The sequence below is a fragment of the Anopheles marshallii genome, chromosome 2 (assembly GCF_943734725.1).
Source record: "Anopheles marshallii chromosome 2, idAnoMarsDA_429_01, whole genome shotgun sequence".
Classification (NCBI taxonomy): Eukaryota; Metazoa; Arthropoda; class Insecta; order Diptera; family Culicidae; genus Anopheles; species Anopheles marshallii.
The window spans coordinates 90,642,980-90,764,875 of NC_071326.1; the positions used below are offsets into that span (position 1 = coordinate 90,642,980).

General features: G+C 43.6%; 1 protein-coding gene across 1 annotated transcript; it reads left to right on the top strand.

The window, feature by feature from the left end:
* Positions 1-68,272: 68,272 nt before the first annotated feature.
* On the top strand, positions 68,273-121,662 carry LOC128710349 (IQ motif and SEC7 domain-containing protein 2-like). The gene is made up of 6 exons (XM_053805402.1): positions 68,273-68,982; positions 104,041-104,433; positions 116,437-116,760; positions 116,835-118,825; positions 118,901-119,287; positions 120,968-121,662. The coding sequence occupies exons 1-6, from the start codon at positions 68,273-68,275 to the stop codon at positions 121,660-121,662; spliced, it is 4,500 nt and encodes a 1,499-aa protein (XP_053661377.1).
* The last annotated feature ends 234 nt before the right edge of the window (positions 121,663-121,896 follow it).

Here is a 121,896-nt window from a genome sequence, read left to right on the forward strand (position 1 = left end):
GGGTGTCGAAAAGGAAACAAAGGAACTTTCGTCGTCATCAAATAAAGTATCCCCGTGATCATTGTGTGGGTCCTTTTTCTTTCTGCTGCAATGAAAGGGCTTTGGTTAGAGTAGGGTGTTTTAATTAATCTTTTAAATATGTTAAAAGCATAAGGATTTCTATATCAACTTCCCAAGCGTGTTTAGAATATGCATAAGGGATGTATCTCGAAGATTTAAGAAATCTTTTATTAGTAACGTATAACGTGATGGGCTGATTAGATTGTGTAATATTACGTTCAAGAAATTGCTATACTGTTATAAGGATATAAAACTGATATGCTGAGTACTTCATTGTGACTCTGTAAACATGTTATTCATCTGGCAATATTTCTTCCTGAACACGTGTTACCCTACGGCACGTGTATTTTTCTCGGCATCGTTTAAATCAACTCAAAATTCCCAACAGGCCACTGAAAACGAGTCGGCTTTATGTCACAATAGGAGATCGCACAAAGTGTTCCGGAGCATGTTACCACTTTCCCGCGCTTGGTCGCATTTTGTGTTCGTTGATTTTCATTTCTCGATTACCTGAAGCAATACCGAAACCTCCCAAACGCGATATTTCACGTGTGCATGCGTGTTTATTTTGGAAAAGCAAAGAAAACACGTTTTCGTTTTCCGAGTTATTAAAGTAGAGAATTAAGGGAGCAAACAGGGAGTGGTGGTGGGAGGGATAAAAACTCGGTGAAGGTGAGAACCAAAACCGAAGGCAGTGCGAAGTTTGGTTTTGGCTAGATGTGTACACCCTCTACTTTTTGGACATCAAAATCGAGCAGCGTAGGTGATATTAATTTACAGCCCTGAGCCAATGTTTGTGAAGGAGCTTGCCGGCAAATTTTCTTCCAAACAAAACAGCGCCCTAGAACGGCCAAAGTTTATGTCGGAGCCTGCCTACTTGCTAACAAGAAGCTAATAAGTTTCCGGCAACTTTGCCGTTGCGTAGCTTCGCATGATCCCGGTGAAGCTAATTTGGTTTGTTTTGGAAGAATTTCGTTATCTCGATCATTTTGATGCTCGTAAATTGGCTGTGGGTGTATATGTTTCTTCTGGTTGGTAAGATGGCTGGTTATACGTTTGGGCATATAAAATTGAAAGTTTTCCAACATTTGTTGAATATTGTATGTTTGATCCTTTGATCGGTGTCTCAAGTGATGAGAAATCTTGATGTTTGCCGCAAAATAATTGATGTGGTTTTGAAATGGTAACGATGCAACCTTGAACACAGTCCGCAAAGATCATGCTACACAAAAAATGTCGTACCTACCTACTAATCTCTGCACTTTATCAAACATATCGGAGGCACTTTATCTAATCTGTGTCTGTTTGCTGTGTCTGGCTTTTTTTTTTGTCTTGCTGCTGGTTTAAGGTAACCGTGTGACATGCGGGGATATTAACAACGTACTCTTCATTATGCTCAAACACCGTCATCATCAATCATTTATTCGTGATTTGTAACTCATTTCCACCTCTGGAAGCCGGGAGTGTTAAATCGGTACTCAAAACACAACGTATCGATTTTGCCATCAGTCGTAAATTACCGTGACGGTTTCAATGTTTCAAATTTGGTTGAAAATAAAACGCTCCCTTCCAGCTTCTCTTTCTCGCCAAAGAATGTGACTCCCGACGCAACGCTAGCGGGTTCGTACTCGAGCGGTGGACTAAAGACCGAACCGTATAATTTCCAATAAATTATCATCCAAATCATCCATAAATTGCTGACTTATGATTGAAACACATAAATTGCACTCTATCGCCATCGCCAACCGCCGAGAGATTCGCTGCGTGTGGCTGTGGAGCGCGGCTTGTTATAATGTCTGGAGCGTTCATTGAGCACACGCTTCAAATTCCAGCACGAACTACTAACGCTGTTGGAGATGCAAGATCGCCCGCCAGAAAGTGGCGCTTTTCACGCCTTTTCACCGCCAAAGACACGATGGTCGGGTATCGTGAAAGCATTAAGTCGATTGCAGTGCGCTTTCCATGCCACACTTCAAGCATTGTTCCAAGCGTCCGCCGGCCGCCAGGAACGACCATAAAGCATGAATATCAGCAACAGACACCGACGACAAGGGTGCTGGGATGATCCGAGAAAATATGACTGTGAATTATTATAGTTGACCTCTTCTCCACCGCGGGAAGCTGGACAGCAAGAACGGGCTGGTTATGATGTGAAGAGCGACCCCGATTATCGAGTGGGGTCTTGAATGCGAGCTTGAGTGCTCTTTTGCTGCTGTTGTGCTCATTTTGATTTGAGTTGTAGAAAAATACAGAATTTCTCTGTGTGTTTGTGTGCACAATTTGAGGTTAAGGTTTAATTTTGGTATATTAGATTAAGGGTATATTTGGAATCGTAAAAAATCTTCATCAAGATTTCCAATAATCTCCCCATTGACAAAAAAGGTTTGATACATTTTTCAACCACTTGTCGGAGTATTGTCTTATATCTATCATTGGTAAGCTTCTAGCATTGAAGCTCACGACGAGCTAGGCGAAAGGATCACCGATAGCAGCATCGTTTACCATCGTTTTTACTACATTTAACATCATCCGATACACGGTCTCCATCCGCCACATAGTTCTATCCAATTCCATTACTATTTCACTTGAATCCCTCGATAAACTGATATCCGTTTCGAGCGGATCCAGCGCAGACTTGGAATGCTTTTGCTAAAACATCCATGCCTTTCCATTCACACACTCTCTCGCTTTTCCTATCTAACGCATCATCCGATAGAATTGGAAAAAGGATGCATGACTCCGGTAGTTCTTATCGTTGAGCTGTTCCTAATGGTGCTTTATCAGAATCGCTCGGATCGAATCGGATGAGACGGAAGGAATCGAAGGAAAAAAACATTGCACGATTGAATTTGTATCGATTTATGGAATGTGGATGGTGGCTTTTGGTGTGTTTTTATTTCACGTAAGGATGGATGGAGTGCAAGAGCAGGCAAAAAGGACATCTCTCCACTGGAGTATGTATAGAGAAAAGTGTGTGCATCTATTGTGCATGTTCGTGTTCCTCGTGGTGCTGAAAAGCAAGGACTCTCATGTAAAAAGGACCAGTGAGAAAGTTGCTATAAAAGCACACACGGAGGAGCTCGAGTGCATCGTGTACGCTAGAAATTGGACATTGAAACAGTGGCCATATTTTGTCGGTAAAATATGATGTCAACCATAATTGAAGGTACGTGGCAGTAACTTGTTTCTTGCATGAATATATGAGGTTCGTTCGTTGCACAGCTAACTTTAGCTAAAACATATAAAAACGCACATGGATACTCGAGACGTGAAGTAAATTGTTGTTAAATTCTGATCATTATTTGCAATTGTAGACAAATTTAATGAATATTATACGAAGGGTGGTTAGTATTGGTATGTGTCAGTGGTGTTTTACTGTGAAATTGTATTTTTCAGTCATGTCCTACAGAATGCAATAAAGCAACAAAGACATTTTTTACTTTTTGTTGTCTTCGGCTCAAGTTAGCCCTATTTTACAAATAAATTAATTAAAAATTAGTTTCTTAGTGTATAGCTTTGCATAAAGCATTTGAGAACGTATCTAAATTTCTCAACATATCAATTGTCAACCAATGAATTCGCTAGATGATGAAATCATTACCTACCGCTAACATTATTATTGTAATCGTAGACATTAAAACTGTGCTCAAATTTAAAACCAATTTTCCCAACCTTCCCTTTTGGTGTGTCACATTTGTCCATTGATTTCGGTTTTCCAAAATTATCTACAAATTGAGAATTATCGTAATGAGTGCAGCGTTTACTGACTTCCTTCCTCTTCACTTCTCCTTCGCAGGTGAGTTTTACCCGACCAGTACACGAGACGAGTACACGAAAATGTGTCTGCACTACCGCTAAAACCGCCGAAAAAGGAGGATATATTGTGTACGGTTCGCTGGGTTAACGGCAGTATCCAAATCTGGGCTCATCCAACCAGTAACGAAATAATCGCTTTGTCCTTAATACCGCACCGTATGTGAGTAATTTTGTCGCCGTGCAATTTTCCTCCCGCATGTAGTGTGAAGAGTTTCTTTTTTATGTTTGGTAGAAACTTATTGTGTTGGTGGTACATTGATGCGGGAATGGTGTTGCGTACATAGCAGGGACAATAACGTTTTGTGTTTAACATTGGGTCTTTGACTCTCTTGCTTACATTGTTTAGAATTGGATACTTTGTCGTATATGGTCGCTATATATCAATCGGTATATCCATGGGGGTTTATGGGTTCTTACAATATATTCGTAGGAGACTTCAAGTATTTGATCAAAAATTGTAAAAAAATACAATTATATAAATTATATGAAAAAATGAACAAACCCCAAATGCTCCTTGGTAGCTACTCTGAGGAAGACTATGTCTTTGTAATGTCAGTCTTAAGATCTGCCCAGCAATCTCTGACACTGTTTCCAGAGATAAAGCGGCAAGGGTACGAAGGAAAGTTAAATTCTATAATCATATCGTTGCTAATGCCCCCATGCCCTCTCTGAGGCCCTGTTAGAATGCAAAACAGAATGCATCATAGCAGTATCGTTGGTTTTAGTTTACAGTCATTGTCAGCCAGTCAGTCGTCAGTCTTTTTACCCACCATGGTATAGAATGTTATACACCACAATCCCGAGCTTAGACTGTCCGAGACCTTTTGTCGACGGTGTTGATATCGAGTAGGCGCTTGGTTAGTACACTACCGGCGTACTGCCAGCACAAACATCATTAGAGCTTTGCTAGCCAACTACCCAACTCACTCTTTTGCCGTAATTGTTAGGCTCGCAGTAAAACCATTGTTATATGGCTTCTGTTGGTGGGGTAACTTTTGAAGCATTTCTCAACTTTTTTTTTTCGTTTTCAGTACCACAAGGGTTAGTATTTTGACATCGCTTTATGAAATACAATGCCTAATGACCCTTCGAGAAATAGAGATTTAAAATTCTGACATTGAAACGAGAGATGGTACTTTTTGCAAAATTCTGCTCTATTTTTGTAATAAAGGTTGAAAAAATATTCTCTTACAGGTGTGATTAAATCTGTGTCTGTTGTGTTGGTCAAATTAATTGTTTTAGGAAGAAAGTCACTTTTGGGTTTTGGATCTTTATCCATCGCAACCGAAGGCGTATGTAGTCTCACTGTGTCGTAGAAGTGGCGGTTAGTTTGAATTTATGTGGGTTAATAGTTCTGCCTTCCGGAGAACTCTCAAAGGAAATGTACGATAGCCCGTGGAGAGATGGTCGATAAATCTTGTGCAGTACTTTGTTCGAATCTATTTTCGGAAAACTGTGTTTACAGTGCGGTGTAAATTACATGAGGTTAGCATAGATCGTACTGTTGAGAACGTTTGTTTTTAGATTTAAACTATTCTTGATGATACTTTTGGGTAGACTTTTCTATTCCTTTGTGCAATCGAAGCTGATAAATTTGTTAAGGCATACTTTTGTAAGCAAATAATAGGAAGGAAAAGCTTAGTATCTTACCGATCGGTTGATTTGTGAACACTTGTTAAAGATTTCAGTAACACTCGGGATGAGTATTTACAGTCACCAGATCTGGCTGACACATTGTAACGTACCATGTGAGACTACAAAAACTAAGGGCCCTTAAAATATGAAACGACGAATAGTGGAGTATTTTCCCATACCCCACGCGTATCGATTTTCCAACAACGATGCACTGATTTTATCTTGTCGATGAGGTTTTGCAATATATTCATTGCGAGCGCAAAAAAAATGGTTGGGCCTGTTCCTTCAAATTATGCATCGCTGCGGGATTTAATAGGGTGTGTTATGGTGCCCAGACCTGTAATGTAATTGTAACGACCACATCGCAAACCGTTGAAGAAAATAAAAGCGGTTATTTTCTCTTCCATTCCCGGGTGGTGGGCGAATGTATGAGTGTCCTTTGGAGAGTTACTCCCACCAAAGGCTCATTATTAGGCGTTGCATCTCTCACCATGCTCGATGTGAGATTTTCCCCGACAAAGGCAAAGCAACAGGCGGTGGCATCCATCAGGAAGCTATCAACCATTCTGGGGCAATCAGTACAGTACGTGTAGAAAGTGGATATTGTTTCCTTCAAGTGTTGTCTTTAAAACATATTTTTAACAGAGTTCGTCTTTGTAATGAGCTGTGCTTTCCCTTTTCAATGCAGCGTTAGGATCAATTTAATGAAGCAACTTCTGCGAAAGAAGATAAACATGTTTTACACGCGAAACATCCTGTAAATCGCGTAATAGTGATGCAGGTTTGCTCATGACAAGCATAATTTCTCATAGGGCGTCGGTCGGAGTGCTCCGGTACAGGAGGGATGGCGAGTTTGTTTTTATTTTCAAAACACTCTCCAGACCGGTTTCCTAGGGATGCGATGTTTGTTTCCATTTTACCGAGTCCACCATTGCGCAGAAGCGCTCAATTCCAGTTGCCGGATGCAACCAGCGTGGGGTAACTTGTCGAAAACCAGATCTCATTCGGATGGACCTGGGGAAAATAATGCAGCACAAATGAGCAAACTAGGAGAGTACACTGGAGCTTATCAATATGCTGGCTACTCACTATGTCTTCACCTTTTTTTTTTTGGCCGGATGGTCATTTTTGCAATGCATTACAGTGCGATGGAGACCAAGAATCCGGAGTACCCAGTAGAAGGAGAAAGTGAACGAAAGTTATACAACTTTTCTATGAGTTTTTTTTTCTAACCAAGCAGGAAAAAGGTCATTATCGATGTCGTTGTTCGCTTTTCTGTGACCGGGGCATAAAAGGACGATAGGAAGAACGGAAGGACCTGCTTTATGAATCCAATCTATGCCGAGGCTTCTCTCCTTTCGGTTGGAAAAGGGTTTAATATAATATTTTTATATGACCTTTCTGTGTAGATGAATGTGTCTGACCTTTCCCGTCATTAAATCAAAGAAAGGACGTAGTTCGAAGTCAGGAAGCCGCTTTTATGAGTCATTCATTGTATACATTTGGAAAACTTATTCTCATTTTTTGTTATATTATACCTTAAATATAAGCTCTGGTGTTCTTCGATGTAAGCAAATCGACAGGTCGAAAATGTTATAAGGACTATTAGCAAAGTAATGAAAGAAAATTGTTTCATAAATGTGTGTGAACGTCTTTGATTTTCTTTACGAGTTTACTAAACGCTCGGAAGCAATTCTGGTGTGTATAAATGTAATGGCCCAAGATATTTATCCCCGCTCCAACAGAATGCACACGACAGTTTCAAATGTATGCAGAAATAAAAGTTCTCCCGAAAAAAAACCGGACATTTCTCTCGGTTTTCCCTAGAAATGTAAGGGATCCACAAGGTAAAACTTGGAAGCGTGTAATCGGAAACGATTACAACTCGTCGTCTGGTAGTGACGGAAGTCAATTCAGAGTACTTTTCTTTCGTCGTCTTTTCTCGATCCGCTATGCAAACTGTGTACGCCATGGATGTAATAATGGACCAGATTGCTACTGAAATGCCACCCTCCTCCATCGGTATCGGTGATAGAAGTCTAGATTTTTTCAGCAACAATTTCCCTCCAGATGGGGAAGTATAACCTCGTCGCCATGTTTCTCAGGTTTACATGCCTCAAAGCGTAGCGTAGTGGTGGAATGGCGGAGAAAATAGGATTGTTTCTATTTCCAAAAACAGTTCCGAAACGATCAACTTTTCGGTTGCGATTGCACAGAACATTGAGCAAGTTTTGCAATAAAACACAAGTTACCTCACGAATTACGGAATGGTGTACTATTATGCGGGATGGAATGTAGTGGAATAAGTAGATTTATGGGACGAAATACTCAATGCTAGTTGCGGAAGTCGGTGACATGGTTACAAAAGTTGCACAATCCGTTATTGGTCGATTGGTCGAGGATGTCTGTTTTTTCGAATTTAAGGTAAAGGTTAGTCAATGTTAGTCAAAAGAACATCTCAACCTGCTACAATGTTCACATAATAGCAAATATCCATTTTGGCAAGCTTTATGAAACTTTTATCAACCCAGTCAGCCAGTTTACCTTCCAGCGAAGAATGAAATGACACAATATCTAGGTTAGTACAATGCTGTAGGTCCGAACACCGAAGTCCGGAGTAGCAGGGCAAATCGTTGGATATGCCGCAGACAATCGATTGTGCGGATGGGCGCTATAGAACTGGGTGGGGTTTAAAGTAAACAGTGGAACTTTCATACACAAATCTACACACGCAACTATGCGCCCCGATCGTTCGAATGGTCGTACTGTGCTGAAAGTAGATCGATGCAATCGACCCACCAAGCGATGCCCACCGTAGTCGTAGTCAGGAATGGGGTTTTATTTCGTTTTTCTTTCCTGTCCACCCAGGAAGTGACATAGTTAGGGTTCGTGCGCCTAGTCACTAGCTGTGCATAGGGCGGGCTAGAGCAATAGCAAGTAGGCTGATTCTGTTGGTCCCGGATGAAGAGGGACTACATCACCTTCTAGCCATGCTGTCGCTGTCACCACGTGCTGTACGTGATCGAAAAGCCGAGGTTTGTGCCAAATTGTGTGATGAGAGAAATGCGAGAGCTTGCGAAATGGCACGACCTGGAGAGAAATATGAATGCCCGGCTGGTGGTTGTTGTTGTAGTGGCAATGCATTCTTTTTTGCCGTCCTCTGCAACGTGCGAGCAAAAGTGCACTGAAGGAAAAAAGAATGGTCAACAAAAAAAAGTTTCTGCAAAATGCAGATTGGTGGCTGGCATTTTCTGGTTCGATGACAGCTGCATGGCCAGTAGTAAGCAGGTGCCCGTTAGTGACTGACTGGTTTCAGTTCCAGATAGTTTGAGAACCGCTGTGATATGAAGGTTTCGGTTGATGTTGGTGATTATTCTTGATAGAAACTCGTATTAATTAAACTATAACAAACACAAAAAGTTCAACGAAAGTTTCTTCGCCAAGTGAGGCACTATGTCCGTTTCCTTCCGATTCTAACTTCCCACGTGTAATAATCAAATCATCGTTTGATTTGATGCGTACAACCCATACGTGCGGGACGTGTACAGAAATCAATTAGTGAAACGGCCAGCCGGATCGACAGGTTACGATGACTGTTTTTGGTTCGCAGCTTTTTGCGCACGAGAAAGTAAGTGGCCGCGTGCTGTGCCGTGCAGGGGCTCAAGCGTAATGTTTGCACGGAAACCACCGTAGCCGGGCAAAGGTGGGGCTATTGAACCCACGGACCTCAACCGGAGATGAAACTAGTCATTGCCAATCCTGTGGATCCGGTCCGAGGATAGACACTCACTTACACCGTCCCATTGACGAAGTTGACGGTGTACTCCCACTCGTGCGGGCGTGTTGAGATTTGTCGGCTTTGGTCCGCTTCAGGCGTTTGCCGTTCAACGGTATGATTAGTTTTCCTATCGCCCTCGGTGCTGCTGCTGTCGGGTAACGAATTTTGGTCATCGGATGATCGGACGTTTCTTCGATAGCGTGGCCATCGCTGCCAACGAGTGACATTAAAAAGTAATGAAACAGAATCGATATTGCGGATGATGAAGTTCGCTAGTGCCTACGGATTTAATCTACTAAGCGGCTGGGACGTACCGTTGTTGAGTGTTTGCGGATATACTGCGAAGTCTGTTCATGTGCGTGTTGGGGATTAAAAGGTACTTAAATGAAGTAGCGACAAAAAAGCGATGTATGTAAACATTGCGACGGGTTGATTGAGACAAGCAGAAGTGACACTCCCTAGCAGCCATTTCGCTCGGTACTCTATCAGCTGCAGCCTCTAGTGACCTATCCTGGGTGAGAGAAGAAAAAAAGGCAGAGAGCAAACAGTGATGATGTTACCGGCACGACACCGATGTCATTGCAGGTAGGTAGCGGCAGTGGATTGTGTTAAGCGTGTTGAAATATAGCGAAGCTAACCTTCATGGTTGGTTGGAAGTCATTAAAGTGCTGTTCAGGTTATAAGCTGTTGAGTTTATGGAACTTTGCCCGAGCTTGTGCCATCGAACGGGTTGGTAACACAGCCGGACGCTTCAGGAAGATCAATATAAATCAACTCAAGACGGAAGACAAATTGTTTGAATATTTGCAACTGTGAGCCTTCTGATCACATTAGCAACAAGATGAATAATGCAGGAAACCACGGTGATGAAGGAATTCATAGAACTCGGGCTATCTCAACGACTAACTTTTCTTGGTTTACGGTTTGTTGTTGGTTTTCAAGATGAAACTGTTTTGAATTGTACTGTGCTTCTTATTACATCCCACTTGTATAAATGGGAATTGCATAATTAGCAATGTTTATTTTTCCAACCAACAACATTCTGTGACAAGTGTCTGAGTGTTTTTTCTCATTTCTTTGAATGCTTCTGTATGTATTACCAGCAAATGTTCTACGGCTCATGCATAAGAATGTTCTCTATTTCGCATTTTTTTAACTGCTGCCTTTCCGTATTTCCTGTAGGGAAGTTTCTTTAGCAAAGAGTTCTTATCATGCCCTTTTTTCATTGCACCCAGCGGTAATTAGTGTGGGGTGAATATAAAAATAACCCTTACTTACATCTGAATTTCTCTTCTTTTTTATCTCGGATTTTTTTTTATCTGTAAGTCCCTAGCAAAAGGCTGCCATCTCTGAAAGGTTTTTTCATAACGTTGGTAAAAGCAGAGGCGCATACATGGACTTATTCACAATTCACACTATCAATTTCTCAGCTCCAGGCCTTTTTAACTAAAGAAAGACCTTAAAAAAAGGTAGAAATGTTCCTAGGGGCCCTTTTATATGTTCAAATATCTCCAAAATGCTTACCAGTCTCCTAATGGAATGTTTCTCCGGCTTTGACGGATGTTTTGCGCCGCATCTATAGGGCCACTTGGGAAAATTAGTGAAAATTAACGTAGCAAACTGCTCACGGTCTGAAAGCGTTTTTACATCTTTGAAAGGTCCTACGTGTCAAGCCACACGTACGTCAAGATCCTTAGAAGAATTGGGCTTCTTTCGCATATCTCCATGCTGTTTTCGGACAGCTTATTGCATTAAGAAAAAATGAGTACATTAAGCTGCTGCATTGCGAACATACACACGCTGGATTCAAAGCCTGCAGAATTTTCCTTCATTCGCGCCTGTTTTTTTTATGTTTATACGGCTTTGATAGAGTGCTTTGGATGAGAAATTATGCCGTAATTATAACATCACCACTGTGCATTTTCCTCGTGTCGCAGGCTTACAAACTTCGCTATAGCGGCGTAGTCATTATTTAACCACCATGTAACCTCTCAACCACAAGACACTCGACCTGGAAGTAATGGAAGAGTTACAAGCGCCCCGATCCGTTCCGCATGTTCGCTGAATGGGTGAGGTTTGTTTTATTAATGAAGCGATTGCCGGGTGTGTAGTTGTCTCGCGGTTTGCTTCAGCCGACGCTGTTCCGCTACTCTTAGACCAGTTCGTTCGTTCTTCAGCGCTTTCTTGTACAGTTCTTGTGCTTATTGTGGGCGCTCGTCATTGAGATTAGGAACAAACAGGGAATGAAGATTTAAACCGCCGATGAATGAAAACATAGCAAACGCGTCAAGATTGGACTTTATAACGGGTTAATCATGATGAAACTTGATACATTTATCGTGTGTCACGATTTTCGCCTCAACCCATGATGATGTGGATAGTGGTTTAATTGAGTTTCCTGCAAAGGCCACTTGCGCATCGAAGAACTCACGAGTTAGGTTGTTGAATATTGAGCATTTCCATTTTCTCCACAACAAAGGTTGCGTTCTTGTTCCACCGCGAGACCGAGAGAAGATGGCATTGTTTAAGCAAACAGTCGCGCTTATATTTGTTCGACGCAAATTATTTAAATATTTATTCTGACTAGAATAGAACCAATGACATCTTATCTTAAGGTAAGCGAAACAAATGACAGATAACTATGGCTGGTATTGTACATAGTAGGTAGTATAATGCCAATGATAATAACCCCACAGACCGAAGTACGTAGTGTCATGTCGTGACAGTGTCGTTGCCCACATAAAGCCGGGACGTGAAGTTGTCCTGATCGGTTATTAATTTTCAATCACGTGAAAATACAATTATTTTTAATTATAAGGATTGCTGAGAGCTCGGGGGGATATTTAATTTTGCGAGTTGTCATTCGATTGAAAAATAATCTATGGGTTCTAGCGCATCTCCAGGATTGCTAATAAATTAACAAGCTTATCAGACGGGTGCACGAAACAGAACCTGTTAAAATAAATTGTACCATGCATCAAAGCTACGTTCACATACGGAAATGACAGTCCCAATCTCTTGTCTGTTGGAGGTTCATCCACCGGCACGCCTTGTTAGCGTTATCTTCAGATCGTACAACATATTGTATGTTTAGGCAGCTCAATTTTCACGCTATCTTCACTGCGGTCGGTCGTGTGCGTTCTGGTGTACGTACATTACCGGCGTGTCATCCGAGAAGAACATCTGAAAAGACTGTTAACTCACCGATAACGACCTCCAGACAGCGTCCTGTCGGAGAAAACGACAGATAAGGTGAGGAAATTAGCTGGAATGCCGCTACGAAAAGCCTAACCATCCAGCAAATGGAACCAGGCGTCGACGCCTTCGGGCAGCGGCGGATACGGAATCTTATCAAGAACATTCAACTCGATTAAATAATGACAGGCGGACGGGAGAATAACGACTATTTTTGGGGAGGGTGTCTAAAGTAAGGCACATAATCTTGCCGTAGTGTGGCGTTCTTTCCAGTGCGCTTGCAGTATCATTATCTTGCTCCGGCGTCACTGCATTCGGGTGATGGTCCTTGAGTTTTTGACTTTGACACACCGTCCAATAATCCATGGTCAACCCACATGCATTCGATTTACCCAGCGACGTCTGCGAGCGCCCTTGCCCGGACACTGACCGGGATCGATATGGGATGGTCCGCGCAGAGTGGGGTAACTAAGAATTGAAATGCACCCAACAACACCCGGCTAGTGGCTACAATGGTAACAACCATTTCAAAATCGGTGCTAGAGATGTCACTGAATTGGTCCGAAACAAATTGTGAAACAAATAAACAGTTGAGACATTTGAACGCCTTGCATGGTTGCCTGAAATCGAAAGTAACTTGAATCCGGCGAGGTCCGGTGGTAAATTAATGCAAATTTCTGCTCCACTTAAAAAAAACGGTAGTCAGCCATAAAAGCGTACGAAGGAACATCGTGAAAAGGAACAGCTCATTCTGTTGTTGTTTTTTTTATCGCTCTCCATTCAGAAGCGGTTTCAGTTTCAACCACGCGCGTTTGCTGCAACAATTTGTTTGCGGATACAGTTTCATCAGCTAGCGCGATGGGCATGCAAAGGGAGAAAGAACCTTTTCTTCCGAACACAACGCTCAACTGTTTGGAATTGTTTGCAAGTGGTTTCGGAACGTTTCAAAGGGTCTCACTTACTTACACGTCGTGGTATTACGCAAAACGACAAAGGGTAGTTTGGTGGTGTTTTATGTAAGCGCGTCATAACAACATCAATCTCGATCGGAAGACGCAAAGTATTTCGCACACCCAGAGAAGACACAGTCTTCGTGAATTCAAGCATGGGCTCTGATTTTTTTTTTATAGATATCAATTGTATGCTGCCAGTTTCTGGCACTTTTTACATAGCTTCAGATAACGGATCAAGATGCATGCATGTTAAGCGCACAGAAGACGAATCGGTTTTATTGTAAGGGAGAGGTGAAAGCGATTTCCCATGCGAATTAAAACATTCATATGTCTTTGACTTTTTTATCGGAGATGTATAGAAGTTATAATTATCTCGTCTGATGGCCGTTTTCCATTGTTTCCGAAGTTTCGAGACAGAAAACATAAAACTCAACAAATTATGCGACAATTGTTTGTTATACAATATTTAACTGTCCGAATAAGCTTTTTCTGTATGTTTCCTTGCCTCTTGGTGGATTTGTACCACCAGACGTCTCCCAACTTACGTCAATTAAGTAATTGAATCTACCGAAATCTCAGACCAACAAGCGAGAACTAACACCCGAACGTTTGTGCCATTTCTTCGAAACGGTACGAGTTGAACCAAGTTTCCCCGTTTCGGACGCTTGGTCCATCTTTGCTTGCAAGCAAGTGAATCGTAAACCAACCAAACCAAGCATCCTACAGTGAAGTGGTTTAATTTAATCTCACTCACTTTGCACTTTTGCTGCAGTGGCTGTGCACTTTACGCTCCACCGGGCACGAGACCTACACGGAATCGAAGGTTACAACCGTGGAGATGAACGAGACCGATGCTACTGTTCCCTGTTTTTGCCAAACACACCGTCACCAGTTTGCCAATGGGTTGTTCCGCAGTGAAGCATGGTATAAGCCGAATGTTGCTGCTGTTTGTGCCGAGCTTGTGTAGTTATTTTGAAGCTCGTGGAATAGGCAAACACCGGATTGCCTGGAGGACCGTCAATATCTGACCATGCGTTACTGAGCATGGTTTGTGGGGTTCATTACCAAAGTCAGGGTTCGGTTTGCGTTAAAATATTGCTGGAGGTATAGTCTGCAAACACTGAAACTGGTGGGAACACACAGCTTAAATCCCGAAGACTTCAAGAACCTCCTACGACCCATTGGTTCTGGGTGAGAAGGTCCAATGGAGAAAACGTGTTTTCCTTCCAACGTAAAGGAAAGATTGGTGGTGCATAGCGACATTGATCAACACTCGATATTCCACTTGCCACGACACTAGTCTTTTACGGGCTTCGCTTTCAAGAAGAAGGTATCCTCGGCAAACCTGATATTATTCTTCCTCGGTTGCATCTGAAGTTCTCTCTCACGAGCTCTCTGTTTTTAATCCATATTTTATGATCTCACTGGTAGGCATCTGGCGCTTCGATGGGCATACCGTCTAGCCACACGATGATGTGCTAGAACCGAGGGCAATTAGTGGAGAGAAACTGTTAAATGGATAATGCTGCCGCGCCGAGTCTGACCCACACCACACCGGTTCGGGTAATGGGTTGGGTTCAAGAGCATGAACGGCATGTTTGCGCTTAATGTAATTAACATATCGCGATTGTGTGTGTGTACGTGTATGTGTTTTGAATGTTCAACCGCACGAGTGTGACATTACATCTATTTCGTCCCATTAGGTTTATGTTTTCACCAGAGATAGAAGCCCCGAGCAACCCACAAAGAATTCCACAAATGTCCACTGCAAACCGTTGCTAAATGCATTAAAATTATGTCTATTTTTTGGAATGGTTTGTATTGTTTGACATAGTAAAATGACTAACTCGATGATGATGGGTTGCAACCCATCGTAGATCAACTAAATTTGATTTATTCCACCTCTGTCTGTTGTACCCGCGTGTGGGAGGCTCCCTTTTAAGCCGTTGCGTGCTAGACACCGTATAGTGGAGATAAATTTAAATATTTGAAATAGTGTCTCGCTCTCTCTCACTAATATTCACTTCAACCCTGCGAACGTTATGGAAGATGTCGGCAAAGCTCTGATAGCTTCAGAAGCGAGGTCTTTGATCCAATAAAGATCACCATCATCCCACCATGATGGTGGAAATGGGAGATTCGTGTCCGAAATGTGTGTCTCAAATACGAAGCAACGGTGACTAACTTCATCAGAAATGAGAAATGTTCCTTTCGAGACAAACGCAGCTTGAGTTTGACGGTAAAGTTCAAAGAATGGAGGGCTGGATGTGTTATGGAGGCTATCTTCTTGACGACTATTTTCAAATCAAAATAATCTTTTAAAGCTATTTTGTTATTGTCCCGATAAACAACTGATAATACGTGAGTGTATAAACGTGATTGGTTACAGTTCATGTGCGTTATGTGTTCAACAAGGGCAAAAACTAACGCATGTTCGACTGTAATGGAAATGAATTTCAATTTTCAGAACTTCTGTTAGTGTCAGGTAGCTTGTCGGATGCGGAGTGGGCTGGTTTCCGCAATAAAGAAAAATCAATTTATGTATTGATTGCAATCTGTATCTGAAATGAATTTCTGTATCGCTACCACTGTTCGTTTGCTCGCGATTGTGTAATGTTCGTGCGATTCGTCCATTCGAACTTCCAGTTGTACTCTCTATGAAGCGGTATTTAATCCACAGAGCTATGCAAATCGATGAACACAAAATAGAATCGAACGAACAAGTTGTCACAGTTGGCATGGGTATGTTCTGCTTGCGAAGGTGGACTGAAGCAATGTACTGATGGCATCAATGCTCAATAGGCGGTATCATTGTGAAAATCGATTTCACATCTGTTTAAACGATGTTTCGATGAGCGCTAGTTATTGTGAGGTTTTGCAGTATGCGGAATCTTACTGCGGACGAGTTCTCTTCGTTCGAGGGTGCATAAATTTTAGCGTTCTAATAATTACAGGCTGGACTCTGCTACATTGAGCTTCGAGAAAATTGTGAAGAGGGGAAAAATATTTGATTGCTACGGCGAAAGTCAAATTCTTGATGATTCAGCACGTTCAACTGGCGCACTTTTCTTGATCGAAATAGGTCCCGAGAAGATGGACGCCAAAGATTTCGGTAGGGTAGAAACCTGACCTGCAATATTCATTAGCAAATCCCACTGAAATCCCTTCTCAACGGCAATGCGCCACAGTTGGAAGTATATTTTCACCGGTTTTCGATTGTTCTGGAGGGTGCTGTAGATGTCGCGCACACGTTTTTTTTTTGGGGTTGATTGTTGTCGGTAGCTAACATCCCCATTCCGGTGCTTCGTTTTCAGCAACTGTTAGAAAAAGTTCAACATTTACCCTCGGCAAATGCATACACCCTAAATGTTATGCCTCGATGAGCGTTCTGTTTTTTTGCATTTGATGCAGTTTATGAAGTGGTTGGTAGATGTGTTTCTGGCTTCTGTTATCGAAAAGCCTTGATGAGTTGCAGTAGCAACGCATGACACGTTCTAGAAAGAAGTTTTTTGTTTTATTTTGTGAAGGAAATTTGTGTTGTTTCATCATCAAGGACTGTACCAGTCGCTACTTTAGATACAGCCGGAGGGATTGAAAAAGGACTTTTAGTGTCGCGTTAGAGCGGTATATTTCGTACATTTGGTTCATTTTTCGTGTCCATTATTTGGGGTTGTTGTTTCGGTCCTAGTTGCGTGGGGTAAGAATTATTTGACTGTCAACTGCATTCTACTGCCATAAAGCACATCCGCAAATGACTTCTACACACCCAAGTACGACTGGCAATGGGGCACGTGAGTCCATTCGCTACTTAACGATCCAGAACCGAAAGTAATAATGTTCTGAACAAAAGTAACTGGTACCAACTGGTGTTAAGGACGTTTTTGCATATCTTCTAATTCGTTTGTTTAAAATGGGGCTCATAACAATGGAACATTTCAATCAATTCACATGTTAAGTTATATTCTTATTCTACTGATATTTTTAATGATGAAATATTCAACAGTTTTAAAGACGTGTTTTCTTATAGCAAACTCTTAATGCTTTTTCAAAAATATTGAGATTATAATAAGACTTTTTCTATTGATTTGTTTTATGTATTTCTCGCCAACCAAATGGCGAGACACGAATATTTTTCAGAAGAACAATTAATCTGAAACGGGTTTCGGAAATCGAGGCTTAAGGTCGCTCTTCCCTTTATTAATTGAACGTAGAACGAAAAAAGGCAATGAACTTGAACCCTAAATGAAGGATATCGATTTTTTTTGTAGCCTAAACCGTTACAACCCCAGGAGCTCCTGCCAAAAGTTCACCCCAAAATCATGTTCGGTGCAGTAACCGACCACATTATATTATCATCAGATACTGATTACTTATGGTAGATTCTGGCTGCGCGTTCCGTTCATTATAATTCCTTGCGTGTAGACGACATGCTTCTGAAGGATAAACACTCTTCTTATTAGTTTAGCTCCCTGAGGGGGCTGCAACAGAAATGACTCACAACTGATTTGCTGCGTTAGTTGGTTGGAGTTTTATGTTGTTCGTTCCTTTTTTGCTGCTGACCTTTCAAAGGTTAGAAAAAAGCGTAGCCAGTGCAAAGGTCACTGCTGATATTTCTTTGAGCGAATGAAAATGTTTTCCATTGTTCGGTGTTCAGTGGGTGTATGACGATTGAAAATAGCATTCCAAGCTAGCAAGAAAATTGGTAGCAACATTGCAAAGCGTTGCCTAAAGGGGCGAATATTTTTTGTGGATAGGCATTTTGTAAATTTCATTCCAGCTGCTAGTATCATTTTTTTGCAATACGGTAATTTTTTAACGAAGTGTCTTTGTTGTTTGTGCACGGTAACGCAAAAATAGTGTGCCGATCGGCAATGAGGTAGAAAAATTGTTTGCGGAAAAGTGCCACAACCAGCGTTGGTACCACTGTCTACAGCGGGCGCCAGCGGGAAAATAAAGCAATAGAAATGCAACGAACCGTAGGGATGCACCTGGTGGGGGCGTGAATCAATGCCAAAAAAGTGGAGCACAATCGCGGCTGTAGTGCCCACCTACATATCTGCTTTTACATTCAATGCTTAATCGTTGTGCAACTAGCATGAAATGAAACAACACTTTCCCATCCCTCGGTGCAAGGCGTGCATCGAGTTTGCGCGTTTTCTTTTTGCGCGAGTTCCTATTTCCTATTTATGCAGCTATGCGTTACGGTTCACATCAAAGTGCAGTTGCCGCACTTGCTGTGTGTTCCGCGATTTCCATAAGGAACGGATAAAATGTCGTTGTTTACGTTCTTCCGATCTGATGTTTATTTTTTTTTTCCTGTCTACCACAATCCGTAAGCGGGACGCAGTGTCCTATCGAGTATTTTTTGTTTCTTCTTTCATCAAGAATCAAGAAATGTGTGTGCATCCAAATGTCAGGTAAATAGGTAACGTCATAGCGTCAGAATGAAAGCGCATTGGAAAAAAAATCCGGGTGTGTCACTGGCCTCTACTCTAGGGGTTAAGCTTTCTCGCGCACGATGCTGGAATGGAAAAATAGGTTTATCATCGTAGATTAATGTCGTGTTGCTTTTATTCGGTTGATTATCTTGCTTTACTAACGCGCTACGGGATGGTAGACCACCACTGGGCGTAAAAATTGTGCTTCCCAATAGAAACCGAGGGATAAAGTTCGTTCGCCGCATGTCTCGGAGGTTGAAGACACCTGCATAAATTATGCTATCAAAAGGGTAACGAGCAGGTCGTGTGCCAGTTGTAGCACTCAACTTCAAAGGGCTAACGGGAATCTAGGTAAAAAAAGCAAAAGGATCCATAGGGCATGATGGGGTGAATATAAGGCAGATCGAACTGTAAATGCAGAAAACATCGGATGTCCTCTTTTTTGTTGCACCATGGCGATCTGTTAGAAGCTCACCTTTACAGTGATTTGTTACTTCAATCATTCCTCACGTCTAAAGTAAGAAAAATAAAGTGTCAAATATTACATAGATTTGCAGGTGTCATCAGATCTCCGGCATCGGTAAGATGTAGGATCATCAATAAAGTAGAACATTTATTGATAAATGAACATGATTATGGTGCTACTTTTCACTTTCATATTATAATTCATTACATTGAAACCCCGCTAGAATAACGATGTGACGGCCTTACGAAACAAAAAAGATGCTTTTATGCCACCCTTTTCAGAATTGCTCAACTTTTGTTCTCCATTATGGACATCTTCCACCATACCATGATTTATTAATAGAATTCCAGTCCATTTGTTGCCAAATAGACCATTGTATCCTCGTTTGGCATCCTTCCAGCGCGTCCATCAGTAGAAGCAAGGTTGTTTCATTTCTTGTCATCTCTGTAACCTTCCGGGTGTATGATGTTATCCATCCTCATCGGCAAATATTTGGTAGTGGAAAAGTTATTTATCGTTGGTAAATAAAAAACCAAATGGATAATCGTATCTATCCGATTCGAATTCCTCTTGTTTTCTTCGGTGTGGTTATGAATCTTTCTGTGTCAAGCACGTCCTTGACATTTGTCCTGGATAATATTTCGGGTGTAAATCGGATACAAATAACACCCAATTGGCTGGCGGGCATGAATGGATAAGTGACATTTAAAGTGACAGTTCGAGTGTCAATTATAGTGGAATTAGTCAATGTGGTTAATGGTGAATAGGTTGAAACCATGGTTTGTTTGAGTTTGATGAAACTGTTCAGCATTCTGTTGATCATTTGATTATTGTTTAATGAGTGTGGACAATGTCCTAATTTATCTTAGTTTAAGGTAAAATTTGTAACCCGCACTCTCTGGGTACAGCACCTGACAAGTGGTAAATTTCAATGAAAAGTAAAATGAATGACTATCGAAACTGGCTGTGCAGCAGTACAATGATGGCATTATCTCGTCGACGTTAGGCGGATGCAACGAAGTGACAGGAGTTGCAACAAACTGTGAAGTACGATATGACGCATACTCGACTACGCTCGCAGAATGTATCTTGTCAGTAAACCGTCACACAAGAGTAGGTACAGAATTTCCCTGGAGGCAACAGTTTCTAAAAGGACAAACCTTGGATTCACCGACGAAGTCGACTGTTGGGAAGGGTCTTTGACACTAGCTCGCTCTTATGCGCGGTTCCAACGATAGTGCAGAATGATTTATTGTTTCCCTAAAAGAGAAAAACCATTCCACCAAAACCCACTCCACTGGATTGTAAAGAGTTCCGTTCTGTATCGTCTGGTTGAAAAGTTTTCTCTTCTGTGGGGAAAGCGGAAAATGCACGAAAAACTAGGACGCCCAGCGCGCTTTCGGGGGCTGTTAGTGGAGAATCGTCAGCGCTTTTGTGCAAATATGCTCCGGAAAAGTCCGTGTTTCTATTGGCGATGCTTCGCAAATAGTCTAAACAAATGCCGGTTATTTATCGCTAGTGTCTTTTCGCTAACAAACTGGAAAGGAAAAATATCACCAAAACTTTGTGTCTTGTAAATCACAGCACAATGTTTCCATCGAAGTCGGAAAGAATATTTATGAAGTGTTAGGACACATTACCAACGCTTGGCAACGTAATGGCAAGAAACGGTACTGCTAATAAATACGGATTAATTACTTAGCAAGGGTAAGTGTTATATACTTGAATTATAAACGTGCAGCATTGGCTGGTAATTTCGCTAACACTAACACTCTAGCAAATTCATCCAACAACCGAACGGCACGATAAGGAACACGCAATGCTTCGGATGAATGCAAATTTTTCTGCATCCTGGTCACGTCACCACTATATGCCGGGCGTAAAATGAGAGACGGTCGCCGCTGTTAGTGATGTTTATCGCTGACAGTTAAAAACCGATCAAAGCTGCATGACCCATTCTATTCTATTGGCAGCTATGCATCTACTGAAGGACTCTCGCTCTCGTTGCACTTGCACTCCGATAAGGAGATAATTGCAGTTGGCGAACTGAAACGGGTAATTCTAGCGTCTAGTCATCAGAGGCTGATGAAGTCACCCAGCCGGTTGGCGATGTGAAACCTACGACACGGTGCAGTAGCTGCCTTTGATAAAAACGCACCGCTCTTTGCAATAATAATTGTCACCCGATTTGCACCTCGGCAGCATCGACTGGCAAGTCTTGTTTTGATTGTGGCGCTTTCACTTTTGCGAAGGCATAGCTGCAAAAGTATCTTGGTGTCTGCATCTTGCCTTACTTGAGTTTGGAACAGTTGCTGTGTAGTTTGCTTGATACATGCCTAATGTACGTGCTGTGCTCAGTGTTCAGGTGCCTTCGAACAGCGCTCGATGAACCGATCGTATGCCATTAGTTATCGCACACGCAATCTACTGACACAGATTGTGTTGGAAACCATTTTAAACGTGCTTCAGTGGTTTATGATTTGAGATTGAAATGACGTCGCTAAAGTAGTTAAAAGAGATATAAATGAAGCAAATTTTCCCTCAGAAATAATAGCTGTAAAAAGGGACAATTTTCAGTTAGCTCATCTGTATGATGTCTTCCTTTATGATCATAATGCCCATAAATAGTGGGAGATTTATTATGAACACTTACTTTTTTACACACTTCCAACTTATTTCGTTAAACTCATGAAGCATTAGCTCAATATAATTAATGTCGTGAATATTTTACGACTCTCAGCCCTGTTACTTCTGCCAGGTGCAAGCATCTCATTGTGCTGTTTCAATTCAATTAGTGGCTAATTTTCTGCGCGGATTGTGCTTACAGCTTACTCGCGGAGGAGGACTTTAAAATGATTGGTCCCTTAAAGACGATGAATTATTTAAAAATCGTTCGTTATTACCTTTCTGCTGGAAGTAGTGAAGTGGATCCGTCTGGAGGTGCTGGTGAGCTGTTCCACCCCGCACCACAAACCGATTGGCCAATGTTGGTGTTTTCCTATTCACACTTCCAACGCGCCGTCCCTTTGGGAAGGCTCACCGAGGCTTTGCTTAATCTATGCTTCCGATTCCGAACGAGTAACGATCCGAAACCTCCGGCCGGATGTGTCCGGGGGCTCTAGGGGCGCATTTTTAACACGTGTGCTGTTCCACGCTACCTTGCGCAAATTGGTCTGCGGGTGTTGTGCGCGCGTCGTCGCCATCAAACCCACCATACAAACACACGCGCAATCTCATACTCCTTTCTGGACCTCTTCCGATAATCCCACATGGGCAGCATAATTTATGCCTTCTGCTCTCCGGTCTGCAAAAGCACGTCGTAGAAATAATCGGTATCGTTCCAACGGGTGGTTTTGGGTTCGTTGTGGTTGTGTGTAGATCGTAAGTTCGCTGTTGGCCGAAGGAATGAGCCATTGAACTTATCTGGCCAGGGCAATGCAGTGTCGCTGCAGGGAAAAATGGGGCCCTTTAAATTTATTCGCAACACATGAATTGAGTAGAAAATTGTGCTGAAAAATTGGTTTCGCAAATGTAATAGGAACGGTACGTTGTGGTGCGATTGGACTGTACACATGCTGTTCGAAGTCACAGGCATAACATTAGGGTGATGTAAAATTGATAAGCGATTCATTGTGCTCGATAAGATGCAATGATATGAAACGACGGTATATGGAATGACGCACCAAATTTGAAACGTTTTATACTTCCCAAAATATTATATTCTATTTGTTTATTGATATATTTGCTTCGTGATATTTAATTTGATTAGCATATTTATATTACGTTTTATTTTCACTCCATACTGCATCTATTTCGCGTCCTAAACATTATCACCCCAAGAAGTCATGCCCGTCGGCTGACCTTTCCACTGCTTACAAATCACGCACAAGCCGTCCGATTGCGTGAGCAGAAATGCCGTCTCTGCTTCAGCTTTTTTTTTTTTGAACTGGTGGCGGACGAGGTTGAAGATTTCAAACCAATTCTCAAGAATCTAGCCAATTCCATCCAATACATCATGCAGATGGTGGGATATGGTGACACCATGTTTTCCTCTCAGTATCGTTGTCGCGTACCAGAAATATGTTTGTCTTGACGTTGGAACGTCGTGTCTCCCCGTTCGATGGAGTGAAACTTATCGTGAAAAGCATAAAGCGAGCCGTGCACTGAATGTCTAATCAAGTGGTTAGGGTTTTTTGCATTGTACCCACCTGGTCAGGATGGGTGAACGCCCATGAAAGGAACTGAGTAATGGGCACAATTGCGGGCACACCAGCGTCAGAATTGAACGATTCCGATGAGATCGATTGTGGTTTCGTGGGTTGTGGGTTTTGTGGGGCCCTTTTCGCTTCCAAGCTGTCTTATCGCTCTTATACCCCTCGATACGCTATTTTTAACAAACATTAATGTTTCCATTTTGCCATTCTCAATTCGTTTCAGGTGAGGGCACGTTTTATTGTACAGATAAATCTCGAGTATACGCTCTTAATGGGTATAGCTGTCGTCTAGAGTGATCTCGGTAGAGCCTCGCCTGCCGAAAAGGTGAGTGGTTAAGAGCGGTTTGTAATTGAAAACTCCTGGAGCGATCCGGATCAGCTACTTATGGTTGCGTGGAAACCAGCAAAAAGGAGTTTCAATCGCCTGTACTTCCTGATAAGAAGCTGGTTTGTCAAGGTCACAGTCGTCGTAACTACTGTTCGTGTGCGCGGATTGTCTTCGGGATCGAAAACTAGCCGGCAAAGATGTTTAACAAATTTCTCTTTATGGTTAAAACATCAACCGAAAGCAACCAACTGTAACCGCAAGACCCAACTCGGAACAATCGTTGCCTACGACTACGGTACAGAATACTTGATGAGCCCAGAATTCGTTATCTCTCCATTCTCGACCCCTCTACGACCCTCCGTCCGTGCGTTGTTGTGGGTTCTTCTACCTCTTCATGCGGACGTCTTCTTGGGAGTTGATCTCTGATCTCCAAAGGTGGCGTATTACACTCGCGAGCGCCGCACATTTCCTTTCCTTCCCGGCTTCAATTCAATCAATAAACAACAACGGGTGCCAAATGGCAACCATCAGGCAATGTTGCAACAACTGCGACGACCACCGTGATTGTGTATTCCGCTGGTGGCTTCCAATATAAATAAAGCGTGTATTTAAATTAAGTGAGCCTATCTTCCCGGTTCCGACTCGGCTACGGTCGGCGTCTAGGGAATCTCCTGCATGTCGTATCTCCCTCTCGGCGATCATGCTGCCGGTCCGAGTAAAGTGGTGAATCCAGTTCTCGAAGGACCAGCAAATCGCAAATCAATCGTTAAGTCGTTACCGAAATTGATAAAAATGAATGTACATTTGTCTGTGGCAGCTCGATTTGTTGAAATGGCTGGTTATTTGTTTGTTTGGTCCCGGTGATGCTGGGAAGAAACCTAAAGGTTGCGAACATTGGTTGATTCAGATAATTTGTGCAAAAATACCGACCAAAAGGTTCTATCAAAATGTATATTTCGTCCCTTGTTAGCTGTAGGTAACGTAGCTGTTGTTCCCAAAATCCCAACCGTAGCCCGTTGCTTCTAGGAAGTGGGGCAAAATTAAATTTCCTCGAGATTTTCTACACCTCCTCACATGGGTGCGATCATTCCGTGGCACATGGCGAGTATCTTTTTTATTTGCTAAAAAAAAAAAGGTTCTCTTGGTCCTTTTTTCTTGTTTAGCAACATGCTGCTTGGGAGTCAGCATAACATTTAAAAGCAGTTTTAAAGCCGCATCTGTAATACAAAACGAAAAAATCCCAACCGCTACCGCAAAAGGCAACAAAACGACAGAAAAGCAAACTAACTAAACCAAAGCAATAAACGTTGATGAAATCACCTCGCATTGGAAGGATGATTCGGGGATGCCCTTTCGTTTGAGTGGTGCCACGTGAAGATGCTGCACAGAAAGCCCTTCCAACGCTGTGTTGGTACGTACGAAAATAAAGAAGGCACAAAAAGGCAGCGCAAAAACAAGCTGCTTGTTGATTCAAAACAATTTATGAAAGCTAGAAGGCATTTTGTAATGAAAACAATATTAAACACCGCGGGTCAAGTGCACCCAATGAAGCTTCACTCTCACACCTTAAGCAATGAGTTTGAATGATTAAAATAAGATTTTGAAGTGGAGCAGCCACTCCACTCCTTGCTGGCTACTTCAGAACGAAGCAATGAAAGTGAAATTAGTTCAGAAATGGGTTTTTTCACTGCCGTATAGAATCAATAGGCATGTCGTGTCTGACGTGTCTTAATATCTGACTAGCTTGCGAAAAGGAATTGGAATTAAATTGATTGTGTTTTTTACGCTTGTACGAAATAACGTCTGATTAGCTCTGTTGTCTGCGAGAAAAAAATAAGGAAAAATTCAATTTTGGAAACTGATGGGAATGTTGATAATGACCTTGAAGAATAATATATGTTTGTGTAACAAAGGATAATAAATTATATTAAATTCTCTTCATATGTTGGTTTTTAATACATCTCAAAACATATTGAAAGTTTGGGTACGTTCTTGATGCATCCAAAACTTCGAATAAATTGTGAAACACCTAGCCCTGACAGTGATGTGATGTAATAACGAAACTAAGAATAGGTTAGTTTATCGATTAATGACCCATTTTCGCTTGAAGATCGCGTGCCTTCAGGCAATTGCCCGTAAAGGGATGGTCAGTGCCGTGGCTTTTTTTTCTCATCATAGAGATAGACCTGAAGTGTTTCGGTTCTTTTTATTTAATATCCTTTTCCAATGGTATATAGCATGCTGATATCAACTGTACTTTGAAAATTTCAAATCACGTTTGCTAATTTTCACTCGTGCCAGCTGACACATTCAGTTTTGTAAGGAGATGTCACAATCAACGGTAAAAAAGGAACAGTCGCCGAGTGAAAATGGGAACGTGCATGGAATAATTGGTATACGCTTATGCTTTACTCGAAGCATAGTGACGACGAAACAAAAAATATGTGGCGCTTGGCAGAAGAGTCCACGGTGATCCGAGATGTAGAACATGGGAGCGGTCTACGGCTGTCTATGTTCTGAATCAGCTGTGTGTTCTTTTGTCGTTAGAATCAATTTCAGGCATATTAAAATGAAACAAGCTTGGCACATGCAAATGATGTGGAATTAATTTGTATACTCCTCAACGTTAGTCGATTGAAAACCATTTCCCGATCGACACAATTGAACTGATTTCTCGAAGAACACCCGGCTGGCGCACGTTCCGCAGTTGGGATCTGTGCTGTGTGCTTTAGATTCTGCGCCCGTAATCGACAGTCAATTAAAGTGTCGTTCGCGTTCTTTTGCCACGAATTGCCACACTACATTTCGGGACGTCCAAACCGGCAACAGCACTCTGGGACCTATTATGCTAATGCCGGCACAATTTGGACGGTAGATGGATGGTTTGTTGGGTTAGAAGTCTAAGACAAACATAACCTTTAGCGACCGTGGCGCATCGCTTTCCCGGTGGTCGTCTGCTTTTTCGTAAGAGCCTATCATCAACTTCATCGCAGAAGACGTATCGCTTTGGAGGAAAACTCTCATGGGACTCATCAGAATCAAACGTCAAACTAATACCACGTGCTGCGGGACGGTGAGGCCGCTTGGAAAGTGAATTTATTTATGGAAAGCTAGCAAGACAAACACACAAGCACTTGCCATCAAATGCTTACCAATGCCGGTGGCGAAGTTGGAAGATTCTTCTGGTTGTAGCATCACCCAATGCCAGCAGTAGAAAAGATCAGCTGATAGAGCAGTTGGCCCCAATATTCTTCTGCCGAAGTATGCTACTCTTTCGTTGCATCATTTTTTATATGACCACCATCCCATCACGGTTCCATCTTGATGAAATGGAACACGAATGTCGTTGGGGGGAGTTTGCTGAATGCTGAATATGGTGAGCCCTTCAAGTGTTTGTATGATTAGTCAGTGATAACAGGCGGACTTTAATTTGTCTGTCCAACACTACGTTTTGTCAAAAATGTAACGGCACCATTCAGAAGGTGACTCAATCGAACGCGCTTATCTTCAGTGTCTCCCGCATTGCTTGTAATTATTCAGCGGTCCAGCCTGATAGCGAGTCGCGTAACGCTTTTGGTGTGAAATTATTACTCCAATTGCTACTCATTTAAATTACGTGCAGAAAAATTTGGCGTTTTAATGAGATTTTCGTCTTTTAACCCCTCCCGTGGGATGAAGTGAATTATTGTGTTTGCATTTTTTTTTTTGTTTGGCAATTAATGCAATTTGGCTGACAGCCGTCGTTTTACAGACAGACCCCGGTATGGCGGTATGGCCATTAAGATAATTTGAATTTGATACAGACAAATAACTGCATCATCCCAAGTCAAGCAACAGTAACAAATGGGAGCAATCCCTTGGTGTGCGGTAAATAATCACGAACTCACAGCCACCGTATTAATCTTTCCGTTTCTGGGGGTTACTCCGCAGAAGTTAAAAACATTTCCTTGTAGAAAGCATTGGCGTCGCCTGTTTTTGAAGTAGCGCTTGTGCGTGTCGTTGTTTGCTTTCGAGAGAATATTTTTTTTATATTTATATTGGGGATATCTGCTGTCTGACATGCAAAGCATTTTGCTCAGCAGACCCCAAAAGGGGGATGAGGTGTTTAAGAAGAAATATCATCTAACACCCACGCACCGCATGTCTGGTTCGTTTCTTGGATCGGGATCTGGGATGTTTCCGGACAGGCGAAAAGACTCGTATACATCGGGTTTTTCTTGTTTTTATTAACAGCCCGATCCCCTCAAAACAACGAGAGCAACACACTGCAACACGAGATGATCGGACCTCGGATCGGCCCAGAGTGCATCTTACCATGTGTTGGAGTTTGCGGTTGTGTGACCGCATTGTAGGGATAGCGTATGAAATGAGGGTGTTTCTGTAGTGTCCTAAATTCGTGAACCTTTCCGTTTCGGGGCCGGTGGTTGTGACGTCTTTTCCCCTGGGTGTGGTGCATTCTTTCCGTTCTTCGCGACAACGATCAGCTCTTGACTATATTTGACATTTATTCGCTGAAAATCTTTTACCGCTGGCTGTCAACGGGAATATTAGTACTCCCACACAAGGAGTTTTATCTCCTTCAACAATCATATGCATGCAAGTGACGATGTAGCCTTTCAAACGCCATCAAACGCCATGGTGCATACTTTACTAACTGTTCCCTTCATCTTGTCTACGAGGGATACAAAGATCGGACTACTCCTATTTTCTGTACAAAGTGTTAGTTGTTGGCGTTCTTCCTCGCTGCGACTGCGGTCTTGAGTTCTTCGCCCCTCGAATGACGCGAAGGGAGGCGGACACTAGGTCGTAAAAATATGACTAATAAAATTGTTCCTTGTCGGAATCGTTTTAACATTGTTGCCACTGGGAGGAACAGCAGCAGTCGTTCTGAAGCCAGGCACCCGAGAGGTGGCGTGAAGAAGGAAGAACAAAAGCTGTTCATTTTATGAATTCATTCATAGTTATCGTGGATGATGGTGTTATAAAAATGCAGAAATGATGACAACTCAAGAATGCGTGTTTTGCGTGGATTGATTGAGTGTTGGTTTATTCCAATTCGTTGCTTAGCGTTGAATGCGGAACCATTGTGTCGGTAGGTGGTGGTGGATTGGTGGTGACTAATCGGGAGCGGTGAGATGGATCGAGCAGACAATTGTTGATTATCTTTGAGCGCTTTGTTCAAATGTTCCCAAGCCAAACGGTGTGGAATTCTTAGCATTCATGTAACAATTCATTTTTAAAAACCATTTTCTGACGTTTATGGCATCAGGGAAGGTTTTATTTCCTCGCCATCAGAAGCTGTAACTGCATGATGAATGTTGCTTGTTGAATATTTGCTTCTTGTTTAGAAGTTTTTTGAAATGTTGATGAATTTATTTTACGTGTAAAAATATTAATTAACCGCCTCAATAAAACGAGAGCGATGATCCTTTTGATGACGATAAAATCAAATTAGTAATAAAGTATTTCGGGTGTAAGTTGTTACCACAGACATTTAAATTTCCTCAAGATAGAAGTGATGAGTGTAGTTCACTGTGTCAAAGCTAACGTAATATTTGAAAGCTTCACTACAGTGCTGCCATCTATAATGTGAATCAAGCTTTCGAGCACTCCATCTACTCGACTTGAGGCGAGTAGATTTTACACGACACGCTTCAAAGTTCACTCGCGCGCCCTCTAGATAAGTGGAGACGAGTGTAAAAAAATATTGGTGAGTGTCTTCGATAAATGAAACGCTTAGTTTGTTTCGAGAACTTCAAAGCTGTCTGCTGCAGTTTCGTATGTCAAACAACTCCAATTTCTCATCAGCAAAGGCCAAACACAATTTTAAAAATCTTTCCTTAGTTAACCAGCCATATGTTCTATCGAAACAAAGTTATAATAACGATGACATTCTTTTACGGTGGGATTATTTTGTCGATCACTTCGTTGCTTTTATTAGGAGCGCACAAATCCCTTATGAGCAGTCTCAATATTTTGGACATTCAAAACGGTTGGTAAAGCACTGCCCAAAAAAGGTCGTAATGATCTTTAGCTTGCGAAGCCAAAACGAAGCAGAATTTATTGATGGTACAAGAAGCATCGATGTTGACGTCGTGCAAGGGTACGCTCACCGCATGCACCAGCTTAGTGATATCCGACTGAAAAACACCCGAATCTAGGCCATGCGGTAGTGGTGCGCCCTGCCTCTTCTTGGCCGACCGGTGCTAAACCAAGCAGCCAACATGCGAATCTCAGCTCCTCCGTTTGTTTCGACCTTGCCTGACCAAAAGGAAACGCGCAAACCCAAACATGCTTCTTGCCGCTCGATGTGTAAAGCGCGCAATCAGCTCTTTTTCGATCGCGTATATGGCAACCCTGTCCCCGCGGGGTGGACAAACCGGCACATGAGGCCCAATAGTTACGTGCATGCCCAATTGGCTCGATTCCACAAATCATCATCACGGCGTAAGAAGATCCACATAATCCGTGTGAGTATTTCTTCATGCGGTGCGATCATTCGTCACTCATCTTGCTGCGGCAGGAAACCTTCATCCGTATCTTCACCACTCGGTTGGCAGAAGCGTTCGAAAGGAATGTCGTACACGGACAAGTGTTTTTGACCCGGCCAATGTGTGCGTGTGTGCCCTTTAACAATTGTTTACCTTTTCTCAGCTTGATTTGTGTAAAACGGCGAGCCTAGACCAGACTGAAGGTTCAATGTTGTGTCGATTCAATTCACTCCGACCGCGCGATCACCATCAGCCGAAATTAATCAAAAGCTCAAAGCCAAACGGCTCTTTAATGCACATTCTCTTACCCCCGCAGAGCACGCTCTCGTCAGTATGGGCTGAGATGTGCTGAATATAATGTGTCGTCAGGTTTGGTTGCCACCATCGTGATGTTGCATCACGAATTGATTCATCAGGTGTACTAGTTCTTTAGCCAGCGTGATCGAAAGAGAAAATTGATTTATTTTTTTCTGTAATGAAAATTGTTGCGCAGTTCAAAATTTGAAAAAAGAATTAGTATTAAAACTATGTTTAGTAGTTACAATTGTGATTAAAATTCGCAATAATTGTTCAAGTCTATATACAAAACAACTATAGTAATGCATCATTTTTAAACAATGGTTTTATGTTTTGTTATTAGCATATTTATGATTGAATTCCAATAAAATGGGACTACAGGTTCCCCACCAAAGACAAGTAGTCGATCGGTCGGGTGTTCGATGTTATAAATATTATCAGCCCACGTGCAACTTCCCTCCATCACCATTAGCCTCCGTTAGTATGCAACGTGAGGCAGCAAGGAAAATAAGCCACAGCTACACAATCAATCGACGCTGGGTCTTATGGAACCTATCGCCATGGTACACACTTACACGTTCCATAATTGCTCAACACACCAACGCAGGTGACGATTTATTCCGCGCCGACTAATTAACCGCCGGAACAAGCGGGCACCGTGTTGTGTTTCCCACACACGCACACATGCCCATATATAAATCGGCTGGCCGCAGGGTTAACCCTATGCGAGAGGTCATTTCGATAAAAAGTGGAGCGTGTGCGTTGAGCGAAGTCGAAAACTGGAAGTGGTGAGAGGACCCTTTTGCTAGATCGCCGGTCTGATCGATTCCACAACGAAAACCCTTAAGGCAAGCTAATGCAAGATCGACGCAAGTGGCGCAAAAGAAAAGGGTATCCGATCTAAAGTTGGTTGAACAACGTGATTAACTGCTCCGGTGCACGAGATTGGAGGTTTGAGGTCGATTAAAGCTGAGCCGGCCACTTGCTGCAAGAATTTGCCCACTTTTGCACGGGTTGAATTGCATTATTTCATTATCAGCTGCACCGATATGATGTGAGAATTTTCGTTCCACCAATATGGGGTTCGTCGCTTCCGAACGCGTACAAATCTAAAGTGCACTTTTATCGTTTAACGCGCGGGGCATGAAAGAAGGTCGCACAGCTGGTAAACAGTTTCACTGGTAGCTGGTGTTGTTGGGTGATCATTACGACAACCAGCGCGCCACAAATCAGTATGCGAATAAAGTGTTTTAAACTTGTCTTCTTGCCTGCTTACAGCACAATTACAAAACAGCTGGCGTCGCCGGTTCGCCTAATTTGGCTATGGTTAAGTGTTATTGTTTTAGGATCTTATCAAGCGATTGGTTTTTATCGTTTGTGTTGCAGTTTTTCTGCGAAGGAAATTATGTGAAAGCATTGCTATTCGTTCGTGAAAGGTTGTCACACGAAAAAGTGCTTTGAACTTGCATTCCATCCACGGCCACATTGATTTTTTCGCCTCTCAGGCAATTAAAACGTGATTGCCAAACTCTTCATTATTGCTTCATTATTCCCTTCTGGTGTTTTTTTTTTTGGCCGTTCGGGTTCGGGTCTGGTGACACAAATTAACACCCCACGAAAAAAAGCCGTCGATCAGTTACGCCTCACTCTCTCTCTCTCTCACTGCACAGAGATACAAGCTTTGGCGGCTCCGGTTGCGTATTGCAAGCTCAGTGAATTCAGCTTTACTTCGATGTTGATCTCGGGCACCTGACAATCCGTACCGAGGGCTCAGCTTTCGATCGTTACGTAAATTATGACATATTCCAAATTGGATTATGCTCGGTAAAGTGTGAGCACCGGCGCGCCTCTCTCTTCCTGTGGTCGGTGAGCCAATCTGGACGAAAAAAAAAAAACGTGCATCTCACTCAATCTGGAACGGACCGAGCTGTCCGGTTGGTCACAAACATTACACAGCTCGCACTGAATTGGATCATTGACCGCGAAGAGTAGTTTGGTAAATGAGAGCAAGTTAAAAATAAATTAACTCGCCTGTCACATGCAACAGTGGTGCAATGTTTTGGGATAATGTTTTGAGAAACTTTAATTAAAACAACTCTCAGGTAGGTTAGTTTTGGAGCTAATTGAAGCCAAACATTATCACAGAATAATGTTCTGTTGTATAACATGAAATGTAGCTCTTTTTTACGAAAGTCTATCGTTTGAAACCCAATGTAAAAGCAAATTGTCGGAGAGTTAAGTCGAAAAAAAGTTTAATCAGATATTAAAAGAACCTACAACATCTCAAAACCTTGAATATCCTTTCATCGCTTATCCGATCATGTTCAATTCCGTTCGTTCCAACACAACGATCACGACACACTGCCGTCAATGCAGCACTGGCTAATGACAGTTTTGTACAGCAAATAATCATTCATCCGCTTAATGCAGCTCTATCGATTCTCTACCATCGAATCTGCATAAGCAGTGCACTTTTTCCACGTGATTGGTACGATTGTTGCGTTCGGATAGGCATGGAAAGAAAGCCGAAGCACAAACTTCATTTCCGGGAGGAACTGTCATGTTTCAGCGACTCATATTTTCTTTGATGCCCGTGGCTTTGCTTTCCATTTTGTCATTTCAATAACAATAACCGATCGGCAAACATTTGCGGAACAGCACGAAAGACGGTGGAGTAGGATTTGAAAACTCGTCATGCGATGATGCGCACTTGAGGAAAGATCGGCACAAAGCACCGCGACCAAATGAAGCGATCAATAAGGGAGGTTTGATATTCAAAGGAGAAAGCATCACTCTTGCTGTAGCTCGCATATCCATAACGACCTTTTCGGTAATGATAATCGAAATGCTGTAGAAAACAAGACATACACGACTTGAATCGTTCCCTTTGAGGTATGTTTCCGGCATCCGGCAATAGTAAACGAAAGGACAAATATACAAAGAAAACGGCCTCCAACTACTAATCAGCGAACAATCGAACCACATCGGAAAATGCTTAAGACAGTGTCCACACCGCACTACTGTTTGATTGTTGCTCTCGAAAAGAAAATGCGCCACAGCTGAAAATCGAAATCGATCGTACAAACTGGATCGCTACGTTAATTATACCTTGCGAGAGGAACAGGAATGGAGGAAAGTAGATGTCGTCTAAGATATTCGGAATGAGAGCGAAGGTTTAGTTCATCATTACTATTGCCCAGGGAGCGTTGTATGCCGATACTTTCTTTCCTTTCGACCACATTCATGAGTGCATGTCACTTTCTTTCGGTGGCACCAAATTTCGGAGTTCATCATCATAACCATCGTCATCATCATAATCAGCAGCATCTTATTCGTTTGTGGCCGTTGTCATCTTCACGACGCATAGAGATTAAATTATGCTACCCTGCTGATCATGCTAATCGGGCCCAAATGTAGCGGGAATCGGTTAACGAGCCTGAACGAGTTTCCGGGTAGAGTTTCGATTTGCTTCTAGTTTATGGCTTTGTGACAAATTTATCCGTCTTCTGATCGCAAAAATTATGATGTTGAGCGTTCGGTTCCGAGTTATGTTGTGCTTAAACAACATTTCCATCAACTAGTTTGCATTCGTTAAAAATTCCGGAGTAGCTTAGTACATATATGTGTCTAAATTTGTGCATAACAATTTTATGTAATTATTTATTAAAATTAGCAAATTGGCTGCAAGTAAACCTTTCATGATGTCTTCAAGACGTATAAGCGATGTTACATAAATTCGTACTAACCATTAGACGAGATGACCCATTTGATAGGATATCGTTGGTGAAGATGTGGTTTGGGTGGTTACATGTTGCAATTGATCCCTTCGCCACTAGGCGCAGACGATTTCGTTTCGTTTGCTAATACTGCCAGTGCTACTGAAACTAAAATTAAAACATCCGACATGTCAATTAGCCAAGAGCACCAGGCTTGCGGTTTTACAATTTTCTTCGATCGAGATTAACCTCCCGGCCCTGTCAGCCAGGAAACCTTCTAAGGGACGCAGTACTGCATGCTCAAATCACGACCACGAAAGTGATCTAATCGTGAGTAATTGCATTCTGGTGCGCACGTGAGCGATGTGTGCACTATGTGTTGCTGTGATGGTGATCGATAAATTTCCACCAGTTCAAAAAGGGTGGTCTCGAAACAGCACGATGGTGCCCTCGAATCGCGCTCGGGTGGCCTTTAGACAGCGAGAAGAGAAATTTTGCACAATATAGCTAAGCTGAAACGAATCGCCTTGAGGATCCGATCCGGTGGCAGAGTGTTAAACTCACGTTAGCCAATAATATGAAGCCCTTTTTGCTAATATCGGGCTTCCCCCCGAGGCGTACGTTTTCCAAAGTGATGTGGTGCGTTTGGTTTTGGTGCACACGGGGAAGTAAACGTACGGCGCCGACTGAAGAACGCGCGGAGGGTAGATTTATTGCCCGATCGTGCCAGTGCCTCATAATGTCTCATAAGAAATATCGCATTTCACTCGGTCCGCAGTGCCGAGGGCATGACAAATTTATTGACGCCAACAGTACCACCCGAATGTGCCGATTGTTGTGTTGGCAAACTTTCTACCACAAATCAATATCAGCTTCACTCTTAGATTCGAATGAAGTGCAAATGGAGTGCCTTGCGAAAGGTATATTTATTTTTTCTTTCAATACATAAGATTAAATGCCCACCGCAACTACTTTAAAAAATCGGCAAATTACTATTCTGTTAAATGCACCTTTGACAGTTTGATGATAAAGATGTGTACTTTCTCTCGAACAGAACATGGGAGTTATTATTGCTGTTATTACTTGCAATTTTATCTTTCACAATGATTTGCTTTATTTACCATCCAAAACAGTTCCTGTAACATTAAACAGAGATTCTTACATTTCTCGCTTATAAAATTGAACTTTCTCTATCACAGCTTTACTATGCACCACTGGTTACTTTTCTTTCGTTGAAGCTTTAATTCTACACCGCCGCAGCAAATGACAGATGGATTAAATAGGGTTTAACTTTACTTTCAGCTGAAAGTGCATGGTTGTAAAATGTTTCTTTATCCACTCGATGCTAGACTTAAGCTTAGCCTCCAAACGTTTCCAGCCTAGAAAGACTTCAATGAAAGCGAAAGAGACAATCCTCAGTGTTGCTCTTTCGAAATAAATCGACCAACTCGAAGTAAACGTCGGTACATGCTTCCTACTTGCTGTGCCTAGTCGGTTCCAAAACCTCGGTTGAAATCAAGATAGTGAGACAGAAACAAGAGCAAAATTAAAAGTGAAAATTAATTTACCAACTTTAGCGTAGAAGCGGGTGGTGCCTGCTCGGGACACAGAAGGGCTTCGTTTTCAATCGTTCCTTCACTTGGCAAAAGCATTTTGGCATACGAACCGAACGAGCGAGCCCACTTTCAGTCCACGATTTTAAACCAAGCCGTTCGTTTACTTTTCAACTGCTGCCGGAGAAACTGTTTTCCCGTAAAACAGAGAGTGCCTCCGAAACAATAGAATTGCCCCAACGCCCTGAGCCCGTAACAAGCGTCAGTTTTGTTTCAAAATTTTGCTGCACTACCCTTGTCTGGTTATTTTTTTCTTGTTGTTGCTCCCTTCGGAGTCCCCTCTCGGTGACGCTCTCTATTTCAACAAACCGTGAAAAAGCGCAATACGCACCCATACACTTTGTGATCCAAAAATGACGCAGACGCAAATAGAACTATTGTGCACTGGGCGGTCGGTTTTTGTTGAGGTGGATATATTTTCATGATTTGGTTTTTACTTTCGTCATGGCGAATTGGCCTGCGAAGGTAAGGTCCCTCCCGATGTAGAAAGTAAGATCTGGACCGCAGTCAGTCGGGCAGTAAATTAGATTTTTGCCCTTCCTTGTCTTTTGGAGCGATGCTTTATTTTTTCTTCTCTCGATTTTTTATGAATGTTTCGCTTGATCCGATTTTGCTCGATCACGGCTAAATTTGGTGCCGGTTTCGGTAATGCTGTAAAATGTTATTTTGTTGCGGCAAATCGCTCATCGTCGCTCGTTGGATGTTGTTTGCGGTTGGTGCTTGAGGCTAATTTCGTTAAACATCGTCGACACTTACGTTCTCCTCCAATACTAACCAATAAAGTGCCTCGAATTGATGATTCGAACAGAGTGTGCAGAGAGAAAACTTACGTTGCATCGGCATTTTGGCGTGATGCATTACGTGCAAGGATGCTGTTTGTTTTCATGGCATTAAATTCATCGATGTTATTTTTGTCTAATCCATTTAAGGCTAATCCATGTGTGGTATTTAGCGCTTAAACAAAGCTAATTAGTAGTCAGATTTTCCAGATAGACGTCAACACAAATATTAGACGGACAATAAATTCCGTTTTTGGTGCTGAGCCTATCCATTAAACATCTGATGAGGGTCAGTCAGCTAACTTCAGTCTATTTTTCTTGTTATGTCAAGGGCATTGTAATTAAGAAAACTAACCAAACTTCTTTAAACAGGAAACGATCGTTAATTGTACGGGTGTCATTTACGTTTGACCTCCTTCTGCTTTTCCATTCAAACCCAATTCCCATAAATGGTCTTGTGCCGCTTGTTCTTGTTACACTGTTCTAAGTGCTGCTAGTCTTTGAAAAGTGCATTTCGTTGCAAGTGATTTGCTGCCAACCGTCCCGGGGTTCGTCGCTTACCGCCCAGGTTCGCTTCATTTAAATCTTTCGTTCACATTCGACATCTATGTAAGCTCTGTTGTGCGGCGTTGGAAATTGGTCCCCCGTTAGTCGTCCAACGGTGTAAGTTTCGTTCCGTTTTGTTGTTCTTCCTTCCTTTTCTTCCCGTCCCTTTCATCCATCATCGCGTTTTGCGATTATTAACGCGCGAGCGCTGTCTTGACACCGTTTTAATGCAATTTCCGTTTCAAACGCGTCAATCCGATGGCCGGATGATGGACAGCGTTGTCGTCGGTACGTCGGTTGAACGCGAAGCTTTATGTTACATCGCGTTAAGATACTTCGGTTTCCCCGCCTGACCGGTGGTCTCCACACCATGGTTGACCAATTTTCGACAACAAAGTCAAGGGAAGGTTTCAACGTTTGAAGGTTATTTTCCCTTGTTCATGCAAAACTTCCAACCGACGAGCGACACAAATTTGGCCACGAATATGAGCGTTCGTTTGATTACAATTAAATAAAACCGCACATCGTGCCCACTAACTGTGCTGGAAATCGAAACCACCATTCCTTCAAGGGTCGTGTCATGGTTAATGCACCCAGCGTGAAGGTATCGTTCGATTGGTTTCGTGGGGGAGTACAGCAGCTGCAAGAAGAATTCAATTGAATTATGCATGTTGATGTTAAGCTTGTGTTAAGTTTGATCGCCTTAGGATAAGAGTTCAATAGCGATGGCTAACACTTGAAGTGTTTCGAGTCTGTGCTAAAACTGAACTGCGAGGGAAATCGGGCGAAGGTGTGGGAAGGCTAATAAATGTTATGTTTTGATGAAAATGTGCATACTTTCAATTTCATGCATCGTCGAAGTAATCGGTATCGTTTTCATTTATACCCAACCTGCACATCCAAATAAAGCATGGTACATCCCTCACCGCAGCATCATCATTATTTTTCGTTTCAGCCAGCATGCGCTTCATAATTTTAGATCTCCAAGTGAAAATGATGTTCGACGCTTGTGAGAGAAACGAAAGGGCATTAGAAAACACACCGAGTAGATAATGTTTGTACCCTTTTCTGGCCACGGTCACTTACGCTTCATACATCCCAAAACGCTCCAATTTGTTCGTCCTGTAGCGATTTATCAACCGTATGAACGTCGCGTGAAAAGCAATGAAGAAGCACGGCAATGCTACATAACTATTAATTATGCGGTGGGAAAAATGCTGATCGAATGATCGGTTCGGTGCACATAAACACACGCCACTGCGGTTTTTGATGTGTCGAGTAAATCCATCCAATAATTTAAGCTTCATAATACGAAACTTATCGAAAACGATTCGATCGAAACATGGCGATCTTCGTTCCGGTTGGGTGGTGTTTTTTGAGCGAGCTCTCACGAAGCACAATGCGTAATTGATTATTTTTTGTACGCCATGCGACGAGAATAATAATGTTTTTTTTTTTGCGATTTCATACCACACGCTCGGCTGCAAGTTATTGTGTGGGAAGAAGGTGCACAAAATATACTTCCAGTTCAATTCATCAAAATCAAATCATAAATCCTGTTGTCCAACGGTGTTGATTGGCTATGATCGCTCATCGAAACGGTAACAATATTTACTTTTCATTTCAGTGTATATATTTCTTGCTATATGTGACCGTCCAACATTGACCCTCCAGCTCCAGGCACTGGAAACAAAGTTAGTGAGACGGCAAAACGATTATGAAAGTATAATGCAGAAAACGTGATAAATTTATACATAATATTGTCCTCTCAGCACGTGTGCAGCTTATCGTTTTGTAAGGCGAAACGGCCGTTGACAAAACAGGGCAGTGTTTATTGTGAATTGTGTGCCGTTGGGAAGGCTTTGGTTTTTAAAATGCATCACACATCGCTTCCCCGTTCGAGCCAGATAAAGATATGGTAACCGATCCTCAACAAAGGTTATGGCTAGTCGTTTTATATTTGTAGCGGCAAGCTCTCGAACCATCGGCTAGGTCATTTCTTCTTCCCTTGTTCGCCATACGCATATAACACACCGTAGCGGCACACTTCCTGGTTGTGAAAAGCGGCATGGACGCGTTGGCAACGAGCACGCACACCGCCTTACATTTGATAAGAAAGTTCCCATTAAAAAAAAAAAGAAACAAAGTTGTCCAAGCAGCCGGGTGGCATCGATCCCCGTGGTAGCCGAAAGGTCTCCTTTCATGGTAAAACTTTCGGGAGGGACCTCACTCTCTCACTCGATGTCATTTGACCACAACCATCTGACCGGTTGCGCAATCAACAATCCGATCAATCGACACGTTTTCGTGAAATTATTATGTAGCGAATCGGATCGAACATTTCGGGGGTTTCTTCACACAAGAAAAGGGCACCGCGCAACCGGTCGCAACCCAGCGCACCTCCAATGGAAAGTGCTCTCCCGATGTCTGTGTCGGCTTAAAAATGGGTCTGGAAGTAGAGAAGGAAGTGCGTAGCACCGAGAAGGGCAACTTTTACTTTCCGGTTTCGTTGTCTCTGCGGTGTTGTATCGTCAACTTATCAACTTTGCCGTATCGCGTAAGTGTGCGTTTGATATTTATGTTGCAATTCCCTGGAAGCCAAGCGGTGCGCTTGTTCCGTGAAGGTTACATACATAAAAATAAGCGTTATGTGATAGACGAGTTCAGTTATGAGACGTTCGTAAGTCGTTCATCCGTTCGAACAGCGGGATAACGATGGCGAAACTTAGGAATCAGATGTTTCGGATGTTATTGTTAAGATGTTCGAACATGTCAAAACATTAGAATTCATTATTGTTTATGTAGTTCATTATGAATTATTACATAATTAAATGCAATGTTTTAAATTCTTCGACGCTAAATCAAATTTTTCATTTTTTTTTTTTCAGGTAATAACGCATTTTCAATGTCTCAATCGCTTGGTCTGATCATCCTGACAGCAAATTGAAGCAAATGTAAGTGCCAATCACTATCAATATTCGATCATAACGAACGATTGAAGCAACATAATTTAGCAAGTAAAGGTAGCGCCAGAACGTAAGCTCGTTTTGGCGATTAATTGCCAGTTACTTTCACTGTAAGCACCAGTTTTTCACAATTGGTCAGCATGGGTTATGTTTCCCCGCTCCGAAAAACTTCGCACCACGTCAAGTCCAGCGCGATAAGGAAGAAATGCGCTTTCCGGGAGTTTGCTGCACATGCAAACCTTCTCCAATTGCACCCGGGCTCATCGTCAGTTATGAACGTTTCGTTCGCGCTAGAATTCAAACTGGGCCGACACACTGACACCGACGTACGGGTTACCAGGTACGTGTGATAATCACGAAACGGAACGGTGCCCCGTTTGCCCCATTTACGTACACGTAACAGCGTTTGCGATTACTTCTAGCGGTGTTTGAATTTCGCCGCAAACGTTGCACACCTTGGCGAGGTGCCATCATCAGCGCTACCGAAAGTCCGCACCGATAGAGGCCTTCGCTAATCGTACGTGCAGTGGCCAACAGTAGTACCCCCGCTAAACGTCGCGAAATCACGAAGAATGGCGCGTAAAAGTGGTGGTCCAAGCTTAAGAAGGGTGGCGTGGCGTGGTTGATATTGCTCGTGACATAATCGCATCGCAGGTGCACTCACTTCATTTTAGGCGAAGTTTGTGGTTGTAGACATTCCTCCACAGCTCCCCGCTGACGGGTTGATGAGTTTGACGTATGTTTGCTTTGCGTCCGAAAGGGTACGGCTAGACCCCAACAAAAGCCAAGAGGTCAATCAGTGCTACAGCCAACCACGGGAGAACCACTTCGTGATGATCTTGACATGATCCGTGTTGCATACTGCTCGTGGTACGATGCGTGTGGTTTGGTTGAAACTAGCCATTCCTTCCATTCCGATCGAAATGAGTTGCTCAAAGTTCAGCTATTCGCTCAAAAAAAGCCAGATGTCGCTTCAGCAGTTTGTTTACTCACTTAGTTTAGTATTTACAAATAACATTTTATATTCTGATAAGCTGTATTTCAGATGATTTTATAATACTTGAAATAATTTCAAATCTTTGTATTTTGAGAATAAGTTCAATGGACAGCTATTATACGAAGGGAAGACACGATTTGAATGAGTCAACTTAAATGTTTTATTCCCCTACTTTGTTTTCGTCATTAGCATACACTAACAGGTGATCAGCGCAAATCACGCAAATCGTGGCCCGCAAAACCCGTGAATCGGAGCTATCGAAAGCAAACAGCTAATTCATTCGTCCTCACGCTTCAAACAATTTGGTCACGAGTTTTATCGGTCGTTTCCAATAGTCAACTCCACGCAGAGACGGAAGGTTTGGCAATCGTTGGTTCGTCACTTTTTGGGGCATTGGCTAGGGACACCCAAACGGGTGATGAAATGCAATCAACAATCAACGTGTACCGATTAGGTCAAGGATTAATCTATCCTACCGATACATCCTATCGACACATGTCCGAGGGTTGTAGTATTTGTTACATTGTTTAATGTTCAAGTGAAAGAGGCAATAATATCAATGATTCGACATTGAAACAGAGGGGTCATAATATTTACCCAAAGACCCACTCGTATCGCGTGTTATTCTTTTCACTGCGGTGTTTGCGGTTTTTACACTTTTTTTTTTGGCGGAAAGTCACTTACGTCAGCCAGAAATTTCAATGGATGACACTCAAACAGCTCTCGTTGTCGAAGCTCCCACACGGTGAAGTAATATGGACGCGACGAAAGAGAAGGAAAAAAGAGCATCACTCCCCTGATGCGGATTGTGTCAACTACAGGGGATTCTTGTGGATATATACAAAGTTTGCTGATTTGTTTAGCTGAAGTACTCGGTCATATGTTTACTTTACCATTGGCACGCTGCAAAACCCGCTGCTGGACAATACAATCCCGCTGTTCGAGTTGTTCAAGTGTTCGTGATGGCAAAAACAGAAAGCAAATCAGAAGCTAGCATCGTGTTGAGAATATTGTTTTCTAAAGCGTTGTGTTGTAAGAGCGTCCTTTGATCTCCCATATTACATGGTGTAGTATAAAAGCTAATGAGTCATCTCTTGGGAAGAATGGCAAAGTTGTCCTGTCAATCGACCTGGAAGTATTATGGGTCGTGATTTTTTTCTAACGTTAGACGTGCCACAAGCGGTAACCACACGTAACTTACTAGACACAGCTTTGTTTGATGTTTACTATTTTCCTATTTCTTAGGTACAACCAAAAACGCACTTAAAACGTGAGCCTTTCGTTCAACTCTGGGAAGACTCGTCTACTCACAAGTTTTGTCTGAAGTTTTCTATCATTTGACGATTATTGTACTTCCTTCGCCATGCTTTATACCAATAATGTGCACCAGTGAGCTCATTGTGTGCATTCGCATAATTGATCGCTGCAATTGCACTCACACAAACACTGCTATTTCTCCACCCATCCGCACTGTTGTGTTACCGTTGGGTGGCTCTCCACAACTACCCGGGAGATTCATCATCAACAAAACCGTCCCATGAGAGTGCAGCATCATCATCGCACGCAATCAATTGTTATAAGGTCGTTGCTTCGTCGCAGGAAGGGCCTTAGCAATATCAAAATGAACAGTGCAGGTTTGTTTTTTGTTCGTGACTAATTATGGAGTTCGATTAAGTTTCCTGCTTCCGTGTCGGTAATATAGTTTGCAAGCGAAAGAAATAATATGATTAACGACAACGGACAGTTATGGTTCCACCGTTCCTAGACCGCATAGCAGCATAAATGCATTGTGTGTCGAACCGTCTTTTCAAGTGCAATATTCCATTGTGCGATGTGTCAACACAGACGGAAGGAAAAAAGAATAAACACAGACGCGGCGAACCAACACCGGTCGGTCGGTCGAGGATGAAACGGTTAAGCAATGGCTACAGAACAGTTTTCTGTTATAACCGTTTTTCTTACTGACGGTTAGCTCATTTAGTTTGCACACCTTTTTGCATTATGCTTTTGTTGACCTTCTTGTCTGTAATGTACGCCATAAAGTAGTCCATAGAAAGTGGAAATGTTTGGTTAGTTAATTTAAGGGAGCAAAATTAAGGATAACGCTTAGTGCTGATAACTAACGGGAAGGTAATTTTAACGAATGAGTTTATATGCTCGAATGGTTTTAAATTAGTAATATTATTTTAAATTTGAAGGTTCGTCTCTTTGAACGATAAAGTCTTTCGTTTATTTCTCACAGTGGCACTTTCGCTACTTCAGTATCGCATTTTCAATTCCTTTGTCATATGTACCGCTGTCAGAACACTTACAACATAACATACGGTGTAAGCACCTTATGCCATATTGTTTATGATCGGAACTTCCTCTCTTCCGTTTGCCAATGCTTTTTTCTCGTTCTTGTTGATGTGTGTGGCTTGTTGGACAACAACACATCGAAAGGGAAGTGGAAGCCCTTATAAATTTTCATCACATCCCGCGGGCAAAGAAACACGACACCCGGGACAAAATCGCTGAACCGGGAAACATCCATCGAGCAGTCGGAGATGCATCACAATTCGTTGGGGGGAACACACAGAGCACACAACTTCCAAATTAATGCTCTCTGGACATTGAATGCAGCAGTCTTTCTCACTCTTTCGCTTTTAACGCTTTGCGGTTTAAGAGAGTGCCTCCGGTTCGTGAGAGTGTCGAGTCGGTTTAAACGACTTAGAGAGGTAGCGTTACGTTTGGAAAACTCCCTCCCGGTAACGCGTTTTGCTCGGTAACGCGTTTAGTTCGACTTTACGTACGCCACCGTACAGACCGAAAACACGAATTCTCCGACCAACACAGCACCAACGTTCGCGCGCGCGGTCGCTTCGCGGTTTTCGTTTCGTTTACATTATTGTTTTTTTTATTTTCCGAGGACAACAACTTCGAGGACGGGTGTCTTAAATGTTCCTTGTGCTCTGATTAACTGTGGTTGCGCGTTCGCGACTAATTAATTTTAAACTGTTGCTGACTAGGACACCTCGACGTGTTCCCGTTTGTGTTACCGTTTTTGTTGTGTTTTTAGCGAGGAACGATTTTAACCGAATAAAAATCATCGACTTTTCCGAAAGGGAACCGAAACCGAACCACATACACACTTCACCACTAGTAGTATTCCCGTTTTGCCAGTAGTGCGGTCGGTGTTGCTTTTGCTAGTGTTTCTAATTTAAATTTTCGATTGCGTGTGCCACATTGAAACCTACAACCCTGTGTGTACAATGTGTGATTCGTACGCGTGTTTCACTTAAACGACGTGATTTTGTTCGTATAGAGGAGGATGGCTTCCTCCACCGATTTCACCTCGTGCCGGCAGAATGGTCTGAGCGTTTGATTCGGGATCGAAATCGGAACGAAAACATAAAACAGGTGAATTACAACCGTAGAGAAAGGTATACGTGTAATAATTGTGAGTGTGCGGTGCATCATCGAGAGTTGATAATTGGTGCGCGAGTTTGCGATTTTTTTCCACCTCCTGAGGCCATTTGGGGCCTGTAGCCCTTGAAGCCTGGTTTTTGTGCGTGTACGAGTGTGCGTGTTTCTTCGAGTTTTTTTTTTTGTCGTGTGTGCTACGAATGCCGGTGGAAAATTAGTGCTTGAAGGTATGAGCGAATCGAAGGTGTCAAGAGATCGGCGACTTAACATTAGGCGTGTTAAGTCGCCGATGATGTCCTGAGGGGGCCAAGAATGGGCATTGGATTAAGGTGTGGTGATAGAAAGCTTCCAAACAGTAGTACAACGAATGTACAGTGTTGGTTTTTTTACGTTTCCAATGTTACACCAATACTTACGTTAAAGAAACTGCATCCAACAACGGTTGCAGTGTGAAGAAATGTACCAAACCGCATCTGAACCAAAAGTGTACTCGTGTGTGTCTGTATACATTTTCCAAAGGTGTTTGCTGCTGCGTTAATACGAACAGGGGAAGCAAAAAGGTTCCCTCGTTTTGAAGACCTCAAAAACCTACACGAGCCCGCCCACAATCCGCTTAAATGCCCACCTTGCCCCAATGGCATTTGAATAATCAGTGTTGTGGCTGGATAGCTGTGTGTGCTAATGTGCATCCGCAATGAAACGCAACTTGTTGCAGCTGCACTGGGTACTGCTGCACTGATGAGCCGACCGCAGTTGCAGTGAACGTGTGCTAGTTTATTTACTTGCCTGTATCTGCATCAAATCAACGAGTTTGTGTATGCGTGCGTGTGTTTGTGTGTACAGTTGTGTGAGCCCCGAGTGAAGGGAAAAGTAGTTGAGTAGAAGAAGGAAAAAAAATCACAGAAGAATAGTGTGAAGCACAGAACGTCATCAGCTGGAAACAAATCAACCTCATAATGACACCTAACGCAGCCAGAAGGGCAAGATAAATAGTAAACGCGCCTACTATCTGTGCTCTGGGAAACTTCCTGCCGTTGCAGGTAGCAGTGGAAATCGTGGTGGAAAACGTGGCACATTTTCGCGCACATATCAGATAGAAGGCGTTTGACAGATTTTCTCGTGTAACGAATTCGGGCAGCAAAAACAAGGCCTGGGGACCCAGGTTAAAATGTGACTTTGAAACACATCCGGGGTAAAAAGCAACAACTTCACTTGTCATCGTCAGCAAGCAACAGACCAGCGGAGAAAGCAAACGAAGGTGGAGTGCAGTTTTAGCACAAAATGCACACTGCGCTTGGTGTATGGGCAACACATTTTTGCTTCATTTTGCTACGTTGTAGGACAAAAGGAACAAATCTACGCCAAATGCACGCATAAGCGAGCGCTTAGCCATTTCGTTGAGTATGTGAGAAAAAGACAATTCGTGGCGCCCTCCCTGTATTGTCCAGGCTGCATCTGACAGGTTGAAGAAGCGACAAGCTGAAACCGCACATTAGCACATTTATTTGGAATGTACCGTTTGTTTTATGTGCGGTTGTTTAAAGTTGGAAATTTTTGCGTGCTGCTCTCACTCGGTTGTTTGTGTGTTGGCTGGCCTCGACTTCACAGAGGAACTGACACGGGAGAAATGGAGCTTTTATTTTTTGGGATGTCGTTTCCCGCGGCTTCCGCGCTTGAGATGACCTGCGCTGTTTTGAGGTCTTTGTAGCAAAACATTTTGCCTCGAAGGAGGAATGAAACTCCACGCGAAGGAGGATCTATTTAATTAGATCAGCTATTTAACAATGTGTACAAATGTTACAGAGGGGGTTAAAATAACAGTAGGGGATGTTTAATCGTTTAATGTAATTCTGTCCGATTTGTAACTCACAGCATATGATTTGCATAAAGCTTTTTTTTATATTGTAATTCGTCTTTGATTTGTGTTGTCAGTTTTTCAATTTTAACATACGATCAAATAGCTGATCGTAAGGTGTCCATATTGATGAATTGATGCGGTGTAATTATTTGCCACCTGATTATCACAGCTACCTCAGGGTAAGCAGTCACGCTCCAACGTCCAGATATTCAGCACATTATCCTGGGATTGTACTCCCCTTTTTTGCCATTCCCAGCTGAAACAGAGCATGGTTTTATGTTGACCCGCTTTCCAACGCGATAATATATTCTAGTTCATATGCGTGCTGTGCATACGCTAAAGCCGTGCGCGGTTCCTTTCTCCAATGAAGCACAGGCCAATCTTCCAACGTAGAAATCACGGTCATCAGAACAAGTAAATTCAATAAAGGAATGAGCCCTTGAAGCGTACCATTGTAGCTGGACTGTAAACTTGCAACGGCTCATTAAGCGAGCCTTAATGGGAAAATAATACTGTTTTGGGTTGGACGCGTCGTAAAACGACATAATTGATTCTGGTGAGGGTTTTTTTTTCCATCATCCAATCTACGCCAATTGATGGCATGTGTATACGAAATGTTTTTATACTTGTGATTATTATTACTGCCTATGTTTCTAACTCATCAGCAGTTCATTTCCAGAAGAAAGTGAATATTTCTTTTGCTTTACCCCATGATTAATGTGGGTTTTCCGCTTTTCATTCACCGGTGTTGTTGAAATAATGGCATAAGGAAATGCGAAAACCATCGTGGTGGCTCTCTCGTTCGGCTTGGATTTGTTTGTTCCGGTTCTGCAATCGTTGCGGGTGCGATGATTCACGGACCGCCTCCAGAAATTCTACACCTCAAACCGCCATTGCCGAGAGAAAACTACATGCCAGACCGAGACCGGTTTTGTAGTGTGACATGACGCCATAAATCCTAAATCCAGCTGGAAGTGGTAGTAAAAGGATGTTGTGGTTTTGATTTTTTGTTTGTACAAAAACACCTTCCTACAATGTTTTCATTTTGCGGCGACCCTGAATCCAGACGGGTGTCCCGGTTTGGAACCATTTTTTCCAATCTCTCCAATCATTCTTCCAATACGACGTACAGAGAAACGAAAACAAGTCCCGAACATTGGTACGTTCGCGATCGGCATCATTTTTGCGTTGGAACGCTTGTCCACACGATCTCTGTAACCTTAATCGCTGTGTTTGAAGTAGTAAAAAAAAGGGACGAAGTAAGAGGGCTAGCTCACCTTGGAAGGTGATTGTATACAGCATCACGCGGGTCTTTGAACTCTCCCTCGCAGCCCTACATCCGTGAAATGAAAATTATTCTGAGCGAAACGAGAGACTGCAACGTTTCAGCTGTATCGTTCTCGCATTACCAGACGGAACCGACAAGTAAACGATTATTGTTTGCCAATAAGATACCCTATCCCGCCCAAAAGGAGCTGAAGGGTATTGGCAGACTCGAGATACTCGAGAAGTTTCGCGGGATTTCCCTGTCTGAACGGGATCGAATGTGTGTCACGTGTTGCTGTGGGACTCATCTGACCTTATCGGGACGCCGGAACCTGATCGTCTTTGCTCAGTTGCTGTTGTTGTTGGCGCTGTTACTGCTGGAAGTCAGCAAAGGATGACGTAAACCCATTGGATGTCATGGTGTTGACGCTTTGTGAACTGTTTACGATTTGCTTTCTAGCAGTGGGGCAACTTGTTAGCTTGGATGACTAATGAAGTTTGTGCTCAGCTGCTTGACTTGCAAACGTTTATATACTGATCGACACGTAGTTAGAGATATTTCTTGGGTGACGCTATTGTCTATATTATCTTTAATATGTTCAGATTTAAAGTCTGTTTTACATTACTTTGTAATATATTTTGTTGTAAAGAGTTGTTGTAACAATGGATAAATATGCTTGAAAGTTTCACCTCTTCCATGGAAAAAATAGTCTCTCGATTGGGATCAATCGTTTGCCGGCCTCAGAAATCCCCACCGCCATTATATAGACATCATTGACATGTCTCACCGACCAAAGCACACAACGGTACAACGTGATCAGAATAGGAAATCATCAGCAGCGATCAGTTGATGCGTGTTCAAGGTATATCCATTGCCAAGAATCAACAATAAAATCTCGAACAAACAGGCATACGCACACAGGTAACTGTTGGCGTTGAGGTGGCTAATTTCGCACACGAACTTAATTATAACTGTCTTAATCCATCGTTCATTGTTTCCCGAAATGTGTGACTACCTACATGCATCGTCAGCTTGGCAGTTCTTCCGGTATAGTTGAATCAACAAATTAGAGAACGTCAACAGTGTTTTGTGCGCGAAGAACGTAACTGTCGAAAAGAATACATTCAGGTTGTCTTGGAAAAATAACTGAAAACAGATTTGCTCGACTTGGGTAATTACGTTGAAGACGATGAAGAAAAGTAAAAGAGGAAGGTATTTTCATTAGATTTGATCAGTAACGCAAAATTACGGTTGACGATCGGCTAGCGTTATTTGATTGTTAGAGTTAGTTGTTGGACTTGTTGGAGGCACATTCCACTGTTAGTGCCATTTCGGTGATTTTTGTCTGGCACTTCCTTTCCTCAGCGGTGTTGAGGTTTTACTCAAGCAATATTACCGGTTTAATGGTGTATGTTGATATCAATTTGATACCAATTGGATTGAATGTTTATGATTCGTACGTTCATTTCACCATTCCATAAATTCAAGCCGAATCATGCATAGCAAAACTCGAAAAACTTTCCCTTTCATAAAAAAAATCATTGATTATATCTGGATGTAGAAGAACTTTCCGTACTAACGTTGATCATTGTAAATTCGTACTTTTTGCCGGAACTGGATTTTTTTTGGGACATTGTTTCGTAAAGATCCTCGATCTCGATCTCGATCATCGTGAGCAGTCGGTAATGCAAGCAGCCCAGTCAGCAATCTCTCTTTATTACAATCCCTTTTTCTCCCATCCTCCAGTAGGTGATCTTGACACTCACTAAGTGCAACTTAACTGCATCCGGTCCGGGTGATATATGTTACGCTAATGCGTTGGTCGTTAAACGTCCAAAAACAGAAGGCTCATGAGGAGATCGAGAGGAGTGTAATACAAGCGACGAACCTGAATGGAAAAACCATCCCCCCTGTCAAGTGTGGTGTTTCCTTCCAGTGATTGCACTTTTGGAACTCTGATTTTGTTATTCGTTGTTCGCGCTTAATGGTGGAATGAAGCAGGGTGCCGTGAGGCCTGTTACTTTCTTCCCTCGTTCAGGCGTATTTCTCACTTTTACTCTTTTCCTGTACCCGTGGTCCCGGCGAACAACGCGAAAGATCGTTCATTGAAGTTGGGAAGAAAGGTGAAGAAAAGTGGCATAATTTCTCATCATTCTCAAGAAAGCAACCACAAGTAATGCCGGTCGGCACTTCAGGAGGTGCTCTCGAACTGCACGAAGCAGCTTCCGCACGAGATTCGTAACACTCATCTCGCTTTTGTTCGGGTTTTGATGGTCCAAAACAGAAATTTCAATTAATCTGTCAAATCTAACCGCCTGACAACAACGGCATCGACCGTGGTGTGTGCCGGATTCCTACCATCCTAAACCGAAAGGCGAAAGTCGACATTTTTCACTGGTACGGTTAGTTGTTTCACTTTCCTACCGACAAATAGCAGACCCGATTAATCTTACCGAACGCCCAGTTTGTGTTGTTGTAGTGAGAAACGCTACCACGTCGGAACTAAATCACTGACTTTCCGAGCCGAGTACGCGTTTTGTATTGTCGTTTTGTTATAAAAACGAATCGTCATCAATTAATATTCCACCCAGGAGATAATCCTCTCTCAAAACTAGTTCCGAGACGAACCGGGGAAGATAAATAATGTCGGCACGAGCGATGTTATGTGCGTAATTAATATGCAATCTGAAATTTTGGATGAGATCGGGTTCGTCGTCCGAGGAATATCTTACAGAGCTCAATGAGATAAAGGGCCTACTAAGGGAATCAGATAAGATTCACACCGTTTTAATGGAATGTTCCAAATGAACTAATCCAATGAGTTACACCTCCGACGTAGAGAAAGATACAATATGTATTAAAAATCGCCCACCTTCAATGCCCCGACGTCACCAGCATGGATCGGACAACATCTCAATGAACTTTCATTAAGCGACCTTGTGAGCACATCAACACTTCGCGTAGTATTGGTTTGCTGCAGGAATAGCATGAGAAATGAAACCGAACACGTAAACCAGGTGACCTATATATCCACTTCACCTTCGGGATCCCAGAAGTCCGACAAATAAAGCTCCTGATTCCAATTCCAACCTATCCAACAGGCGAAAGTGGCGTCCGATTCCGGTTCTATGCTGGAAGGGAATGTGCACGCGCGTATGGCCCTGTTCCAACAGAATCTTCAGCCCCAGCTAATGCATTCCGTACGCTGGATGTCCAGGTGTGCATCCCACCGGGTACGCTTGAGCGCTATCCTGAACTAGAACCAGATTTGCGCGGAGTGGGACGTCCCACTTTCGGGACCAAGTCGTCATGGACTGGTTGTGAGAGAGCCATACTTGTGGAAGATGCAACTACACATTTCATGGTGCCGGTTGTTTTGCCAAATCGTCCGAAAGGAGAGAGAGGAAGAGAGATTATACTCGCATCTTAACGAGAGGACACAAAAATAGAAGCAACTAAAGCGCACATCACGCATTACCCTTTCATGTGGCCCTGACACAATCTGACTTACAATTGGTTTGAGTTGATGGATGATTGTTTTCAATTAGCTTAATCGAAACCAACATTTTTTTTACGGCACCTTCGCTCTCGCTCTATGTCGTCGTGGCGGCTGCATCATCATCATCCCGTTTGATCACCCGGTGAATGTTTAATGCGAGCACGAAACCGACACAACAGTGTCGCGAAACGCAATTCACTAAACCTTTCATTCTCCGGATCGCCGTATCGGGGATCGCATTTCTGGATGGAAATCGTACTATTCCCTTGAGTATCCAGCCACTGGCAATAATTTCCTGTATGCTAGCGTGTGGATAATTTAAATCCTCAACACATTTCCATTAGAGAGCGTGTCATTCTTGTTTCGTACTCTGTTTTTTTTTTTGCAATTCGTTCGTCGGCCACGGTTATAATTTTCGCGCTTTCTGGCAATCAAGCGATATTTACGACCTGGGAACATTCGAACCGGAATACAAATATATTTCCGTACGGTGCACGTTGCATTAAGACAGCGGCTATTTACCAATGTAGCGGACATTCAAAATACGGGAACGGTTTTAGCGCCGGATCTGTAACACTTCTATTAGTGTCAGTTGCTGACGTAAGTGTACCGACTCACTCACTCGTTATCGCTCTCTCTTTCTCTCTCTCTCTCTTGCTGCCTATGCCATATATGATGGTGAGTTTGTTGCTGTAAATTCACACTACGATCGACGGTACCCGTAGATCCATGATGGTTTGAATTGGATAAATTCAGTCATAAACCAGCGGTTTCTATAGTCTCCGCGACTCCCCTATTTGTTGGATCTTTTCGAATAACAATCATTGTTTTAATGAAAATCCGCATCATCAGTATGTTTTTATGACATGGGACTGCTTGAACGTTGCATAGGCAAAGAAGAGGTATGATAACATCTTTCCAGTGAATTCTAAATATGCTACAGAACCCTTGATTTTTATCCGTTACGGTTTTAATTCTACTTTCTATGTAGCTTTAGATACCATAGCTACCAACAGTAGAGTTGGTAGTTCAAAGCTACAACTATGGCTTCATCTCTAAAGAAAGGCCCCTCATAATGATAAATTTGATTACCCTTTTCGTAATAAACCTCAATTTAACGTGCCATAAATTGAAACATTACGTGATGGATTGGGCTTAGCTTTTTGTACGCATCTCCATCGTCCAGTCATGCCCGGAATGGTTTACTTCTTTTCTTGAAGTGCGATATCTGCTTTCAAAAAGGGCTAAGTCATTTGTACGCCCGTGTTCACTTAATCCTCTTCCAAGCAACAATTGTTCATTTACCCGGAGTCCTTCTAACGATCGGCCATACCCCTATTATCATTGAATGCATCGTTCTATGTTTCAACATAAAGTTGGTTTAATGGTACGTACTTACCTTCAAAGCATATTGCGAGAGAAATGAATTGATGAGTCACGCCAAACCGTTGCTGAAGCGTGCCACACATCCGGTGCAAACCCTTCACTGCATAAAACCGAAAGAACCAGGCGAGTGCAAAGACTTCTTGTGAGTTACCTCAACGAAATGTTCTCCCAAGTCAAGACTGGACGCTTCATGGGTGCGTTTTATTTAACTTTCCGGACATGGTTGGACGATCGTCGTATCCCGTTGGCCTTTTTGGCGTCCGTCAGCGGTTTATCCATGCCGGAAGATCATTCCATTCGCTATTCCCGGGTTGGTGATAGACACGCGTCGTAAGCCGGCCAGTCGTAGGGGCGCTCGCTTCGTTGATTACGACGGGTGTGATGTATGTGTGTGTGTGTGTCATGTTGTATTCCGGAAGGGTCAAAGAAGCAGCTCATGCTTCTAGTTCCGTTGTTGTGTAGTGCTCTATGCTCCAAAGTCTCGCCACATTGACGATAGCCTTATTTTGTGTGGCGTTAACACTGCTTAATTGCGGGTTCAGTCCCGGTTGTCGGAGTGGCGTGGCATATTTGATGCCGTGACCAGGAGTAAGCTGTTGGTGTTGCGGTACCCTCCTATCATCACGGTTATGAACTGCGGTTCGCTGCACCAAGTACGGTAATTAAGTATTATGGGAGTTTAATCTGCTTGTTTATGTATCCTCCCCGTGGCTGTCCGCTGTAGGGTCCGCCGCTGTATGTTGTGACAGTCGGCTTTGGTAGCGTTGTAGCCATAGTCTTCCATAGTCCATAGTCCCAGCCATAGTCTTCGCATCTTCACCCTCAAAACAGAGTGACCAAAATTGGACAATATTTTTATGCCGACCGCAAGCGCTCCCGCGCGATGCCTTAAATGGGCCAAACTGATCGAAACATCATCCGATGTTGGAAACATGAGCCATCGGTCAGCCCGGGGGTTGCAATGCTGTATTGTTTGGCTGTGCGAGATCGAGATAGTTGCATAACACCACAAGACCGTTTCGAATTGAATGGCCAAAGCAAAGGCAGCGGACGAGCGATTGATTGAATTATTGTGTTTCTCGCCTTCATCACACAGATCTTCTCAATGTAAAAGATGGATCGTTTTCAGGCTACCGATACAGATGCATTGCACAGAGTTGATCTTTCTTTTATTTGGTCCGGTGTCTTCACGTAATATTTACCAACGAATGATGCGAATATTGATCGTCGGCGCAAATTTGAAAGCTACGCCATGCAAAGTCAATTCGACAACGAGCTTCTTTGTTTTGTTTTGTTTTTTTGACTGGTAGAGCAAGGGCGGCCGTGGAGTTGGCAGAGGATAATGATGTTAATGATGATCGGTCGGCAAAGATGATGAGCCATTTCGTTTGCTAGCAAAGCGAAACAAACAGCAATGCCCACCCGAAGAACGATGATGATGTGAGCTAATGGAAAAATTAGATTAAAGGTGCTCTTTTTTCTGATAATCTTTTCCCACAGCCGGGGATGGTTGTGGTTTTGTTTGCTATGGTTACATGATCAAGTGGGCCAGCATTTGTTGGCCATTGCCAGTAGGCCAATCGATCACCGCCGCACATCACAGCACAGGGGAGCACACTTGCAACAGGGATGTGCTTTGATTGATAATATTTTCACCTGTAGGAAGGTGCGATTTTCATAGCCACACGTTGGTTGTTGCTCGGGGGCTTTTTAAACTGCATTTTACTGTACGCTCAAGGGATGGAGAAAATCAAATTTCAGCTGGTGCATAATAACACGAATAACGCGAACGTTAAAAGTAGGTGTTGATTAAGGGCAGCTTTTTTTTCTCCTACTCACCTACCAAACGCAGTCAATGCCCTTCCACGATGTGTACGCGTTGCCATGGCATTTGCTGGCAAATATATTCACGATCACACTCGGCATCTTCGACGATCACAGCAAGTACGTGCGAGGTGCACCAGATCACCTTCGAATAACGTTAATGAAACGGCACGAATTCAATTTACATTTATGCGGTCGATGTCGTTCGGTGTGGAGTTTGATGACTTTTGTTCTCATGGTAACTGCATGTCAAGGAATCTTTGGTGTTTGGGAACACATGAACATATCTGCGGTTTTAAAAGCAGCAGCTGTGCATACATTGGAGCTAGCGTGCCGAAGCAAATTTCCGTGAGATTTGGCATGCTTCCGCACTGTAGGAGTTGTTGCATGTATATTAAGCGTTGATTACAGTGGTAAACTCTGGATGCAAAGCTAACTTCATTGATTGAGCTATGATAGGAACTTGCCTTTCTCATGCTAGAATGCATGAAGCCTACCTAGAGAAGTTTTTGAAGCTGGATTGCACTCGAGTATTATTTTATGTTTTGTAAAATTAGTGTGAATTATATAATTATAAAAGAAATATTTTCCGGGAATTTATACACCTTGAAGCTCTTTCGCTTGGGCTGTTAGATCTCTCTTCTCATTTAGGCGAATTCAGTTAAAACTTGCTGTTTATCAAACTCTGAACCTCAATAAAGAGTCTTTTTCTCCAAATTATAAAAAAAAAATTAATAATGCCGCTTATTCTGCGTAACTGTTACACAAGTTTTATCCGTTTAACAAAACTCCGGATTGTGTTGATGAACCCGGTCATAATCGTACCATTCTTCCCGGTAGACCTGCATTAAAAATCAACAACACAAAGCTGTCAAACATGACGAAGCTTTGGCTGGATAGACTTCCGCTTTATTATTCGGCGCTTTTATCAAACAATGGTCCTCCGCATAACGACCAGGTGGGGACAGCAGGTACACATACATAAATGCATGCGCATCGGTCGGTCAGTATGCCACCCCAAATGGGACTGATTGCGTCAAGCTTACCTAGCGTCCCACAGCAAGCAACGAAAACAAAGCAACATTAAGTGCGCGGGTGTACTAAACGGATGGCCGAACATCAAACGATAAAAGAGTTGTGTGGCGAAAACAAGAGAGAAGCACTCGTACAGAGAAAAGGGAATGAGCGTGCCAATGCTAGACGGCAAAAATTAAAACTGAGCTGTATGAGTGGTAGTCTGCTGTTGCATTGAAGTTTTCGTCACAACCGTAATGCAGCTTAGAAAAAAAAGAGAAGGGTGCTGGCCCAGAGGTCAAGCATGATGCATATAAATGCACCCATGTGTGTGATGCACACTGTTTCGGTTAGATGTCCACTGTGCCGGAATAATGATGAATGGGTTGTTTCGTAGGTCTAACGCCGTGACGTTTCCGCTGCACGTGCACGTGGGAAGAACAGACACATACATCCGATTTGATGTCTAATGAAGCATTTATATGCTACAAGTAGTAGTACAATCTTTCCATAAAATAACGCACATACGACAAGTAAACAGTAATTACCCGAAAGTACTATACCCGTGCCCAATCGGATGTGGCTGTTTTTGTGCGTCTAGCTTTTGTAATAAATTACAACGTGAACGTTGGCCTCATATCATCCACAGCTCGGAACATAAATTCGTGTAGGTGACGGTACATAGTGTAGTCTTCATCGCCCTATCCACGATTCAAGTGAGAAAGAAAACACGTCCAATGGCACGAAAACTCACATGTGAATGTTTTTGTTCAACAAACCACTCTACGTGTGCGTTGTCGGCAAGGGAAGTTAAAGCAGCAATGAAATGAAGCAATTTCTTTCCCTCAGCTAACATTTGCTACCCCAAGTACCACGCTGATTGTTGCGTAGGAGTAGTGCGACTGCATTGTCGTGAAGTTCCGAGAAGAAAAAACACATTGCCGCTGAGCACACCGTTTCCTTCTTTTGCATATGGACACGTTCCACGGAAGTGAAACTAATCAATCCCACACACGTGTGTTTGTGGTGTTTTGCAGTACCTGGTGTTTGTACCTTTTGGGAATCTGCTATTTGAAAGGAAATATGCAACGAGGAAATGAAAACTGTTGATTTGACTGTTGTATAAGCATATGCATATTTTTTATAACCACATATTTTTTTAGGTTACAATTTCTATGATTATTGCGTTGTATGTAACAATTATTTTTCGATATTCAAAGCTAACAGTGATTACATTTTAAAATTTTCTTGAGATATTACAATTTAAGGAAAAAAACTGCTAAATCCACAGTTTAATATCTCCGTAAAGGCGTGAACAGTTGCCACCCTTTGATGATACACTATTTCTATCGCGTTAAATTATATGTCTTGACGCATCCATTAATAAACATGGGTGCTGGACAGGTTTCACCGCCATCCTGTCGATTGTTGAATGGGATGTTACTACACCTCTCTTGCACCATCATCGGCAGTAGTTTGATCATCGTGATCGTGTGTCACCATTATCGAGAAGCAACCCTTTTATAAGCATTATGCAAAACAATCATCACTTCCAAACCCATCTCTTCTACTCTCAGGTTATCTAAACATTGGCTTCGGAGGCAAGTGCACATGTAGCGATTTGTGCGCATCCTTCCTATAGTTTATTCTTCATCGTACCTTATAGTTTGTTATAGTGTTTGTGGTCTGTTGATGAATGCAACGCTTGATCAGAAGAAATCGGAAGCATCAGTGGAATGTTTTATCTAAACATAATATAGCTTTTGGACGGTGACGAAGCCAAACGCCAAGTGACTAGCACAGTGACCCCGATTGTGTTGAAGCCATCCAAACATGTTGTTTTCAATCGAAAGACATTCCAATGAATTGAACAGCACGTTGCCGCTTACTACTGGAAGCGAAACGGTCTTTGCAGCAGTCATTATGAAAGTCACGTTCTTTGGGGATAATTAAAATGTTATAAAGCTCAGATGCAACCGGCGCGTCATGGTGGGCCATGAGAAAAATAGTGTTATCAAATCGAAAGACTTTAAGCGACGAACCCGTTTTTAACATACAAAATGCACAAATCCACAGTTAATTCGTGTTCAAAGTCAATTACATTTATATAACGTGTATCTCATCGCGTTACAGCATAAAATGTTGAAACTTTCAAACCGTATTAGTATTAGTAACCGCAACCGGTCTATCAAACAAAACAATAGAAAATGATTTCCAAATAATCTTTAAATCCATCAACCTTCTTTTCATAAAAAAAGTCGGTTTGGTGTCATTGTGCAGTATGTTACCAATTGTTATGCGAGTTAATACGTTTATGGAAATATTCTCCCCTTTTACAGCTCTTAAATCGTGTCGTCAGGTAGCGTCCGTTTGTTCAGCATAATTATGAGGCCGTCTCATGTAAAGTGAAATGTTGTCCCGCTTACATTGTTAACATAATTGACCCTAAAAAAACAATCAGAAAGAGTGTGAAACGCTTTCATATTCTGGGAAAAAAATCCGGCTTTTGAGGAGAGATAAGTCGGGTTTGTACCTATGGCCAAAATATAATTTTTCGTTGTTTGATGGACGCGTGGAATTAATCAATACTAATTCATGCGTTCTAGGGGTATTCTGTTTTATTTCTGGTAATAGCATATCAATCGCGTTTTCGGGATCGACTAATTTGTAAATTTTCATTTCCACCCTAACGAAATTGTACATCCATTTATTCAATCATCAACCGTATCCGCACAGACACCAAACTGTCCATCAATATCATCGTTTTAATGGGGGGAGACCTGCTAGAACATTTGCTAGCGGAAAATTGCCGCAATTAGAGCAGAAAGTGTTCGGTTTTGGGACATTTCTCTATACCCTTTTTCGTGTTGTTATTTTATCTTTCTTCGTTAGCACGTGAAACACAGCAACCGAATCCATTTCCTGTTTCAATGCCGGGATTCACGTTTAATGCTGCGTATCAAATCGTTGTCGAAGGCAGAAAGAAATGTAGACGTCCGTCCCACACCCATTCATTACACGCTTTCTTTCTGCCCAAATGCACCTTCCGGTGGCGCCCATAGTGTACTCCGGAAGCTCTCTCGCTCTCTGTATATGCCTTATCCATGCAGTCGTTGCTAACCGATGACAACGAATCAGTTGTCTACGGAGTTTGCAATTATCTGTGCTTCGGTCGATCGTTAAATTGTCATCCATCAAATCGGGTTTCTCTACTGCAATTAGATATCTGTTGGTGTCGCCATGTTTCGATACATCCAATCTCTTTCCGGTGTACAGTCATTCGGAGCGTGGTGGTAATTTGTTTTCAATTTAGTTGCCAAACCAGAAGTGGCTTAATTTAATTTCATCTTAACGGTCACAAGCAATCGTTACTGCTAGGAGAATGCCTAATGTCTTTTATTCGATTCGTAACCAGACAATTTATTTTTGTTGTGCTAAATCATATCACTTTTAGGCGATTTGTTAACCGAAAGGTGAACAAGCAAATTATTGGCTCTTATCCAAAATTATCTCCCCAATCGTGTTCGATTCGAATAATTACTATTATCAAACCGACACACATTTGAACGAATAGCCCGGACTGCGAATGATATAACGCTAACGGATTCGCTTTCGCTAGCAGAAAGTGCAAAAGTAAAAGCCTTTCAGTGGCAGACTCCATCTACGATTGACGATGTGGCGTGTAATGACAAAATAATTGAGATGTTTAGGCAGATCATTGGACGCCGAGCTGTGATTGCGTATGTAGATCAAATAATCCTTTCGTTTCGGTGTTTTGACAGAGGCCTGTTAAGGTGGTGCGTTTTAAACAGCTCGCTTACGCAGCTGAAGTACACAAAAACAAAAGATGCGATTTTCCTATTGACCAAGGAACACAAACGAGATGTCTGTTTAATGTGTCGAAGGGAACTTTCCATTTTTCTATACAACAACAAATCGCTAAGTAAGAGCCTCTTCAGGGCCATCATTTTAAAAGTATCCTGGAGTATGTTACTTTTTATTTAATTTTATTGCAAAATGAGATTTAATGTGAAAGATGTCGTTTAAAATTAAAAATGTTATGATGCGATAATGAGAAATACTTAGCTAGATGTTAAGTTCAAGATTTTTAAACTCGTATGCACAATGTTACGTGATATTGACAATTAAAAATCACGTTGAAATTGTTTCGCATATGAGATAAACTATCAACCTTGCTCTCTAGTTTATGTTTCTCAAATTGCTATAAAAAAACCTTTCAAAAAAATCGCGACAAACACTTGACCGTTTAAAAACAAACAGACATTTTTTTGTTTGATAAATTTGAAACAAGAAAAACTAATAACATCAAACCCGTAAAGGTAAAAAATGCAATAAAAATCTTGTCACTGCCACTCAGCTGCACTCAAGTGAATCGAACGGAACGCGATCCGTTTTTTTCTTTCGCTGCTTGACCTTCACCGTTGAAACAGGTTGCGAACAAAACTCCCCCGGAGACAAGTGAGCAACATCCGACACGATCAAAAACATTAGTGCTGTGGCAAAACCGTCGGAGCAATGTGTCAGCTGCCTACAGAATTAGAATAATATTTCGATTTAAGTCGTAACGGAATGGCTACATTATGGTTATCTTTACCCAATCCTTTTTTGCGCGCTGTTCTTGTTACGATCTCTACGAAGGAAGTAAAACTTCTCGCTAGAGTCCTCCTACAGGCGAAGCTTCGGAGCGATCAATTAGGAATGCAAAAGCTCATATTTATTAATGCACCATAAATATGGTCTAGCGTTACTGCTTAGGGGATGACACACCGAGCATGATGTTTAGGGTGTCAAGCAGGGTCGTGCGTTGGATGATACAAATGTATGCAATTTGTGTTTGAATTAATTACGGCTAGCAGAAGCACCGATACTGTGCTCCGCATTCCTCTTCTCTCATATCCATTGTGTTTAAGAAATATGCTCACAACGTTGTGAGTTTTAGTAAACGGAACGTAAAATTCCAATATGCAAATCCTGCATTGTCGGGTGGCATTAAAAATTCGCAATTTTCCTTCCACGCCGAAAAGCACAATAAAAAAAAATCATGTCAATGGTCAATGGAGGTACTTTTTTCTCACGACAAATCACCCTTCATGACACTTGCTTGCTCGGTTGCACGAAGAAATTTGCATAATAACAGTGTGTTACCTGCGCGAACTTTCCCTTTTTCACGACCAATCCAATCCATCACGATGGATAGATTTGACCGCTAAAGTATGGCACGACGACAATGATTCCGTATCCACCCATCATTGAACCTTGCTCCAACCTTTCAGTCTCGGTCATTGAGTGGCTCGTGAAAGAGAGAAGCGCAATTTGGCACGCATGATCGTGTGAACTTCACCGATCTGGGCTTTTCATCACGTTGTGCTAAGTACTGGGCTTTAAACTCCAGCAAAAAAATGGCAATACCGCAGCAAGAATGCGATGAAACACTCGAACGCACAAAGGCAAAGCATAAGAAATCAATTCCATCCCTCTCTGTGTGTGTAGTCCACTTCCGGTTGGTGTGATCGGTCACAGTGTAGCTCCCGTCACTGGCTTCCTTTCATCGACAATTTTTGGCAGGTTTCGATCCAATTCGTGATCTCTTTTGTGTGTTTCTCATTAAATAAAATGCATCGCTATGCGTTCAAAACTCCCACCAACGTTGAAAGACACAAAAACTAGCTGAAGTTTGCAAAAAAAAACAACAACAACATTCAACCACACTGGAAGAGGTGTTGTGTGGCGCTCTCTGTTCTGCATCTCTTCTATTGCTTCGCGCATCTTCGCTCACTTTTAAAAGGCATTCATTCGCGCAAATTAATCAACCGCAGCTAACGAACCATTTTCGCCGGTGGGAACAATTGGTCAATTATAAGTAATTGAGCCGGTGTGGCGTGGAATAACTAAGCCAGGCGAAGAAAAGATCGCAACCGTATCATGTCGAAAAAAAGTACCCTCGGATTCGTGTGCTGCATGCGCATCCGATGGTTTTGCTGCTACCGATGCTCGGAACGGTGATTGGCCCTTAAGCTACGCTGCATATTCAGAGCAGAGCTGCAGTTGCAGTTGGTACGGTGCCAAATTCCTCTTCCCATTGACCCCAGCTTGGTCACATGGGGTGAGATTCTGTGATTTACCGGACGTTTTTTTGCGGTCATGCGAACGGAAATTAGCTTTTGCTGGGAAAATGGTGCTGATTTTTGCTGAAACTTTTGCTTTCCCACAGCGAACCATTGTCCCGAGAGGAAAAAGGAAATTGACCGCTAGTTAGTTGGTGGGCTCCTTGCTGTGTTGACGGATGTAACCATTTTTAAAACAAGGGTTGCATACACAACCAAGTAATGTGCAGAAATTTAATACTTTTTTGGCATATCTGAGTGAATCACTTTGGAACGGAAATTAATGAATGCAGGGAGTTGAATACTTTGATGCATAGCAATATCATTTTATTTCACGAAGTTTACCGACAGTTCCTCCTTAGAGCACGAACTTTGACAAAAATAAATCGCTTAGTTGATTAATTTCATCAACGTGCGATTTCATTGGTTGAGCATGCTCGCTTCATCCTCTCCCCGAACCGGCCCAAATATTGGCCATTCTTTGGCTGTGGAATGCTGACGGTTACATCGAACAGTTTGTAACCCAAAAAGCGTATGCGTGCTTACCGCTACAATATAAACCATCGCATAGGCATTTTTATCATTCTTGTACCACAATGCGCAATCGTTTGCTCGAATTTCGTTCGTGCACGCCACGTCGGTGCAATAGGTACCGAAGTAGTTCAATTACCGTCACGATTTCTTCCATACGCGGTGAACTGGGCAGAGACCCAGTGACAGACATAACGTCAAAATTGTACCGGTAAAATTCGCTGCAAACTAACTGCCACATGGTAGACTAGTAACCACACCCTGTTGGGACACTGGGAAGCAACGTCGTCTTTTTTTTACGGTTGTAAATGATGTTCCCGACCAGTTTTCAACTGACCAGAAGTGAAGGTTGACTGCACGGGGGCCGTTTTACGCACCATTGGGTTTTGAGTGCATGCAAAGTCGCGTTATGCGGTTGTCTGTTACGCAGAAATCGAAGTAGAAATGACTTTACGGTCTTATTTTAAAAATACACTTGTTTGACAGAAAACTTTAAGTTAAGTCTTCTAATTTGTTATCAAGGTGCATTGAAATAATGTGTGAAGAGTATATTTTGTTACAAATGTTGACTGACCTCATTTAACCTATCGAACTCATGATGTCTACTTTGAATTCAATGTTAACCTACTTCCTGAATACCGCGCATACTGATTTGTGAATCTCATAACTCAGTGCAACATTGACAGCGGAGTGTTATTTTGACAATTAGCATACAAAAATTATAGTCTCAATCATTGCTTTTCCAAAGCTTTTTTTCGCCACTTGAGCATAACACGTTGCAAATTAAATATACAATAAAATAAAGCTTCCCCAAACCTGTTCTATCACGGTCGCGATCTCCCATATGAATATTATGCGCGGGCGTTCAGATTGGATTCATTTCGTCGCACCATCAGCAGAGTATGGCCGATTATTGGGACTTGTGATTCCGCTTCGTGCCGAAAACCCACATATGGGTGATGGTTACAAATCCCCGTTACTTTGGCTGTTCCGTCCATGTATGGACGATCAACTTCCAACTAGCACCGGTAATATAGCACGTTATAATAGATTGGGTTGAATTTTGAAACATTTTGTATTGCACAAAAAGAAAACGTTATCGGCAGCTTCGTGCCATGTAGGGAGTAGCCACACACGGGAAGGCGCTGTTTGAAGCATTTAAATCACTTGTTCAACACCAAAAGCCATCGATCGTTCGGAAGCTTTACTTTGATAAGTAGGAAGAAAGTTAGTCATAGAACGTTTCTTGACTCAGCCGAGCTGTTGAGCTTTAATTGGGAAGTCGAAGAAGCTGGTGAAGAGAAGTCAACCATAGAAATCCCACGCACCCACATGGCGGAAAGCAATAAAATGTTTGATTGAGAAAAGAACGGAGGAACGAACAGCACCCAATAGTACACGGTTGTAGGCGTTCGATTGGGAGTGGACTAATTTTCGTAGAAACCCTTCCATAATGCGGATCCATTCAGGGACATCATGGGAAACAATATTTCAACGTATTAAAACACGCCTAAGGTTTTGTTTTATCACAATCCTTTGATCGATGCGAAGCCGTTCGTATGATGGAAAAATAAAATTACCTCCAATAAACGGCGTCCTACGCGATTAATTTCTCGGATGGCGCGCATCCGGGAATGGGATTGTCAGTTACATGGTTCTGGGAAGCTCATGCTACCCACTCGAAACTCCCAACAGTCACTCACTGATTTGTAGGGTCAATGTGTTCATCTCTTCCTTTGCATACGAACTTCCAACAGTGTTCGTCCATGGATGGGCTCGAATAGAAGGTGCGCTGTAACAATTTGCACTTCAGTGACGTATTTTCATCTCAAATACCTCAATTTACGTTGCTTCTTGTACGAAATTAGGCTTTTGTAACGAGTTACTGCTGTACATGATTATACCCATTCAGTAATAATTTAAATCCTCAATAATTGCTCACAAAACCTTGAAAGGCTATTTGTACCAGGTTAAACGATTTTCAACCCATCAAAGTATAGCACGTCTCCGAATTGAATGGTACGGAACGGCTGATGAGTCGATACACAATTGCTCATTTTGGGGATTATAAGCATACACGGGTCGCTTTCACTGTGCGTGCAATGCATGTAGGGCCGATAAGCCCTTTTCGAAGATCACGCACTCCCTTTTCGGCAGGTGGTAATATCCTCTTTTTTTCACTTTCCATTTGGTCCGTATAGGAACACAATGCCCTTTTGCTTCGAAACTTTCAAAGCATTTGCTCGAGCAACGTGTAGTTTAGTTGGGTGGTTTTTTTCAGTAAACTATTCTCATAATCATCACACGCGCGCGCGCCCTCAAAGTGTCAACTGTTGGCGAAGGGGCAATTAAAAAAGATAGTGTCTGCATGCCGTCCAATGGTGCGTGGTTGACTTCAAACCATAGCTCTCAGTGGAAGTGGCACGCTTAACCACGTTTCCTGCTTAACGCTTGGTGATTTGGGAACCGAGAAGGAATGTTTACTTACCCCGAAGGGTTCGCTGGGTGAAAATTGTACTACACCGACCGTCAACCGGTGACGATTTGCGCATTGAAATGCATTCCATAAAGTCATTCCCTTGTGACGTGTTTGTCCGTCTGTGTGCTTAGGGTTGATTGTGCACGGGTGCTTCAAGTGTTTCTTCCTCCTTATGTGCACACACTTCTCCAGCAAAGAGCGACAACGTGTTCAACGCGTGTAGCAAGCATAGTAAGCCTTCCAGCTTGGCCACACTTTCCCCTGCTTATGCTTGCTGGCAGCATCGTGCACACATATCGTGCCGAACGATGACCTTAACAGCCCGTTAGCGATATGTCATTTAATTAGTTACCTGATCCAAACACCAGCAAAAGAAAGACACGAGAAGCTAGAAAATACATAATTTTATTACTACAATTTCGGACTTTCCAGAAAAAAAAACATCAAACGCCATGAGATCAAAAGCACCGCATGTGCGGCATCAATCATCAATCAGTCATCATTACGACGTGTATTGGACGGAACAGACGTGGCGCTTCCATAGCGCTACACAGTGCCGTCCTTTTCATGTAAAAAACCTAACGATCAATACCTCTAACACGCTTTCGTGTTATCATAAAGCCTCAAACGTTTCCCGTGAATTTAGTTCCGATTAGTAATTATTGGAAACGTACGCTGCCTGTATCGAAATGGAAAAGAAATCACTTTCGATTTCCTGGCTATGTTCATTGATCCGTTGGTAGTCTGGCGTTTCGTAACTGGGATTACTGTGATTCGCTCTTGTCTAGTGCTGTCAAATGGAAACGAAACGCTGGTCTGTTGATTAATTCTAGATGATTGTCAGGGCCAGCTGGTGGAATAAGGTGTAGGAGTAGTTTGAAGGACGTAGGTTTGACACTAAAGCTAATGCAACCAGTTCCATTTGCCGAAACTGAACAAAATTTACTATTAGGAAGCAGACGTCGATTTTATTCTTTTACGTAGAGGTAGTGAACATATTTTAACGGAATTAGGCTATGTTTGGATCAATTAGGTGACCGTGACAAAGGAATCATTACGTTGATTTTATAAAGAAAAATATAAAAAAAATCTATCAAAATGAAAGATCACATGTTGATCTTGGAGTTGACGTGATCTTTGACTTAACTAAATAAATCCGCAAATGTCCTCTTTTATAATTTCATTATAACTTTTACTATTCATCAAATCCATGCATAAGTTGTTGATGTTAAAAGTTATATAAAACCATGTCTTGGTTTTCTTTTCCTTGCTTTGTATTTCATCACAACACAAATCTACATCGCCTCGACGAGATCTTTGCGGTTGCAAACCGACAACCATAATCGTCCCCTTGAACTCTAAAAGCCAAGCTATAAAATTCGTACCGCGTCTTGTTGCTGTTTACCGTGTTCATGACGCGAGAGATGCATCTTGCCTTATTGAATGTGAGTGGGGTGATGACTTTTCTCTAATGGATGGCGACTCTTAGTCAAATGGAAGCGCGTTGCATAATACTTTTGGATTATTAAAGCTATCCGTGGGTGTCCTTCGACAGCAAATAATTTCCCATCGCCGGAGACATCGATATTGGACGTTGTGCCTTCATGACCAGCATCACGATTAAACAATCAGCTATCTAGTCGGTGACGCGAAATCTACGGCGATTGAATTAAGCTTTAAATGGTTGTTTGAATTTTTCTTGTATCCTACTGTGGCTATAATTAGCTTTGCTGATTGTGTAGTAGTCTATTAACGCTGAAAAGTAATGCGAATTCAATTTTCCAAAGCTCAGAAACTAACTGGAAGCTTAATCCATCCAACGACCACGGAGTATTTATTTTACTGTAATTGCATCCCGCAACAAGTTGTATCTCTCTCGTCCCGCAATCGAACTGTGCAATGCAATCGAGAACTAGACGTAAATAAGGAAATCAGGTGTAGGAAGCTACTCTATAATCTTTCAACTCACACAGACTAGCAGCAGCAAAAAAAAAAGATTTGAAAACAGTTTACGCTTGCGCAATATCAATGGCACGCAAGCGCCAGCAGATGCAGTTATTCTACTGAAGAACAATAAGCTTCTAGCTATCGGGCGCGGAACACTAAATGCACATACCACAGCTAGCTTTCTGCATAAGTATTTCATGCCCTGATTATCATCGTGTAGCAGCACCCCCGACTGCTCCGTTATGACGATGTGTTGATTGTGAAATTAGCCTTCACTCGCACGTTCGCTGCCACGCGCTTATTCTAATTGGACTAGAACGCCTTCTGAGCGCCAAGTCGTTCAGTAGCTCTGGACTATAACGCCTTTCTATGCAAATACACGACTCACTAGACATCAGCAGCATATTGCGGAAAGTAATGATAACTCTGCGCTACTTTGTAAGAGAGCTCGTTTGAAGTTGTGAATATTAAGCGCATTGTCAACCGGAGACGGACTCTTCCTACACAGGAAGCAGACGGGAGAAGCCACATTCCACGTCTCGTCAGAAAATATTTTTAGCACCACCCACCGGCGAAGAACCGGGAAGCTGACGTATTGTGCAGAAATTGGGCAGTTGATTTCTGCGAATAAATTCTTGAAAACTGCCCACCACAACGCTGGAGAATGATGAATATTACAAAACTCATTGAGTGGCACTAGTCGGTGCTTTAGTAATTATTCCAAAAGGTTAAGAACTCGCGTCGCTCTCAGCGGAATGGAACGGCAAAGTGAAAAGGAGTCGCTTGTCCACCCGCGCTTTGTTTGCTTGTGTTCAGGTCGTTTACGTTAATGCACACACGAAATCTGTGAATGCCTACGCAGTTTGGAGGATTTTGGACGGTACTTTCTGTGTTTCGAATGTTTCGTGTTTGTATTGATTGAGTCAGCAGCAAGAGTAACAACTTAATAGGCTTTAAAATGCGTCAGTGAGAAAACCAGGATGACGAACTCGCTCACACATCTTCAAACACTCAAACAACATTCCTTAAGACTGTGTAGAATGCTAAGCAGTGAACCCAGCAGTGTAATTAAAATGTTCATTTGATTTACAGCGATTTCCGCAACGTAGTAGTGCATATTAAAGTGTAACGAGGAAGAAAACGTGCAAATACGAAGTTTTCCGAATTTATTAAACGAACTAATTACTTACCGATCAACGAATAATAGTGAACTTCCCGGTTTATCTGTGTTGGTGTTGCGGACTATCTTCAAAGCTCTAGGTCTAATCAGGAAACAACAAACGGCTATATAACACTGTGGTTTTGTATGATTGTTTTCCAAATCTTTTGGAGAAAGTGAAACCGATGGTATCAAGCTGGTACTATTGCCATCTTCGGTGGTCCTGCACGCGCTCTTCACAGTGTTCGAGTCTACCGAAAGACCGCAGATCCTCCCATTAACTCCCCGGGGTCAAGTACGGCTCCGCGCTCACTCAGCACGTTCATTAGCTCAGGGCAGAGTTCGACGAACTTCCGGCGTGTTTGTGGCCACCCGTGACGATACACACACACACACATAAAACGCACATTGGCGACTCTAGAGGGACCGCCTTAGTGCGGGACATCCACTCCGATCCCTGCCGACCGGAGAAGCTGCACCACCAAAAATCATGCTCGACTCGGAGCTATACCCACGCGGCGGGGACACTCATCACGGGCAGCACGGACATCATCATCACCACCACCATCATCACCATCATTACAAGTCACCGCATCACCGACACTACCACTCGCCCTCACCCCACCACCACCATCAAGGGGTGGAGCGGGAACGGAAGTCAAGATCGTCACCCCGGCATCACCATCTTCAGCACAGTGATGGCGAGAAGCTGAAGTACCAGAACGCGTTCGGTGGTTCGGTGGGCAATATCGGTGGCTCGTCTTCGTCGGAGAAATATCACAAGTACTTCCCGCACCATCTGCTGTCGGGTGGTAGTGGTACCGGTGGCAGTGGTGGCTACTTCGATCTGAGTGACAAACTGGATAGCCTGAATTTGGGTGGAAGTCGAGGTTCGGAAAAGAGCAGTCTGATTAGTGGGAGTGGAAGCAGTGCGCTTAGCGGTGGAGGTGATAGTAACAACAACCATCAACATCATACATCCGGTTCGGCTAGTATCCTTAGCGATACAACAGCGGCTGGCAGTGGTAGCAATGCGAGTGGAGGAAGCAGTAAGAAGCGCACGATAGTGCTTGTGGGCGACGGCAGGAGCCGAGTGAGACGAGTCGTGAGGACACAGACGAGACAGATCACTGTGGTGAGCTACTCCGGGCGGAAAAAGGAAACGGAAACGCACACCAGCCACCACGCGACTATTGTCAGGTGAGATTCGAATCTTGTGCAGGACTTGCAAAAAACCATGCTCAAATCTGAGGTTAGGTGCTACTAAGTATTTCGCTTAAGAATACTGGAATACAAATATTTATTAAGCTTGAGAATGAACTGAATATGTGGCTTCAAATTTAAAATGCTGTTATATTAGACCAAGTAATTTATTGGCATTAAAATGTTGTCAGTTTAATTAACATTTTTATTTCTTTCTGTGCTTTCAGGTAAATCCATTTCTCAAGACAAATCTTCAAGTTCACGATAAGCGTTTCGGATAAGTATAACGCATTTATGTATTAACAAAATTTACGTCCTAAAGTTACAAAGGCCACCATAATGTTATAAACATGCTTTGAGCAACGACATCGTTATAAAGAGCATAATTGACTCTTGCTTTAAATGAAACAGCGAAAGCAGACGCACTTTTATGCGTTTTGCTTTATCGCAAAATAAATCTAATCCCCATTGGCACAACAAATGGCTTTACATCATCGCTACTAGCATAAAGCTGGGAGTTGCATCGCACTCCCAACGAGCACAATTAGCATTTTTCTCAAGCTTCACAGCTTCGCGCTCGTATCTCATCGGTGGGTTGACAAGTTTTGTTTGCTTTTAATTTGTGAAACATAAAACAAACCTTAATGCAATTCACGTGGACACGACGCGGGAGGGGATTGCAACAAGATTTAGAAAAAAATATCATTAAATTCGTGGGAAAATTAATGCAAAGCCTATCGCGTAACAGAAAGTGCAAGAGTGGAACCTCCCGGTGCGTCTCAGATATGTATTTTTTTTATTTTCATTAGCGCTACTAGTGTGGGAGAAAAAAGGGTTAAAAGGTAAGGTTGAATGAAGGGAACCGGGATACCCAGATCGATGATAAATCTGAGTAGTAGTTCCCTTTTGACCAGCATCCATTTGAGATCGGCGCGTTTGTGTCGATTATGTAAATCGCCCAACCTACCGGTGCTTGTGCACAAGTGAGTTGGACAGATTTACAAACGATTGGAATAAAGGCGAAGCGAATAAAAAGCCCGTAACCCCTTTATTTCGTCTCGACAAAGCACAGCGTAAAGTGCAAACCATGTGAGTCAGTCATCGGAACACAAGCGATTTGAGACTTGTTTCGGGAGCTAGCTGGTGTTGAGATTTGGTGAAGATTAGTTTCACCATTAGACACCATTAACTGCCCTTGTGGGATGGGAAGCGCGTTTGTGTTGGGTCATCTTCGCTCGTCAACTGGCAGGTGTTTAAGAGAGGGAGGTTTGTCATCAGCGTGAGAAATCGAATGCTTGCCGATCGAAGTCATCATCGCACAACCGTTGATGAAGGTGTTAAAGGGAGTTCTAGCAACATCTTTATTAGGTTTCAGAGATACTCGTAAACGATTAGTGTATTGATGACCTTACCAGCCAGGGTAGACTAACAACAGCTTCTTTGTTACCGTGCACTGACCCCCCACAACCAAGCGTAGCTGGTAAATCTTAGACCTCTTGCACGAGACTTGATTTTTTGTTGATTTATGCTGCTTGACAACACAGTAAAACAAACAACACAGTCATATCCTTGAGAAACGATGTACAATGAAAAAAATATGAGCAATTAGACTGAAACAACACACCGCACAAAAAAGAGCTCATGATGTAAGGGTTTTGGGTTTGAGATTCGTGAGAGGCGGCCTAGCCGTGTTTCTACAAAAATGTGTTCGGTGAAAAATAAATCGATCCATGTCCGGAAGGTGTATGGCATGGCTATCGAATCACAGGAAAAATGTACACATTTTCGTTCGTTTCACGTTCACGAGCTGACTTTTGCTATGGGGCTGAACCTGTTGAGCAGGAGACATTAACATACGTGTGTGTTGTGTTTTTTTTTATTCTGTTTTAGAATGCTAAAGTTTAAAATGGAACCTAATTCCCACACCTTTGAGGGACTCTTAAATGTTTGTTGTCATTGTACATGATCTTTGATTCCCAGATTGTGGCTAATTGCCTTGTTCGGGAACAGAGTAACTACGCTCAACGATGTTGATAGATTACATTTCAGGTTGAACGGATTTGAACGCTTATGAAAAAATGTTGCGCGGTAAAACACACACTGGGGAAATAATTCGTTTCGCAACTAGCTGCCGTCAACCTGACGGCGACAAGAACTCCAAAGGCCAAAGGAAGTCTTGTCCTAAAACCTGTGGCTAATATTTCCAACGTTCGCTGTGACTTGATCGAACTGAGCGGCCAGCAACTGCATTTCGCTTCGGTAGGTACGTGTGTTTTGTAATAAAACTTGGCCCCCTACGGACATCGGTAGTAGTGGAGTCGCTACCTTTTACAAAGCACCATCGAGAACTCGGATAGTTGCACGCTCGCCTCGAATTGCACCCGAAGTGTTCTACCCGCAGTGCCGCTGTGTTGCATTTGCGTGTAATGTAACCAGCCCTTCTAGACGCCGGCTCGGCCATAATCGGCAGCGTGGTGAAACCTGTGGTGTAGCTCCCGGACACTAAAAATAACCAGTCATAAAATCTTACATTTCTCACGATCTCCCTCGTGATCACCTTGATTTGGGTGGGGATAAACGTGGCTATAAAGGTGATATGACGAGTGTACAAAGTTGTTGCACTAGAACAAAAGCATCCATTGCAATAAATGTGCTACTCAACCGGTAGTTCGAGTTTGAATGATGATTTTTGATCTACTGATTAAACTCGCGGCTGTAATTTTTTATATTGGAGAACTCCGCATATAAATATTTAGTTACATATTGCTGGAGATGTAAAACGCTTTAAATTGATGAGCTCTGTTCATCTGGATCGTATGTATGGATGGTTTATTAGCTTAAGCTTCCTGTGTCTATTACCATCATAGCGCTAAGACACTACCCTACGGCTGCACATTAACAATAACGATAAACGTCCTTTTCATTGCATGGGCTCTAATCCCTTGGAACTCCGCATTCATTCATCAACCTCGGGCTATTTATCACTGCGTGTATCGTTTATTGTTCGGGCCAGCTTCCTTTTGCTGCTAGATCCACTGACGTATAGACCTCAATGCGCAGACGCTCACGAACTTGGAGGTAACTGTAAAGGTCACACTAGAGGCAAACGTCTCCTAACCGGAATCGGGGAACGGAGGTTGAGCCAGTCTGGCAGTGCACGCGCACGATCGAGAATTAATTATTGTTCCCCCGGTAGATTCCCTCTCCTGGCGAAGGACACGTTACCGCCCTAGAAATATGTGCGAGGCCCGTACCAAGCACTAAACACTGCTAGAAGCGAACGAGGGGGAGATCAACAAGACACCTTCTACGTGTTATGAGTGGGTTCATGTTGCTTGTCGGGCAGTTTGAGCCAGCAAGTGTGGGATCTATCGTACCGTGCATGTACTGCAAGCGTCAATCGGTAGATCTCGGTAGGTACCGTGTTTCCAACGCGATCTTTCAAGTGTCAGTGTCAGAGCGTGACAGTTTGGGGGTGGTGTAAAATGGTTTGTTTACACAGATTTGGGCTTCAACTGAAGAAGGAGAGCTGCAAGCAGTTGGAGATGATTGGTATAAAAGAAACATACCCGTCCATCAGAATCGTTGTCAAACATAGATCGAAGTTCACAACACAATGGTTCACTCCTTCTGCTGTGCATCGAGATCGACAGTAAAGTTTGGAGTGGTTTTTCAATGGCGCATACTGTAGACCAAATCACCATCGCAGCAAACAAACTCGTTTCACTTTCGCTTCATTGATTGGACTATAAATTGCAGTGCTTGGAGATATTACCAAGCAACGTACAATGATTAACCACTGAGAATTGAGTTGTGGCTTGAACGTTCTTTGTTAATAAGATATATTAGTCCACATATCGTGGGTATGTTAACTCAGCCTGCCTCTAAAAGAGAGACCTCTCGCTCGCTGGTACAGTTTGCTTAAGAAACGTGAAAATTATCATGTCAAACCAATCGATATGTACAAACAGACGCTCGCTCATGTCTTGCCGTAATGAACCCGAACGTGACATTGACATTCACGCCTTTTATCAACAGTGGCCACCACCTTTCTACCCAACGGGGGTATACGTGGCTTATAAAGAAAGAAGTAGGTAAAATCGCGAGCATCACAAGCGTCTGATTGAATTCTGGTTGTGAAAGGTGTGAAAGAGCTAGGCGACACAGAATGTACAGTGTACGAAGTTCATGGCGTATCTGCCCCAACAGCTACCCAGTAACAACCTTGATAGCTATTGCTGGAATTAAGTCCCGGAACGAAGGGCATGGTGATAAAGCATTCTACGGTCCGCAATTTTAAATGGCACTGGAAGGACGTCCACTCGCAATGACCAGGTGTCCCTTACGTCCCTGCATAAATGCACTTCAGCTTCATAATTATTTATGTTTGAATCTTGATGGTAAAAACTGTTCGATAACATCTACTCAAAACGAAAAGGACAAATAGATCGCATTTTAACTGAAAACAGTACGAAAAGAGTATAAAAAAACACATGAACATTAAGCCTATTCAAACCATATGCTTCGTAAACCATTCACTTTCCATGTGATGCAAAAATTGTTTACAGCATTTTTTTATCGGGGCCAATGGAAGGATTTATTTTGAAAACCTTAATTAGCCTGTAGTAATTATGGTTTATTTAGATGTTTTTGCTTCATTTTCATTGGAGCTGGTTGTGTCATAGCTCTTAGTAGCAACAGGTTACCATGCAGAGGTCAAGTTTAACGTCATTCTAAATTAAACTTCCCTCAAGTAGAGCTCTTAAATTACGTAAATCTCGCATGGTTCGTTTTACACTTCCATTCCATCTTCCATTCGAAAACTTAAACGACAACCAGCAAATTAGCGGGGAAAATCACCCCAGCAGAAGATTGCTGTAGCGAATTCAATTAAATCGACGCCTTTAAAAGGACAAGGGCGTCCTCCGTGCAAACGACAGTTTCCAAAATGGAACGATAGTGTTTCGCGTCACAATCCATTAAGAAACGATAGTCACTTCCTCGGACGCTACAGTGTGACGCTTAGCTCGTTTAACCAGCTGCACACGAGACGCAACACTCACATATTGCCCGTTCGCGTGACTCATCAGTCTTGTGTTTGTACATTATCGAGGTAGGGTTTTGCTTGCTTGATTATTTACCTTGAAAAAGACACACACAAAAGCAAATCCCCTTGGCACTGCGAAAGATGCTGAAGATTCACAATGAGACGGTGTCGACATAAGTCAAGCGTATACACGCTCCAACCGCTGCAATGAGAATTGTGGCGAATGTAACTTACCATGTCGAGACACTCGATACGAGACGGGTTTAAAATGGACAAGCGTTTGAGACAACCACAACAAAGCCAGCGATCATCGACGATGGTAACCGCAAGCATGGTAATGAGTTCATGTAGTGCGGAATTTCCCTGTTCAGATTTTCCATGCTTGAGTCCCTTTCGTTCGGAGACGACATTTCAAATTTTTAGCCATATTTAGGCGACAGGACATGTTACTTCCACTGATTATGGGCTCAATTTTTCAATTTTGAAAGTGATCCTTTGGCCCTACTTTCTTTATTCCAAGAGCTCACAAGATAGTTTTGATAGTCACTGCATACACACCTAACTCTTTTAAAACCTACTTCGTTTTGAAGGCTGTATTCTTCAAGGCATTGCCTTACCGCACTTAACATATCTTAGTTCTAACCAAAAAGGACTATTACTAGTTTAATTATATTATAAATACGCATATCTACTCGAGCAATTGCTTTTAGTAGCCCTATCTTGCAAAGAATTCCAAAGAAAAGCAATTACTATCGCACTCCGTTGAAGGCCTAAGAAGGTATCGTAGAAGATCTTACCGATATAGCTTACTGCTTCTTCTCGGTGAATGAGTACATTCCATCGTGCAGCAACGTTTACCTTTAATTGGACAGAAATTTGCTACCTTGCGAAGCACGTGTGAAGGTTTACCGCTTGTTATCCATGCGAAACGTAACCACGATGACGTTTGCATTTCACCATCACCCAGCGTCTAATCGGTGCAGGTGCATCTAGACGATCTTTCATTTCTCCATCTGCTTGACCAACATACCACGCACGGGACGGTAGTGCTGGATATTTATTACAAACCATTCAAAGGATGAAACTAATGATGAGCATGCCGGGTATTGTAAGAAAACGTAACGTGATTGCGGTGCCTCAGAGGATCTCAGGCCGTTTCGTCGCTTAACCACTAATTTGGTGTCGATTTGCAAATGGCATTCTTCGGAAATGTGGCCTCCGAATGGTGGTAATGCCTTCATTTGCATACCTCCGTGCGCCTGGTCGCCTTCTCCAACCGCGAACGATATCACGATCGTGACGATGAAATTCTGTTGCTTTTTAATGCACGACTACACGGGTGTTGGGAATTTGTTCAGTCCATACCATCAACCAAGACGGAACCGGTAGCGATAATTCACACGGATGAAATGATGAAGATCAGCAGCGTGAGGTGATCTGTCAGCGGTTGTGACTGTGTGTGATAATGAAGCGCGCTCGCGCAAAGCCACTGCCTGCCCGGGGGGAGTAGTGCTAATTGTATACTTGGCCTAAATCGCTCTTTCTTTTCCCGCCTTTTGGTCGCCTGTTCCGTCTTTCGCGGGGTAAAATGGTAGTGATTTGAAGGTTATGCTAGTGGTGCGAAAAATTAGTGTTTCTTAAAAGCGCTTCTTCAGGTGATAATTGCAGCGGGAAAAATTATCACCCCTTCCTGACGGAGAATACATTCATACACTGAGCAGAATGGGTGACTAAATTCTTGTCCCTTTCCCTGTATATCGTTGCCGGTGTAAAGGTAGAAATGGGAGACTTTCCCTTTTCTAGAGCAAGACAAATAACGGACATACCCGGTTCCTCTAATCGTTTCCACTCAACAGCCATAATATTTCCATTAACAAACCAATGATAAATGGTAATTTTAGGCAAAAATGTTTAAACCGTCAAATTTCGTTTCATGCTGAATTTGACATTCAAATTTTGGCCTACTGCACACGCGCGTGAGGTCAAAACCCCTTTATCATTCAAAGCAAAACCCGCATAAACGGTTCATCGTTTTGCCATTTTCCAATGGGAGGAGATTTTAGTACATTTCCCGTTAAACTCGGGCCAACTTCGCGAGACACATTTTGCTGAAATTTCACTTTCGATCGGCTACGAAAATGGGATAGTTTCCCCCTGTCGTGGGTTCCCACCGAGTTGGAATGCGCTTTAACCGAAAGTGATCGAAATGAGTCGGAGAAAAAACAAGGTGCATACTAATAAAATGCCGAAACGGAAGGTGTGGCATCGTTTTTTTTCTCTCTTTTCTTTGGTCTAAAAGCTCAAGATACATGCCTCGCAGCGTCTTCCTGCGTCTGGTGTACGATTAAACGGAGGAAACCCACCCAAAAAATTGGTATACGTATTGAAAAAAGTAGAAAATCGCAACAATTTTCCTACGTTCATCCGCAGTGGAGAATAAATAGGTTCGTCGTTTGTTTTCTTTTTTTCCATCCGTTTTTAAAATGAATTTTGCGCCAAACTGTAAGTAATGTCGAAAGCGAAACCAAAATTCAAACTGCAGGTGGAAGCAAAGTAAAAAAAAACATACGAAGTGGATGAACATTTGAACACAGAATTATGTTGAAAACGAAAACTCTCCCCCTTTTGGCATGTGTGTTATGTGTGTGTGTGTGTGTCGGTTTGTGCTCGATGAGCCGGAGCCGACAAGCGGATCAACAGCAGACCCTCCCCATGCTGTGTTTTCTTTTCCACTCTTCAATCATGTTTTTGCTATGTTTCTAATGGATTCAGTTTAAACTTTTGCTCATTTTCATGTACGCTGTGCTTGCTCTTGGCGTACAAATTGATTTTTTCTTTATTTACAACTACATGCTTCCCGTTCGCGCATGTGCCCTATGGAGGATGGCTCAAAACAGACCGCCCATCCGAGGGTTAAAAATTTACGATCCCCCGTGTAGTGAAAGAAAGTGAGTTAAACGCGAAAGATTTGACTATAGTTGAAAACAACCCCCCGTAAACTTGTTTACGTCCGTGCCCGGTCGCGCCGAAAATTTTAGACAGCACACGATTTCAATGGCCGCTAAGCGAGGAACCTTTAAAAATGAGCGATCGGAGATCTTCGGTTCGGCCCAATGAAAATAAACCTACTGCCCGACTGAAACACACCGTCACGTCGTTTTCCATACCGTCATGCACCTCACGAATTTTTCCACGCGAAAAGCGTCAGGTTTTTCAGTCGCACTGGTTTTGCTAAGCTGTTTTTCTATCTCAAAAAATGCTGAGGTTCGTTAATGCAGACCGAGGTCACGACGGAAGGTTGTACTCGATCGTTCACCGTTGAGCTTGAACCTTTAGGAAAAAAAGATAGTAGCAAGTGCAAAAGAAGCGCACGCTATGTGCCAAAATTAAGGTCAGAAATGATGTGCCTCACGGTTGCATCGATCGATGGAGGGCGAACGCAACGGAGGAAGACCAATTAGCCGTGATTGATTTTACTTACCGGTGCGATGGGTGTCTACCCCCACCACGTTTGGATGAATTTTGGCGCGAAGCACTGTGGTACATTCGTTTCGTTTCCCGTCAGAAAATCTGAAGGTTCCTCATACCACTCGGGGCTCCGATCGTTGATTAGCGGATTTGCAATGGAGCAAGCTATATCTTCACCTGCGGAAGTCGTAGCCTGCGCTTAGTTTTAATGATCCATTCGAATGTTTGTTTCCCCCCCCCCCCATGCCCATGCTCGACGATGCTCAAATTATGCAGCCACATCCAAAGCGAGTGTTTTGGGGGGAGATGGTAATCGGACGCGGGTAGTCCTAAAGCACCCGGACGAACTACTCACTTTCGGTGGTGGTTTAATGGTAATCAAACATTTATCGATCGATTTTAATATGATGATATTCGATTTTCTCATCATGGAAGAAGCATAAACGTGGAAACACTTGCACGAACATTATTGGCGGATGTATTGGAAAACGATTATCTGGCAGCGATGTGTCTCTGTGTGTTAAATGAAGCGATTTCAATGAGGAATTTGTTTTAAATCTGCAAATAATGTGTTTTTATGTAATCGATAAATTGGAATTCTATAAACAAAGACGATTGGAAAATGTCATTCAGTTTGAATATAAATAAATTTAAGATTTCAGTTCTTCCACTTCGAAACAGTATTCTCATAACTACTTCATGCTGTGAACCACATTGGAGGTTCACGCACACTTTTCCCAACTGTAACTAGCCTTATCTAACATCTAAGCGCCACCATTTTATCGCACCGATAGCATTGTATTGCGAAAAAAAGTGCCCCAAATACTTACCATTATGCTTTGTTTTTGCTCCCTTCTTTCTCCGGCGCAATGATGCAACGCACTCGCCCCCCTCGAATGAGAAACATTGATTGTTCAAAGCAACTTACGCAACTAAACGCTTCGGTCAACCAGCCGAGCAGGAGGAAACATTTTCCAAGTGAGAGTAATTTTCCGATTCACTGGAAAGCCTGCCTGTTTCTCTCGCTTTTCCGTTAGTTTTCTTCACCCACAAACCATGGTATGCAAATGATAGCACACATTAAATGTATGGTTGCCGAGCGGTCGGCTTACACTTGTGCATATATCTGCATCTTTCCTCATCGGCAATTTTCCATCGTCTGACCATCCCTGTAGCATCACAACGAAACCAATTTTATCTTGCCCCGCTCCTTTTGCCAACGCTAGTCGAGAGGGTTCGAGCGCTCTCGTCGGCGGAATGGTTAAACGGACAGGAAAACGTTGCACCCCGGCAACGAGGAAGGCTGCAAGCGTAAGTGTGCCATTTATGATATCATCGAAACGAAGGTGGAAAGGAAACACAATTCAAGCCTCTATGCCCGTGTGCTTTTTCCATCGGTTTTCTGCGTTTATCTGGCCTTGTTTTCTTGTCTTATTGACGCCGGACATCATCGCCTCTTCTCATTTGCATGACGTGTCTGATGCACCGCTGCAGCGTGTGCTATTGTATGCTGAAGGTGTGTGTGTTGTTAGCGCGGTTACGAAACAACCCTCTCGCTGTAAAGCTCACTACTGACACCGAATTGAGTCTTCGCGCTTTTGTGATGTCTTCTCGGATTTTTTTTCTCTCTGAATCCACGATTAAGACTCCGTCTGTCTTAATCGAATGTACCTTTTTTGCGTGCGTCTTGTTTTTGCCATAAACCTCGTTCCGGTTTACCTTCGATCCGTGAAAGATAGACCGGGTGACAGCTGAAAAGAGGCACAATTTCTTCTTATTTTCGTTGTCAGTCTTGACCTGCGTAGCCTTGCTGTTGGCTATCTGTGACATGACATACCTCATGCTACAACGCCAATCCTGCCTATGGGAGGCACAGTTTATGAAAGATTTAAACTAATTTGACTTTCAACTTTAAGATAAAAAATAGAAGCATGACTTACAAATCGTAATAATCTTTTTTTTAAGAAATAAAAAATCATCATGTTTTAGGGATACGAAACATAAAAAACAGTAACATTTTATCATGAACCGAATAATTATTACTGAAATACAAAACACAAGAAATTCCATCGCAACGAAAGTAAAAAAAAACAGAACAGCTGAATAACTGCTACAGTGAAGCAAAGCTTCGAATCGATACCCTGCTGTCAGTGCTGAAAGCTTTCACGCCGTGAAAGCTAAAGCTGCATGTTCAGCTTGGTACCGTCACTGTATAGATGGCGCTAATAGCGTTTGGGAGAATAAAGTATTGTGCTATTGCTGTGGAAATCTTTGATACTGGGCTTGCGATGAAACCATTTTTTGGTTTCAACAACCAACCACCAATCACCATTAAATTAAAACAACCAACCACCATTCAATTAAAGAGTTGAGGGGGGGGTTGAAGAGTTGAAACTATAATTTAAGAATATCATGTTTGAAATACATATTATATTTTTTTAACTATTCGTAACGTATTACAACATTAATAATGAGCAATACGGCCTGGTTTCCTCTTCTCTAGGCGGTCTAACGACCTATTAGGTTATGCCTGCCAGATCGGACTTACTAGACTTATTTTTACCACGTAGCCGAATAGTCAGTCCGCGCTAGAGGGGATTGGTCCGAATGGGATTTTGGGTCGGTCCAGCCGTATGAAGATCGGCGCCTCTACCAATACACCATCAGGCCGCCCCTGTTCTGGCCATTCTTCATGAATAAAAATAGCAAAAATAATATCTAAATGCCTGTTTTTGTTGTAAAAATAATTAAATAAATTTAGTTTCTTTTTTTGAGGAGTGACCACCGGCACAATCGATCAGCAGACTGCGTTCCTCATTAGGAAGGTTGCACTGTTCATTCACCACGTTAGTACACCTGTCCCGTGTCCAGTAACGAAAAAGATCAGTTGCATCGATTAATGTGTATCCACCACTCGGCGTAAAGTGATCGTTAGAAAAGTGTTGCGCTCACCTGCTGCTCAACATCCGCTCCGTCAAGCAGGACCCGCCCAGACCGTACAGGCATCACTCCCATCATCACTGGTGATTGGACGTCATTAAACATAATTTGCAATGTTTTGCTGCGTTTGGCCGGGACGGGTTGTTTTACCCACTGCTTCCTGCGCATCGTTCCAATGCTATTGGGATGGAAATGGCAATGAATGTTCGAACGCTGGCGGCGTGCAGTTTGAAGACGTGTGACACATGGTAAATCGGTCGCGAACTGTCAATTTTGCCGTTTCGTCAACTTCCTAATACGTCATTTGCATAATTGATCGCGAAGGTTTTGCAGTGGGACTGTGCGTTGCAAAGGCAAAGAGGCGTGCGATGTTTGGTGTCAATTGATGACGTTAGATTAGGAAACGCGGTTAGTTCGAAATGAACAAGAAACTCTAATTATAGTTAGAGCTATTTTTATGGATAAGGACTATTTATTGATCTGTGAAATATAATTCACTATTCGCTTAAATATAAATCTCAACTCGGCTTTTCGACGGAGCTTCCAGCAAATCTTCAAACTTACCACTGCTTGTAGGAGAAAAGTTGTTAAAAAAGGACCATAAACTGTCCATCCTGGCACCTGGCACCATTTTCGTTATTTTGCTTTACGGTTCATCTTCCGAAAACGTGTGCCTAACAGCTTCGTTCTTCGGTTTCTAGACCGCATGTGGAGGAATTCTTCTACGGAAGGATGGATGTTATTTTTTCGTAGAGAATCCCTCTCGTTTCCACATTTGCTTTTCCATTCCGGCACTGGTTAGGTGCTGTTTTATTGCTGTTCTTACTCTGACTTGCACCGGACCAGTGCATCTGTGAAAGGACATGAGCAATGTAAACCAGCCCTAAAGGTCGTCCAGCCCATCGGGTTTTCTCGCCCGCACTGCTTGACAGGTTTATCCCGAATAAGTAAGTAATATTCTTCGCACTCCTCTTCAATCTACATTCGTTCGAACCGAATATCGCGAGCTAAAGCTCTAAGGTTTTCTTTCCGGATCTTTCGGCCTCTCTGAACGAAAGTGGCAGCTGCAGTTTTTCTTCCCCGTTTTCATCCACACATTCTTATTCTGCCTATTTCGAATGCACCCACACCCAATCGGACTTGGTGTACTCTTGATCGATTATATCTCGTTTATTTGGCATTTTTTTGTCCATCTCAGCCGACCGAACGGTTGATTGCACAGCTTGATGCGTGTGAGATGCAATTAAAATAAAAAATAAAAAAAAACTAAATCGTTTTTGACGCCATCCATTCCTAGGCGCGGTTCCAAAACAGCGGACGGCAGCTGTTTTTAATAAAACCCGCTTTTAAAGACACTCTGGAAAAATCATCTAAATATCGCGCCGTCATCACGCCGTTCAGCTTCACGTTTTGGAACGGTCGTTCAGAATAGAATTCATTTAACAGCACAGCATCACCACCGGAATCACTACAATGGGGACACATTTGATACACCGCATCGATGTTTCCGCACTGGGCATCGGCGGTACAGAAGCTGTTGGCGCTGATTTAAACGTCAGAAGTCCGCCGGAAATCCGGCTAGAGTTAGTTTTATTTAGTCTGAAACGATGCCGCATCGCGTGTTAATAGTTTGTGATCAATTAGTCACAGCTCCAAATTGCCGGTAGATTTGATGTGAAGCTGGGAGGGAGTACACCACGCACCAGACGAATTATTTATGTCGGTCACTGTCGGTAGGTTATATGCAAATGAAGCTGAAAATGGCGGGAAGCTTTTAAAATGTCACCTTTTTTCGGCGGTGAAGATAATGAAACAGAAATAAAGGCAACTGTCATGTTGTGCGCTTGATTTATTGTATTCGCTGTGGGCTAAATAGTATTTGTAGTGAGGAATATCCATATTTATTTAATCGCTTGGTTTATGGCTAAAATCATTTTCATATCCAAAAGGCTATCGGGGACATTTAATTTACACTTACCAAAGCGTCAAATAACACTTAATGGATCAATTATCACTTTTTAAGTTAAGTTATACTGGAGAACTTTTAGGTCACTGGCACCCGAGCATTGCCTTTTCTTCGGAAATATTCTTCAATTTAATTTTTTGCTTCATAAACAACCAAACGTTATGACATTTAATCCGTTGTCACACCAGATGGTCGATTTTAGGTTACCAATTGCGAGATGTGAGGGTTATTTGCATAACTCCTTCAAAATACGCCGGATCTCCAAACTCTCCAGTACATCATTCGATGTAAATGAAGAGGGCTCTAACAGAAGGTATATTCAAAACAAAATGTGCGTCTAAAATTTTTGAAACGGTCTGTTAGAGAATACTACTGATAGATTCTGTAAAGCATGAGCACGGTATCAACACTGGTTTGGTAAAGAAAGGAAGCCATAAACTCGACAAGATCGTCCGTCACCTGGCGTCACTTTAAACATACGTGGAACAGCCTGCACCGGTTGGTTGGTCCCCAAAAATCCTTCCGAGATAATCGTGACTGGAATCGGATTATGTTGCCTGCAACGATGTTTGTCTGTCAGGTTGAAAACATGGTACACCTTGAGCAGTGCTGCCCCAAAGCAAAGTGGTACAAATTAGGGGAGTTTGGCTGCTAAAATGAGAGAGAAAAAAGGATAAACAAAGCCTGAACGAAGTCACAGCTTTCGTTTGGTCAAACGCTTCAGGTGACGCATCGCGAGAAATGGGGAAAGCCAAACGTGTTCCAAAAACGAGTCGTGAAACATCTGCCCGTCTGGGCCGAGTCCTTTTTTCACTGCTGTCGAACGATGCGATGCCCAAAAGCGACACGGCGATCGCTTACATAATTATCATTTTGGAAGCAGAAAAGGGGGGAGAGAAGCTTTTTAATGCACTCCTACCCACCCGTTGGTACCTTTGGCTGTGGGGTAACTTTACTTTTGATTTCTTTCCCGTTGCGTTCACGGCCAGGTGTTGCACGATCGTCGTTGTTTTTAAATGCATGAAATATGAACAACAATTTGCGTTTGGCGATGCCTTTCTTTCGCTTCTCCTGTGGGAGGTTGTTATGCACGGAATAATCAACGATATCGAACGGTGCACACGGTGCATTTCGCTTATTTTGTACCATTTTGAGCTTTTTGAGAAACGAAACTGCAATACACTTTGTGGGACTTTCTTGTCGTTTTTACTTCCACAACAATGCACAAGACATGCGCCATTTATCGCTGCTGGGATTGAAACGAGATTCCCTCGGAGCAGCAGCCACCATCCAAAATGCGAACCAAAGTTTGCTTTTGAAGCCAGGTTAACTTTTTATATTCCCTTTTCGCGCGCCCATTTTTTTTTACTATACACTACATGCGATATCGCCTTTTGAATTGAGCTTTCAGGCGGCAGCAACTCCAGCAGGTGCTCCAGCCTCAAAAGCCGGTTCAGATTTCGGTGGACTTTTGGTTGCGGAGATTTCAAGTAAAGTCTTCCATCGACGGAGCAGGTGCACATTTTCTTCGGGAAAGCATCACAAACGCGTGCATCAACTGTAATCAGATCGCATGCTGGATGGTTGGTTCTGTTGGCTTTGAAGTGGTGGATGCAAATGGTTTTTTGTTTTGCTTTTTAATGGAGTTGAAAATAGCAAATCTTTCTGTGTTATTGCAGTGTTCTTCAGTGTTTTTCTTATAATTTTAGCTACGACAATATAGGGATTGAATTTGATGGATCAATGTGTAAAACTCTTTACACCGATGCAAAAATACTGCTTCAAAATCCTTGACAATACAATCCATCATCAGAAACGGATTGTGACGAAGATGATGCTACATCCTGTTGAGTAACTGTTTGCCTCAACTCAAGCCAGATTTCGCTTCACACATATTCTCGGCAGCTTTGCCGACTCCGAATGGTGAATAATAATCCGAAAGGATGAACCTGACTGTTGGTCGTACACGGTGGCAAAAGCCGCTTTTTGCATAAGCTCTACATTTGTTTGCTTGTAGATTTCGTTGTGTTGCGCTGATTCTTTTTTTTCTCTATAGAAACGAAATTCAAAAAGAATGTAAGGACATCGGGTATCATCGAAAGTAGCTTTACGGTTATGCACGAATGAAGTTGTTTGTGTATCTTATGTTGCCCGACTTTTTTCTGATGTTTTTTTTTTGGTTGAAAAGATATGTTTGAATTTATTAGAATCGTCGCGTTTTGCTGAATGATTTGCAAACAAACAACCTGTCACGAAAGCAAAACTATAGAAATGTAGTGTTAAGTTTTATATAGAGTTCAAACTGTCTATGGAAGAAGTAGACAAACTTCGTTATGGGATGTTTAAAACAAATTTAACATAATTATCAGGAATATTAACAAGTTGGAAACATCTCATAATGTATTAGTTGGACGTATTATTAACTTTGAAGAGATTCTTGTAACTAAATCAAAATTAATGCGTTGATCTGTGCTCGTTCACGAGATTCTTCTTTACTCCTTTATTTAAGAGATTTTTTCTCTAACAAGGAAACCATATTTAAAAACTCTTTTCGTGTATCTGGTTTAGCCTCTCTTTGAGTAAGGTTTTCGCTTTCAAAAAAGAACTAAACATACGGACACAACAACAAAAAACCCACACGCACTCAAAAACCCACAGCAGACCGCCCTGCTGCGAAGCTTCGCCTACGGGTGAATGTAAAGTAATGAACGTGCAAAGCAACAGATGATCCCAACGGCAGCTGCTACCGATTTTTCCTTTCGCTGTTTCGAGTTCTTCTCTTGGAAGGCTTTCCTTCGTCTACGAGAATCGTTCGTCCGTATCGTCTGTCCCCGATGGCATCGATCTGCAACGAGATACGCCGTACTTTACGCCGTCCGCCAACATTCGGATTAACGCTTGTTTTGATTCCTTTGAACTGAAGTTTCACAAAATACTTCTCCTTCGGGTGACAGCAAGCACTCACAGCAAGTCTCTTGTGAAGAGCAGTGCGTGCAGTGCAGTACACGTTTTCAAAAATGTCAATGTTTGTATGCGATTTGCGGCCCTACCCTTGCAATGCCGCCACCTTCGCCAAACGCTCCTGCCACGTGTTGCTTGTTCGCTCTTGTCCTGTTTAAATATTGATCCACGAGAACGCACGACTCACGATCAAACAAATATCCACTTGTGAGAAAACGGTTCATCGGCATCTTTATGGCAGCGGCAAGCGCGTTTGATATTTGAGAATCTCCCAATCGAAGAAAATCGTATAAACTATACACCTCCTGCAAGTCACTCTTAACAGTTAAATATAGCTTACGGGCAGGAACGAATCAAGTGTCATGGGCACTACGTAATAAGCATGTCCTACGCGTGTAACCGGGAAATAATTGGAGGTCTAAGTCCTTTCCATCGTTCGGTGGTTATTTTCCACCGCGTACGGTAGCTCTTCGCCTATTCAATTTGGATGTAAAATTAATGTCAGATATCGAACATGCTAGATGCTACCTGTTTATCCCACAGCACGATTGGATGGTTTAACAAATAATCAATTAGCATGGTTTTAAATAAGTTTTTTTTATGGGAACTAACTGTGGAAGTGTTATGCATGAATTCCACGATTAAACATAGATTTTGTAAATATTGTTTCATTCACATACATTCGCATTTCTTTAAAGATGGAACGGTAGTTTTAGTTTATTTTGCTGATTCATTTTCTTCGTCTAAATCTTTCGATCCCTTTTCTCATCTTTCTTCAACAAGCATAAAAAAGAACTCAAATCTAAAAACTAATCTTTAAGCCTCAAGCTTCGTAAGCTTTTAACAAAATACAAAAAAGGAACGGTTGATGAGCTGCCAAGTCTCATGTCCCATAATTGAATCAATTTTCAATGGAAACCTTTTGCACATAGGAGCATAAAATTTCTCGATCCAACTTGCTACAGGTACTGGTCGTGGGTAGAAATATGTTATACCCGAACAAAAAAAAAAGGATCTATGCAGAGAAAAATCGACAATTTTCTCCGCAGCTACTCCCGATACGCCCAACCTTCCGTGGCTCTTCAAAAGGATGCAGAGTGCCTATTATTGGTTATTTTTTTAAAGGACAAATACCAGCAAAGGTATCGAGGAAAAAGACCCTGCAATGCATTTTTACGCCCGATTTGATCTGCCAGGCATCTATAGTTGCAGATAGGATGAAGGTGAACGAAATTTTGTTTCATTCCTTTCTGTTCCATTTCTCTCAGATGAGAAGAAGCGGCTGGGATAAAGGTGGCCCTTAAACAAGCCTGAAAGAGGTAGGCTAGAGTGACAAAAAAGGACATCGTCAGGATTTGTTTGGGGGGCCCTTTTTCTTAGTTCCTTTTCTAAGGATTCGTCAAATATTTGATCAAATAGAATTTTTCCATCCAGTGCTCCAGGGGTATTAGGTATTTTTCTTAATTTTTTTTGTTGTTGAAGGTACTTACTTACTTAAAAAAACTTACTTTTTTCCTAAAATTTTGCTTTTTGCGCGAGGTGCCACTCTCTTGAATGAATTGCAGCTCGCTACAGCAAATTTGGGCTGTTTTCGGTTATAAATAACTATGGATGAAGCATGTCGACTGATGTGCCCCAACGCGCTTTACTTGTCTCCATGGATGTCTGTCAATAGTGTAAAGTCTGGTACAAGCTTCCTGGTTTCCATGTACCTCACAGTCAGCGTAAAAGTGCTAGCCAGAAACATAAAACATAACCCAAAAAAAGCAAAGTTTCCCCGCTGTGTCGAAAGCAATAAATCGAATAACAAAAATTGCTTCGCTATAGTTTTTGCACCAGGCGCATGTCGTTGTCCTTTTGATGTGAATCACATGTCAATGCACGACGGCGATGTGATACGTGGCACAGTGACGTCTATTGGAATGCAAATATTGACTGTGGAGGAAACCGATCGCTTCCAACCACTTCCGAGTACACTTTAAGAATAGAGTTAAGGTGTGGAATATGATGCGATACAACGAGGAAACTGAAATTTGCCTTATTTGTACATTTTTTATTTGGTTTTTCGTCTTATATGTTCATGCATCAACACATATTTTATATGTACACTCATAAGTACAACACATATTTTATAAGAAAATCCAAAAGAATCTATTTCTGATAAGTTTGCAAGACTTTAAATTTATGTAGTAATTTAGGTAGAATGTTTCGAAAAATCCTTTCATATATCTACCTCCTTAGTATTCATTCAACTAAAACTAGTAAGATCTTCGTATTTTTCTGGCGATGTTTTCTTGTTCCGCTTTATTAACCCAGCCAAGTGCTCTTTTTTCGGTTGGTACAAATAGAACCAGATCGTCCTTTTAAGATCGTTTCGTAAAGGATAAACAGCGCCGTCCCGGGTACGAGATTTTCTAACGTACGTAAATTGCGATCGTAATAATTTATAAGATTTTACTGTCGGATCCTTTGATTTTGGATGCGTGATCCTTTTTCCTTGTTTTTTTTTGTACTGGTCGGGAAAGGAGAATAAGCAGCTATTTAGTGTGCTGGTGCGCGTACGTGATTCCGAGTTTATCCATGATCCGTTGGGTCTGTTATGAAGGTCGTTTGCCGGCAAAAATGATGGCACGGAGATAGTTTCCCAGAGGAACAATCTTACTCAACCGGTAGTAAGTATCGAACCGGCCAGCTACCGTGTGGATATTTCCCTTCCATCCTTAAAGTGTATCCTTTGGGATTTTAAAGGACATTCCGTAACGGAGCACTGTAAACTAGATCGAATCGTCTAAAACAAGAGGAGGAGTTTTTGTTTTCTTATCGTCGAAATCATGTTCCGGAAGGATACACCAAAAAGAATACGGACGAGATGCGCTTCAATGTCCTAACTGTCGTCATTTTGTGATTTTGTTCCGAAAGGCCACACAAACGCTCAAAGCAAAGGATCTATTCCCACCGTTCACCCAGTGCCCAATCAAGCAGATACAATTAATTAGAAAATTTTATTGTTTTTCCCTCATCCTGTAGATTCTACTTCACTCTTCAGAGACTTTTCAAACGTTGTCACGGTTAGGAAAGGTTTTTTTCCTACATTTATTTTTCATCGATGAAACACATTCCCACCCGCTGGACACATGTTTTCCGATACACTGTACGCCCCGACTCGTCCGCCATCTATTCGGGTGCACTTCTGTTCATGTCCTTTGCAATGCGGGTTATTCGTTTTGCCTTCTGCCCATTAGAAAACTCCGCATGCTCTCGGAGGATGCAATGCTTCCGCCCTTACCGGACATGCGGTGACATTTTAATGGTAGGGGGTTGAGCAGATCAAATTGCTCTTTTGCTTTGCATTCTTTCCGTAAATTCTTTATGGAGAATCATCATAAGAAAGACTAAACAGCAGGGGAGGAAGTTGAGGTCGATTCCTTCCGGTTGGAAAGTTGCTTAATGCAGTTCTATACTATCGAAACTACCTGTACTATCGAAGCTTATATGAATCGCAAATTTACCTTTGAGTTCAGTGAACAGTAAGTTCACCCTCTTGAATATGAAACGAAAAGGAGGAATTTAGTATGCAAGGATCGAAACAAATCCTTTACCATCATTCCTGAATTGTGTGGAAGTAAAAGGAGCAAAAATAGAAGCCTTTACCAAACAACAAACTGGTTAGATGGTCGCTTATGGTCCGAGCTACTTTCGGTTTTAGACCATTATTCCATCCAGTTCATCCTAGGACAATCGGAGATTGTTTTAAAAGTATGGGTCGCATCCGGCAACACTACTACCCGGTCGCAGTGACGAGTGGATAAAAACCTTAGCCAAAGGGCATGATTAATTGTTGTTTGCTGCTGCAGCCGACATGCATTTGGAAGTACCGATAAAAAATTGAACGAAAACAACATAAAGTACGGCACACATAAAATATTGCGACGATGTGACGTCTGCGAAATTGATCGTCGTGTCTGGTCCATTGATGAGGCACTTGGTTGCAGAAATTGTAGGATGTTTTTCTGTATATAAGAACTCTTAAAGGATCGAAGTCTATGGGAGTGGTTTTGCAATACCGCTTATCTCGCAGCTAGCTAAAGCAATTCTGCTTTATCACGTGCATCATAAATTTGAATATTGAATGTTTAGCAAAGAAATCCACTAGTACTTGTATGTTTAATGTTTATCGGTATTTCACAAGGGATAGATTATGTAACCTTCCAGTAATAAATCATGCAAAGAGGTTGATGTAAGTGAAATATTACTCCAAACTCATGCTACCACTTTCATCACACCCTTAGGGCATCCATCAATAAGCTGAATCATTAAAATCCATTATCGTTTCAAACTGCTAGACGAGATAAAGCATTGTTGTGATGTCCTATTTGTCTTGCTTTGCAATCGTCTAGCCACGCTCACTCTTGTGTATCTGCCGAGCAGGAACGTAGCGGAAAGCACCATTCTTACCAAATAAATTGGAAGGAAATTTGATATATTGACGTCCGATACCGAAACACCACCATCAGATCATTTCGGGAGCATGCATTCAATCGTAGAATTAGCAAGAATCGTCCTTCGTACGGGTCCATCCCAATGGTAGGTAATTATCTTGTTTCGAACTCTAGCCATCCAACCACACGCATTCCTATCGAATCTCCACTGGTGGACGAGAAAGGTTGTCCACCACTTTTCGAATTCGGGAGGATAATCGGGGATGCGTCGTCGACGACGTGATACACACGCAAAGATCCCACCGTAATCTTCGTCTGCATCATCGTCATCTTCATCATCATTAACATCGCGCTGCTACATCGATTTTCGGGCTAATCGGATGCTTCCAGCAAGACCACCCAGATCGCGTACCGAGCTTTCGATCCCGCTGTGCCTTCGACCGTCTTCCATTTACGACGTTATGTTTCACGGATCGTTTGTGTACACGGGAAGCGACTCCAACACTAGCCCTTGGCCCTCGGTTTCGAGGTCGTTGATTTTTTTTTTCGCCCGAATATCCCGCATTAAGTCGTCGGAAACCAGACGGGAATCAATGATTTTGAAGTTTGTAGTTGAACATAAATCTTCACATCGCTCACAAACGGTGCAGCATCCCAAAGTCTGCACTGATCCCAAAACGATTGTCCTAAAAAGCAAACAGTGACAGAAGTGTTTCGCTAGTTAAGATCCGAATGGAAATGCAAATCTCACATGTTGTCCTTGCCGGCGACGATTGCGTTATGAAAATGTCAAGTGTTTCATCTTGTCCCGCCAACCTTCCTCTGGCGGCAAAACTACAAATATTTGGATCTGCTGGACGACAATTTATGCATGCAAAAGACCTCCTTTGAGTTCTACCCCTATCGCCAAATCGGTTGGACATTTCAGTAATGTCTGGAAGGGAATTGTACAACAGAGCATGACGCCTGAGAGCAATTAGCCTCAGGCACAGGATCTCCGCTGGATGTCGTCCTTCGTCGGCATTGCAAAGCTGGAAATTTCCAGCATATTAGAATTCCTTATGCACAGTCCATTTCGTTTGTGTTTCCAATTTCGAACCCGCACAGTGCACAAATGCATACAAATGCGTACTTCCGATGCAAGGCAGGGAGAATTTCAAACAGCAGAAAATGCAGTTCCCGTGTACTCTGTACCTTGGAAGCAATTAGTGCCAGTAATATCTTACCCTAGTGTGATGAGTGGAAGACACGGAACTTTTCATGTACAAATGAACTTATCGAACAGTGATAAGAGGTGAGGTTAAATCGAGTAGAAAATTGTGTCGTTTAATAGGACGGTACGAATTGTCAATTTAAGGTTCTGTGTCTACAACTTACTAAGAATATTTTCAATAGTGGTAGAAGTACGTTGGAGTTAAGACAAACTTTAACACATTATTTTATTTGTTTCTTTTTAGGTATGCATCTTTGAAGTGACTCTAACCGCGTTACTACCCATACAACTACGCCAGAAGGGACATCTAAGATATCGAAGTACAAAACACAAGGGAACATTGTGGGTTAAATCTACTTCATCAAAACTCTTTTATGTTCAAAGTTAAGCATTCTCTGCAGGGAACAAAACACAACCAAGACGCTATTCTGAAGCTGCTATACTTCATGGTGGAATTGCTCTTGCCGCTAGAAACATAGCATGAAATCATCTTAAAGCACCAAAGGATCCAGATGAAATTTATCTCTTAATGACTGTCGCAATTAAAAGTTAAGCAAACGGAAGTTGCCCTTCCCGAAGCAAGAATTCTCATTAATTTTCCGTAACGTTCACATTCCGATGGTCCCTTACGTCATTGTGGTCAGCTTTGGAAAACAGTGTAGTATTGCAGCAAACATCTGATCGTTTCCTTTTAGTAAAAATAGTTTTAGTGACTTAGAGAGTGAGAGAACGCGAAATAACCTTTCACGTCAAGCAGTGCTACCAACCATCCATCTGTAACGATAGAACGTGGAATTGAATTTTCACTTTTAAGCCTCCCAGATTCGCAACTTCCCACGTAGCAACAGCGTGTCCTTCTGGCTGCTGCCAGCTAATGATAAGACCATCCAATGCTACGCTTGTGCACTTTACTGTAGCCTCCCTGTTTTTTTCTCGCTTTGCGTGACGCAAGCAAAAGTGGGCAGCTCCATATTCTATCGAACCGACTCCCCCAACCATGTTATCAAGCAGGGCGAAACTTTTTCTGTTATTCATTCTCCACTGCATTACTGGTCGCGGATCAAATCCCTTCTGAACCGGGTGCGGCATAAAAATAACTTTAAACCATAAAAACAATTCTTGTGCTGCTGCTGCTGGGCCGGGAAGGTCTGGACGTAAGGTTGACTCGTTCGCATATTGCACCACTGGGGATGTACGTTTAATGGTGATGGGAAAAACGGATCTCTACCATTCTAAAAAGGGGCGTTTTGCTTTTCCTCCCAATGCGCAAAATGACGGCAAATATAGGCTATAGACGGGCAAATATATATCTGTACACAGCTAGCTACAGGCCTAAAGTATCGTCTGGAAGCAGCTGAACGTTAGACATTGAAAGATGGGCACGCATTATGTGTTTACTTACAAAAACTAAGTAAAGTTCGTCTTGGATTTAGTAAACAAATGGTCGCTTCCAATATTTTTCCCCCATGTGTATGGATCAGCAACGCTACTTCATCCATTCACAAGGAAGCCCACATCGATTCGTTCTGATTTCTTCGATCTTAAAGAAAGCCAGCAGCGTGTGGTTTCCCTTTTTGGCCAACCTCATCCCTGCAGGGTAGATCATAAAAATCCCCGTACAGGCGATGTGGGCTGGCAAACGGAAATGGCACCCTTATTTATTACTTTTCATATCGAAAAACGACAAATTAAAGCGCTTGTATTGACGACGTCGTGAAGCAGGCCTGTCGATAGCAGAGCCTCCAGCCGTAAGAAGGCCACATTCTTACACCCTCCTATCGGAAAGGAAACCGAAAAACAGTGGAATAGGGAAAGGTCTTTGACATTTTCCCTCCACGGACGTACTGCTTGATGTATTTTCACTTCATCGAATCAATAATACGCGCGGGACAAGCTGTGCTAGTACGAGCGACTTTTCCACTGCCTTCACAGAGGACATTGGTTGTTTGCGTTTGATGGCAGAGAGAGCGAGTTTGCCAGAGAATCAAAAGGATATGATTTGGCTATTGATTTTACGCTTTTCTTCTAGCGCTTGTTTACATCTGGTTCGACTTTCCTTTTTATATTTGAAGATAAACCACCATGAGGACTGTTATTCCTTCCCTGAGCTTGCTGATCCGTGACTTTTGCTTCTTTAAAGATATTCATTTTTTCCTGCTAGCCGGTGATAACGAATCACCGACAGCACGAAGCAAACCGCAAACAACCAAGATAAATAGAAGGTTTTTGCGTTTGGGCGGGATAAATGATTTGTACTAATCGCGCAGGGCAGGGTGAAGCATCATTATCGTTTGCCGCAGGCTTGAATATTTCGAGACGAGTTATTACAAAACTTTTCATTCGTGTAAAGCAAACAAAAAATGTCATGATTTGACAAAAATGTATTCATGTACAAGAAAGGAAGTTTCACACATTTAACCTATAAAGGGTGCCCTTTTTTCTAGAGTAATGTGGTCTATTTCTTTGGTGGAGGCTTTATGCTGGTTGGAAAGGCCATTTTTGCTTAGACTATGCGGCATTCCTCCCCACAAAAACAACACGTTTGCTAAACAATACGCGATACCGAACATCAGACACAGTACAACGGTACATGTTGTGTCGCTTTTTTGTTGCGGTGGATCATGTTGAAAATGTTCATTAGAACTGTTACACCCCTGTGAATAGAGAAGTTTCCTACGTGCACAACTACAATGCGGTACAAAAGAAAAATCCGACTCGGCTGGTTTTGTTCCAGGGTGAATAACCTCAGAACATCCCCAGCATCCCTAAACGGAACCGGAGCGACTGACTCCCTTTTATATATTTTCGCATAATTTGCTCCACCTTGCGAGTTACCATCGGCGTCATCCTCTTCTAATGCGCCATTTATTAGGCCCGACAATAATCGTCATTTTCGTCAGAATGTCTTTATGCTTTTCGGCACAACTTTCATGAATGTCTATGATGGAGAACCGGAAGCAAGCAGGGAGCGTTCCTAAATGCGTCCTGCAACGCATGCCCGGATCGGTAATGGCTTTAAGTGTAAGTCTTTTTTTGTTTGTTGGGTGTTGGTTGGTATAATATTCGTAAAAGGGAGGCTCAACGTTCAGCATTCGGAGGGAAGTATGATTTGGTGGTACTGAGCCGTACGAATTCTATTAGGGAAACTCCATTTTCGGGTGTCGAAAGAGGCTACGTTTCCAGGGCAATTCACTGCATCACCCTTATATTTCTCCTTCATCCTTCACCACCAGCTTGATGTGTGTTCACTACTCAACAGAGAGATACTGCCGATACTGGGTGAGGAAAGTTGCAGGAACATTCATACTCTCCTTGCTTCTTAGGGTAAAGCAGTCGAAATGAATGCTCCCAATAGTGGGACGAAAATGGCAGAACCATCCTTTAACCCATGCCATTTATTGTTCACCGGCTTTTCTGCTACCTGCACCGAAGCAAATGGGACCAATAGGTGGCGTTTGGTGGGAAGCTGTCTGGAGCTGTCACGTGTACTCTGCGCTACGTTCATCGTTCTTGCCTCGTATAAGTGGTCGTATAATTTTGCATTTCAACCAAGAACTACATTTTCGTTATCTTTTGCCGCAAGATTGTTGCAAAGGTATTTTAGCCATGCGACCGTTTTGCGATAAGGACAACAGTGGAGGAATCTGCGAGAATCACCGTGGAACAGTAATGTCTCCTTTGTGTCGTCCCATCCGCACTGTTTGCTCCATCCCGACACGTTCCGTTGACAACCATTAAAGTCGTGTGTGCGATGACTTTAGAAACGCGGCTCGCAAGCATGAATCTGACGTGTTTTATGGAGGGATAAAAGGCACATCGCGAAACCTGTCTTCCCCAGCACAAGGACAGATGGATGGTCAATTTAAAAATCTGGCGACAATCTGCAATGTCTGTAGCGTGTCAGGACACATTCCCGTCAAGTGTTGCAGCTATGTGCAATGTGCATTTAACCACTCCTGCCTACCGAGGGCAAGCAATTCTGCAGAAATGTGTAACTTGCGCCCATTACGTCGAGAAGGCACACTACTAATCCCTGGCCCATCCTCATTCCTCCGACACAAACTCATTTGCAAGTGTAATGATCCGTCCGTAAGGGTCATAACACGATCGGCACTAATCCAACTAAGAGGCAGAAACAATCCAGGCTCTTCTGGTGCTCCCCTTGAAGCTTATTGGAAAAGTGCAAAGGCACGCAAAAGAAAAGCTGCCGCGCGCGTTTTCCTTTCCCGCCGTAGGAGAACGTGCATGGCCGGGTGGAATGGATGGTACCGAGCTACCATTAAGCCTAGCCGCACTTTGCCTCGCTAAATGTCGTCTAATGCATAATAACAAGTGTTTCGTGTGCAGCATGGTTCACATTTTCCGGACAGCTATTACTACCACTGTTGTGCTTCTGCTGTTGTTACGCAATATGCGGAATGGAGGCGTAATGTGTGTATTCTAGTGGAACGTTTCGACGAGTTCCCGTCAGACGTTGGTGCTTGATGGATGTTTTTTTTCGCTCCTGCTGAAGAAATGGATTTTTTTTTTGCTAAGACAATTATAGGGCAGTTCCCTGTTGGGACTGTTTGAATGAGACATTTTTTCATTTACTAACTTTCATTGATAACTTTCCGCATAGCCAGAGTCAAATTCATTACAAGCATTGGATATTAATATTGAATTAATAAGATTCCTCCCACGAATGTTTGACTCTTCCTTCATTCATCAGTTGCTGGAGAAGTTGTCGCGTTTTCGCGTGGTCGTGTTGAAGAACCTTACAACTACCAAGACCCATGGAGAGCATTACACTTTCATTCCCAACTTTTCCTCGCATTTCCCGCATCTTTTAAACGTCTTTTTCTCCAACAGACACATGAGTTTGTTCTTTGTCTGGCATTGGTTTCCTTTTTTGTTCGTCTTGGGAGCACCAAGCGATGTTCGATGCTGCCGCCGCCGTTCCTGTTGATTTACGCGTGTGCTCTCTTGTATTTATCGCTCTCGCGGTTTCACTATTGCTCTCAACCCGATTACACTACAGATTTTGCTACAGTGAAGTCTCAAGTAGTCTCCAGTGAGAGGTGGCCAGAGCAATAATTTTCGATGTTGTAAAACAAAACTCTGTTTTTGATTTTTTTTTTCTTATAAAAATTTATAAGAAATCAATAAAAACTAATATTCAGCTGTAGGAATGATGAAAAAATGATGCTCAAATTTTATAAACTTTTATAGTATGTTTCAAATCACTCCAATCCAATCACTGCGCCCTGCTTCGAAAGGAAAACCAAATCCAAAGACTCTACTGTGCTGCCTCTTTCCTCTCTGTTTTTGTTTTCCATCCTATTTTTGTTCACTCGCTCACCATGTTGCCTTTATTACGCATTTCATCCTGTCTCCTTTTGTTGTCATATGTCTTTGCAAAAAAAACAACAAAAAAAACCTTTTTTTAGAGTAAAAACCGTTTCTTTGACGCACACATCTCTTACAACACAAAAGACACGCACACCAACACGTTCGTCCTTATTCGTCCTTATGACGTTGCATATTTTGCATCTGTATGCGAGAGAATAGTGTTCGTCCTTGCGTAGTTTACGCGATGTTTTCATCACCCATCCACGGTGGCTTCCGTACCAGCTCTATCGCTCTCTCTCTCTCTCGTGTACACACACATCGCATCCTTACCGAGCAGAGCGTATCGTACGCACACCAACGTTCGAAGCGTTCTCCGCGCTACGGTGTGGCCTGCACACGCGAGACTTCTTGAATGCGAACCTCAAGTCAGAAAGCAGCCGTCCGTCCGTGAAGACGCGCGTCAACGAGTCTTCTCTCCGGTAGGGTTTCGCTCCGTTCGATCGCCCTTTGTGACGTTTGCAGCACACAGCGGAATAACCGGGTGCGCGAGTTCTTGTGCGTGTTTCTTTTTGCGTTTTGCGAAGGATCGTAAAGTGTGAGCTAGAAGTGATTTTCCTGCTGTTGCCCGTGGTTTGAGTTTGTCGACATTCGGCATTCTGTTACGTGGTGATAGTAGTTAACCTCGTTCAAGGGGGTGGAAGTCCTGCGTGAAAAAGGACCGCTGTTGTGAGGGAAACACGGGTGGAGAGAAAATTGTAACGATTAAATTCTACGATAAAAGGCTCTGGAGCGTCACCGTAACCCCGTCGTGTTTTGTGGCCTGTGATGGTTGATTTTTTGTTGTTCTGTGACGTATTCTGGTGGCGTTTGGCTGCCGGTAGTGGTATTTATGGGCGCTAGTATCCTGATTGAAGAAGTTATATCGATCACAAAAATAGAAAGAGCAAGCGAGAGTGTGTACTTATAATGAGAGAGCGAGAGAGCGAGAGTGTGTACCGTCAAATGATTAGTTAACTTTCCGTGCATAGAGGTATTGGCGTATTTAATTTGCATAAAATAGTAATGAATTGTCGTGCGGGCTTTGTAACAGCTTACAAATAAGGCAAAGCACATAGCGAAAGCGACGATCCACCAACGGAGAGAGAGAGAGAGAGCAAAGGCAGTGTTGTGTAATGTTGGCATAGGAATTATCGCAAACAATTGCGTCCGCAAAGTCCGGTTGTCGGGGTTGTGTTCTGTGATAAATTAGCTGTGAAAAAAAACTCTACCGGGAACCATTGCATCTCCCAGTTGACGGTAGTCGAGTGTGGATATTAGTGTGCACTTCAAGCAAAGGAAGAGTTCTTTGCTTATCCTAACGCATCGACAGAAGAAAAGGACACCGGAATAAGCTAAAACAGATGAGATGAAGCAAGATAAATCAGTGACGCGAAAAGCGAAAGCGCACTGATAAGAGCTTCAATTTCACACATACACACACAAACACATCCTCCTATATAAAAACGCCGTGCGTGTGTGTGTGTGGGAGGCGTCTGTGCGTCCCCCATCCACCGACCCAAAGCCAGCATCATCGCGTACCCACGAGACACTCGTCAGCAACGGGCAGCGGCCGGCAGCACCACCAGCGAGGAGATGTTACTATTTCAGATACTAAAGTATTGATTTTCATCTCCACCAACACACATTTGCCATGCAACAAACCCCGAAATTCCCAACCCCACCACCCACCTACTTTTCGCCCATACAAACAATTACGCACACAAACGCACGCACACACCGAAGCACGCACAATGTTTCATGTGCGCGCGCCCGTATACCCACCAATAGGCAACACCATTTATTTGCGAAAAGGCTTTATTGGGGGAGCCTAGAATATCCTTTTTTTTTTGGCTACCCTATTTTCCTACTCATCACCTACTACTGAAAGGGAAATTGTAAATGTATGCTCACCATTGTATGGGTGCGTGTGTGTGTGTGTGTTTGCTTGCGTAATGTTTAATATCCTGCCCATGATCTCGCTTTATCATGCAAAGGATGCGCGGGCGGGCGAGATTCGTTTTAAGGGTGTGTGGGACGATGAAAGCTTTGCTGTGTGAATTTTAGACATTGCTTTAAGGCTGTGTGTTACTGCGTGTGCTTGTGTGCGTTTGTATTTTAGTTATTAGATTTGCATCTCTCTTTGTAATTGTGTGCCGGCATTTTGTCGTACGTGCGTGCCTTTATGTGTGTGTTTAGTTTGTTTAAATGCTTTTTTTTAATGAACTTTTCCATTTTTAAAGACTTTCGTTTTTTTCTATTATATGTTTATATTGAGTTTGTATGTTTTATGTTTAATTACAGTAGTATAGTCACGGCAGAACTATACATTCGTGCTTTTTTGTGTGTAGTTCGACGTAAAAAGTTGTAACAAAAAAGGACATTCCACAAGTGTGTGCGTTTCTGTTTGTTTGTTTGTGTTTTGTGTTTTTTGTGTGTGTTTTCTTAAGTTTCAATCGGTCCAGAATGATCATTTGTATCTCAGGATTCATTATCGGTGGAAGGTAGTTAAATTTTCTTTTATTTGATTTTATTATTTTATAAGTTTTTTACACATGATTTTTATTACTTTATAGCAAAAGAGTCGAGAGAAACATGAAGCAATCCTTTATGTGTTTTTTGTCAAAATGCACTCTTCGTATTCATGTTTACTGCACGAAACCTTCTTCAAACCGTCATGACCATCCACTGGCATGACATTATGCTATACCATCCCTGTGCTTTCCTTTTTCCGTCAAATTTTCACCTTTTCGCTTGGGTTGCTGGAACTGCATATAGCCCTCCGTTGGTAATAATCCCTAAGCCCTAAAAAAGATACGGCGTCGCCTTTCCTGCCTTCGCTGGCTGTACCACGCCTGATGGTTTTCGGTGCCTTGCAGAAGTTCTGAAGCATAGAATTAGTGCGAGGTTACCCTTATGCGCCCATCCGATCGTGAAAATAGGCAACTAGAATGCGGATAATAAACATCGGGGTGTAATTTTTTAATGAATAAGGGACACACCGGTGCGCCTCGGTGTGTTGTTTTATGTTCAGACTCACACACACACACTCGTCGACTCACCAGGATGAGGAGCATTCTCGTTGGCATTTCCCATCGCCTTTTTAACGATTCTGTGTAGGAAATGAAAAATACAAACATGGTTTTGCGCTTCGGGCCTAAAAAATAAAGTTTTCCAGTTGGTTCGCTCTGTACGACGAGTTAAAAGCCGAAGACATTATGCTCGAGTGGTAAACCTATTGGGGAAGCTATTGAATATCACCTACGGCAACAACAACAACAAAATTTACACAAACATAATGAACGAAACTCAATTTTCATAATTTCCTCGGGCCACGAGACTCTGGTGCATTTTTTGCCTTAGCACCTGGAGGGTTTTAGTGTGTGTGTGTCTGTCCGATTTTAAGCAAATATGTCGCGTCACGGCAGCCCTATAATTCGTGCCTCCGGTAACCGGATGATGATGTTCCCCTTTCGGATATGCTTCCCATCGCAAACGAAACCCATCACTTCTACCAGGCGCACGGACACCGGAAACGAATTTTTTCGAGCCCTCGTGTTTCGCTAGCTAAATCTACAAACCACATTCTCCCATCATTAATTCCGTTCTATTTGCTGCGGAAAACAGGGGAGAAAACAACTTGGATGGCATATGGACACATTCCAACAATATTATGTTATGCAATCGCGTGTGCCCTGCGAAGGAACTCCACGAACTTTGGAAAGTATTTTGCCAAGAATTTTCTCCAATAAAAACCAAGCAATTTCTTTAGACGAGATTCTTCCACGAATGAAGGTGACACTGCTTTTTTGGGGGATTTTTTTAGGTTAGGAATAATGAATTGAAGACTATAATGCTGTACTAGATAAGAGTGACATATTAAACCAAACATTTAAAACATTCCACAAACACAAACTTTACCAATATGGCCACCGTCATGTAGTGACGCACTTATCGTACGGTGGCGTCATTGTGCCCTGCTTCTTGCTGCAAACCAACACCGTCCTAACCATATCCGTGTCGATGTTGGATGCTCATAAAATACGCCCCCAAAACGTTGCCGGTGAGGAAGGAAAGCTTCCTTCTTTTTGGGTTGTAACTGGTGCACTGGCAGCAGGAAATTCCCAAGCAAAATGCGAAATCACTCATGCTGACGCCAAATGGGGCGTCGCAGAACACGTAAAAAAATACTAGTGGCCACTCTGGGACCAGTCGGTTTCGAAACATCGGCAAAAAATGTCATAAATAAAATCTACCCATGACCACCGACCACATTGCCGCTCATAAAAGCGCCTATGTTGTCGTACACACAGACAAACCATTGCGCTATGTTTCACTCGAAAAGAAAAATATGATTTTCCCGGAGTACAGAAGTGCTTTTTTTCATGGAATTTAACAAGATTCTGGACAGTTTTTTTCGACTTTTCGTGCAGACTAGATGTTGTTGCAAAATTACGAAACCTTTTGGAACTGTCGGCCGTTTTTGGACAGCGCTGCCCACTAAATAATACCACTCGGTGTAATTGGATGTGGTTCAGGGCGTTTCCCCCTTTTAGTGTCTTTTCGGGTGAATGATTAGAAACGCTTGAAGAGCAAATCAACTCATCTCGGGTTGAGTCACTCCGACGGGCAACGCGGAAAGTCCGTCAACCTTTCGTCCGTGGGCCAAGAATTTGGACCGAAGAAGAAATTTCACACAACGCTAACGCTTCTTGGCTCGACTCATGCACACCAGACTGTCGCGGTGTACACCTATGGATAGGAGAACGTACAAAGACACGGGCGTGTTACGGTTTATGCGCTGATGCGGGAATGCCTTACGTGGCTTAATACAGCGGAATGCCAGCGAAAGGGAAAATTATTTATTAATTCAAGCTTGGTTGATCAACTGGAAATGTTACGTTTATCCGGTCTCGGTATGTGTGCATCGTGAAAGGTTCTGACTCCTGAAGAGCGAACGATGTGTATCCATGTCTGAACGTTTTCTTTGAACCCATTTCATCGTCGAGCAGTTTTTCTTGTGCAGTTTGTGAGAGATAAACAGAAAGGAAGGCCATCCTCTCGCCACAGGTTCCTCTAGACATTAATGTTTGTATCATCATCATCTAAACTCTCAGCTCCGTAATCTGGTGAGCCTATTTTTAAGCTCCTGATGCAGTTAAACTGCACCCTAATTGCATCCACACTGCTAGTGAGGAATTTTATACTGCACATCACAGAACATGTGTTTCGTGTTTTCCGCTCAGCGCTGGCTATGCTTGCCCTTATCTCGGGTGCCCAGCCGCCCAAGTGCGTTGTTGTGTCTGTACTCTATTTTACCACCTCTCAGGCACAGTTTTCTTCCAGACGCATCGCCGCATCGTGTTCTGAATTCATTTTCATCTCACCAGCGATGGGCAAAGTGGTGGCGTAAACATTTGGCGCTACTGTGGAAAATGGGATATCTTCCTTTCCACTTAATTTTGACGCGACGCTCGGGCCCTTTTAAAGATGTCTGTCTTCGACGGTGTCTAGAGCGAATAGAGGTTAGTTCTTTGGTGGTGCACTATGATGAGGATCAGATTGCCAACCAGAGACCGAGAGTTGCAGCAGCAGCTGGTTCGTTTTGTTGCAATCTAGTCCGTTCTCGCCGGCAGCCATCCCTCCAGACATATGGTCAACGGAAGATACGCAAGTTCCAGAAACCCAAACAATAACCGTGACGGCCGGAGCGACGCAGCAGGTAGTCCATCAACCAAAGCAGCTGAGATTCATCTTTTAGCCGTCCCGTTTTTGGCCACATGCTTTGTTTTCTTTTTTCTTTTTTGGTATCTGTGGTATAGACAGGGTTTCGTTCTTGGAAGGACTGCTAATGAACGATGCAATCTCCAAAAAAGCAAATCTCGATATGCTAGTCGCGCGTATGGCGCGTGGCCTCATCTCATACCGTGAGGATGGTGTGGCTTATCCAGACCCCCAATGGACGTCACGTCAGAAGTTGTATGAAAGATTGCTTGCACCGTGTGCGAAGACTCTCGCGTCCACTTTTTATCGATCCTCCAGAGCAAATGTGACTCGTGTACGTCATCACCCCAGTACCAACTGTTCGGAAGTGTGAGACGAAATTTCATTTCCAGACCAACTTTTTGCTTCCTCTCTAGGGACGCACACCAAAAGGGCGCACAGGCCCGGAAAAGTGCTCTGGTTGCTCTGCAGTCAGCCAGTTCCGGGCAAAGAAATGCCGGCATTCCCTACATCCGAAGAGAGAAAACTTCGAACGGAAAAGATTTATCCGCATCGTTCAGGGTGCAAAGTTTTCGCCATCGCCGCATAAAAGCGGAAGCGATATCGATGGTACACTTTTGTGCTCGCTTGTCTTTCAGCAGCTCCTGGGAACGGTTATCGGTTAGTGCGGGGTAAGGAGCGCGGTTTAAAAACTTTTGCGCTTGTTATGCGCCCAGGAGTAAAGAAAAAAACAGCTTCACAAAACAAAACTTTGTCCTTCTGCGGAAGGTGTGAAGATGCCATCCTTCACACATGATCCCAATAAAGATGAACCGACAACTTGTGTATCGTCTCTGGGTATTTGGGAGATAAAGTGCAACAAAAATCGAATAGCAAACAGTTTGCGCATTCTATGTGTTTTGTGCGATACTAAATGTCAACGGAGAATGTAATTCCTTTCAAAGTTTCTACCATTGACCGCATTCTGATATTGATTTCATGTTTTTCTTAACGTTCGCTTTTCAGACGCTATTTTCCAACGCGTTCCAGAATTATCTAGTATTGCCACATGGTTTTTTTTTTGTAGAACAGAGACGCAGCTATAACTTTTCTAGTTCTCTGCTTTTCTTTCATATCCCAACATCATCAGACATATCGTTTGTGGTGTTGCGTTTAAGTTATCTCCAAATCGTCGTTTTTCCGTTTTTGTGCCTCTATCTATTGTGTTTTTCACCATACCTCAGTGTATTACAGTAGCATGTCCTATTCACAGCTCAGAACCCATCCCTATCTGCACGTTTATTGCGCTGTTCTTTCCTTCCTATATTCAGTACCACCAATCGGGAATTGTTCCTGCAAGGTCCAGATGTCCTTCTTCCCTTCATCGGAGAATCACTCGGGGTCTGATTTAATTACCGGCTGCATTTGCAGCGCGTTGCTGGCTGCTGCGTCTTGCGCATTTTCACGCTGTTTGCTGCAGACAGAGTGAAGCTCCGCAATACCTGTTTTGTGTCTTCAATGTCCCTTCGCTTCACAAGCCCGTACCTTATTCGCAAATGCGGTACAGATCCGTGAAAGAGAACCATGGGAAAAATTGCCCAAAGCTTTCCACACAACAACCCCTCCCCCCTTGTGCCTCGTTTCCCATTCCCCTCCATGTGTTCTGTGCGTAGAGATAGAGTGTGTGTGCGAAAATCAACCATCTGCTCTTTTGCGGACCTTTTGTGTCCACCTTTGTTGCTTTTGTTTTCACCATCAGTAGGAACGCATACCATTTTTGTGGTTTCTTCACCATTTTTAATCACCTTTCTCTCTTTTTCTCTCGTTTTTTTGTTTGTTTTTGTCTCTTTCTATGTATTTTTTTCTTTCACATGTGATCCTCTGCTCGTCTTTCGCCTTCCTTCCGAAATCCGCACCCGTCCATCTGTGTGTGTGTATTGTGCGAGAGTAGTTTCCCACAAAAAATCGATCGCCCAGCGCAGATCTACTCCACACATCACCATCATCCGAGCAGCGGTGGCAGTGTTGCCAGCAACAATGGGTTGCTCGCGAGCGGAGGCAGCAGTAGCCTCGGCAGCACCAGCCTGTGCGGAGTCGGACCCGGTGGTGGATCGTACGTATACGTGCAGCAGCAGCCCCAGCAGAACCACCAACAATCAACGCAGCACTATGTGTCACCGCAGCAGCTTACGTACCATCTGCATTCGGCGACCGGTGGCAACAGCACCGGCAACGGATACCATCATCACGGATCGCACCAGAACATCTCTACGCCCACTCTGCACAAGAAGGGCTCCATCCGCAGCAATGGCGATGTGCTCAAGCGAACACGTGTGCAAAATGCGTAAGTACACTCCATCTGATACTGGCCGATAAGTGGAACAATGGTACGCGCGAAGCGTGAAAAGCAAAGGGATTTGACCGCAACGACATCTTATTTACAATTATGTCCACACAAAACACTTCATTTTATGGCCCTGCTGTGTCGGGTGGAGGTGTGCTTTAGCCCAACGGCAAGCACTTCGCCCGTACGTGATGCGTGCCTGGATGTGCATTTAACGAATTAAGATGTAGACCGGTTTTGATTAGTTTCACGAAACGACTTTATTAAATTACACCACACCTTCAGGGAGCACACGGCGAGGCTCCAATCGAGGATTACGCCCTAATGAGGTCCTAATCCAATAGAACTTCCCTTTGTGCGGCACGTTACGGCACGCTGTGGTTATGCAATTTCGCCGTCGCCCGTAAATTGAACGACCATTTTGAAACTATCAAAAAAGTTTGGTTCTCGTTTTTTTTTCGATTTCGCGCACGATAAAAAAAACCCAGTTTCCGGTCACCAACAACGCCCTGATTTGCGCGATTTAGTCAGCAAATGTTGATGGGTATCGCGTTGGGCACACGCGTGGCACAACGACATGAATTTGCTCTTCCAACAAAGGACAAAAGTAAGGAAGTGCCACCTTTCCCTTTTGCATCTGGGTGCCTTTTCCCCCCGTTGCTATCGTTTGGTACTTTCATTTTACCCTGCCGCTGGTGTTGTTTTTCGCTTCGATGTACATGCACACAACAATGGATATTAATTACCAGACATCATGCCAAACACACCAGCGGGCGCGCAATAAAACCCCCGACCGGGGTTGGTTCGCCAGGTAACTGAAGCCATTCGCAGCGTTCCGCAAGGCTTCGGACGTGAAGTAATTTATCACAACACAATGTTCAAGACCTCTGTTTGGTAGTACGGGAGGGTGCCATTGCGAAAAACTGTCGCCCAACTTATAACATGATCAATTGTTCTTCCTCGAACAGGGGCCATCCTGCCGACCCTGTTTGTTCTGAAACGAGAGAAACAATGCAGCGAATAGCTTGTCATGGTCACTTTCGTGTAAAATATGGGACCTTTTAAATTAGATCTCATTACTAATCCATGTCAACCTTCTAACCTGCATCAACGGAATAATTATGCCTTTGAACCGTGCTTGAAGTTTACAAACCCTGCTTTGTAAACGCATATTTCAAAACCCCTCAAATTCTGGAGTATTCCAGCAAAATCCACTCTGGCAAACACACAACTCTTTCCCTGGGCTCTGCGTTTTGTCGCCTCCCTGCTCCAGTGGTGTGACCACACATGTAAACACAAGTGCGCTCGTGGTGATGTTGATAATGAAATGTATGTTGTTGTTTTTTTTTTGTTTTCGTGTCATCACTGTATCGCACGCCTCGGCGCTCTTTGTTTTTGGACAGTGGCAGCGCGGAACTTAAAAAAAACTTCAAACAATTCTTCCCAGTGAAGTTGCTGCTGCCCAAATTGACAACAAACCGAACACCCAGAAGGAAGGGAGGTGATAGTGTGTGGATGGGCCTGTTCAATTTTCGGTCCGAATATTCGAACGTACCAGACCTGAGCGCACTTCAAACCGCCTCGAGATGCACGCTCACCGAATGTGTGATAACAGGCCGGCCTGATTGCTGGTGCTGTGCTGGGACCAAATCTTGCCGAGGTCGCGTCTGTGTTGGTGATGCGTTGTCTGTCCCTGGCCGGGCGGATGGCAGATACTGGATGTGGTTGTTTTCCAGACAGCGAGCAAAAACAATCTCAGTGTACCTACGACATCTCTCTGCAGCACCATCAGCAACGAATGCGTGCGTGTCCTCCGTCGCAGGAATATGTGTGACGCCAGAAGGTGCTAACCTGTTAGTCGTTTCTCTGCTCGTCGATCAAGCACGGCGCTCGCGTCTGTGTGTGTACAGTCTGGGTGGCTGCGGCACTGGACCTGGAAGATTTCGGCACACATTTGTTACTCCGGCCCGGTATCACTTGTCCTTCACGGCGGTCCGCAAATTGTGTGCTCAAAGTTGCAAACGTCCCATTTAACAGTGAAGATCAGTCAACGAAGGTTCTTCTCTGTGTGTGTTTTTTGTTGTTTCGATACATATTGTGTACGTGGCCACCTGTATCTGCACTATCGTGCAACGCTAAACGTGAAGCTTAACTAGGAAAAGCACTGTGCAAACAGAAACTCACTCTAGGCAAACAGAATCACATGTATCACACGGTTTGCCTGCCTGGCTGCTTCGTTTGCTCCAATTAAGACTCGAGTGCACCAAAAGGGGCATTAAAATTGTACAACGCAACAGTTCGCCCCGCTCCCGATTAAAGGTAATTAAATGCTGCCCGTGCCTTAGTTCTAAGCTACTAAGGTTTAGAAGTGTTTGCTTCGTGTTGAGATTTTCTCAGTGTGTATGTGTGCGTGCGTGTGTGTAAAAGTGTGCATACGCGTGGGTGAACCATTGCTCCAATTAACGCTGGAGCATCATCAAAGTCTCCTGCAATGTGTGCTCTCGGGAACGGTTGCTTCCACTCCGCCGGTTGACGTACGATAACGCGAGGAGGTCACTCTAGTGATGCGAACAGAATGTCCAATAGCCGGAGAAATGGTTGGGATGTGCCAATTTTGACGGAGATAAATGGACATTGGTCGACATCATTCCCTCCACAAAGCTCCTAACGTCCAGCAAGACACCCAGCTGTCCAATGTATTTCGATACATAAATCGTGGGAAAAACGGGACGAACATCTCGGACCTGCCAGATTGCGAAGCACGGGTGGAATGATGGTTGAAAATGCTCCTCCCGATGCGCACCGGTTGTCACGAAAGCAACCATCGGTTTCATTAGAACGAAAGACACAAACACGCGCCTGGACTTTTCATCCAGCTTCCGTACGTGACGCGACGTCAGTTGTGAAAAATTAAGCGCATTTTTACAGCTCTCAGGCGGGCGTAAAATGCTCTCCACCGTTACCGACGACCGTGTTTGCTCGAAGGTCGAAATTCATGTCGCGCACCAACGACACGACGGTTCGTATAATGTTTCGACGAACTGTCTTGCACCCCATCCCCACAGCCGTGTTGTTCTTCACCTTCATGGCGCTGCGGTTGGCGGAGCGTCGCCGAAATGCGACGAATGATCTTCATTTTGGAGGTCATAAAATGCGACAAATTTAGTCACACTGTTCGGTGCTTTATCCTGCGGTCTATATCCCGCCCGGTGCGTTGCAGGAGAACATGTCCGGTACATCTTCCCCCGGCACGCCAGGGTGAACGACGTGACGTTATTGTCACGATGCGTTTTTTCCTCCCCCGACGGAACACTTTATTCGAAAAAATTAACATTCATTAGGTGAGGGTGCGGGAAGCTAATTCACATTTCATACGAAAAAGGAAGTGAATGTCACCACTGAATGCCTCGCGGGTGGAGGTGCGGAGCGTTAATATGTGTGCACATTTTATTAACTTCCTTCAACCACAACCCCTTTCACAAGTTGTGTGAGGCCTCTCCATAACTGTGTGCACGATTGCTTTCTTTCTTTGTTTGGAATCGGTTTAACACCCGCACATCGGAAATGTAAATATAGTGGGGGAGTAGAAAGAACAAACAAAAAACAAACGCTATACTACACCACAATCAAATGCTCGGTGTTAATTGCTATAGGTAGGGAGGAATGTTTATAGCAGCACAACTTTATCAGTGAAAGCAATCGATTGTTTCGTAGCCACCGAACACATTCAATTAACTTCTTGTTGGTGCATCTTTACCATGCGTAGCATAATTGTCTTTGGATCGCACTCCCTCTTTGTGGTGCATCAATCATTAAGCTTTCAATCATGCTGGACGTATATCGAGGCAGAATGCAGCTGGATTCCGCATCCACAACACAGGAAAACTAATTTCTCCTGAAGTGAAGAAGCGTTCTAACAAAGGAGTCTTCCCTTCTCTCCAAATCGTATTGGCATCCTTCTGTGCATTCCATTGGCGAGATATTTATAAACATCTCACAGGGGTTGTTTCATGCCGTTCCAACTCTTAATGCGGAATAGTACCTTCGAAAGCGTACTAGAAAACCTTCACCTCGTCGAACCTCGAAGTCTCCTGCTCATAAACATTTTCCTTCCAATGCAGTTGGCGCGTCCTACATCGTCTCATACGCATCCAGCTGGCGTGTCTTTTACCTTCGTTTCGATCTCCGGTGAAGCGTACTAATTTTTATTAAGTGATCTCTTGGCCTGCATCACGAGCGCACTAGATGGTCGTGGCAACAACAGAAGAAGCGACACTGTCTGGCGTTGTTTACAAAAGATCATTCTCGATCCTTCAGAGGATTCCTTTACGCAGTACAATCGGTTTGAGTAGAAACGGTGGGAAAATGGAACAAACGCTCCAAAATTATGGTCCAATAAATAAAAAGGAGCGAAGAAATGTTTAGGCTAAAGCAATTTATTGGGCGACATAGAGAAGAATCACCCTTAGCTGCAGTAGCTTGAGGTGCGGCAGAGATGTCAAACACATACACTGGTGTTCAAGTTTTGTGTATTAGTATTTATACTAGACCAAACTATTTGGTGTTTCTAACAGATGTTTTCATACACGGTTCGTGGTGCTTCGACAAATAAAGAAAAATCACTGGTGAAGGTGCATCTATAATTGTTATTTTGATCTCAACATTGGAAGTTTGACACTACTGGAATACCCTGATAGACTCCCTACTTCACTCCCGTGCACTACAGTAACTGAGAGCATAAAAGAGAGGGAGAGAGAGAGAGAGAGAGAGAGAGAAATTATGAAGTGTGAGTATGTTTGTTAAGGGTATGCAAGGTTGCTGCATCGCTCCTGAGCATCACAACAAACCCAAACCAACATTGTGCTACAATTAGTACGAACTGAAATCTCGCTTGGTAGCGAAGGTGGATAGATAGCCGATACAACAGTACCGTACCACCGGTATACGGCGTGTAAATTAACCCACACAACGGCAAAAACCACCTCCACCCCAAAAGCGGTGCCGAGCGTTAGCGGCTGCACCACATACCAGTGCGATCGCGGCTCAGTTCTCGTTGATCAGCGGGCCGGGCGGAATTCATCAACAAATACCCGTGCGTGTGCGCGCGCGCGCGCGTCCTCCAACAACGCAAGTAAAAGCATTTTCGCGCATCGGTAGACGGGAGGTTTTTTTTTTTTGGTTTGAAGCAGCGGAAGAAGCGACCACGATGTTGCAATCGACGTGCGTACCCGACGATACCTTCCGGTGGGGTTTCCGTTGCATTTGTACACCGTTACGGTCCAGTTCGGGTGCATCCATCGACGCGGACAATAGTTGCTCGACCTCCTTCGGGTGCATTTGCATCGGGCGGGTGAAAACAAAACCCTCCGTCTCTAATCGTCTCGTGGCCAAACGTGCCAATGTACAAAACGGTTTCTGTGCGGTGTAAAGTGTGATTTGAGGCTTTAAACAAAACAATCTTGTTCGGACAAGGATGTTCCTCTAGAGCAGAGGTCCTTCTTCCGGTACGCTTCACACTACGTGCTTCAACAGTGCTGCCACATTCCATTGTGCCCTAGTTGGGGTTTTTCTTCTCGCCAATAAATCGTTGAATGTGTCTGCAGCCGTACATAAAGCATGTTTCGTCGACGTTTTCTTGTTCTACGCCATCCGGTCCGGTGTGCAGCCAACGGCAAGTTCGTGCCATCCGTGGGAATCGACAGAACGAAAGGATGCTCTAGTAAAGAAAGGACGAAAACGGAAGTGAGATTCGAAAAAAGGGCATTCTACTGTGATGATAGTGGTGCAGGAAGCGGAAATCTTCCGCAGAGGATGTTAAACTGCTCTCCGGCAACCTCTCGAACGGAGGGAACAGTTGGTGTGATGTGATGCCGTCGCCGTCGAAAAGAAGCTGCTACGGACAAGTGTCTTTTGGAAGGCATTGCCTTTCATCTGTTTCATCGTGCTCTCGGTTTGGTATTGAAAAATCTCCCGTGCTGCATCCGTAACGTTCAGAAGATAAACAAACAATTTGTTTAAGCTTGTGAAATCCACATCGGAAGTGCCCAATACAGCACACAGCAATAGAGCAGGGAAGCATTGGGAGAGGAGAGAAAGTTCTTAATTTGGGTGTTATAAACATAGCAGTTTGTGTTGTCTTGTGCAAGATGTGTTCCGTCCCAAAAATCAGATGGTCTTCTCCTTATAACCTCAAGGCATCAAGAACAATCCGCAGTACTGTTTACCAAACGTCGTGATCGCGAACACTTCTGGAAGTCCTCATTTCCCGATCCTTAATAGCCACCAGTTGGTTCGTTGCAGTTTTAATTGGATTTGTTCAAATAAAAAACCCCCCCGGCAACCACCTCTTCGACGTGCGGTAATCTAAATACAGTGTCCAGTTGCCACCAGAGAAGCCACTTAAGCTGCGCAGGATTCATCCCAACAGCTTCGTTGCGGATAGCATCCCCTTTGTGCCGGCTGAAACTGAACCGAGCGACGAGTGCATAATTAAGGGTGCAATTAAAATGACGCTGATTTGATTTGATTTACGCGTTCTTCGCTGATTTGAGTGCGGGGCTACTGTTGATGCTGCTCCGTAAACCACCGCGTCGTTGTGTATCTATTTATTGCACCGGAGCGGAGTATTGCATTTGCACCGAGTAACGCCATTTAGCGCGCTGGATCGACCGACGAGTCCAACAGCCAACGACACACGCGAGAGTGGCCTGGGAAGTTGTGTTCTGTTGTTCACTTCTTCGCAGGGCCTTTTTTGTTCGGTTATGTTGCAAATTCAATCCGAAGCAATATGATGAAACACAACGCTGGTGGAGATTAGTGTGAGAACTTGGCCAGCCTGAGATAATGTCTGCAGGTGGAGTACTGAAATCTGGAGGTTATATAAGTGCAACTATGGACCATATAAGTTGAGATTGTTGTGATACACACCCAGTATGTAGATGGGTAATAACAGACGAAGTGCAAACAGCATCCAAACCCCTTCTTTATTGGAGCACACACATTGAGCAACACGCTAGAGAGGTGCGCCCTTAGATAACAGGTGGCTCATCTACTTCCTATGTCTATGCATCGTGCCATGTGCCACAAAACGCACTATCGCGTCTGAATTCCACTTGTCAAACCCACTTGAAGCGCAAACCTTCAGATAACTTATCACCTTCATCGATAAAGGTGACCCGCAACACATAAAATCGATTGATCTTCGTGCACTTCTAATTGCGGAAATTCCACCTGATGCCACTGGTAACTTCCACCCGATCGCTCTATCTCTCTCTCTCTTGATGTTGACATTGAATTTTACACGCTTTCTGTTCTCGAGCAGCAATGCACGTAACTCGATAAATAAAACTTTGTTCGATGTGACTCATCGGGCCCCTTTAGCTCTGGATATATAGGCGAAAATATGCGGGACACCATCTCTGTCTAACCGTGTGCCCATGGTGTTGTCTCCAATAATAAAACAGCCTTTTTTTCGGTACATTGAACAGTGTTTTCGGGCGGCTTATCACATCGCCCCACCAACCGTAATAAAGAGATAACGGCAAAAGGGTGTGCATGCTTCCTTTCCGTCGAACCGAGCGACGTCTCCACCTTTGTGCTTTGCAGTTTTGTATTCACCAGCCTCGATAAAGCATTGCGCGCGGGACAAGCAATAGCCACTTGCGGCTGGTATCGGAGCACCGGTAACCTGTTCGGTTCGGTTCAGCATAATAAAAACAGACCTGCCCTAATTGGGACATCGAGCCCAGCGACCGTTCCATTTCCGAACGTGACCAACGACGTACGCATCGTGGTGTGACGTGCCGATGCGGAAGTGACATGGATTTCGACGAAGGAACAAGCGCATGATCCGTGCCCAGCACCTTCAGAAGCAGCACCCAGTCGATTCGTCTGACATTCGATCGGGGGGCGTCGTGCGAGTGTGCTTTTGTGTTGGAAAACCTGTGTCCTTTCACAGGCGCACGTCGATCGTGGAAGGATCTCTACCTAGAAATCTAGTTCTGTAGAGAGATCAACTTACATTTTTCGGTTTCTGTTTGTTACGTGATGGTGTTGGTGTGTTTTGCCGTGGTGTGAATCTGCCTGACGCGCACTGGCGTCCACATCGTAGGGGTTCGGTAGAGCTGGCATTGCCCGCGAGCTGCCATTAATTGTGTGTCTTTCCACAGTGTCGCACGGGTGTGGGTAGACGTTGACCCGCGTGTTGTCGACAGCCTCTGCTACGCGCGAGTGAAACTCGATTTACGGGAAAAAAATGTGCAGAATCACAGCGTTGTGCGAAAACCGCGTCAAAGTGTAACGTTTAGTTGGAAAGATAAGCGTGAAAGGAAGCAAATTCAGTGGTTCAGCGGGGACAGCGGAAATTCGGAAGGCAACAGCAGCAGTAACCCCGTGGTGTGATCAGCTACAGACAAAACAACGCCGGAAACGACGGCACGAGAGAGCGAAACAATTGATCAAACAATGCGTCAACGGCGAAATCGAAAGCCCAGCGAAAAGAGGAAACAATTTACTGCCGGTAATAGGAATCAACACCACCGTGCTGGTGTTGCGGTTCCACTCGACTGTCAACTAGCGCTCTATTGTTTCGATACCACTGGCCTCGTTCACCGGTGGCGCTTGGCCTCAGCGGACGATGATGTACGACGGCGAAGGGCAGCGTTCGCTGTTGCCATCGACCACACCGCCAACGACGGCGACAGTGATGGGCGACGACGGTGATGATGGATCGATCGTGTCCCTTTCGCCGGACGGTGCCGATAGTGGCATCGGAGTGGATCTGGACGCTAGAGGACGATCGGTCCAAGGCACTCCGGGTGGTAGCGACAACGAGGAGGACAGTTTTTCGTGCGATTGTGTGTGCTCCTGTTGTTGCAAGTGTCGGGATGCGGTTGGACTGTCCTCAATCCCATCACCAGTGATCACGTTCCTTTCCCAGCAGTACACTCGTCTACCTTCCCTACAACCGCCAACACCTCCAACAGAGCCCGGCCCGTCTATCGAATCCTCCATCGATCGTTTAGGCAGCATCACGGCGAAAAACGGTCCAAGATCACGCTCCACCACTCGTCTGGAAGATGTGGTAATGGCCGCTGTCAAACGCCACGATGACAACACGATGGCGGCCATCGTACGGCGACGGCGTCGCTTGAAATTGCGTGCCAAATCCGGTGAATATCAATCCGTACCGCTTGCCATCCCAGAAGCATCATCGCAGCACCTTAATCTGGATCGCGCTACTAGCGACAAAGCGGTTACCAGCAACGCCGCTACTGCCAGTTGCGTCGTCTCGAACACCACCTTGATGCCGCCGCCACCGACGACACACGGTGTACGCACGTTGGAGATAAAATTCGTATGGTAATTAAACTATTGGTCGTAACCACACACAACACACACGTCCCCGAGTGTGTGTCTGTGTGGACCCCATCCCCTAATGTTCTTCTAGTGCTGATGGTATTCTAGTCTGGTGTTTCTGTGTCACGTAAATTATCCATATCGCGCAACATATTCCGCGGCCGCTTCGCTCGGTTTCTCCCAAGCAGGCGGGGGAACGATTTAGATCGTGAAGATAGGAGACCGTCCTCTAGCGGTGTTTGAATATGTGCCACGCAGCGATCGCTCGAGACCCGATCTCTCGTTTATTACTGGCAGAGTTTGTGTTGTTCATGTGCAGTTGTTTCGAAACGCCATCCATAACACACGGTTCAAATTGAAGGGTCAACGAATTTTGAAGGCGTGTTATTCTGGTCCCCCGCCCCCTTCCCCCCGCACAATAAGGATGACACATGCGAAGACGTTGGGTGTGCGCCTCCCGGGGCATATTGCTCCGGTGTGCTATTAAATTACTACCAACGGCAGGAGGATAGGACGCACCACACCGTCGTCGACGACGTGTGTCATCTGTTTATGAACATCCATACGCGACCAACCGACTTCTGGTTCTTCCCGCCCTGGGGTGTCCACACCTTCCCAAGGGATCCATTAGATATGGGAACACGATAGCTGCGATAAGTTGTGTGTGTGAGTGTGTATGTCGCCCACATCACCTTTTCGGGTAGCTCCAGTTCCAGTTTCTGTTGTTTTTCTTCCCTGGATGCCTTCGGGCTAAATGACTCTGGCACCTCGCACCACCACCCCCCAAAGGCAAAGGGCCGCAATGCGTCGTTATCTAAGCCCGCGAAAGGTTCCTTCGGTAGTAGGGGAACTTTGGAGGTTTCCAAAATAGAGCTGTACTCTCGGTCGGATTATATCTTAATCCGTGTTTGTATTAACGGAAGCATGTAGATAGAGTTTCTAGACTCCTCCAACACACATCGTCTCATCGTACTTTCGTTTCTTTGAGATATTTTGTATATCAAATATCCGCAGGTTTTATTTCTCTTATTTGCTGTTCATACGTTAAATGTTTCTTAGTATTTACTGTATGATCTAGCATCAAAAGGGCACCCACATCCGTCAGTAAATGCATTCGCCCAGAAGTCAAATTGCAGTTTAAATCACCCTTTTTGGTGGAAAATGTCTTGGTGTCTGTCCGTTCAAGTAATTTGGCACAAATACAAGAGCATTTCCCTGTTTTAAGGTCATCCGTAATGGCAAATATCCTTCTCAGAACTGTGTACTAGAAAATACTGGCAATGAAGAAATATAAATATCGTTGGTTCTCTTTCCCCCACATCAGCAGCCGGGTGTGTTCTGATTCGCCTGACCAATACTTTTGCACGAAACACTATTATGCTCTGTTCTTCGAGCGTAATTCGTTGTAATATCCACTACTAACATCCATCAACCCTGCTCCATCCATTCTACTCTTTGTTTCTTTTTTCCTACCAAGTTCCCCTTAGTATGCGGGCGTGGTAAATTATTTATGATCACTTCCACAAGATTGATGGTAGAGATATAGTTGGGAATATATATATATATAGCGTTGAGGTACCAACATCAAAATAAAAGTGAAAAATTTGGCGCACTTGCTCTTTCTCCCGCTCTTTATCCGACCTTAGCGTAAGGAAGGATAAGGCTAACTTGCTGGAAAAGCCAGCAGTATATTGGAACAAAAAATTCATAAAGCTTAATAACATCCTGCTCCGATCCGTTATTTATAGCCGTATTCACAGTTCGTTACCCACACGCAAAACATATGATATGTCCGGTGGTGCGAAATAAAAATTAATCCAAACAACTTAAACCCCTTTTCAGCGCGTTACCCTCCGCCACACGTTCATCCACCACTGAGCGTCTTTAAATTCCGTTCGGGCTGTGGTTTATTGAACCATTTCCAATCTTTCACCGATACGCCAGTCCCCGCGCCCGTCTGTTTCCCCCTGTCGTGTGGGGAAGGGTGGCGAATATAGGAAGGAAAGAGTGCGTTAATTAAATTTTCCGAATGTCAATGACGTATGCTCCGTAGCGGGGAAAATAAAAGGGAAACATTATTTGGCAGCAAAAATGGCAATGATGGACGACGTGTGTATGTGTGTCTCCTCCAAACCGTATCCAGGAAGTGATGCTCTCCCAACGTGAGATCCCCTGTCCACCTACCCTGGGATTGTCACACTTAGTGGCCGTAGCTTTCCTAACATTGCACGCAACGTGTGGTGTGTGACAGGTGATCGCGATCGTTAAGGCGAAATATCATCGTCGTCGTTGTCGCCTACCAAGAGTTGTGCGACGCTATGAAAAAGAACGGAAAAAAGAGATTTAAGAGCTAAATTTAGACACCCTTTTACACTCCGGTGCTTGGTCGCGTTATAGAGGAGCTCTAGTGGGTTGGAAAAAGGGGTAATAGAGAATGGGTGTGAGTGTGTACGTGTGGACAACTTATGAGATATGACTTTCTTTCTTTGCGTCGCGAGGACAGTCGAGAACACTACTCAGAGAGCTTAATTACTACGCATCGTGTCACGAAACACGGCACGTCGTCGTGTTCGAGTTGTTGTGGATCTGTCGTGTTAAAACATTCTACGCGCGTTGTACTAAATGGTGTGCTTTGTCTCTACACAGGTATGAACTGTCGCAGGATCTGCTGGACAAGCAGATCGAACTGTTGGAGCGCAAATACGGTGGAGTGAAGGCACGAAACGCAGCCCTGACGATTCAGCGCGCCTTCCGCCACTACACGATGGTGAAGAAGTTCGCCTCGATCACGGCTATGGCCAAGGCGGAGAAACGCATGAGCCGTAGGGTTCAGCAACAGCAGCAACAGCAGCAAAGCGAGCTGGACATGATGCATCACCATCCACATCACCTTCAGCCGGCCCTGGAGGATGGTCAAATTTACGCCACCGAGGATGGCACCATGGTCGGTCAGCAGCGTGTCTGCGCAACGTGAGTATTTCTAGCAACGATGCACCGCGAAAGTGAATTATTCGATACTGATCTGTTACTGTTCACTTTTGTAGTATCTCCGCAACGCCACCAGGAACGCTACACCATCGTGTAACACCGGTCCGCTCGATGTCGCTGCGGGAACGTCGACTTGATTCGAGCCCTATCCCACGCAGTCAGTCCGGTACCGCATCACCCGCTCCCGTCCCGATCACCTCTTGGAGCCAAAGCCCAACCCAACTCGTAACGGGTGCCTCTACCCAGCAGCAGCAACAGCAACAACAGCAGCAGCAGTACTCCCATCCACATGTAAATATTCTGCACCAGCAACAAGCGCAGCTCGCTGGGTACGGTTACACGCCCGCCGTGTCTGCCCCATCGCATGCGGTGATGCACCATCACCAGCACCAACAGCAGCAGCAGCAACAGTACCAAAGCCAGTATGGATCACAGGATTTGAATGTGAGTGGTGCTAGCAGTAGCTCCCAGCTCGATTCAACCATATCGTCGATGAATCTGTCCTGGAACTCACAGACAGCCAGCACACACCAAAGCCCTTACACACCACACTACACGGCAGCACAGATCTATATGCGCCCGCGCGGTATCGGCATCGGTAGCTCGGGTGGTAGCAGTGGAAGTACGTCGAGTGCCAGTGGACGTAAGGTACCGCCGGAAGTGCCCAAGCGTACCAGCAGTATCACGGGCCCGGGAGGTCAACACACACCGAGCCGTTCGCTGCGTCCGAATGGTCTGTGCAAGACGGCCGAGAACGGAAGTCTCAGCTCCGTGCAGTCATCCGGTAGTGATTCCTCTGCCTCAGCTGAGCGAGGCCTTGGAGGGGTCGGTATTGAGCTGATGGGATCATCCGACCGATCCAGCTCACCGCAGTGGAAACGAAAGGGCCCAGGAAGCAGCCAGAGCGGTAGCATTACCCTTCTTCCCGCACAATCGCCCGACCATATGCTAATGAGTGTGAGTGCTGGTGATACCGGTGGAGCTGCTGTACGTTCGATTCACTCCACGGTGGCGACCGCTACTGCAGCAACAGCAACGGCTGTTAGTGGTGCTGGAAGCGCCAACGTAACGATTGCCAGCATCGAAAGTGAGTGCTTGAGCTCGCACACGAGTGCCGCTCAGTACTCGATGGAGCAGCACGATCAGATCGTACACACGCCGACATCGTACAAGGTGTCGGAAACGATTCGCAAGCGCCAGTACCGCGTTGGGTTGAATCTATTCAACAAGAAACCCGAGCGAGGCATCACGTACCTCATCCGCAAGGGATTCCTCGAGAATACGCCCCAAGGTGTGGCACGGTTCTTGATCTCTCGCAAGGGCCTATCTCGACAGATGATCGGAGAATACCTGGGCAATCTGCAGAACCCGTTCAACATGGCCGTGCTGGACTGCTTTGCCGGTGAGCTGGATCTGTCCGGCATGCAGGTGGATGTGGCGCTGCGCAAGTTCCAGGGATACTTCCGTATGCCGGGCGAGGCGCAGAAGATCGAACGGTTGATGGAGGTGTTCTCGGCGCGGTACTGTCAGTGCAACAGTGACATAGTCGCGCGGCTCCGTTCGCACGATACCGTGTTTGTGCTCGCGTTCGCTATCATCATGCTCAATACGGATCTGCACACGCCGAACCTGAAACCGGATCGTCGCATGCGGTGTGACGATTTCGTAAAGAACCTACGCGGCATTGACGATTGTCACGATATCGATCGGGATATGCTGAACGGTATCTATGAGCGGGTGAAGGCGAACGAGTTCAAACCTGGTTCGGATCATGTTACGCAGGTGATGAAGGTGCAGGCGACGATCGTGGGCAAGAAGCCGAATCTGGCGTTACCGCACCGTCGGCTGGTTTGCTATTGCCGGCTGTACGAGATCCCGGACATCAATAAGAAGGAGCGGCCGGGTGTGCACCAGCGCGAGGTGTTTCTGTTTAACGATCTGCTCGTCATTACGAAGATATTCAGCAAGAAGAAATCTTCCGTCACGTACACGTTCCGGAACAGTTACACACTGAGCGGAATGGTCGTAACGCTGCTGGATGTTCCAAGTAAGTGTTTTCCAATGCTCTCAGCTGCGGCCAAGAGGGAGAGATAATATTAAACAATTTCTTCCTTTTTTTTAGACTATCAATTCTGCATTCGGCTCTCGCAGAAGGTGGACGGTAAGGTGCTGGTAACGTTCAACGCACGCAACGAGCACGATCGTTGCAAGTTTGCCGAGGATCTGCGGGAATCGATTAGCGAGATGGACGAGATGGAAACGCTTCGTATCGAGGCGGAACTGGAGCGCCAGAAGTCGGCTCGCGGTACCCGCACGACCAACAGCGAGAATCGCGACAGTGGCGTCGCGGATGTGGAGGTGTGCGCCGGCCCCTATCCTGCCGGTGTCGGTAGTCTAGTGCCGGGCGGTGTCGGTGGAGTGTCACCGAACGAGTGTGGACTCGCGCACAGCGATGCCCAACTGAAACGTAGCGCCCTCAGCAACTCGTTACTCGATATGCACGAACAATGTAAGTCATTCTAAAATGGTCTTCTATTGGACAACACCACCACAACAACCCTCCACAGCAATAATACAACCGTCCATCCAATCCATCGCTCGCCATCCAAAATCCCATTGAGATGTGCATCCAACGGTGCATCTTGCTCCGCTCTCCCCAGTTTAGTAGATACCCAACAATCGCAACCACAAAAATTCCCCCCTAATTCGCTCAGCACAGTTTCGTTCGCCAAAAGAAGGCTTACGGCAGTATAGATGAGGCGCGCATCCTTTTGGCACCTGCTTCTTTTAATTTTGGTCCACACCAAGCTTATTCGTTTTGCGTTATGTGCTGCTTCAAAACACCGTTGGTTTGCTTTAAGAACACGCGCAAAAGCTCTCACACGCTTCTATTTTTCGTCGTGCAACGAAGGCACGCTCGCTGATCGCCTTCGTTTTATGATAAAAAGGGCTTCTTCTTTTTATCATCAATCTCATCGTGTGTGTGTGTATGTGCGGTGCTGTATTAGAGCGTTCCTTATACATGTTAGTATGCGTGCCTGGTTATGTGTGACTGCCTTAGCTTTGCTTACGTTTGTTTCGAATTTTGTATCATCCTAAAAAGAGAGCACAAACAATAGGGTCTAGTGAGAGAACAATGATCCCAAACGGCAAGTGAACAGGAGCTAATATGTAAACGTCTCCCCTTTAAGGGTGTATTCTATTGTGATATCAGGAAAGCAATGTTTCCTTATGATAAGTAGACATTTAATGAATTGTTACTCTACCGTGAATTTATGTTGATAAAACTGGAAAAGTAGTTCATGAACTTAACAAAACACATAAGCCCCGTTCAAACTGTTAGTCTCGTAAGAAATAAAGTGCCAAAAATACATTTATATAAAGAAGTGGCGCCTCCCCCCACAGTATAGCCTTGCGAACAAATATCGTACGTTGTGATATGGATAGTCTCTGTCCATTTTAGAGTGCAGTAAGTAGATCTATAATAAAGAGGTACGGTGTGTAACTTTAGCATTCCCAACTTTTGAAGTTGAGCGTGTGGTGTGATGCTATCGCGCACGCACACAACCTCAGGTGTTAGGACTAACAAAACGGGTTTTCAGGACGGGTTATTTCCGTTATTTAACAAAACTGTGTGTGTATGTGCGTTAATCCCTCCGTAACTGACATTTAACAACCGCTGCGCGAACGATATGCCGTGCGCTCAGCGTTCCAACTCCCCAACAAAAGTTCTTCCCCAGATCGGTTCCCCCGTTACATTAATATTTGCTGTCTCATATACACCATGGATCATCACCATAACTTCCCACCAAAACAACAAAAAATACCATCTACACATTCATCCGTATCATATGCAAGCATCATTTCACCACAGCGCTGTTTTTTTTCTTTCTTTTTTCTCTCTTTTTCTCTCTTGACGTGATCTGCTCGTGATATGAATTAAAATATGAAATCAAAATCAACACCCTTTCTTCTATACTGTATCCTTCTGCGTTCTCTCTGTATCATCCACTATTGCCACCACCAAACACCAACCAAATCAATCCATCCTCACGATTTTCTGTTGTGCATTTTGTTGCGCGCGTTCTCTCTCTCTCTTTCTTTCTATTCTCCTTTTCTCCCCCCTATCCACCTTCCCTGTCTGTCTTCTTTCTCTGTTTTTCGTTTTCTTTTGGCTGGATTATTTTAGTTGGCAATGAAAAGCCGCAACGGCGCGGCAGCGTCGGCTCATTAGATAGTGGTATGTCGATATCATTTCAATCCACCTCTGCAAGCACTGGCTCACGTAGCGATATCAAAGTACGAATGCTGCCTCACAGCAACACCTCCGGTCAGATAATCATGCATGCCGGACAGCATCCCGCTGCCCTTATGGGTGCCATCTATCATCAGCAAATCCATCACCATCAACAGCACCAGCAGCAGCAGCAGCAGGCTATGGGTACGGCACATCATCATCCACATGCGGTCGGCAGCAACAGCACCACTGGAGGAGGAGTGATCGTTTCGGTGGGTCCACCGGGATCCTCCCAACAGCAGCATCATCACCACCATCCCCCTGGTGGGCCACCTATGACGGCAGCAGCATCGGCAGCAACACTGCAACCAGTGCAGGCGATGAACAACGGTATGGTGATGGCCGGTACGAGCACTACCACTATCAACCCGAACAGCACCGGCAGCCACAACAGCAGTGGAGCTATCCACCGACGCGAGCGGAAACCCTCCCGTACCGAAGATGCCGCTACGGTAGCAGCACTGGCCCTGGCAGCCAGTGCGGGAGCCTCTAGCGCCATGAACGCCTCCAGCAGCAGCAGCAACGCCGGAGGACCACCCAACAACACTGCATCGGGAGGGAACTACGGTCGCTCAACGGAGGTGTAAGAGATTGTAAACAGCCACCGGCAACAAACGACCATCTCACAATACAATCCCACACGGCAAGAATCATCAGCACCACCACCATCACGAACACCGCTATGATCGACATTAGTTAACACCTGGTAGAATGTTTTGTTGATCATATAGTAGCATTCATGTTTTGTTTTACATATTACTTCCCGCGCATCGCATATATGTACATATTAGATACTTAAAAGCAGTAAAAAGAAGGGAAAG

Bases quoted from the DNA above. Each gene is read 5' to 3' on its own strand.
- LOC128710349 (XM_053805402.1), top strand. From the start codon at position 68,273: ATGCTCGACTCGGAGCTATACCCACGCGGCGGGGACACTCATCACGGG. The intron at 104,434-116,436 runs GTAAGTACACTC...GTCTCTACACAG, and splicing joins CGAACACGTGTGCAAAATGC to GTATGAACTGTCGCAGGATC. The intron at 118,826-118,900 runs GTAAGTGTTTTC...CCTTTTTTTTAG, and splicing joins AACGCTGCTGGATGTTCCAA to ACTATCAATTCTGCATTCGG.